Source organism: Tachysurus vachellii, chromosome 18 (assembly GCF_030014155.1).
Source record: "Tachysurus vachellii isolate PV-2020 chromosome 18, HZAU_Pvac_v1, whole genome shotgun sequence".
NCBI lineage: Eukaryota > Metazoa > Chordata > Actinopteri > Siluriformes > Bagridae > Tachysurus > Tachysurus vachellii.
In genome coordinates this window covers 11,064,687-11,208,865 of record NC_083477.1, presented here as the reverse complement: position 1 = coordinate 11,208,865, position 144,179 = coordinate 11,064,687, and the positions used below count along the sequence as shown (strand labels likewise).

Below are 144,179 nucleotides of genomic sequence, written 5' to 3'. Positions count from 1 at the left end.
GCATTCATCAGATGGAAATATGGCCGGTTTTATAATTCAATGCATGGCTTTTAAATGGAAATTCATTCAAAAGTACCGAATTGCAATCACAGTACTGTACAAGACAGTGTAATATTTCAGATTATGTTACGGATAACTGTTTTGGGCAGATCCCCAATAATATGAAACATTTTCGAAAGGGAAACAGAATGACTGTGTTTCTGTAGAAAAGAATTCCACGTTTTTGTAGTTCTGCTTCAGTGATTATTTATGAGGCTGTCTTTCACGCAGCAGAACCAACTTGTGTACGTGCAGGTGCGGAGGAGAAAGGCCCTCATCACGGCTCATTCTCTTTTAACCTCTCCATCTGTGGCTTTGGCTTTGAGGTTACTGCTCCAAGATGGAAGTGATAGACTAAAACGCTACATGCCACAAAAACATACTGTTCAGCCCATATAATACACAGTGCTCTGGTCCAGCTCACACCTGCTTCAGAAGGCAGGCGGCAGTTACTCACTGCATGGGGGTCATTACACAGGCATAAAAACCTAGACGCGCACACACACATGCCCACAGGAAGAAGGTGTGAGGCAGCTGTCAAGTTTTTTATCCACACTCACCTCGAGCACTTGGACCACTCAGCACGTCCACAGTATACAAAATCCAGGCTTTTATCTTGCGCTCTTTGTCTCTCCCTCTGATATTAGACACCATTCAGTTCCACTCTCAGTCTTTTTGTGCGAATGAGAAATTGGTTCACTATGTTCCAGAGCAATTGTACTTAAGAGTAAAGTGCTGGCTTTGTTTTTACAACTGTTTGAATAAAAGAAAGCTGAAGCCGGGTCTTAAATGTTGGGATAAATTTACCAAAACTATTCTAAAAACATATTCGACAAACATGCTGCTGAAAGCTCAATTCTGATTGGTTGGTATGCTTTTGTTCTATATGATACTGCTTCTTTAGTAACCATTAGCAAAATGACTTGCGTGGCACACCACATGTTCCTAACAGATGAAAAAACACATGTCATTATTGATAGGCAGAAATTTTCCAGTGATTAGGTGTTTATTTAGCATGTTTGGAAGGAGTCATTAGTGTCAGTGCTGAGCTATAACTTTAGATTTTCCAACATGCGAAAGTCTTCATGACCGAAGGATTTGTTGGTTCATTGTAACATGACATGTTAGATTTTCTGTCTTATTAACTTCAAGATTGCATTGTTCATTTTATCAGAAGCTGAGCATGATGTAAGTTTTGATATATTAATAAGCCTGTGTGTTTGTGTATGAATACTGAACCAGTGATTATTAAAGCATTATCACAGCAGCTGGCCAGAACCCCTCTTAATGAGGACTGTGCTATCTCTTACACACTGCAACCACACTGCAATGTTTTTTAACTCAAGCTAATTGTCTCTCAGTGCCGATAAGCGGCTGCGTCGATAAGCTGTATTTAGAGCAACAGGACAAAAATGTCTCCCTCCATGCCTTTAGCTTTGAGTCACTGAGCCCTGGATGACCACAGGGGCAGAGACGGCGGATGTTTTCGCTTCAGCCTGAGTAAAATATCCCGGTCATAAAGCTTTGACTGCTATGTCATAATGTGTTTGCCTAAGCTTTGGCATTTTTCCGTTGCTGCCAGTTGAATAAAATTGAATTACAAATAAGAAGTCCAAACATCCAAATCCTGCTTTATAGTCATTTTTGCATTTTTGCCAACTTCATGGTCAACAGATTAAACATTGTCAATCACTTTTTGGGTAAATGCCCATGTTTATACCTTCAAGGAGCACATATTTATGCTCTTAAGTTATTACTATTTTCTTTTTTACATTTCTTTTTTATCTGTAACATTTATACTGCCAAACAGTATTTATTTTTCTTCCTACACACAGACACACACACACACACACACACACATACATATATATATATATATATATATATATATATATATATATATATATATATATATATATATATATACACATTCATTCATTCATTTTCTACCGCTTATCCGAACTACCTCGGGTCACGGGATATATATATACATGTACAAGTTTATTCTATATAGAAGTTTATTCTATTAACTTCTAACTAATTCTCTCCTAACAGTGTTAGTGAATAATCCATGAGTTGGTGTATATATTCAACAGTTTACATTTCGTTCTGACTTGACAAAATAGTCTGGCATTCAAAAACATTGTTTTTCTTTTCTTTTATTGTTATTATTATTATTATTATTATTATTATTATTATTATTATTATTATTAATACTTTTAGAAAGTTACCATTCATCTAGGTAATTCCACCAAGGTTTGAAAAGAACAAACAAATGAACAAACCAGTACCTTTGACATCATGTGGAATCAGATGGCCTGTCATCTTTCATTTATAATATAGACACATTTTCCTGTCTAATTTCTGTTACCTTATAGCCATTAAAGTACTTGATTGTATTTTTCCTTTGTCAGCTGCCATATGGTTTGACATTTTTAATAATCAGCGACTGACTTTACAACCTACAGGAAGATCAGATTTTCCTCCTCATCCAGGTTATCATTATCACATGGTTACACTACTTTAATTCTGCTGGATCACACCCTCTACCATCTTACCACTCTACCAGTCTTCAACTACTTCACATGATCCAAATGAGGAAAACTACTGTATAGCATACTATAGTAGTTCTGCTCCATGACTGATGTTCCTATACCCTAGGGCTTACAATAACCATTGTGTTTATTTGTAGCTCACATATCTTCTGGCTATAAATATCTTGCCTCTGGTTAGTTGTTCATTCTTATTTATTGTTCCATTTTCTTCCCAATTTGGTCATCTGGCAAATCCCACCCACCATCCTTCCATTCTTTCGTATCACATACAGCTACCAACCAGGGAAGGTGATTCTTCTGAAACCCTTCCTCTGAGACCAGAGAATTCAGCCAATTGTGTCTAGCTACATTCTTCCATACACATACTGTATGAGATCACAGACATCCATGACTGATTAGTGTCATTATGATTTACAGACAAGAGAGACTGTTGTCCCTCCCATCCAAAGAACATAGATTAAATTGCTCTCTAGAACTCCTGGCTATAAATGGTGGTTGTATTGGAATATTTTGTTTTTTCTTCCTAAAACAGCAGTACTAATATTTTTTTTTTGCAATCAAGCGCTCCTTTAGCTTTAAAAAACATAAGAGCAACTAAATCTATAGGCTCACTAAGCACAACTTTATTTTAGAAGTGATTCAATGTGTTAATTGAATTAATTGATAATTGTTGAAACCATCGAGATTTTTATTCCTAAACATTTCACTCACAGAACACAGGTCTGTTTGAAATAATTTATAGACCTAGTTGTTTTGCCAAGGTACAGTATGATTTAAACCTATTTAAAAACAGTCCATCCATCCATTTATCCATACATCTGTCCATCCATCCATTTTCTGTACCAGTTGTCCTACACAAGGTCATAGGAAACTATTCCAGTCTATCAAAGAGGACGGCAAGGTGAGGGGCAACCTAGAAGGGGTGCCAAACCAATACATGGCACAATTCATACTATGGGCACGTTCATACATATTAGGCAATTTATAGATCCCAATCAGCCTACAGTACATGTCTTTGGACTGGAGGATGAAACTGGCGTACAAAGGAAACCCCCAAATCACAGAAAGAACATGCAAACGCCCAACCCTGGAAGTGTAAGATGCTCCCCCAACTGACTAATAATTGTAATGTAGAACGTTCTATGGGATTTGCTTGGTGTGATTTCCTTCACTTTAGTGGTGGTGCTCTTGGCTAGACCTCACAAATCACTGCACCAAAGCACTTGTATTACTATCAACTCTACAAGCAAATCATATGATTGGATTATAAACTGGCTCGAATGCAAGTCACTCAGACGAAAGTGGCTGTCAAATTAATGTAAATATTTATGACTGTATCTGGATCTTGTTACACCTACAGGTGCTCTCTGATTCAGCCACAGACAGACAAAAGTGTCTCTCCAAAAAGCTTGGGCAAAGAAAGGCATTCCTCCGAAATAGCTGTTTATCCCAGATCAATTAACCTCTCACTGCCTGAAGTCCGTAATTACCGTTGGCCCATTATGGTCGTGTGGTGAGTGCCAAGTTAAACAAAACGCTCATCTCCTTGACACACCGTGATGATGAGAGACTGACATTTCAATTCTCTCTGGATTAACATGTTTGTCAGAAACACTCTCCTGCATCCTGGAGCACACTTTCACTCTGTTGCAATGCTTAATCGTGATTCCAATTTCAAAATCTGTTTGCTTTTAGCATTTTTTAGCTAGTTTGTTGTGCTTACTGTAAGCAATTTTGGTGCCACAAATCTCCCTTTGTATTTGGTGTTCGGATAAGGGAGGGGGTGGGGTTTGGGTGAGATTGTGCTATGTCTGGTTCAGCTGGCAGGTGAGATCTTGTCTGAGTGTCCCTGTCTGGGGTACATCTCTGAATTTTCTCAGGAAGAAGAAGAGGATCGCGGCAGGCTGTCAACAGGTTTTGTATCAGCATCCTGGGTAAAACAAATGCCGTTGTTCAGCACTTAAACATATAAACTAGTACAGAAATTTAAAGGCAGAACTTTATTAGAACCATTTATTCTGAAGCCCACACAAAGCACTTGTCTGACTTGCATAATATAACTCAAGAGTATGATGTGGGTGATGCATCTATTTAAATTCTGAGAGCAGGCATTAAATCATCAACACTTATGTGTTACTTACGAATGCACACAGGCAAGTCAACAATTATTATATTTTAAATAACAAGTGCATCCTTGTACTGCCTGATTATAGTTTTATTTTGTTGCAGAGGCATTTAACAGCAATTAAAATTACAATCCTGAGAGTGAATTCAATATTAAAGAAAAAAAAAAAAAGTGCAAGATGTAACATTTAGGAATTATTTAGATCCTCTTTTTTAATTTTCAGATACTGTCAACACATTTCAAAAGGAGCTGCTGCTTCTTTGGCAGCAGGAATCGCAACAACAGCTTGGAAAAGTGACATCAACACAATTAATTTGCTTTACAACTTTTCTGGAATGCTTTTAATGGCAATTGTAAAAAAGAACCATATTGGCTAGCTGTGAGTAGACTGAATTATTAGATTATTTTTTGTTTAATGGACATGCATTTGGCACAGCATCACCTTGGCATTTTATGAAACAATTAAAGATGAAGAGAATGGGGTAGTGATAGATGCAGATATTTTTTCCCGTCTGTACATGATTCACTCTGGCTTATAGGGGATGAGTGATTTAGTAATACGGTATGTTGGGAAGTGGATCGTTTGCACTTTCTTGATATTTCACTGGAACATTACTATATCCAGGTCTTCTTGATAGACAGGTCAGTGTACACATATCGAGATCACAAGCTGGCACTCACCCAGAAAGCGCTGATGATTAAATGTACATGTTAGAATTTAATTACATGTCCTGTGCACCTTAAGATTAATGAAAATCACTCATTACTCTATTCAGCGATGGCAAATTTTTTTCATTATACCCTGCCAATGTGGCTGCTCTGTTTCAGCTTGCTGTGAAAAATCCCTGAAGGTGACAAGGATAAGAGCAAAGCTGTGAATCTCTTTAGTACAGCTAACGCAAGGTATTCCTCCTATAGCCTTCGGGGATATACCACAGTAGCATTGCCTTGAAAGATTAAATGATCAATCCCTAATCTGACTTTTAGCCCTGTTTAATGCCCATCCAGCACCAACCAGAGTGCATTTTGTGCTGGGAGACAAGATTAAAGATTGAAGATATAAGGGCTAATGTGCAAGGAAGCACCTCAAACTGAGTGTTGTAGCAACAAGAAGATGAAGAGATCCGTTTGTGCTTCTTTTGACTTGACAGGACACTAAGCTTAGTAGCCAAAGTCTTTAAGATGTTTAAGATTTCTGTTTGCTGATACTACAACTAAGTCATAAAATGTTGCGTTTCGAGATCTTTCTGAAACTAGCAGCGGCCATGGCAGCCTGAGAGGTTTGCTCCTTGCCTGGCCCAGTATGCCGTGATGTAATGGGGTAGAGGGGCATTGGATTTTACGAGGCCCGCTCTGTGATCTCTTGCCGACACCAATTAGCTGAGCAATCAGACCTCCCTGCTTTTGTGTGAGTAACCGCTCGTAAACGCAGCAGTTGCCTAGAGAAAGTGAGATGCAACGTCTCAACAAATGCAATTGCTCAGAAACCAGACTGAGGTTTACCCAAAGACAGGGTTGGGGGGGTTGCAGGGCTACCTGGAGAATTTTTTTCCTGGTTCGTACATAAATAGTTGTAAAAGTGTCATTCCTGGACGTGTGCAGGCAAGTGAACCTTCTTATCCCTTTGCTTACTTTTTGCACATGGTTCAAGGGGGATTATCTCAGGACCACAGTATTCATTTCTCAACATTTCATTGGATACATAAACAAAATTAATCTTTCAAACCCTTGCCTCGGGAAAGTAACACAATGCTGGTGTTAATCACTATAATTTTTCTCTCTGATGAGCTCATCTAGACGTATTTGCACAGGTTATTGCATTTTATTTTCAGCTTGTTTAGACTTACTTGAAGAATAACTGGGAATCCAAAAGAGAAACTTTTTTGAACGTTGCATTTTTAAGAGAGCGTGAACAAAAGTAGTGCGCCTAGAAAACCCGTCATCGTTAAGCTTTCTGAGGTAATAGTAGGTTTAATACCACTACTCACTACTTCATTTGTCATGCCATTTAAATTTTAAGAATAGCCCAAAGAGACAGTTTAATGCCTCATTGAGTTCAGAATCCATGTCATTTTTTGCAGCTTCTCCAAAAGCTCTGTAGTTGTTTCCTCTTTACTTGCATTACACTTTTTTATAGCACAATGAACTTGTTCTGTGGTATGATTATATGCAAAAAGCTATAAATACCTACAGTAAGGGCAATTTGCTTTCTCCTAACTGAGACCAGTATGGGATGGTGATAGGCTATAAATTTTCCAATTAAACTTTCCGCCTGAGTTCCTGGAGGTTACAAAAATAAACTAAACCTGGTTGTGCGTCAGAAAGCTCTGCTATTACATAATCTGTTGTTTAAAAAAAATTATATACACCTCTTGATTCAGAGAACAACATTAATAATGTAATCATAAGCTGATGAAATGGAACAGGGACACTCATAACAGAAAGAACAGGAACTTTAGAGGTTATGACTGTATTAATCTGGCCTAAGGTCAATTAAGACAAATAAACGAACAAACAAACAAACAAATAAATAGGTTTTGAAAGTTAACTTCAGACCTGGGTTCATGAAGAACCTCACACTAGTGTGTTTCACCATTTGTGTTTTCCATATTAAAATGTCTACCATATTCCGTGTCTACCTAACCCTTGCTTCTAAGTTTGTATAAAATCCTCTTAAAACTTTTGCTAGATGGAAAGGGCTAAGCTTGTATCAGTAAAATTCTTCAAGAAAAAAAGTTGAAGAGGATTGTAAATCTACCTTTGCTAAATGCATTTAATTTGACCCTTAGATCAAATAAGCTTCCAAACATCAGTGAACATTGTGCAACCTGATGTTTATCGCCGCATAAAATTTATGGTAATTTAAAAAAATGGATTCTTGTAAAATGGTTGCATCTGTACACAATATTTTTAAATGATCTAAGACATTACTTCACACACCAGGCAAATTCAGATGCTGCAGAATTTGGCATGAATAGACAGGTCATAAATAATATCTGGACCTAAGGAAGGGTGCAGGGGCACAGCATAGGCTCTTCCTTTCCCAGCCTGCATTCCTGCTTCTCTCCGGCCCAGAGTAAATCAGTCCTTTGACAGGCCAGTCTGCAGATGTGTGGCCCATCAGCTCCATTTTTACTACATCACTATGTTCGGAGCTCAGCACTGCAATGATCTGTAAATAGGAATTTCCCTCTGTTTCGCCTATGCTATAACTGACGCATTATAGAGGCATTCTGGGGCTAGTGGACGTGGCTGAGGACTGACTTTCTGCTGCAGGTGTCACCAGTCCATGACACCTACAGCCTTGTTCTCTCATTCTAGACGAGATTTATAACCCCTGAAGGGCAGTAAGAAGCCTCATTGATGCTGCTTTATTTTAACGTGACCTTATGCAGCTGGAGAGGGCTTCTTCGGTAAGGTTTACTAGGCGTGAATTTGACTTGGGTGGTTGCAGAACTGGATTGGTGCAGAGGGCCTTATATGCTTTAGATACACTTTGGAATGACGCATGAGGCTCTTCTGCATATTTGGAGCTTGTGCAAATTCAGAGGTTAAATTGAGCCATTTGCTTTTATTGGCAGAGTTAAGCCAGAGGCAATTCAATTAAGAACCATGTTGGACCAGTAAGGGCTAGAAGAGAGTCCAGGGTGACGTTCCACAGAGTTATTTTCTTGGGCTAGGGTGTTCATTTTGCACTTCATTTTGGCCTCGAGTTAAATTCAAAAAGGCTTGTTCTCCATCCCCCGGATAAGACCAATCTAAGACTAAATTGTACTGTCAGTGTGTTTCTTTAAAAATAAAAAGGAAGCATATTTCTGTTCTAGCTCTGGACTAAAAATATTGTTGAATACTGACAGAAGTTTTAAGCTTCCACTGGTGCATTCCATTTTGACTCTTGTAACTTTGTGTTATATTGAAAGCTAACTTTTGGAAAAAGACCAGGTGATCTTTTTTCTAACCTTTACCTGTCGAGCTTCGTGTGCCCACTGTAGCAGCAAATTCCTGTTCCTTGCTGACAGGATTGGAGCACAATGCAATCTTTTAAGATCTTGTATCTGATTAAATATCTCACATGTTCATTCTGAGATGCTTTTTTGCCCACCATGGCCATACAGAGTGATCATTTGAATTACCAAAGACTGTCAACTCCTACTAGTCTGGCCATTTTCCTCTTCATTTTCCTCATCAAAAAGGCATTTCCACTCACAGAACTGCAAAACTCACTGTATGTGTTGGATGAGAACATTACCTAAATCTCTTGACCTGTATCTGAATGATTTATGCATTATGTAACTGATTGAATGGATAAATGCATTGAGAGTTTATTTCTATTAAAGTGGTCAGTGATATATGAAGTTTATATATTATTTAACATTACAGGAAGCAGTATATCTAGAGTACCTGTGGTTCTCGAGGGCCTTCAGCCTGTTCGCTAAGCTAATAGCGAATAAACACTTTGGCTGGAGGTGTTTTTCTGAGGCTCAGTATGGAGTAGCGACAGTGGGCTAAGTTCCAGCATTTCCCCGCTGATGTGCCACACGCGCCGGCTGCAGTCTAGCCATCAGCGGACAGGGAGTGCAACAGGAAGCGGCCGAGTTGTAAATTACTAACACCAGGTGACCATCCATCCTCAGTGTGGCGTCTTTATTGTACCTTTTCGCCAAGCTTGTCACAGGAATGTCATATATAACCGAACAAAATCCCTCCTCGTGATATGAATCTTCTCAGCAACAGCGAGGAGGGAAGAAAGTTTCCTCTGAAGTTTCGAAGGCAATGTAAGTCATTTTTATGGCAAATTTAAAAAAAAAATGACTAATTGGTAGATGAAAGTTTGAGTACATGAAAGAGTGGTGAAAAAATGCAACGAGACTATTGTATAACTCCATATATGTGTGCTTATTTTCCTTTTTGCCACATACCTCCCATAACAGTCCCAAACAGCCTTGTAGCTAGGTGGCTTTCAGCAACTGGGCAGGACAGGAAGAGGGTGAGAACTTCCTGTGGCAGACCAAAACTCAGCTGTGCCTGGAAACAGCCTTACGCTAACTACTAACTTAGCCAATAACAGAAAAAATTTGACTTTAAATATGACTTATGTAGTCACTCCAATGATTCTACATCAACTCCGCATTTCACATAATATATTTTGAAATTAAATCCTGGATATTTTTGTATGTTTAGCTAACTACTGTAAAAAGTAGCATTATAATCCATGTTATAATGGATAATTAAGATATTGAATAATTAAGGCTTCTTAGCGTCAGTCTTACACAGATTCCTCTGTGATAGGTGACGAGTTTTACACAAGACCTCTGATGGGTTAGAGAATAAAAAGGGATATAGATTTGAGTATTTTTGTTAAAACAATGCAACAAATGAGCAGATTAAGAGCCTCGATAAATGTCCTAAACATCATCCAGAAGACCTGTTTCTTTTTTTCTAAGTCACTTGCACTTCTGCAAGCTTTCAAACACAATCTCTCACATTCGATCTAAGATTTTGAGTTCTTTTGAGCTGTATAATATGCTTTTGAGAAAAGCATAGATTTTATCTGATTGATTTTCCTGTAGTTCGAACCCAGACTTGGAGGTCACACCGTGTCTGAAATTCAGTGTGTTCTTAAATATCATCATATTCTGACGTATTATTGTGGTTATAATGCTGGAGAAACACACAACTATAACTTGCATAATGCATAATGTTGGCCTAAACCTGTGTAGGTTTGTCAACAGGTTATTCTGTTTCCCATGTGCATATGTAAATGGTCAAAAGCATATCCTGAGGAAATAGAGCTTGGCATGTGGACAAAAAAGCTCTCATTTTATTAGAGCCAAGTCTTCTATAAGGATCGTTGACGGGCGTTCGACTTGTTACACAACTTACATCACTTTTGGTGCACACACAATTAAATGCACTATGTAAAGAATCTAAGGCTGGACTGGGCAAAGGCTTGACAAAACTTGCTAGGTGAATATTGGAAAATATCACCCTGAACCTTTATCAGTCTGTTTCAGTTTTGATGAGCCTGTGCCCACTGTAGCCTGATTCCTGTTTCTGATTCACAGGAGTAGAACCTGATGTGGTGTTCTACTGTAGTAGCCCATCTGCCTAAACCCACCTCAACATGTTGTGTGTTCAGAGATGCTTTTCTGCTCACCACAGTTGTAAAGAGTGGATATTTGAGTGAACGTTGTGTTCCTGCCTGTCTGTTCTGCCCATTTCCCTGTTACCTCTCTCATCAACAAAGCATTTCTTTGCCAGAGCTGGATGTTTTTTGCATCATTGTGTAAACTTTAGAGACTGTTGTGAATAAAAATCCCAGGAGATCAGCAGTTTCTGAACTATTCACAGCTGCCCAGTTTTCCGGCAACAAACAGATCATGGTCAAAGTCCCTGAGATCACATCACATTTCCCCCGTTCTGTGTTTGATGTTAAATTTAAACAAAGCTCTTGACATGTAATGGTATGATTTTATCCATTTTGTTTCCACCGCATGATTGGCTGATTGAATAATTTGATATGAATATGAATATACAAATGTACAGGTTTTCCTAATATAATGCATGTAGAATGTATTATTATACTTAGAACTTGTTAATGCATCGGTTAGTACGAAGAGTCTTTATTGGTAAATGAGATCAGTTCCTGACTATGACAGAGAAATTGTAGCAGCCCAGCTGATGACATGATGTGTCTAGACTTTATCACAGTTAGACGGGATTAAAGGCTTAAACACACACACACACACACACACACACACACACACACATTTTCTTCCAGCCACACTGCCTTCAAGAGATGAATAGATCCCCTGCTTCTGCCTCCCTCTCTAAGACTGACACAGACAGTGATATTTACAGGTCTTTTGGGGACAAGGTTAAGTTCTCTCTCTCTTCCTTATGGACCTCCTCTCAAAATCTCCTGCTTTTCTTCTCTCCCAAATCATTTCCATTAAGTGGCTTTGGACTTTCTGGTAGACTAATTAGTTACCAGATAGTGATTAAGCGCTTCAGTGCAGCGATTTATGAAAATTCTTACCGTATTAGAGAATTATGTTTGAATCAGTTTTTGCTGCTTGTTATTGTTTGTACATTTTATTTAAAAGCATTTTATCCTGGTCGGATCTGGAGCCTGTCCTGGGAACACTGGGTGTGAGGCATGAATACACACAACCACACACATCCTCAGACTCTTTCACACCTACGGTTAATTTGGTGTAGCTGAAGGTGAGGTGAGGTGACATTGTGACACTCGCATCAGGAAGATCAGTTACAGTTAAAGTCAATGTGCTGCATGGTAAGGATTTAAGGATTTAAGAAAGTATAAGGCATGGATGCAGAAACTGCTTATGCTTATACAGTATGTGTACTGTACACTGTATGAAAGAAAGGTAGAAAACATGGGTAAATAATAATAATAAAAATAAAAATAATATTAAAATAAACCATGAAAGGAAAATGACATGAACTAAAAATCAAGGGAGTGTTTATATTCTTCAGCAAAACTTAGCCAAACAAATAAACTTCTATTTTGGAATTTTTTTACTGTCTTTCTGCTTGTAGTAAAGGTGTAACTGAGTCATTGTGATTTAGCACTAGGAGTCTATCTATCTATCTATCTATCTATCTATCTATCTGTTTGTCTGTGTGTGTGTGTGTGTGTGTGTGTGTGTGTGTGTGTGTGTGTGTGTGTGTGTGTGTGTGTGTGTGTGTGTGTGAGTGAGTGAAGAAAGTAGAACGGTGTTCTCTTAATCAGAAATGGTTCTATGTAGAATGTTTTTTTTTTTTTGGAAGCCCAGAACCCTAAATTATCCAAAGGACCCTTTTGTACATAACAGTGAACATATACAAGCTGAAATAACCTTTGACCAAATGTTTCCATCTAAAAGGAAAATTCCGATATGGGACAGGATTTACATTCTATGATGCATGGAAGAGTCACTGTCTCTTAATCATCTCCTCCACAGCCAGTAAACCTGTCAGTAAATAGAGATGTGCAGGAACACCCACTGGACTCACTGCTCATGCTTCACTGATCTCCCACCATCAGTTTGGCTCACGTAAAGTTGGTGGAGTTTTCTGCACTGAGCAACTGGAATGAAGAAATTCTCAAGATGATAACATCTGATGTCTTTTACTGTACTGTAGTGAGAGACAAATTTCAAGCCCTAATATATCCACCGTTAGAAAACTGTGTGTGGGCGATAATCAGAGCTGGCAACTAGTGAGTTAGCAACTTATGTTCAATACATAAGTCAGTGTTAACAAAAAACGTCGCCTGATTAGTGGTAATGGCAAAATGGTGTAGCTTTACGCAAGAGATATTAAAAAAATATATACTTTGGTTTAACTGGATAAGATACAAATGAGAAGGCTGAAATTAAACCAGGTCAAGGAGGTTTATTATTTGCACAATCGTGAATTCTGATTTTTTATAGTGATTACATATCGATGACACAAGATGCTTTAATATTTCCTAAATAACGGACCCACTCATAACCATAGATTTGAGTGGGGCTAGCTAGAAGAATGTAGGCTAATCTTGCTAATCCAAACCATTCTAATTAAAAAAAGAGCTCAAATCTCTTGTCTAACTATAGCAGTGTTTATAATTAATTTTTAAAAGAAATTAAACCGTGTCCCTTTTGTAACCGTTTGATATAGCAGCTGTGGTTACACTTACCATTGTTATAATATGTGAGTCAAACACAGAATTAGTATATGAACCGTCCTGCCGTCTCTCCACATCCCCATTACACTAAGCACAGGGCAGCCTGATACCTTCCCCAGTGGACCTGTAAGTGCCTGTTCATATTTTTGACAGCTAGATGCAATAATACTTCTGCCCCATATTTGCACATCAGGAAAGGTGATGGAACATCTGCCATTATATCTGTCAGCTTACAAACAGTTACAGCTTATATCTGTCAAATATAGCAACATTCTTTAGAATTGAATAGAAGCCTTTATTTTGTCACATACAGATGTTAGCACAATGAAATTCTTCTTTCTTCACATATCCCAACCTTTGGAGGTTTGGGTCAGAGCACAGGTTCAGTCATGATACAGCACCCTTGGAGCAGAGAGGGTTAAGGGCCTGGCTCAAGGGCCCAACAGTGGAAGCTGTGCAGTGCTGGGGCTGGGGCATGATCCTGCAATCAACAAGCCAGAGCCTTAACTGCTTGAGCCAGTTGTACCCCTATTTTTAACTGTTACCAACATTTGACTTTACTCAAAGCCCTGAGTGGATGGCATTCATCTAAAAATGTCAGTAAATACACTATGTGCATCTGCTGTGTATGGATATGTGTGTATATTGTCGCTGGCAAAAGCAGTTGGGAAACACAGCAGGAGACCCAGCAAGAGGTCTGTGGTGTTGAGGAGAGTGATGAAGTGTGTACTATGTGTGTGTGTGCTCAAGCTTGTGCATGTGCGTGCATGAAATATGTCAGCTCACTTAAGCATTAATCATTTCCCAATCTTCCTTTTACACTAGCAGGCACACAAACCCACACGCACACAGGGTGGTCCTATCAGCAGCTATACGACTGCCACTAACACACACACAAGCACACACACACAGAAACAGCACCAGACACAGCGCATAAATGTCTAAGCACAGAAGTGAGCATGAATCATCGCTTTCATTTTACTATCTTCTCACATAAACCTACTTACCACAAACCTCAACTTTTTTCTTTCACTTTTCTTTCCATTGATGTTGTGGTTGTCCTGTGAGCCCAATGGAAATGTGTCACTTAACTCCACTTATACCACCGAAAGGATGTGAAATACACATATAATAATCTCAGAAAGTCAAAAAGAAGTCAAAGTAGATTCATTCATTCACTCATTTTCTACCGCTTATCCGAAATACCTCGGGTCACGGGGAGCCTGTGCCTATCTCAGGCGTCATCGGGCATCAAGGCAGGATACACCCTGGACGGAGTGGCAACCCATCGCAGGGCACACACACACTCTCATTCACTCACGCAATCACACACTACGGACAATTTTCCAGAGATGCCAATCAACCTACCATGCATGTCTTTGGACCGGGGGAGGAAACCGGAGTACCCGGAGGAAACCCCCGAGGCACGGGGAGAACATGCAAACTCCACACACACAAGGCGGAGGCGGGAATCAAACCCCCAACACTGGAGGTGTGAGGTGCACGTGCTAACCACTAAGCCACCGTGCCCCCCCGTCAAAGTATATTATTGACATAAAACTTAAGAAGTGATTTTTTTGGTTGACACGTTCAAGACTGGCTGCTATTTCCTTAATGTCTGTTATGTAATCTGCCTTCACAATCAGCTCAAATGTGTGCCCTGCTCATACCTTTTGTTTATATTTTCAAAGACAAAAATATAAAGTGCTTAACACAACTGACATCTGATAAAGAACAAGTAAAACGATACTTTTTCATAAGTAGAATCCAGTTGAATGCAGGCCACGATGAGCAGCCAGATAAAGCTCCTGAAACCTGCAGCGATCTCACACACAATACAGAATACACACTGGCTGCATAAATTAGACAGCTAAGCAACTACAAACATCAAAGTGTAAAAGTCATACATTTCACCGGAAGGACACGGACCATCCCTCTTGACCGCACTTCAAAAAAAAGCAGGATTGCTGTTTAAAGACGCAGCAAAGCCGTTTGGCTTGTACGTTGTGTCTGTCTTGAATTATGAGCTCAGCAAAACAAAATCGCAAAAACACGCAGCTCTTTGCCCGGAGAACTCTCGATTCCACCTGGGTTTAAATTTGGAAATCCTGAAAAACATCTCCTTTACATTTTTTTTTCCTCTTTATATTTTCCCTGTGTGTTCTCAAGCCCAGAGCTTGGTGACAGTAAACAGTTCTTTCTAAATCAATATTATGGGGAGGCAGAACCCTAAAACAAAGCCTGTGGTTAACCTATAAATTCAGACTATTCTCAGTTTATTTTGTATGCTAATGTGAAAACAGTCCAGTGTCTTTCTTTCTCTTGCAACAAAACAGAAACACAGAGAAAGGTTTTCGCTGAATTCCTTGTAGCTGTCTTGTATATTTAAGTGTCGGCTTGCAGTATTAAAGCTGTCTCAGCCATTCAAGGTCTCAATACCCCAAACGCTGAGTACATGTTTTCTCCCTTAGCCTGCTAATGTGCTCATGTTCTCCAGTGGCTGGATCACTGGCCCCGAGCCCCTCTGCCAGGAAGTCAGTGCGCAGTCTTTGCTGGCAGTGAAGTCCTGATGGGGTATTAGTAGGTGTCTAAATTTCCATGTGGCCAAGAATCGCCAAATCTGTGTCAGAATTTACTGCCCAAAAACTTGACCAGAAAGCCACCTGCTTCCGATTAACAACTCTCTTTCCCTCTCTTGCACTCTCTCTCTCTCTTGCTCCCTCTCGTTCCTCCTACCAACCCTTTTCTCTCTTCTCTGTATGTTTGTTTTCATTTTTGTGCTTTTTTTCTCCCCCTTTCATACGCGCCCATTTTCTTTTCATGTCGAGACAGTATTCAAGAATGACAGGGAGGCATTTTTATGTCAATTTGTTAAACTTCATTTCCTGTTTTTATGCAACAGTGAAAGATTTCTTTCTATTTTTTTAGTTTTTCTGCCGGATAGGAAACGTACTGCCACTGCAGATCTTTCGGTCTCATTGAGCGTATTGCGATTTCAGTGTAAAACAGGCAGGCAGCTTAAAAAACGTTACAGTTTGCTATTGAAATGCATGCAGCTTGTGAACATGCCATAAGAACATCTGTAAATTTAATACAGATAGTTTGCTGTCCACATGCAAACACACACCGAAACACACAAAGGACTGCGCTAAATTTAATGTCTGGCAATGGAAAGCTGTTATGCTGGAGAGTTACAGAGCCACGTGGTCCTGATGTCATCTTTTTACAAAATTCTTTCAGCCGCCTCATGATCCAATATCAGCACGATGCAACCCACAGATGCTCCGCAGACCCGCAATTCCCAACAAGCTGATCCAGATTTAGTAGAAATCCCTCATGTTTCAGTTACTTCAATAAAATAAGCGTACTGGTTCAGTTTACATACACATAAACTGCAGTTTCTGAAGGCTTGAGAAATGATTACTTTCTACTCCCCAAAAATACATTCATTTTCAATTATATAAATGTAATTTGGGTAATTTTTTTTCCTTTTCTTTTACAATACAGTGGTGTACTTCACTGTAACCACAGTCTACAAGCAGAACAACTGTGGATTAATGCCAATTAAGAGTTTACAAAAGCAAAAAAACAAGACAAAATCTGAAGACCACCGTGCCTGGTGTCTATTTTTAGGGCTTTTCGCCTAGCACAATGCTGGTTTGACTGGGAGAGAAGCCAGTTTGCTACTGATATAATCACGGGCCCTTCAAAACTCCACTGCTTGCTGTAGACATGTTTGTGCACACGGAGGGAAACTTCTGTTTAAGTTGATGGTAACCAAACGTACTCTCAAATAAACACGACGATAAGGATGCTCAGGCACAGAGTTTAACCTTTTTATTTTTTTACATTAAAGCCTTCTGAGAGAAGGGGTTATAAAAAAAAATCTCATGCATATATATCCTGACAAATTCTTGCTATTTTCTTCCTCTCTGAACTCATATGGAGGCTGACAGACATGATATCTGTATGGGCTAAATTATTTTCCTTTGTGTAAGACTAAGGGACAAATTTATCAGGCACAAAGGCGCCTGCAGCTCCATTTACCCCGGGGTGGTAAGCTGAGAAAGCATACAGGTTGAGCCAGGCATGTGGGTGATGTAGTTGGCTGATCGTCCCTCGTTCTGGCACTGATAGTGTGTATACAGACAGAGTGCCGTTCACTGAATGACCTGTTTCTGGCTCATGAACTTACAAACATGTCTATGAAATGGTGAACTATGCCTGTGGTATTTGCTCTACTGAGTACTGATACTGTAATATAAACTTTAATAGCCCACAGAACAGAGTCATAAGAGGTCAGTATCATTGTGGATATTAATTAGGGTACAGGAAAATAAGTCTATAGGTAATAAAAAGCTAAAATTTATAATATCACAAAACTATGTTAAAATCAGCTGTAGACTAATAATAATCATAATTATAATAATGGACGACAGAGGTCCAATGACAAAAAAAAAATCCAATTATAGTTCATGTAAGGAATAAAACACAATAAATTATACGGTTATAGAAAAATAATATAATTCATAATGAGGTGTTTGGTAATGAAGCTGCAATTTATTAGACATTGCTTATTAATATAAACCTAATTTGAAATATAGCTGGCAACATGCCGTTACAGAAACTTTATCGGCACCTGCTGACGAATAAGATTTGACAATTCAACCCTTATAGACCCTAAAAACACAGCAAAGTACATTTTATTGCTTATACTGGCTAGAATTATGGGTTTATATTTTCAGATTACAGCAAAGCTCTAAAAGTCTAAAGCAAGCTGTATCACTGATACATTATTGAGGATTTATGTGTCCAAGGAGAAACATACTGCACCCTGCAATACTACCATGCAAGAGGAGTCAGGTATTTGGGAATAATAACTAGGCTAAATTGGTATTTTGCAATACCTTTATGAATGTATTCAGGGCTATGTACTCTAGGGCTAAACTATTTTATTGACCAATCCATTCTTTTGGAGTCCACAACATTGCGTGCAAAAACCCAGGCTGGAATGTTGGTCATCACACAGTTCTGCAAATAAAGGTGCCCCCATATAGCAGTTCACGGGAATCTTACTTTGTTAATCTCACGCTCATACCTGCAGCTCTCCTGACGAGAGACACTGACACATTTCCCTCCGATGCAGAGCAGGAACTCATTCACTCTTTTATATCTAATCACTGAACTGTAGCAGCAGCCTTCAGTCTTCCAGCTGGGTCTTATTTTCTCTCTCTCTCTCTCTCTCTCTCTCTCTCTCTCTCTCACACTCACACACACACTTGATTTCAAGATCATCTGTGATAGCAAACCTGATTCTAGATGGCACTTGACCAAGATACACTGTAGATCCTAATGTTGACAAGGTAAAGTGGGAAAAGTTCAAAGACTGATGGACAAGAACAGATACAGGTCTGAGTTAAATAGACAACATACCCAGTATCGATGTCAGTAATATAACTATAATGTAATTTGCTAAAATCCCAAACCTATCATCAACGCATAAAAATAGGTCTATTCCGCACCCCTGCCTAGAACATGTTATACATTTGATCAGAAAAATCAACAAACCTTCATTAATTCCTCTCCTTCACAGATATTATCTCACATCTTATCAGGAAACACAGCATTTTTCCCCCAGTGTAATTTATTTGGCAGAAAGTAGCAGTTTATTCCTTCCATGCCAAAAATGTCAGCAAAACTGATTTAATCTCAGCTTCGATCTGATAAAGACACCTGCCATGGAATAACATGACACGCATGAGTCCCTGTGAAAACCTCTGGGGTGTGAAGGTTTCCTTCCTTAAGAAATGGTGCAGACTAAACTTACAGTGTTACAGCAGCTGACAATGTTAGATAAAAAAACATCCTGCGTTTTTAATTTCCACCTTTGTGTCAGTCATTATTTAACAATGTAGTCCAACAAGCAGGATAATGATAATATCAAATGTATAGGCACATCAGTATTTACTCATCCACCTTTGCAATGGTGGCACATACACCACAATCTAAAACGTCATGTGGTATTTGTTCACTAGAAATTTCTATTGTTTATTCTGCATTTAAAACTAAAATGGACTATATTTTATTTTATATGATTTCAGTAGACTACCTTATTCTTTCCAAATTGCTTAATTCATACTGTGTGTGTGTGTGTGTGTGTGTGTGTGTGTGTGTGTGTGTGTGTGTGTGTGTTTTACAGGAAATGCCTTTTATTTAAACTTTCTCACACTATTATTCATTCACTGGGTTATTTTTTGCTGGTTAACACATTTATTGTTTTTGGCAGTATAAATGCTGCTGTCTCTTTAGACGCTGTGTTTTGACCAAAATGTTCCCTTAAACGGACATGACAATGCTTTACATATGTTTATGCACATTTGTCTCATTTCTGTGCGCAATTTTGATCTTGTTAAATAAGTGCGCTTCCAAACTCTCATAACGCATTTTAGAGGAAGTTGAGACACTCGAGCAATATACCATATTTCAAATCCACTCGGTTTAAAAGATAACCATTAGTATAAATTGGGCTTAAGCGTTTTTTTTAAATCCCTGATAAGACTGAGGTGAACTTACCGACGCACTCGTTGGCCTCTCTGGCCGTTGCGCGCTGCCATGGTCGGTCATAGTGGAAGGGTTTGCACCTGTCACACTCGGGTCCCGCAGTGTTGTGCTTGCACTCGCACACCAGGTTGCCGTCGCGGTCGCGCACACACTTTGACGCGTGCCCGTTACACTTGCAGCGGCCACCCACCTGCAGATCGGACACGGAATAGAAGTACGAGTCCCTGGCCAGCTCCGAGTCGTCTTCGTTCTCGTCTCCAAACGTGTGCAAGCGGCTGAACGTCACCTTGATATCAGTGGCCGTGACCCAGTCCTGCAGCACCGGGGAATTGTCGAAATCGTGCGCTGACGGCCGTCCGTCCAGAGTGCTGAACGCGATGAGGCCGCCTGCGAGCGGCTGCATGTCCGTGTGCGAATCCGTGCAAATGGCCTCCTGCTCGTTCTGCTTGGTGATGGCAGCGCGACTCGGTCGGTTGTACATCTTCTTACACTGCGTCGAGTAGAACTGGAACGGCGTCCATGTCTTACCGTAGTCCATCGACTTGTAGATGGCCATGGACTCGGGCCGCGGCGAGCAGAACTGCAGACTCACGTAAGTCACCTCGAACTTTTTGCCTAGCGAGAGCGTGAGGGTGACGTTTTGCGGGTGCTGCACGTAGCTCTCGGACTGCCAGCACGTGAGGTTGTGCGGGTTGTTGAGGTCGGTTAGGTACGCGGCCGGATGCGCCTTTTTCGGATCGGTCGCGTCGCACGTGTGGCAGTCGCGCGTCCTCTCGTCGCCCTTCTCGCTTACCACGCAGTAGCGCGTCGCCGGTGTGCCGCAGGTGCTGGACGCACGCACGTCCTTACCGAAAGCCGCGTTGACGAAATCGGGTATGCAGCGGCGGGGGTTGCCGTTCTCGTCGTAGCACGGGTCAGGCGGCGAGGACTGCGCGGCGAACATGCTCATGCCGTAACCGCTGCCACCGCGCGCTCCCTCCACCATCACGCACAGCGCCACGAGGGTGCTCCAAGCCACGAACAGCCGCAGCATCGTCCTAAAGGCGTCCGGTTTTCTCTAAATGCACAGCCGATGCAAAGAGACAAGTTCTGCTTCTCCGCGCGCGCTTTCAAACTCCAGACGGATCGGATCCTATGCGCGCGGGCATGCAATCAAGAGATGAGCGCAGGCTTGTCACTGTAATGCACGTGTTTTCTACATTAAAAACAGACCACCAAGATGTCTTATAACAGCATAAAAACTTATTCCAAGTGAAATTGGAGTCTTAATTCTCAGTTTTCTGAGACCTAAAATTTGCCAATGCTCTCGATGGAACGAAAGCAACGTAGAAACGTGCACACAATTGCTGTGGTGCTAAAAAAGCGAGCAAAATCTTACGAGACGAGCGAGAAAATGTGCATTCGGAGAAACAGCTTTAACCGGGCTGAGGAGTCTGGACAACGGCTTAAAGAAATTACAGGGTGCGCTCCCTTTTCTTTTCACTCTCTTACTCACTTTCGCCCGGATATGTTGTAATCTCACACTTTTCCCCTTCAACCTAACGCCAACGATATGGAAAAGAAAACCTGCTATTACTTTTGCTAGTATAGCTCTCTCTCTCTCTCTCTCTCTCTCTCTCTCTCTCTCTCTCTCACACACACACTCTCTCACACTCCCCCCCACTCATTCACACCAGCATGTCTCTAAGTGTGTGTCTCTGAGTGGATCTGTGAGTGTGTCTCACTCTCGCTGCTGCCGCTGTGTGAACAGAATCCAGTCATTCAGCTGAGTTTGAGCTCAAAGAATAGGCTACACGCCAAAGGGGGCATCAACGGGCAGGTGATTAGTAACACTCAACCCAATTATATCACTAATCCCCGTCCAGCTTATGGAGATTTTGATTGTGATTACTGGGATGAGTTTTGTAAACTAAAACCACACACATGTTTATCTAGAGACCGTGTCCCTTTCTTGAACCAAAATATACTTTCATTAAAATAGGTAATAAACCAATCGGATTTTCTTGTCATCTTTAAATCTTTACCTTTCAATTTTCGAATGTGATAGACTTGTTTTCTTCAGAAATGACTTCGCCTGTAAACAGAAGCTTTCACGTGTGATTATGTGCATGTCTGAATGAGGGTGTGAATACATGTATGTGTGCATGAATTACATCTAGACGTGTGTATATATATATATATGTATTCTGAGTGTGTGAATATACTATATGTATGCGTTCATGGTGCACTGCAATAGACTGCCATCTAGATGCCATCCAGATGTGTTCCCAGGACATTGAACATTGTGACATAATGTCCATAATATGTGATCACATCTAAAAAAGCATGATTCATGTCAGAAAATCATGTGCACATAGAGAATAAATAATGTAAAAGAAAATGACGTATACAATATACATATACTGTATATAGACTCTCTCTCTCTCTCTCTCTCTCTCTCTCTCTCTCTCTCTCTCTCTCTCTCTATATATATATATATATATATATATATATATATATATATATATATATATATATATATATAAATAAAATGGAGACATTTTGTACCATTTATTTTTAGTTTTCATGCTAATTATATCTTCAACTTTAAAACTCAAGGTTTTAAAGGTTAATCAGTTTTTCATTGCAGTCCAATTTTATAAAACATACAAGGTCTAATTGTACAGAATATGTACAGTAAGGCTAAAGGCTACTTTTTTCTTGGTGAAATATGATGAAATAGAAAATAAAGAAAAATCAAGAGTCGTCTATTATGTATTGCAAAATATTGCCAGTAGTGTTACTTGTCTTAAGCTGCCAAGAAACAAATCTGAGAAGAAACTTATATTAATGGCTTGTTTTTTAACTCCAGTGGCCTCTGAATGCATAAATGAGTATAATACAAAAAACAAGCAAAAAAATTATAACCTCAGTATAATTTAAAAGTATTTAAAAAAAAAAACAAACACAACATTAGCAGAAGTGTTTTAATTTTTAATTGACAGAAACAGCACTTGTTGAACACCGACTGCCTCAACGATCCTCGCCCACGTGTTATAGACGCACTCAGAACAACACATCGAAATGCGACAGCGACATCGTGTGGTGAGACAGACATGCACGTCCACGTCAAACAGTTTGAAACGAAAACAATTTCCTCATAAATGTATACTTTCACTCTGAGTTATCCCCAGTTTTTTCTTCTTTTGCACCTTACACAATAAACGTCTTCACTTCAGCATAAAGATTATTTCTGATTATTTCTGTAACTGTTCTGTTAACGGAAGCACAAGCACCAACTGAACAGGTTCTCTCCCAGTTAAGATCATCATAAAAATCTACAATGACATATTGTAGACACATTGCCAAATACCCTCTATGTTATTTACAGGGCAGAAGCTCAAAACGTAGGTGGAAGTCCTCCTTTCCTCTTTTTCATTATGATTGGTGTTTATTTTGTTCTCTGCTGACATGCAATGGAAATTTCTTACCTCTATACTCACCAAGAGCACTAGCAAGTTACTGGAAGAGTTGTAAAAGATGTGTGGATAAAGGTTCCCCTTTTACATCTTCGCTATGGTTTTGTGTGCTTTCCCCCATAATGGTTAAAGATATACAATATGTACATTTGACCTACTTTTGGCCTTAATGCTGGTCAAATTCCTTGCTTGACATGATGTAATAGGTTTTATTTAAATGCAATACCTGAAACTCAGTTTCAGCCTTAACTTTTCAAACCAGCATTAAATGAGGAACCTCCTGAACAACAGGTGAACCACAAATAATACATCATCATCACATCCTATGTGTCAGTTAGACACTTTCTGTGCTAGTCTTCCTATTTGAATAGGTCTAATTTGGAAAAGGTTTGAGAAGAGGATATAATTCATCCAGCTTCTGCAAATCCACAACAAAACTAAACACACAATATATTTTACTGTAGTACTGAACATTACATAGAAGTAGAATTACTAAGAATATCACACCATGACTTTCATTTCTAAAACTTTTCTTTTTTGTGTCTTCTAGTTAACAGTGAATTACAAATTCAGGAGAAGAGGAAGTTGAGGTTAACAGTACACATTAAGGTATAACTGATGAAGTGGGAGTTCACATAGCCCATTCAAATCTTCACAAAACTCTGAAGGACATAAAAAAACAACAGTTTAACAGGTTATCCAGAAGCATTTTGTATTCAGCTGATGATTTGAATATCCTAGAGTAAAGCGCTGGTCATAAACTTTTAGTAGGCAAATGTAGTTTGTATGTTGGTGGTAAGTTGACTTTAAGCACTTCAAGGACTTAGACAGTACAAACATTTTTATTTAGGGTTAAATTATAACATGTATGTAATTATTAATTAATAACATATAAAGATTACTGAATGATTGCTGTCATTCCTTCCTATACGTTGACTCATGTGTGATTATATAAATAAAAGTGGGCCAAACAGAGTTACCAGTAGTCTTTGGTTAACCTTCATGCTACTCTCACGAGAACAGAGGATCAGCAATCAAAAATATCCAGGCAGCATATGCTGTGGTCAGAAACCTACTACTGGTAATGGGTTTTATATATATATATATATATATAGCTGTTTTATGATTTAGGCATCAATAATGAATTTAAAATAATTTAGTTTAAATTTATGTGAAGACAAAAAAAAAGTTAGTAGACAATATATTGTTATATTGGTTGTCTCAAATAAACATGGGAAAATAATGAAGTTATTTGAGTGTCATTTTATTTATATATTATTAAATAAAATATTTCTTTCATATATAAATATTTATATTTCCTGATATTTGTAGCATGATATTAAAGTGTGTTATATAATTCTTAGGTGATCAGATCTCTCTGCAGATTTCTTGCTTGCACTAATTACATCATGCCTCTGACCCACTTACGTCACCAAACTGTTGTATTCTTCTTTTGTGATGTTTTTCTGGGCAACTTATTTCAGTTGTTGTTTGCTCTGGTCATAGTGGTGTTTGCGGTGTTCCTAATTGGACTGGACGCATTTCTTGTAAATTGGCAGACAGACTGTTTCTGTAAACTTCTGAATTCATTCTGATGCTATCATCATAACTTATAGTCCTCCTCATACTTATAATGTCTGAAAGGTGCCTTTTTCTCATCTCATCTTCCTAGATTAGATGTTATATAATATATACTAATTTAATGCCAGTTTTGATAATATCACTGAGAAAAATGGACCCTGGGTTACATGACGTGGTTTGGCTTAGAAAAGTGGAAATAGTGATTAAAGGCATTGTTAAGTCTTTATCCAGATCCTCAAACTATATGAGCTGAACACATCCTCAGTTTAGCTCATACACTATAATTACCCTTACTTTCTCAACAGAACTGAAAAAACCCAGGTGTAACTTCCTCCTACCTGTGTTACTGAATAACCCAATGTAGATGTACTACAGCTTTAATCAGCCATTTAATAAGTTGCCTCTTCTAAAAGTTTGAATTCTTCTAAGTACATGTGGGCATTGGAACCAGCTCAGTGAAGCTTTGAGCTGGCAGAGTTGTCTGAATGTATTTTAAAGGCTTAAGTTCAGACTAAAAATATGTCATGTCAGACCATGTACACCCACACATTTAGAAGACAGGAAACCAAATCTTGCAAGTATATCAGACAATAGGAAGTAGGGTCATGCGCGTATAGGTTTTGTTTCTGTGTGTACGGCCTTTGACAGCCACCAGCTACATGTCCTCGCCCTAGCCTGGCCCCATCTCTACCAATACACATGCAAGTTTTTCACATGCTAATATTAAGAGGAAGAGAAACTCCCTGACAATGAGTACATTGTAAAGTTGTGCTTGCTGACAGATGTACTACGGAAGATATCTAAAACCTGATGGATTTGGTTTAGACATTTATCCACGGTATGTGACGCTTCACTTTCTCTCATTTCTTTCACCTCATGCTTGCACAACTTTTGTGGCAATAATGACGTTTAGCCTTAGCATAGTAGCTTTTATCAGATGAATGGCTCTGAATCATAATGTAAATAATTAAAATATAGACAGTTGATATGTTTCAGTATTTTTTTTTTTAAATAAACTTTTTAAAATAACTTTTTTAAATGACTATTTAGGTTTGTATTCGATATAATTTTAGTAGCAAAACGGATGTTAAGTCACAAAATAGCTATGCCGTCCTTAATTTAAGTTAAAATCTTGATGTGATCGTCTCTAATGCTACGTCTTTGTACAACTTTGTTTGAGTTATTTCCCTTCTGTGTGGTTTATTTTCAGCTTTGCATTATTTTTTGTCTTCCAGAGACAAACACATGGCTTGTATTCCAAATGTCTGATAAGCAACTTTGTTTACCATTTGAAATTGACAATTTAAGATAAAACATGTTAAAAATGATATGAATAGAAATGGAAAGATAGCATGTCTGGACGATACACTATGCTGGACTTTTCATGGGTCTGGACTGAATTCAAATGACTTTCTACTACTATATTTCTATTTGATTACTAGTGCTAATACAGGTATGACATGGCAATCCCAAATAGTAAAATATTAGCTTTTGAAGGAAAGTAACAAAATATTGTTATTGTGACTATTTTATCATTGTATAATGGCAACACTACATACTCTACAGTATATTCAATTCAATTCGATTCAATTCATTTGTATAGCGCTTTTAACAATTAACATTGTTTCAAAGCAGCTTTACAGAAGCATAAAAAATATATATAAATTTTAAAGTTCAAAATGAGTTCACTCTGAGCTGGAACGCTGTGGAAGCTTAAAGCCGTTAAACTTGGAAGACAACGTGCAGAGATGGACACAGCAGTGCTCACCATATTTCTTTGTTAGTCTTTGAAAATATTTGTCTTAAATACTTTATGTCAAACCATTAGATTCATTTTGATGAAATTACCAAGGACAAACTAATGAATGCAAAAGCTATTAGGAATTTGAGAACCGCACAATTTCTCAATGGAAATGCATCATAGCCATGAGTGAAATTGGCCTATTTAGACTAGCAGCTGCAGTGTCACTTTGAAGGACAGCTTTGAAAGACAGTCTGGTAGCATGTACAGTGAAGTTTTATATATTTTTGAAATGTTGTTTTGAAACATAGCTTAATTACTCAGTATCATTAGACAAAAGATAGAAAGAAAGCTTGCCTGAAGGTTACACAAGGCTTCTGGTTCAAAAATTCTGCACATTGATATTAATTGTTAGAAATTATGTTTGGGTATATAATGGTTAATAAACTATACCTTACAGTACACCCCATTACTGTTTGAAGCATGAACAGAAATACAGATATGAAGATTTGGAGCACTGAAACGGATTCAGTGGCGGATTGTGTTAGACACTTATTGCATCTCTAGTATGTATAGTATGTTATATACAGTATGCACTCAGGCTGACATTGTTAGTGTCTGTAACATATTGTAGTAGTAGTAGTAGTAGCCCTTTATTATCACTGGTCACAGGTACCAGCAAAATTAGCAACAGGGAAGGGAAGTGGGGGGTGGAGGTAACCCAGCACAGGCAAGCAGCCATGCGGTCCTGCAGCCATTCTTGGCGCTGGTCACAGACCCGCTTGTCAGACTGGCGGTACAAAGCGCCGAAGGCGTGGGATGGGGGGTGGGGGGTTGAATGCATATCTTTATATATGTGCATATGTGTGCGTATGCATGTAAAAGTTCTTGTATGTGTAGGCCTGGAGAGTTGCTACTCCCGCCATCAAATCTAGGTTGTAACTCTGATCATGGTATTAGTGTCTCAAATTCAGAAACTGAGATTGTTTGAGTATTTGATTGAGAAACTGCTGATCATCTGGGACTTTCACAAAGAATAATCTCTAGAATTTACTCAGAATTGCGTGATAAACAAAAGTGCCTTGTTGATATGAAAGATCAGAGAAAGATAGACAGATTGGTTCACATGCAGTATATAAGGAAGTCTATAGTAGATCCTATAAGCACTATTTACAACTGTGGTGAGTTCTTAGCATGTACAAAACATGTAGTGGCTGGGCTACAATAGCAGAAGGCAGAAGGAAGCTTCAGGGTCCAGTTTCAGGCTCATTGAAACTGTACAACTGTTAAACATTGCTAGTGTATTACATTGTTAAATATATATGCATTATCATCAGTGATCTCAGCTGGTGTGCATGGAATAAATACACTCCTCCCACTGTGAACATGACTAATAGTGATCAAAATGAACCTCAGCTGCAAATTTCAATGCTCTAACCCCTGCAACACTACCATCATGTTTTACTGGTAAAGATACAGAGCAGTATTTTCTGCTCTATTAAAATACTATATATGAAAATATTTTACACCAGGTAATAGAAAATAAAGTTGTACACAATGTGTCACAATCTCCAAGTATTCACAACACTCAATAGTGCTTTCTGCCATATATAGAGACTTTATTTTTGCTGAATTCACCATTAAAATGATGTATTTTCTGAATTCTAAATGATTTTTAAGTATTTTCTGTGTTAAACAGTCTTGTAAGTTTGTAGGAAACCAAAAGTTTTTTTCTGCTTGTAGGTTGGAAGCCTTTTGAGTTGCAGTATGACTCATTTCTTTCATGTTATGTGGAGCTACGTCTAAGTGTCAGAACTCTGATGGAGAAAACAGGTGCTCACTTACTACTTAATGACCTAGTGCGAAAACATAAAATATTTTATTCATTAATGTACAATGCCTATATTAATATTACTATATTAAAATGGATATTAAAAAGTTTACACACCCCTGTTAAATGGCAAGTTTTTGGGATTTATGAAAAATAAATCCTGACAGAACTGTCAGAATGTTTTCTACCTTTAATGTGAAATTACAATCCAACCATTTTAGGGAAAAATAGGAAAAATGGGAAAATAAAGTTACAATAAGTCATTCATCTGTCATCAATGAAGTTATTCTGATTAACTCCAAATAAAGATGCTGTTTCTTTTGCCATGTCATATTTTCTTCTTCATGTCTCCTTGGTTTCCCCTAATTGCTGAAAACATGTCCACAAAAAGAGTTTATAAAACAATGCGTGGTCTCTCACGTTTTGAAAGTTATTCATCAGTGGAGGGGTATAAAATAATTTCCTTTAGATGTAGCATTAAAAAAGATGTAGCCTTTATTGAAACACTATAAAGGCCACCGACAACAAATAGATAAAATGGAGACCTGCAGTGACAACATTAACTACAGAATGTCCTTGCAAAATTTAAAAAAGTTAAACTTACCCGGGATGACTCTCTGACAAGCAATGATTACTCTCTGTATGTCACAACAATCTCTCATATTCTACACATTTCTGCGATATGGAAGCTACGTAGATGGAAGCCATTTCTAACAAAAACTTCCACGCATAAACACCCCGAACCCTAAGGAAAATGTGTTATGGTATGATCAGACTAATTCCAAATCAATTGAAAAATTAATAATAAGTACAAAAGAAGAAAATCACAAAAGAACAAAATACCCACAGTGCGTCATGGTGGTGGCAGCATCATGCTTTAGGGCTGCTTTTATCAGCCAGAACTGGGGTTATTATAAAGGTATGGGGAATCATGAATAGCAAGAAATACCTGTATAATGACCCAAAGCATACATCCAAATCAAAAAAGAAAGGCCAAAACAATGTGGCATGCTGATAGACTTTTAAAATACAAAAGTCCTTCAAAAAATTAGTAGTTTAGGGGTGTGTACACTTTTTTAGATTTTAAAAAGGGTGTGTAGAGTTTTTATATCCATATGTGCTAAAGAGACTCAATTCTCAATACACTTTCTAGCAAGTAAAGTGTCTTCAGATGTAGAGTCGAGCCTCTATCAGCGTGTTCATGCCATGCTCAGAGAACTGGACACACATGCTCAAGCGGTCTCAATCTGCAATAAAGGTACCTGTGTGCTCTTTTCATTTCTTTTAAGTTAAAATAATGTGAATAAAGAAACATCAAAAACATCAGGCTTCATTGTTAGCACTGGACCTCAACATAATATCATTGAAACAATAACATTTTCAACTGTAGCCTCTCAAGGGATGCTAAGATGGACCCTCCATAAAAAGGTGGAGAATAATCCATCCATGAGCCTCTCTCTACTGAGGGTCCTTGTTAAGGAGCTTGAAAAGGTTAGTCTTTTTAAAAGCTGGTTTTAATATATACAACAAATGGTAAAAAAGTATTTCATAAAATGTTTTTATAACTTTCGATTCAGTTCCTTAGGTTACTATAGAGACAATAAGCAGAGATGCATGAATACTTCATTAACATTTATAATAACTAACAAGGAACACTGGCTAGTTACTCAAGACATAATGATTGGAATAATTCACTATTGATAAATAATCATTTATATTTCACCTACACAGCTACTAGCTATCTATGTGTAGTAACTATAGATTACTTACGAATAACATCTGTGTTAATTACTAAATTCTGAGCTTTACCTTCCTTCCTGATGTAAGAGACATTACTAATGACGGGTGTTACTGTTTCCTTCTTCTGGAACGAACGCTGGTCTGTGTATGATGCTGTGCTGTATCACTAAAATGTGAGATGTTTTAAACCAAAATATTGATTTCTGATATAAAAATCTGCATTGATCTCACTTGTTGGTCAACATTTTATGGCTTAATATCCTAAAATCCAGGGATTGTATATTAAGTAAATTTGAGTTGAGTCTTTATTACATCATTTGTTACAGCTTTTTACTTTTGTAGATTACTGTTCAATTTTGTCCTTTACAAACGTGACTTCAACTACAAACAAGGTTCAAAGACGTTTATATTTTCGACACTGAACAGAAATTGGACACATTACATCAGTTCAGCTCTCCAGTCAACACTGTCAATAGGATTTAATGTTAATGTTAATCAGCAATTAATGAATATATATCATAAGAAAAATCTGGAAATATTAGTGGTAAAGATTTATTTATTTATTTGTTTGTTTGTTTGATACTGACAATACAATCCAATCAATTATTCAATTTCTTTCTTTCTTTCTTTCTTTCTTTCTTTCTTTCTTTCTTTCTTTCTTTCTTTCTTTCTTTCTTTCTTTCTTTCCTGATATGTAAGATAAGATAAGTATTTTAAGTAAATTCTAGTGATGTGCATGTATTGTATTTATATGCTTTTACATGATTGATGCAATCTTTCATGGTTTGAACACTTTAATTGCAGCAGAAAACACATAACATTGTGCATGTTCAAGTAAATTTACAAATAAGGGGAGACTAATTGTATAAATGTACTTTTCCCCAGGCAGAGAGGATTGACTGCAAAATTCGGATTATTCCTTTGCTACACACTCTGGCCTACGCAGTAATACAGGTCTGTTTACAATGTTCCAGTTTCCTTTCAGTCGTATAAATCCTATTTATACACGTTAACTCTCTTCTTGTTACTCACAACAAGAAATGTCAAGTTCTTATAAGCATTCAATTGATCTGTTCTGCCCTGCAGTCTGCTTACATTCCAGATGAGCTGTGTGAAAGGATATATGTATGCCTGAAACGTCTGATTACACTACCAGAGCCTTACTGCACTGTGGGCCTTAACTATGCTAAACAGATGAAAATAGAACAGAGCATCCCAGGTAATCATTTCTAAAATTTGCAAGTTTTTCATTACAATATTATTCTTCAAATCTGCGTCCTTCTTGTCATGATGCGATGTGTGTCCCACAAGTTTTTATGTGTCTAAAGTGTTTCCTTGAAATGCGTTTCTATTAATTCTTAATGTACTGTAAGCTAAAGCAGGTTTGCTCTCTGATCGGTTGTAGGTGCTCTGTATCAAAGAAGAGTTATTGCTGAGCACAGCCTAAAAAATGACCATTATCCTCTTCATGAAAGGTAACTCATAAACTACTCACTGACTTTTGTATTCTAGCATTATCAGTACCTTTCGTTCTTATAAAATTTTCTGATTTGAGAGATTACCTATTCTATTTAGGGAAAAATAAAAATGCTTAATAATAATAATAATAATAATAATAATAATAATAATAATAATAATAGTCAGCATCACTACTGCAAGACAACAAATTATTTATTCATTTATATATTTATTGAATTTTTTTTATTTATTATTTCTTTCTTTTTGTATTCATTCAGATGACATTCTGCTGCTTCTCAATGGTTCATAATGGTTCACAAATAAATTTCCTGTAGTTTTGGTGATGTAAATTAAAGTTAGTAATCTCTTCTGGAGGTGTATTGTTTACTCATCTAAGTAAAGTGTTTACTGGAAAACACAGTAGAGCAATGAATATAGGTTGGTTTATCTGATGATTGATGATTGATAACGGAAGTGAGAATGCCTAACAGTGTAATCTCACAATCTGTATTCATTGGTGATAAAATGAAAGAGAACTGTTTTCTGTCCTTGTTTTCTGGTTTGATCTGCTCCTGCGGTAGGAATTGTGAGTAAATATGTGAGAAAAAGAAGCAGGCTTATTGCTTTTCTACTTACATTATATACATGTATGTAAAAAAAGAATGTAACATTATATACATGTATGTAAAAAAATTTAACATTATATACATGTATGTAAAAAAGAATTTAACATTATCTACATGTATGTAAAAATTTTTTACATTATATACGTGTATATAAAAAATGTAACATTATATACATGTATGTAAAAAAGAATTTAACATTATATACATGTATGTAAATTTTTTTTACATTATATACATGTATATAAAAAATGTAACATTATATACATGTATGTAAAAAAGAATTTAACATTATATACATGTATGTAAAAAAAGAATGTAACATTATATACATGTATGTAAATTTTTTTTACATTATATACATGTATGTAAAAAAATGTAACATTATGTGCATGTATATAAAAAAATTAACATTATATACATGTATGTAAAAAAGAATTGAACATTATATACATGTATATAAAAAATGTAACATTATATACATGTATGTAAAAAAAATTAACATTATATACATGTATGTAAAAAAATGTAACATTATGTGCATGTATATAAAAAATGTAACATTATATACATGTATGTAAAAAAACATTTTTGTCATATAAACTTCAAATGTAAAAAAATATATATTTTCCAAATTGAATACTTAATTCAGATTGGTCTGATAGTTTTTTTTATTTTTTTATTTTTTATTTTTTACAAATGACAGGTTTATATTAACCCTCTTTTTTGAATACATTTTCGTTTCCATAGTAACAGCTAATTCACAGGGACGTACAAGCGTGCTTTTACTGAACAAAGCTTTCTGTAAGGAAATGTTAAATGTGAGGAGGTGCTTTATATTTCCACCACAGGAAAGTCTAAATATGGAGGATGTGGTAATTTGTAATTTCTTGACAAGACAAGTCTTATTTACTTCAAGAGAAAGTGAAGGAGTGGTTATTTATACTGTAGGTGATATAAGGAATAACAAAAACTATTCATTTCTTGCATGTATTTCTTTGGTTGTGTGCGATATAGGGTGTTTGTATTTGCGGATCCAGCCATGTTTCCTGAGACATTGTTAAACGCACTGAGGGCTGATGTGGAGTGTGGGGCTTTAGACTGGGGCACACTGACCCCTCAGCACCGGGTTCTACTGCACACACTACAAGCTGGACTGGGGAAAGAGTGCCATGGGAGACAACTCACACAAGCCCTAGAGGTCTGTAACTGTGTGTTTAAATTTGTCTTAAAGAGGTGACGGAACGTTGTGACAATGTTTGTTTTTCAAAGCACTTAAATGGATTGAATTGAAGATACTGTATTTACTCATTTATTAAATATTAAATATTAAATATGATTGTTCCAGGATTTAGGTGCAGACACTGAAAAATACTTCCAGGATGTTGTGGCCACTGTAGAGGAGAGAATATTGGATGGAGGTTCAGAGTGTGACCAGTACAATGAAAGATTACAGCAACTCTATGATGAAATCATCTGTTCTGCTAGCACAGGTAGAACCTGGTTTGCTAGATGCAGCATTTCAGTACGCTATTGAGCATGGTCTTGCATTCTAAGCATGTTGTGTGATTTTTCTCTTCAGAGAAGTCATGTCCTGCCAGTCTAGTTGGAACTCCACTGCCCAGTCCTGAGGTTAGCTTCCATGTCTGGACAAAAGAAGATGAGATATGTGAGCATTAAGATATATGGCCTAACTTTAAGGATGGTGTCTCTGTTGGCTGAATTTTTTTCACACTATTATTATTAATATTCTAATAAACAGGGAACGAGGTGATAAACTTCACTCTAATGCTGGACTCTATGCATCAGAGTTCTGAATTTCTCGAAGACGGTCCAGACTCCAGACGTGCTTCTGTCATCTCCACTATATCCAGAGACAGTGGCATAGAGGGAGATATGCCTTTAAATGAGTTCTCCTTTCTGATGGTTGAGCGCTCTGCTGGGCAGGAGGTCCAGGACCAGCAGAAGAGTTTACGATTTTATAGGAGACCATGTGTGAGGGGGCCAAAAGCTGCGAACAGAATGACTTTAATGGTGGAGGCCATTAAGGAAAGTGGAGGAACAGGGGGGAGTGGAAGCTGTATTCTTCAAGAGGGAAAGAACTTTACAGCTCGTGCTGTGGTCATGGGTGATGACAGCACTCTCGGAAGACTAGCCAAGGCTTACCACAATATACGGTATGAAGGCTTGTAATTCACTACATTTTGGGTGCTTTCTCCTTGATGGTAACATTTTCACTATTCAGAAGTTGTACACTTTTTGCTTTTGTTAATGTGTGCAGAAAAAAGGAAATGAGGAATTTATTTCTGACAAAGAGAGTCAACTTGGAAATATACTATATTCCTGTCACTAGCCAGTCATACACAGCTTCTCCAGTTCAGGTAACTATATTGTTTTTATTTATTTTGATGATGTTGACTTTCCTGTTTAAGACAAAAGGATTTGGAGATTATTTCAAATTATTACCAAAACTTCATGATTTTTAACATCTGACATTAATTTAAGAATTTAAGACTTTTATATTAAGAATTTAGAATTTAAGACTTTTCTATTAAGAACTTCTTAATAACTCAGGATTTAAAACTTCACTGTGCTCGGCAAGAGTGCACCATAAGCATGGTGAAGCATGGTGGTGGCAGCATCATACTACGTGTCTGCATCTCTTCAACTGAAAAGCATGAATAGCTCCAATTATTAATTACTTTTGGTACAAAACCTGCAGGGACTGAATAGCATTTTTATGTCCACATTTTTAAATCTAAAATAACAGATCCTCTACAAGAAGGAAATTGCACCACTCAGACTCAGCTGCAGGATAAAACAGCCTTAGGCTTTATTTACTTTAACAAGACATAACATACACCAGGGCTCTCAAGTTTTGAAGACAGGCAAGCGTGACACCCTAGCTTTCTGTCCACTTGCCTCCAAATGTAACACTGATCCTTATGTCCACTCGCCTCCAAAAAACACCGGCCTTTGCGAATACTTGCTTTGTCAAAGCCAACATCAAAGTTTGTCGCGACAAACTTTACAAATCTAGTTGGTTGTTGCGTTAAATCTTACCCAGATAGTGCTATTTTCTGATTGGCTATTGTGTAGCCTCTTTTTTTTGATTGGCTGATAAGTGTCAGGCTCGACTAAGAGCTCCAGGGGAGACGTGCTTGATTCCTGCCCGGTTCCATAGAGACAGCGGTGCGGACAAATACATTTTGGGCACTGCGGCATATTAAATATATGATAAATAGTCAAAATGTTTTTCTGCGTGACAAATGTGTGGCGGGAGAGCGTGAGAAAAGACAGAAATGCATGACTGTCACTCTCAATGTGTGATACTTGACAGCCCTGTTACACATGGTGAAAATAAACAAAACATGAATATCGACGAACATACTGTAAAGGAGTCGCTTAAGGCAACAAAAGGCATGATATGGGTGAACATAAAAGACTGTCTTAAACCAAAACATGACATTAAACAATGATTTGACAGAGGACTGATGTAAAAAAGCAAGTATCTATATTTAAACTTATAAATTTAGGGCAAATGTGAAACAGGGGACGAGGTGGGAAACAGAACAATAGGGAACAATAGGGAGGGTCTGACAAAAAACGTGAGAAATCACAAGAAAATGACATGAAAACAGGTTATAACAAAATACCTGCTAGCATCCCCTCTGGTGGTCTGGCTGTCCCAGTAGTTCCTGACTTTGTGTGTGTGTGTGTGTGTGTGTGTGTGTGTGTGTGTGTGTGTGTGTGTGTGTGTGTGTGTGTGTGTGTGTGTGTGTGTGTATGAAGGCCCAGTGTGTGAGCCCTTAAAATAAAGAATTCCAGTTAAATATATAATTACAGAAATGCCAATTGGCAAATATAAACAGTTCTGGTTAATTTTCCTTCTTTCAGGAAAATGCTACAGTAGACAGGCTTACACTTGCAGCGTCCTTGGGCAGTGTGGATCCATGGTATAACTCCAACATAAACAGTCTGGGATCCATGATCCTGAAACTAGCTGAAACGGTAACAATTTTCAGCTTGATTGCACATAATGTACTTGGTTCTGCTGTTCACTAATGTTATTGTAGACATGTAGTAAACTTTGTTTATATTGTACAGTATGTGTGTGCTTTGGATTACAGCACTCCAGTGTCGTCGGGTCTTCAGAGCCCAACTCCTTTCTTTTGGACATCATCTCATACTATACACGGACAGCACAGCAGCCTGTCCACATCCCCATCTACTCTGTGAAGGTCTGTCTGCTCATTCAGACAGTTCACAAGCTGTAGAGCTTTGCTTAAATAAATGTTCAATTTTAGATACATGCTCAATGGTACAGAGAAAAAACAATTAGCTGCAAATGTCTTAATGTCCTTTTGTACATATACCCTCAACAACCACTTTATTAGGAACACCTTTACACTTGTTATGTGGCAGCAGTTTTATACAACAAATCAGGTTCAGGTCAAGAGCCTCAGGCTATATTTATATCAAACATCAGAATGAGAAAAAAGGGACCATGGATTGGTTGGTGCCAGCTGGGCTAGTAGCTATGGCTAGAATATCAGAATAATTGCTAATCGTTTCAGATTTTTAATCAAAACAGTCTCTAGGGTTTGCACAGAATTTTGACATCCTTTGTTAATGATAGAAGTCAGATAAGGTCAGATAACGGTCTGGCTGTTTCAAGCAGACAGGAAGACTAGAGTCACTAAAAATAGTGTGAACCAGTGTGAACAGAGAGGTTGGTGCTAAGCTACAACAGCAGAAGACTGCTCGCAAGAACATGGACATAGCTATAATATAGTAGTCTAATAAAGAGAACAATGAGTGTATATCAGCATGTGTCTGCTTCTACATTTCCTGTAAACCACTTCTGTGCTCAGATTTAACATTTACTTTACCATCAAATATGTTTTTCCATTTTAGCAAAATTCTTAATGTCACTAACCAGCTATCTAATCAACTGAATATGTATACAGACCTTCAACACATGCGACTGAAAGGTCACTTCACTCTGCTTGTATCTAGCTTACCTTCTCAGATTTGGAATCTAAAGTTGTGGAGGATTTGTTTGTGTGTCAGCTTGACATGGACTTTCCTGGGTTCAAGCCACTGAGACTTACATTTAAAGACACAATCCGTGGTGAGTATACAATAGCAAAAAGTGCAGTCTTAAATAAATCCAAATGGGTTTGTCTTTTTGAATAACAAGAATTATTCATCTTTTTTTTTTTTTTTTTACAGGATCAGTACGGTATAAGAAAACCATGCAGGAAGAGTGTAGTGTAGTCGTGGCTGTCAACTACAGGAAGGTGTCAATTGTCTTATTTCTGATTTAAAGACACTCTAGTCTTATTAATGCTAAAGCCGACTATTTTTAGCTTTACTGCCACGTACAGTAAAGGAAGTAACATGAGATTGAATTCTGGAGGTGTGTGTTGACACGGATGCTTTTGTACTGCTTAACATTTCAGGCCTCCATAAGTAATCGAGAAGTTGACCAAGGAATGCCTTTAACGATATGCGGTGTGTCAATCCGTGCAGCTCCGCTCAGTGGAACCAAAAGTATATCATTTAAGAAAAACATCCATATTATTTTGTCCCTTTTTGTGACAGTTTGTTTGGTCTGGACAATTGTCATCAATGTTTATATGACATGACATGTTTTTTTCTTCTTCACAGGTCTTGAAAGTCTCAATGTTGATTTTCATGATCCAAATCCTACCAGACCGCCAATGGTAAGAATAAGCAGTGTTTTATATGAATATGCTCTAAAACCATGTTAGTCACATGGTTGTTAGGCTTTTTAAGTCATTGTCTTAATTGGGATTAAACATAATATCTTCAGGTAGAACTTTTCTGGATTAACACTCCTTTTTTATTCCTGGAACAATATTGTAATTCAGTTACTGTTATCAATGTGTTTGTTCTTCTGTTGTAACCCCAGAGGCATGCCAGTTGATAATGTTACTTGGTTCAAGGATTTCCAGTGTCTTTAACAATCATGTGATGAAGCTGGAGCCTTTGTTTTGTCTTAATGTTGGTGGTTGGACATTGTGCACACATTAGATATACTGAACACTTCATTCAAACGAAACATTTTAAATTTTAGGTACAGATTTTTTCGGAAAGAAGGAATTAAAAAATTTCCAATGGTTCAAATTTTTCAAAAAAGTCCAATGGCCATTTAGTTGCAAAATACTGTTTCTAATGGGTTAAACATTCTGTAGGTAACATTATGAATGAAAAAAAAAGTTTTATAGTTCATATTGAAAACTTTTAATTGTAAAATCGTTCAGTTATATCTTTTGCTGATTTTTGTTGACTTTTTTGTTTTTTTGTATTTCTATTTCTCTCATGTACACACTTCTGACCACACACACACACACACACACACACACACACACATTAGTACATTAGCATTTAGAAACAAAACTTGTGATCACAGATCAGCTTTGACTGCAAGTATTAGACTAGTGAATGATGGAGTGACTGTAGGGTCCAGATACAGCAATATTTTATAATTATAAAAAATAAATAAATAATAATAATACATTTTCTTTTATGTGCTAGTTTCTTCTCCTCCTCTTATTTGATTGGACAAGTAAATATTTAGTGCTGATATTTAGTTAAATAGCAGTAGTATATTTTACTCTTTGTGTCATGCTGCTTGTCTGTTTCTGCTTCATAAATGTCAATTCTAGCACCAGAGTCAGTGTCGGAATACTTCCATGCAACAATCTTTCCAGCTTCTTTAGAAACAATTTTATCGTGTTGGAGAAAAGTAAACAAAATATTTGGCCATATTGTAGCAACAATGTCAGTTGTCTCAATTTTTCCAGAACTGTGGTACGAAAGCAATATCACACTTGCAATTGTGCAGTTGTACTGAACATCAGCACGGCTGTGATTTGGCCGGAGGTGCAATGTTGATATTCAGTACAGCGTGCCATGCCAGACTATCTTATGCCTTATTGCTTAATTATTGCCTTATTGTCTTTACTTGTTGGAGCTGGTCCCAAATTTTAAATACTCATAGTTGTTTGCAACTAAATTATAACTAATTATAATTAAACTATAATTAATATTTATAAGAAATAAATTATTTTAATAAACGGTATTAAATGAGCTACACAATAGTTGTCCTGTCTAAAAATGGACTGGTACATCTGTAGATAGAATGAAATCACATTTGTAGTATGGCTTTTACTCATAGTGTATTTTCTCTATCTTTAGTCTACCCTTAGAGTGACAAACATTTGCATCAGAGCCCTGGAGAAGAAGACATTTACTGTATGTCTGGACAAAGACTCATGCAGGACCTTCAAAAAGGTCCAGAGGTAAATAAATACAAGTAGCCACATTATATCATAGTTGTAATAAATCTAGATGCTGTGTTATCTGCTGTTGCTTACTATCATGAATCAGTGTTGATTACTTTATGCATCAACACAGATCAGCCAAAACATTCAAATCACTGATAGGTGAAATGAATAACATTTTAACATCCTCTCAAAGGGATGGGATATAAAAGCGGCAAACAGTCAGTTGTCAATATTTATGTGTTAGAAGCAGGTTAAAAAGATCTGAGCGACTTTAACAAAGGCCAGATTGTAATATCTGGACGTATGTTTTAAAACATATGCAAAACTGTCCCAAAATGTTCCTGTTATGCACTTGTTGGTGGCTACCAACAGTGGTGCAGAGAAGGACAACTTGTGAACCGGCAGCAGGATCATAGACACTTAAGGCTAATTGTTGCACAGGAGGAGCTAAAACTAGCATTAGTATGTCTGGTCTGATACCACAGAGTTACTCTAGCATAAATTGCTATAAAAGTTAATGCTGGCTATGATAGTAAAGTGTCAGATCATATAGTGCATCTCAGATTGCTGAGTAATGGGCTGTGTAGCAACAACTCCAAGGACTCATGGACTTCATGTTCATGGAGTTCTTTTCAAGTCAGTGGTGACATTAGGAATTACATCTTAGCTCAAAGAAGCATCTATGTTTCTTATATTTCTTTACTATCTATATCAGAACCATGATGTAGTATATTTCATTATGTAATTATTTGTGACTTAATTTAGTATCTTTGTTATTTAGCATAGAGGTGTCTCCGTGCACAGACCCCGGATACTCTCTTCAAAAGAGCAAGTCGAAACACAGTCAGATGGAGGATGACTCAGGACTGAGCAAATTTCTGAGCAAGACTTTCTGTTTACCCATCAACACCTTTTCTGGAGTTGTTCAGTAACAGTAATAAAACAATTTTGCGTCCCACCAACGAACATTAACTCTACAGACTAACATTAAACTTCACTGTGCATGTGTCTGTGCCTGTGGCATCTCACCTGGAGATTAGACATCAAAATTTTATTGTTATTGCTATTTTTATTTTTATGTATCTTTATTGTGAATACCTCTTCATGTTGTCATAGAACTCATTTACATAATTTTATAGCCTTCATCTTACACTCTACATCCTACATAATAAGTAAGTGTAATGTTATACATATAAAGTTTCAGTGATGTTGCTCCTGTTGTGTACAAGAGAGATGGAGAGGTGTAGAAATCTAAAGATATTAGCAATACTAATAAAAGATATGCACAGTGTTTAGTATAAGAATGTTTTATTGTAAGATTTATATTGTGTATTTGCAATTATATTGAGATAATACAGAATAGAATACCGAATAGAATAATACAAGATATAATATCAGGGTTTCGGTCGATTTTTTAGCCTGTTGCAGTAACACTGGGTACTAGGTAGATAAATTCATCCCAGATGGGAAGCCAGGCCATTGCAGTGCACAATATACACACACATACACACACCTTTACTTAAACCTGGGGCAAAAGGCTGTTGGATGAAACTGAAGAACCCAAGAGGAAACACAGGGGAACATAAAAAATGCTGCACAGACACTAACCTGAGCTCAGGACATAATGTAAATATTAAATAATAAAATTATATAACAAATTGGCTTATTAATAATATAAAAATGGTGGGAGAATGCATCGAAAAAATGCTATATAGTTCTAATAAAATAGCTAAATGATTGTCTGTGAAGATTCTCAGTAATCCAGGAAGTTACTGGACTTACTAAAGTCTAACTTAAAAAAAAAAGTCCAGTTGACAAGACTCTTATTTATTTATTTTATTTTAATGTTCATAAAGTTGTGCTGAAGTGTCAGCCGAAATCCTCTGATGCTAGCTGCGAAACTACGGTGTGTTTTAAACGCTACTCCTTTCTGCTATGTTGAGCTGTAATATTATGGATGGTAGACAGGCGGCGCTAATGAGTAGAAACGCCCTGAAAGGTAAGCAGCTCTCCCCGGATACGTTACCGTCTCTCACGCGCTCTCCAGAAGGATTAAGCTAACTTTCATAAAAAAAACGGTCACGGAGGATCTTTTTTTTCTCTATTTTCCACTTATAAACATCATGAATCCACTGCGCTGTTAGGAGTCGGTCGGTAAAGGTAAGTCATAACTTTATTTATTCAGCATGACGTGTACAAACACTGAAACAGGTGTACGAGTAACAAATCCGGATTGTTCTCAGGATGGTTCCTACTTCTGAAGTGCTGTTGATAAAGTTCCGTCTCTGTAAGAGGTTGTGTATAGTGGACAGGTTTTCTATATTTTCGCCTTTTGGACACTTCCTGGTCACTCAGTTTAACTTCTTCACCAGGTTAACAAACACGGTCACACATTGTAACTCGAGCTTTGTCATTTTAAACAGTTGAACCGGTATGTAAATACAGTTCCTGAAACAGTTCCTGAAACAGTTCCTGAAACTGAACTTAAGTCGTTTCCTTCTAAATGGTGTAAACACAATCCTCCTCTCTGGAACAAGTGCCCCATGTTTTATAAAGATCATGTACAAATCTCACAATCGACATTTCTTTACATGTCTACAAAGTGGAATGTAAATAGAGCTGGATTAAGATTGTAAAAACAACACCAAATAGGTTACAGCACAACCTGCTGAACTAATATCGACTAATACTTGTACAGACTGTAAATTACACCATATTTGTAACTGGTTTTAATTATTTACATTACATATTCAGAGTTCGGGGGTTTTTGGGGGGCTGTAAGAAAATATGAATGCATACAATATTAAACAATACTGGATGCTCCTGTTAACTGACTGAATTATTTTCAGAATAAAAAAATATATTATATAATTATAAAATAATATATTATTATTATTATTTATTATTATTTATTGGGGGGCTTAGTGGTTAGCACGTTCGCCTCACACCTCCAGGGTTGGGGGTTCGATTCCCGCCTCCGCCTTGTGTGTGTGGAGTTTGCATGTTCTCCCCGTGCCTCGGGGGTTTCCTCCGGGTACTCCGGTTTCCTCCCCCCGGTCCAAAGACATGCATGGTAGGTTGATTGGCATCTCTGGAAAATTGTCCGTAGTGTGTGATTGCGTGAGTGAATGAAAGTGTGTGTGCCCTGTGATGGGTTGGCACTCCGTCCAGGGTGTATCCTGACGCCTGAGATAGGCACAGGCTCCCCGTGACCCGAGGTAGTTCGGATAAGCGGTAGAAAATGAATGAATGAATTATTATTTATTTTTTATATTTTTTTTAGATTTTATATATATATATCTATATGTGTGTGTGTGTGTATATATATATATATATATATATATATATATATATATATATATATATATATATATAATATATATATATATATATATATATATATATATATATATATATATCTATATGTGTGTGTGTGTATATATATATGTTTGTTTTTGTTTGTTTGTTTGTTTGTTTTTTAATATATAAACACGTTCTCATTATCCAATGACCAGGTAAAGTGCTGAATTCTGAACAGTGTTCTTGATAAAGCTCTTTGCATTTTCTTATCTTTTTTCATTTAGGAAAGACCTTTCCTCAAATCTTCTCCAAGGTGTTTAATGAATGGAAATTGTTTTATGTAGAAACACACAAAATGTAAAAATTCAGTTTAATTACTTTAAATTTAGTTAATAAATACTTTTTATATATGGGCACTATTAAGTCGACATTTATCTTGAGACAAAATAGAACATTTAGTCATAAGTCTTTAACACTGTGTCTGTAAGGGCATTAACTAGTCTTTTTAATCTATTTAATCTAGAGTGTAGAGTGTAAGTTTTTATTAATGGTATAAATATTCATCCATCTACTACCGCTTATCCGAACTACCTCGGGTCACGGGGAGCCTGTGCCTATCTCAGGCGTCATTGGGCATCAAGGCAGGATACACCCTGGACGGAGTGCCAACCCATCGCAGGGCACACACACACTCATTCACTCACGCAATCACACACTACGGACAATTTTCCAGAGATGCCAATCAACCTACCATGCATGTCTTTGGACCGGGGGAGGAAACCGGAGTACCCGGAGGAAACCCCCGAGGCACGGGGAGAACATGCAAACTCCACACACACAAGGTGGAGGCGGGAATCGAACCCCGACCCTGGAGGTGTGAGGCGAACGTGCTAACCACTAAGCCACCGTGCCCCCCCCGGTATAAATATAAAACTGGGTAAATTAAAGATTGAGCTTGGGTAAAGACTGAGTAAAGCGATCCATATACAGTAACAAAGCAAGTACCAAACATATTTAGCTGCAGGTTATTATCTATAAACTTAAACTTCACAGCAATTAAACTGGTTTGCTCTGAAACTAAGCTATGGCATGGAATGTTAAAAATGCGCACACTAAGCTTATAAATAAGAAAATAATTGAAGATGGATGTGCTGCTTAGCCTAATGCTCTGTTTCATCATTTGCTAATGAAGAGTAACACTGTAAATGTAATTTTAAAAGAACAAATTAATACATTATGAGCAATGTACAGTAGATATCAACAGTCATAGATCTCTGAATGTGTGATGTGATTTTTCATTCTCTTTATCTTGTTTTTTTTCCCTTACTGACCCTCTTACATTTTTTCTTTATTTATTCGTCCACAGAGTTCATATGACTGTTTGATGTAACAGCAGCCATGAAGAGGAGCAAACAGTGGGATGTCAGGGGAGCCGTAGGCTTTGCAGCTCTCTTCCATTTCCTCTATGCCTGTGCCATAGGATGCCTTTTGCCCTTTCTCACCCTTTACTTACGGCACCTCGGGCTTACCGCTGTCATGACGGGCGCCATCATGGCTGTCAAACACATAGTTGCACTGGTCTGGAGGCCTCTGTCCTGCATCCTGGCCAGGCGCCATAATAAACGACGCACGGTCATAATAGGGTCTCTCATTTGTTCAGCAGCAGTCGCATCAACACTTCTACTCTTCCCACCCACAGGAATGAGCACAGAGAACAGAAGCTGTAATATTAGTCAGCAGAATACAGTACACGAGCTTAGCTCAACTACATTGAAACCCAGGACAACTCTACAAAAATTTGCGACATCTGTTGTGTACTCAACAGAACATAAAATGAGACCTACCCAAGAGCACAATAACACTAAACATATATCAGCAATGCCAGTAAACTTCTCAGCATTACACAACACCCAAAGTACCACTGAAGCTACCACAAGCAGCTACAGTGGCAGGCAAGCATCTTCAGTAGTTCAGATGGCTTCACCAGGTATGAGGAGAAGATCTTTAATGGAGCATGAACAAAAGCAACAGGAGAATAACAAGATTCAGTATGAGTTTCTTGGGAGCTTGAAAATCATGGACACACAGCATCAAATGTTTTTCTTGATCATGATCATCATAATTTTCTGGGAAATTCTGGCTGCTCCTTTGACGTGGACAGCTGATGATGGGCTACATGAATACCTTGATTTTGTGGATGCCACAGAACGTCACCAGGCCATTAAACCATGGAGACTGTTAGGGATTGCTGGTGGTATGGGATGCTCTGGTATTCTCGTAAGCTTCCTTTACTGTTTAATTGGAACAGTATTGCATTTTTACACATACATCCTGCTGATGGTTCTAGCCATGCCTCTTGCTGGTTTGTTACCTCTTTACCGGCACAAACGTGAACATGTTCCTGGGGCTGGATTAAAGGCACTGCACCTAGTGCGAGGAGACCCGCAGGCACTACTCTGTGCAGTTACTGCTGTCCTTACTGGTATGGCAGGGTCTGTTGTATCTAACTTCCTCCTATGGCAGATGCAAGATCACCATGCTACAGAGCTTCAAATGGGCATTACTTTGGCTGTTGTGCCTCTTTGCCAGGCTGCTTTTGCCCCACTGAACGGATGTTTATCTCGTCTTCTGAAATTCCATGGCCGATTACTGCCTCTTGGTATCCTGGGTCTGTCTCTGCAATGTCTTTCCTATTCTTTCATGCAGACTCCATGGACAGTACTTCCTGTTCAGGTGCTGGCTGGAATCAGCGTTGGTGCCCTCTGGTGGTCATTAGAGGCTCAGTCTTCGGACATAGCCTCTCCCGGGACTGAGCTGGCAGTGAAGAGAGTGTTTGAAGCCCTTTATCTAGATCTTGGCGCTGGTGTAGGCAGTGTAGCAGCCGGGTTCGTGGTACAGAGGTTTGGGATTAAAGTCCTTTTCCAGGGAACAGCAGCGATGCTTGGACTGTGGTGCATAAGTTTAGTCGTGATGCAGTGGCGAATCCCTCGCCAGCGCAGGATAAATTACTCGCGCCTACTGGCGGCCGGTGCCAGTGAAATGAGCGAGTCAGATACTGAGCAGGAAAATGACTGGTTAGAGAAAGCCATCGAGGATGACAAGGGGAACAATAATTGGAGGAGGCTGGATTAATATGGATAATAAACATTCTTCTACAGAAAGTATGATGCCAGAAAGCCAGCTGAGTGACTGTCAAAGTCAATGGCATTGTAATGTGGAGCAAGTCAGGATGCTGAAATACTATACATTGTTCCAGATCGTCTTTAACAACTTGTACAACCATACAGAAGGTCGTTCAGTCATGGTTCCTTTGCGTCTGTTGCTCAGCCTGTCACAGCTGAATGCTGCAAGAGATGCAATTTGTCTCAGCTGCTCTAATGGCAATAAGCTTGTCTTAAATTCCTCATTGTTAAAAAAGTATGCTAATCCATGTGCTTATAAAGAAAAGTAAAGCTTACATAACCAATTCTAGTTTGTCTCTTAAAGCTCACAAAACCCTGGAACCATATTATATTTAAAATGCAATATAATGATGTGTATGCTATTCTTGCTTTCTTAAAATAATTCTCTTAATATAATCATCACCACAAAGAATAAATTACATGACTGTGCTGTTGAATTCTCGATTCTGACTGGTCTGAAGTTGTATTTTGAAAATGCAGCTCAAGACAGTAGCTCTGCTTTTTACATTTGTTTTATTTATTCACTCAATTAATTGTATTGATTGAATTTAACACAATTCTATAGTAAAAATATACGGGGAGTTTTCTTTTCGAGTTGTTTAGACTTTTTGGATGTAGGCGCCGGTGTCGTCTTAACAGTTTTTCTGACACTGTTTCTTGATAGAGGAAAAAAAAGAGGCTGGTACAGAAAAAAACTGTATAACTCTTATAATTTAAAGTGCCAGTACATGAACAACAGTCCACAATATGAAATGTAGCTAGAAATGTATACAAGTATACATGCTATTGTGAAAATGAGGAGGAAGGGTATGGTGTGATGCAATATAGAATATAGGTTAAGGTGTTGTATTACTGATCAGAAGGTCATGGGTTTGAATCCCAGGTCAACCAAGCTGCAACTGCCGGGGCCCCTGAGCAAGGACCTTAACTCTCAGTTGCTCAGTTGTATAAATTGAAATTAAAAAAAATAAAAACTGTAAGTCACTCTTGATAAGGGTGTCTGCTAATTCTCTAATATGAACATTTCTTAGGGATGTGGTAGCCTAGTGGTTAAGATGTTGGACTACCAATCCGAAGGTTGTGAGTTCGATACCTACGTCCACCAAGCTGCCACTGCTGGGCCCCTGAGCAAGGCCTTTAACCCTCAGTTGTATAAAAATGAGATAAAATGTAAGTTGCTCTGGATAAGGGTGTCTGCTAAATGCTGTAAATATAGACCATTTTATAGAGTATCTATACTGAGATTTTTCATTGGTAGATTTTTACCTGGTTTGTTCTGGGGTCTTTTTCTCTTCTCTATATGTCTTCAATTTTTGCAGATCTACAATTGCATTCACAGTACAAACACAAACTACGGTACAACATCTCACTCTATTTTCTCATACGTACAGAAGTGGCATGGCTGTAACGCACCGTTTGTCTCAATCATATGCATTGATAATAGTTTACTTAAGACATTCAGCCCAGTTTAGTAACTCATTTGCACTACTTTTTTAAAATGATTGCCTATAAAGTAATAGTGAAGTCAAAAGTGTTAAGCCTGTGTGGTAGCCCAGGAAAATCCTTCACATGGTCAATATATATTGTATATTATATATTGTTCTGATACCTACAAGCTTTCCTTTACTGAAATGATTCTCTTGTGTGTGAATCTTAGCCATATATGATGTTAAAGTCTGTATAAAAGTGAAAAGGAAGAATCTTTTCAATTTCACTGAAGAAGCCTGACCCTGAGGGACACAATGGCTTGGTGCTTAGCATGTTTGCTTCACAACTCCAAGGTTAGGGTTTTGATTCCTGCCTGCACCCTGTGTGTGTAGAGTTTCCACATCTCCCTTTGCTTCAGGGTTTTCCTCTGGGTACTCTGGTTTCTTCCTGCTGTGAAAAAAGGACACTGAGCTAGCAAGGTTTAAGACAACTTTGGGCAAACTGCATTGGTTAAACATTGGTAACTTTTTTACTTTTTAGACATGTTTTTATCATAATTTTGGGAATTTGTTTTTTAGAAATTCATTTTAATTTTAAGGATTATTTGGCACTGTCAGTTTAAAAGTTCTCCACCCATGTGTACACTACATTTAGCATTTTTATGTGAGCAAACCTAGATTTTTATCCAACCAAGTATGTTGTACTGGTTTTAAAAATGACAGAAAAACACTAATTCACCAGGAAAATTTTTAGTTTCTTTCTTCCAGTGGTTTGAAAACAAGTTTTGCTTTTTCCTTTGTGCCATATACTTAAAATATTACATAAAATAAGAACAGCAAAAACAAATGATCGGTATATTCAAACCCGTCATTGTTAGTCTTATCATTGAGCAGCACATCTGTTTAAAGCCACTGGAATAAATTGCATCCTTCATTTCCAGTTTATTCATCTTATCTTTTGCAATGCATGTTATTCACCAATATGGTGATGATGGTGCACACGTTAGAAGGTCTGCACAACAGAAATGCTGAATCGATAATAATACACGGTTATATCAGGACAGGACAGAGTCTTCCTGTTGATCCTTGGCAGCAGTGTTGGAGCAGACTGGCACTGCCACGTTAGTTAAAGATAAGAGCGTTATCAGCAGGCAAGAACACTGTAATAATATTTGCTCTCAGGGTACTGAGGCATGGCAGACATCCATAAGACACATAATGTGCTTGCTGGAGTACTGAGTTGCGAGTCTACTTTAATAACTTACTTTCAACGGGCTTTATTACATTATATTTGAAGATAATGAATCATAACCCTGAAGAGAAATGGTGGATGTATATATGTAAATGTTGAGGCCACGCTGATATTATGAATAAACTTTATAACAAGACTCCTGTATTGACAAGGAAGGAAATATGTGATTTCAAGGAAAGCTTGGACGGACATTCAAGAAATCAATTTAGTTCCCGGCTGCAGACTTATGATAAAATTGTCATTTTAATTAGCCTTTTATAGACCGTTGTTGCTGGCAATCTCTACATTATGCTGTCACCTCTGCAATTCCTTCAAACAATAAGTAGGGGAATAAATTGCTGTTTATTTGCTTTCTATGCTCAGTATTATCTTTGTATTATTCTCAGTGGACATGAGGACAAATGACTGACTGAAACGCTGAAAGAGGATAAAGAATGTATTTATTTTACATTTAGGACACAACTAAATCCATTATTTCTACACTGATGTGTGGAAAGAAACACTTTATTTCTTTCATATCACAGCTGCTCTTCATGCTTGACACAAAGAAGAAGAAGGCCGCAGGTGGTAAAGGGTCTACGGAAGGAATTTGACTTGGCTGCTTGCATTAAACAGCACAGACGAAGACAGACCGCCAATCTTAAGTCTTGGTCCTTTTAAAGCTGCTTTGCTTATAGCTTAGTCTTTTTTATTTGCACACTCAGAACTGAGGCACTGATTTCTTATACAGTTCTGTTATTAATTTCTGCAAGATGTCTAGCATCGAATAGTTGCTTAAAAGGTGTTAGTCAAATTGACTTTTCAGTCAGACTGTGATTTGGTAGACTCTACCTTCTGTAGACACTTTTTAAAAATATTAACATTCTCTGATTAGGAAATACTGTTGTAGTGTTCGACTTAAAGACTTTCTAGGACTCCCTGAATGGAACAAGCCCTAATAACCCTTACTCTACTCCTTATTTGATAAGAGAATGCATAGAAACATATACAGTAGCATAGGACAGATTCACGTTGCCTAATTTACAGTAGTGTGTGCTAAGTGTCTGCCATGCTTTAACATACTTGATAACAATGTACGATGCTGAGCTGTTTCCAAAGTCAATCTGATATACTCTTACCTACTGTAACAGCAGTTAGGCTTTAGAATGGCTCATAGATAGATGTCTATAGTTGGTTGCAAACATTTGTATCTCACTTGGTTCCTGGGGATGAAAATAAAAAAATACCAAAAAGAACAAAACTGCATGTTATTTTTTTCTTTTTGGAAAACCTATTACAACTTCATCTAAATATTACAGCAAGTCTGCAAGCTCAAAAGTTTGTTTACCCATTGACATCATTTTTTATTTTAGTTGTATGACCTAATACATTTACACTTACAGCATTTAGCAGACCCCCTTATCCAGAGTGACTTACAAATTATTTCAATTTATACAACTGAGCAATTGAAGGTGAAGAGCCTTGCTCAGGGACCCAGCTGGGATTCGAACTCGTGACCTTCAGCTACCACATCCCTAATAAAAGACCTAATAATGACTTAAATCAGCTAAAACAGATGTTTGAAAATTATTTAATTCACAAATGGTCCAAAACAAGTATGCAAATAGCCAAAAGCAGCAGAAAAAACAATATTTTTCCTGTTTTGTTTGACTGTTACATTTAATTACATTTTAATTGTATAGTGCTTCGAACGATACATCCTGTCGCAAAGCAGCATTACAGAAATCCACATGATTTATATTTATATCCAATTCACATTTCGATTCCTTATGAGCGAACCAAAAGTGACAATAACAATAAAAATCTTCTTAACACGATCCATAATTAAAATGGAACCCATCTTCTTCTGAGTGACACCTGATAGTGGGATTATAGAGCAGATCCACAATATGAGCATCAAGATCTTTATGATTACAGCAGCAGGTTCTAAATGTACAGTATCCAGGTCAGATTATACTGAAACCCGGACAAAGACTGTTTCTGGAAGGTGAAATACTTCTGGTATCCATGTGGAACTTTTTTTTTTACAGCAGCACAAAGTGGGTATACTTATATTCTACCATCATAAAAACATATTTAAAACTAGTATTAAAAGATTGCATCGTTTCAAACTAAGGGGCAAACACCCAGCTGTATAAAATGGTCACGGTGGTCACGGTTTGCTCACAAGGTGGCGTTTTTCAGTACTTTGAGTCCATTCAGTAGTTGTATTTTACGCACGCTCTCTCTCTCTCTCTCTCTCTCTCTCTCTCTCTCTCTCCCGCTTCCTCAATAACGCACACACTCACGCCCACTCACATTCACGCAAGCGAGTGTGACGTGACGCGCGTAGCACAGAGTGATTATTTCCTGACTTAACGCTGTCTTCTGTACACGTTTGGATCTGAATGAGCAGCATTTGGGCGCATTAGGGCTGTGCGGAACGCTGCTTAATTCGTGCTTTAAAGGGAAGCGCTCCAGCAGGATGCAGAAAGAGCGCAGACGTGGGAAGCAGTACGGCTCTGTGGAGACGGCGGAGCCGCCTGAAGACGCGCGCAGAACAGGTGAGCAACGAAATCTGCGTCTTTGTGACGTGTGTGTGTGAAGGAAAACTGATGAGATCCCAGTACAGACTGTACAGAGCTGTGTGAACTTACATCTGAGGCTATTGTCAGTATTGATTTCCTCTAATCTGAATGCAGACTGTACTTTGTAAAAATGTGTCTTTGTTGATTTAGGCTGTGTGCAAATGTATTTATTATTATTATTATTATTATTATTATTATTATTATTATTATTATACCAAGGCTTTAAAACATTTACAGATTTTTTTATTCTATATAGATATAGTATTATATAGAATTCTTGGTCCATGGAGGACTAGTGGTTAAGCATCCATGCTCTCACCACAAAAGCCATGGTTTGATTCCTGGGTAAGGAACCAAGCCCAGATCAATTGGTGAGGGTTACATCAGAAAGTGCAACTGAGATAAAACACTCAAATGTGCCACATCCACATCGAAGTTCAAATTAAAATGATCCAATGTGATGACCCCCAAAATGGGGCGAGGGGGGGAGGGCAGAAAAAAAAATTGGAAAGTCAACAAATTCTTGACTTTGCGAGAGTATTTTTTTTCCTTACTAACTAGATCCATATTAGAAACATACATGCTTACTGCAAATATTACGTATTTAATCTGACTTATTTTGAAAATAGTTTGTAGTGCTTGTAGTTTTTTTTCACACTCTCTGGTCTTATTTAAAGAGAAGCTAACAAAGAAAAACTGTTTAAAGATGAAATAAAGATGAAGTAGTACTGTATTATTGTGCCTGTGTCAGATTCAAATTAGAGGTGTTTCATCCAAACATGCATGACACTGGTCAAAAGTGGCCAGAAGTGTGAGTAAGAACATATACTGTAACCACTTCACGTCTGATTTGGTAATGGTTAGGCTTTAAAAGATAACATTTGGTCGTGTTAGTTGCTTTTCCAGTGCTGTATATGCAAAAGTGAATTTATGTCACTGAACATATTTCAATTTCACTTCACACTTTGACAAGATTTTAATAAAATAAATAAGGATTAAAATGATAGAAATAAGATAAAATAAAGCTGAATAAAATAATTTATTATCTTTCTTCTGGATGTTGCTAATTTGAACAGAAGACGTGACATTTGTGTGATCGATGGAAGCAACAATATGAATCATTTATTCAATCAAGTTCATTTCAGTTAATCTAAGTCTTAATTAGATAAATTCTTAATTCGTTAGAACACACACAATGTCTAAACGTGTCATCACACCTTAGACTTCAGTACCAGTCAACCTTTTCATGTATATGAGTGAAGACAGATACTGTAAATTAAAATTTGTAACATTAAACCATTTGCAACTGTATGTATCTGTACATATAGACAGATCAGCCATAACATTAAAACCACCTGTTTAATGCAGTGTAGGTTCCTCTTGTGATTCCATTAATGGCATGAATCCCACAAGTTCTATGAAGGTGTGCTGTGGTATCTGGCATCAAGACATTAGCAGCAGATACTGTAAAAGTGTGTGTAAAATATATATTGATCAGTCCACAGTGCCACATGGCCTTACATTTACAGATTTTCAAGAATTTATATAATAATGAATGATTTGGAGTTAGCTTTAAGGTTAGTGTCAGGTCTGAGCAGATCTTTACTGATTTCATGTGAAACACTAGTTCAACTGTCAGAATGCCAAGGGAAGTCAAATAGTAGGAGCCATTTAAAGATGAGGGCAAAATTAGCACAGCTTTTGATATTTGTTTTCTACTATACAATAAAATAAAATATCAATACCTGGCAGAAGAATATCTGCTTAGAGGAATAATGTTAGTGCTTCCTTGGCTCTCTAATCAGGCATCAAAACCACCACATTCCAGTTGACCACCAATATCCAGCTTAGCAGGTAAAGAAGCCGTCTCTACTGGGCTGTTAGTCATGGTTCCTGTGAATTCTGTAACATTAAGTGGCACACTGATGGAAAGGTTTTTTGGTTACAAAAGCTAATAATAAAAAAATAAAAACACAAGTGCAATTAAAGGACACAAATAAACCACAGAGTGAATAATGAACTGTGAAATTCAGCTGTTGAAACAGGATGGTCACAGATGCCATTCCGCATGTCATGTTGTGGCTGGTTAACGAGGCAGCATCGAAGCATGAAGCAGTTTGTTTTCTTTGATAGGCTCGGCGCATCAGGACACGCACGCTTTAACTGTAAATTATCTCTGAAAACTGGAGGCGGTGAGCAAAAGGGCAAAAATGAGGCAAACATATGTCAGCTCAGAAGTCACCACATAGTACAAAATAAACAGGGTTTAATAAAGATTATGAAGAAGAAAACATCTATACATTATATATTGATTCCTTAAAATCAGGAATCAGGTTACATGTTAATGTGGGATATTCAGTCTTTATACCACACCTATTTATACACATTTATTTTAATCGTAAATTAGTGTTTTGTTCAGTTTATCCATCAATAAACATTCATTGTTCAAAAGAAACCGTGCTGGCTTTAGTGTTTTTGTATGTGAAGTGTAGCTAAATTAATGAGTTATAATAATAATAATAATAATAATAATAATGTTGCATTAAAATACATAACTATTAAAATTGCTGATGTGACTTAAATAAACAATCAGGGACTTTTGCATGTTTAGACACTCTTAAGTCAACGGAGGTCTTGCTTTTCTGCATGGGTGTGCATGTTTGAAGTGAATGCTGCTCTGATGAACAGCCCGCTGTGCAAGTGTCTCTCAGGTACTATGACTCAGGCTGCATCGACTCTGCAGCTGCTTATGTGTGTGTGTGTGTGTGTGTGCGTGCGCGTGCCTGTGCGCGTGCGTGTGTGTGTGTGTGTGAAAAAGAGAGAGAGAGAGAGAGAGAGAGAGAGAGAGAGAGAGAGAGAGAGAGAGAGAGAGAGAGAGAGAGAGACTTTGTTCAGTGTTCAGGTGATATACATCTCATTCAAGTTCATAATCAAAAACTTTTCCCCTTTTGTGCTTGTTTACCACATACAGTTCTTATGAAATCAAATTAATTAAGAGATTATGGTATTTCACCCCAGACTGTGAGTGAATGTCAGGAAAAGGGCTATACTGTAACCAAGGGAACAGCTTCTTAATGTAAGACCAGATGTAATACACTGTTTGGCTAAGAATAAAAACCAAGCCTAGATGTTTTTTTCTTGCAGTTCTAAGTGTTATTCACACATTTCATCGTGCTGCTATTTCTAATGGTGTTTATTCATCTATAAGACTTTAGCAAATTCAGATCATGGACTATTTTTACTCTAGAAGCCATGCACCTCTGTAATAGAGAGGAACATTGTAACAGACCGAGGTGATGACTTGAGGCGAAGTGACAGAGTGTGGAGTGAGCAGCATGGAGGATGTTTTACTGATAAGCAGAAAGACAGAAAGAAATCAGCTCGGAGATACACAAGAGTAATGAGGCCGTACACACATGCACACACACATAGTAAATACCCTGACCATTCATGGAATATGAATTAGATAGTGGTTGCTTATTCCCACCCCTTTGTGATATTAAATGTGTGTTGTTGTTTTTTAAGTTTTAACACTTTGATATTGCTATAAGTTAAAATAGAGCTTAAATACAGAGAGAAAATAAGGTAAAAGTGTGTGTGAGAGAGAGAGAGAGAGAGAGAGAGAGAGAGCAGCTTTGTCATGCAGCAGGTGTAGGAGGACTTGAAGGTCTCCAGCAGAGAAAAGGCAAAAAGCAAAGACATTACTGCATATCTGACTATTTGACTTATTTTGTTTTCCTCATCTTTTTTTATAGAGCAGAAAAGTATTGGAACAGCAAGTAATTGTTTTTGCTATACTCTGGAGGCACTGGTTTTTGAGATCAAAACATGAATAAGAGACAAAAGATGAGAATTTCAGGCTTTTAAGCTTTTTCAAACATTAACATCTATAGATGACTTAAACAACTTAAAAAATGGCACCATTTGTTGAAACCCTTCTATTTTTTTAAGTGATAAATAATATATTACAATGTTGCCCAGATGTGTACTGTTAGGTTAATTGTTCAAACAATGAATAGCATTGAATGTCTACTCTTAGTTTGAGTTCTGGGTTTCACCTATGAATACTGTCTGTGCCAGTATGATTCTTTCTAACATGAAGATCAGAGAGCTGTTTATGAGCTAAAAGCAAGACATTTTGAAGCTGAGAAAAGAGGTAAAATTGACCAGAACCACTGCATTGTGCATAGCCAATATGATAATTTGGAATGTCCTAAAAAGAAAGACTGATATACTAACAACCAGACATTGAACAAGTCAGCCAAAGAAAACAGGAGCTGTGAAGAAAACCCCAAAACAATCAGTGACATCACCTTGTAAGGCTGCTTCTGGAACATTGTCAGTAATTTTTATTGATGATGTAACTCACAAAAGTAACAACAGAATCAATTCAGAAGTTGACAGAAACATTTTCTATGCCAATTTACAGAGAAATACATCCAGTCTTATTGGGAGGAACATCATCACGCAGGAAGCCAATGACTCACAACACTCTGCTAACAAATCAAACGACGTTGTCGGGGGAAAGTGGAAGGATTTTGACTGGCCAAGCAAATCACTAAACCTTAACTCAACTGGGCAGCATTTCACCTCCTAAAGGCAGAAAACCCCCATAACAAACAACAGTTGAAGGAAGTGGTGGTACAAGCCTGGAAATGCGTTATATTAGAAGAATGCAACAGTTTGATGAAGTCACTGGATCACCAGCTTGATCCAGTTATTGAAAGCAAGATATATGCAAACAAATATTACCATAATTTATTCTTAGACTATATGTTCCAATACATTTGTTCACCAAAAGAATGGGTGGTCTGACACCAAAGGCACCATGTTGGTTAACACATTTAGATATCAATATCAGGAAATTATGTATATACTGAAGCCTTTTTCTTTGTCCTTGGTTCCTGGTGTGAGTTTTCAGGAACTTTGGACAAACATGCAACACTTTGTCCCTCAGGGCCTAAAATGATTTGTAGTAAAAAAAAAAATGTATATAAAAACAAAATACAAATTAAGAGTCACACTAAGAAACCTGTTTTAATGAAGTTACGACGTGTCCTCTTGCTTCCCACCATCACTCTATCTGTATGCCATTAGCTACTCGTTAAAGGCTTGAATCAGACAGAAATAAACATGCATACAGCACACACAAACACACCACATGGGCCTGTGTCATGGATCAATAGTCTAGTGCTTGATGTCTTTTCCTCATTCAACTCTGAGTACAATTATGGAGTGGTAGCATATGGCAAAACCAGTGTTTATTTCCTGCTTGTTTCCGTAGAGATGGATTAAGGAGAAATGTCAATCTGTTGGTGGAATGTCCCTGGTCTACACCAATGGACTGATCCACACAGCAAACAGAACTAGCAACTACTAATCGTGATTTATTGACTGGGATTTTTTGTTGTCTTTCTTTCTAGAGGGGTACAAAAGCACATTGGTCATCAAAGCTTTTACCTTCAACTGCCTTCAGCAGTGTCCGTTACCTTCTGTTCAGACATAAGCATCCAAATAATCTTAGAACTGACTGAGATGTTGTTCTAAAAAATTGTCAGTCAAGTAGCTTTGTCTTGTGGACACATTCTTTTTAATTGCTTGTAAATTTCTGCTGCTCTAAAATGTGAAAGGGGCAAAGCACATACAGTATACCTACATGTCACCAGAGTATACCAGATAATAACCATGCAGAACTTTCCCTGGACTGAAAGCATGTATTGTTAACATGAAAGCATGAAAGATTAGATTTTCTCCCTGAATGTTCTCCATGTCCTCCCTATTATAAAGACATGTGTTGTAGGCTTATTGGTATATATAAATTGTCTGAGGTTCTTTAGACGGTTTGATTGTGCCTTGTGATGGACTGACAGCTTGTCTACGGTGTCCCATTGATCTTGTGTAGATAAGCAGTATAGAAATGGATGGAAGGATTCAATGTACCTCATCTGTTCAGTAAAACTCATAAACACACTGACCTTAACCCACTTTTTGAAAATCTAATATTTCATATTTGCCAGTATAATATAAAGTTATTGAAAAATTATTGATTAACTGAGTAGCAATCATAACCATTATCAAATACTGCTTAAACATGTCACTGGAACACTAATTCTGACTTCTCTATTAATGTACCAAGTTATAAAAAATAAATAAATAAATATATAAATAACATATCAGCAATTATTCTTTCCATAGAATGCTATAGGTTTTGTCCTAGTGCTTATCAACCAAAGCTTACTGTTAACAGACTACATTGTGTGGTGGAAGAATTGTTTACAGGAATCAAAAATTAAATCATTATTGAATGTTGGATTGGATTTTATATGATTCATATTGTTTTGTTGTCGTTTTATAAAAGCAGTTAGCTCTCTGACTCATGATAAAATCACTGTAACACATGTACAACCCTCTCATGGCTTATTGGGTTATTTGAGTTTGCTACTCCTAAGAAATATTACTTAGCTTTAGAAGTGAAATATAAAACAATGTCACCTTCTTCTATTGTCAGGCACATTTGTGTCCATAGCCTTTCTTATTTCCACATTTCTCGCCCCCAGATGAAGATGGCATTGTGTCCATGGCGGACTCCACCATCACTGTGGATGACATCGAGGGCGAGCTGTTTAAAATCGAGAGGATACGAGATGTTCTGGTGCGGAGAGAATCTGAGCTGAGATACATGTGAGCTAATTTTCATTCCTGTTCATAAACACATGCAACTAATACCTGACTGACAGTCTGAATTGATACTTCCTCCAGTTAAACCTTTTTCTTAAATATAATCGATGTTGTATTTCAGTTGTGTACTCAGACGGCACTTTTGTTATGCTATGCTGCTGAATTTGGAAAAATTCACTAGTCTCCATCTATATACCTCCCAGTGTGTACGCATTCACAGAGATGAGTCATATCTGACTTTTGAAAATGACGGGAGGCACAGTTAGGGGCAGGAGAGAGGAAGAACATTATCTGTTGAGACAAGGTGCAGAGCCACTTGAGTTCATTTAGAAGCTCAGTTATCTAGCAATCTAACACTGTTAGTTAAGCTCGTCTCCTACTGTGCAACAGTAAACAAACCTCTCATCCTGCACACATCACAACATATTTTATGTGTATTAAATTACATGATTTAGTTTCTCTGTTTCTGGAGAAAAAGTTTGGATTGAAGTGAAAGTGCTAAATAAGTGCTAAATAATTAAGTTTGTATGATGTACTTTTATGACATATGATTGTAAAGATTATTCAGGCCTAGGTTTATCACTGTTTATAAATGAAGTTAATTAGTTGGTGGACACGTGCTTATCACTATACAGATGAAAACATGCAGTTCCACTTGAGCTATTTGGGTATTTGCAGTGGTACACACACACACACACACACACACACACACACACACAAACAAGGAGAACTATAAAATACTTAAATCTAAAGTACTATATTAGCTTTGCTTTTTTTGGAGATGTATTTAAGTGTACAAATATTAAATTTCAATCATACTCAAGCAAAGTATAAATACAGCAAAATATTTTCCACCCTTGAAGTAGGATTGAAGATACAGTCCTTTGGACAGCTCATTTATCAGGGAAATAAAAAAAGGATAAAACCATTTGTCACATGTGATTAATAACTGGCTGTTGCTTCTTTCTGTTTCAGCACTTGTCAAACACACAAAATGAACATTGCAGCAAGTCAAATCAAGTCAAGTGAAGTGTGTTTTTATTCCTTTAGAGAGCTGGTATACAGCATATATATTTAGACCAGATGTCCTTGGTTCCAAATTGAAAGGGTGATACTATCATGTTATATTGTTTAATATAAATGATGTTGTTGCCATGGACACCACCGGTTTCAACATTTTTTGATGTTATTTGTGCACCTGAGGTCTGTCAAATTCTCAAGACAGCATAAGGACAGATGTCTTCTAACATTCCTTATTTGGTAGGATTTGAAGACAGCATCACAAAAGTCTTACTTAAAAAAAAGGAACAATCACAGCCGAAATTTGATATTCCCATGTTTTGCTTCCAGAAGTATCTCTGTTCCTGTAACACTGAAATGTTTCCATGGTTACATCTGATTATTCTCACCTGTCAGTGATTAAGCTCTCATTAGTAATATTCTCTGTTTATCTTTACACTACATTTTGTCTTTAGTTTAAGACTTTGTTTATGGTTTGTTCTTTGAAAGTTTTTGTTTTTGTTTTTTCTTTCTTTCAGTTCTTAAATTTCTTTTAATTCAACAAGAAAATGAAGAGAGGAAATATTTCAAATTGTCCAGTCCTGTGCCTGCCTGCAATCTCCCATGAGATCCTCTTCCTTTCGATTGAATGTCTTCTTCTTTTTAGTAGCATCTCTTTCTGCAGCACCCTTGGGATGTCTTGCCCCTTTCATGAGATATGATGTATTTCTAATGAAGCTTCAGACTAAAATGGCTGTGGTCCGGTGAAATATTAAATATTAAATTCAGTAGTCCAGTTTCTTACACATTCTGAAGGAGCAGTTGCATCAAACATTTTGCATATATATATATATATATATATATATATATATATATATATATATATATATATATATATATATATATATATATATATATATATATATATATATATATAGGGGGCACGGTGGCTTAGTGGTTAGCATGTTCGCCTCACACCTCCAGGGTTGGGGGTTCGATTCCCGCCTCCGCCTTGTGTGTGTGGAGTTTGCATGTTCTCCCCGTGCCTCGGGGGGTTTCCTCCGGGTACTCCGGTTTCCTCCCCCGGTCCAAAGACATGCATGGTAGGTTGATTGGCATCTCTGGAAAATTGTCCCTAGTGTGTGATTGTGTGAGTGAATGAGAGTGTGTGTGTGTGTGTGTGCCCTGCGATGGGTTGGCACTCCGTCCAGGGTGTATCCTGCCTTGATGCCCAATGACGCCTGAGATAGGCACAGGCTCCCCGTGACCCGAGGTAGTTCGGATAAGCGGTAGAAGATGAATGAATGAATATATATATATATATATATTATATACACAATAACAATAAACATATAATATATACATAAGTATATACAAGTATATACAGATAAAAGCAGTTCATATAAAATTTGACATAAACATAAAAGTGAAAGTGTGTACAGGATCTTATTTTAGGTATTTTTGGAAAGAGTCAATATATTTGATTCTCATTACCATCTTACCTACTAACCATCTTGGTTAAAAATAGGAATACAGTGTTTTGTTGAAGCTGTTGATGTGGTACACTGCCAAGGAACTCTAAAATATATACTGTGTGTGTTTGTGTGTGTAAGTGTGTGTGTGTGTCTCTTTTTGCATAGAGAAAATGTGTGTGTGTGTCTCTTTTTGCATAGAGAGAGAGAGAGAGAGAGAGAGAGAGAGAGAGAGAGAGAGAGAAAAAAATTGTGTGTGTGTGTGTGTGTATGTTTTGTGTCCTGACTCCTGAACTCAAATGACAGGCTTACTACAAGAGCTGATATGAGAGCGGGAAGATTCTCAGACTTGCACTGAGTCATCATCAAAATGAGGCCACAGAAGGTTAGAGTAATTTTCACAAATAAACCATGAGCCTCTGATCAGATCAGCTCATAGAATAATCTCTAACAGCCTTAATACCTGTCATTTACACCAAAGCTATTGAAATGGAAAGTTTTCCACTTTTTCTTGTTTGTTTCTCTTATAGTGGACCAGATTTGTGTACGACGAAAGCACATAATGGAGGATAAGATGATTTTTTCTGCATTTTTGGAAGGCCAGCATAATAAGTGGCATAGTGGGGAAGTGTGTAGCGCTGCTGCCTTACAATACCAGGGGTAGCTGGGATAAGTTTTAAGCTTGGGTTAATGTCTGTATAGAGATTTCTCTCTCTTTGCCTACATTAGTTCTCTTCAGGTTCTCCGGTTTCCTCCTACATCCCAAACACATGCAGTAGGTGGATTGGCTGCTCTAAATATGTGTGAACGAGTGTGTGAATGTTTGTGTGGTGCTCTGTGATGCATCAAATTCCCGTCCAGGCTGAATTCCTGCCTCCTGTGCCGGGAATCCACTCTGGATTCACCAGAACCCTGAGCAAAATAAAGTTGATTTAATGAAGTATGTGTAGCAAAATAAGGGGGAACAAAAAGGAAATTCAACTGATGTGTAGATTTTTTTGCTTTGAATTAATACTTTCTTGTGATCTGTATACCTGTACAACAAATCTGTATAACAAAAAGATGCTAGTCAAATTGAAAGAGAGTTTAATTAAATCTGTATGATTACTAACAGTAAGTCTCTGATTCTCTCTCTTTGCTTTGTATCATATTTCCTTAGGATGGATGATATTCAGCTATGTAAAGAGATCACAAGGCTTAAAAAAGAGCTGCAGAAATTGGTATCGATCCCAGGTAGGCCCTCAACAGAACCAATATCAATACATTAATGTGCAGCTTCTGTAGCTGCTGCATATTTTGGGAATAATTGTGTATTTATCTATTATAGTTCTGATTATTTTCTATATGTACTTGTCGATAATGGTTAAATTAGTAAACTAAAAGGATAAATTAGTCTTGTTCTAGACTGTATAAACATGTAAAAACACTTCTAAAGGACAATTCTTGATCCTTCTTCTACACAAGACATCTAACTCTATGACTGTATCTTCTTAACTTAGTGCATGTGAATGTGCCTCTTCACTTCACATCACAGGTTTTTAGAGGAGTTCAAATTTGTAGGCTGAGAAGATCATCACAAAAACATTTATTTTCTTGTCCTGTTACCATTTTCATGTTTATTTGAATGACCATCTGGGATTGTTATTTTGTTGTATCTTACTGAAAGATTTCACTACGGCCAAGTCTTAAGCTGAGGCAATCATCTTTTGGGTCAAAATATCCTGTTTCTTTTTTATTTACAATCTCATGAATCTTAAGGCAGACCAACTGTCTTTAAACATCCATGGAACATCAGTGAATACTGTGAGCGTCAGGTGCTTTCTTATTTATTCAAATGTTTATGGTGTTTATGGTATGTTACATTTGATCACAATTCTAGTTTAATTCCAGTGATGTTTAAAAAGTGTAAAATTAGGAAACTGCATCTTGCAGGTTTCTGTCCAGAAGCTTCTTCATGCAGTCCTTTCAAACAGCTTGTTGTTATGTAAGATGTGTTGAACAGTCAATACCTGACAACCATTGAGGTTTACTTATTAGTTTTCCAAATTCCTGGCAATTTTTTTTGAGATTCCAAATTCCAGACATGTGAGATGTTTTATTGATGGGCTTAATTTTACCTTGGTATCTATTTCTATCCATCGCATGGCTTCTACAAGTCAACTACAATTTGTACTCTCTGTATGTGCACTATTCTGAGCTGCAACTGCATAGGGGATGGTTGCTATCCAGATGTATTTTATATTCAGGTTTAAAAAATTGTCTTAAGAAAAAAAGGAAAGAAAAAAAAATCAAAAACAAAACAAAACAAAATAAACTCCAGCTTATTTCTGTTATTCCACTAGAAGGTGAAATAATGTAATAAACTCAGCTACAGACAAAATATGCTAATGAAATATGAAGCCTTTCCATAGTGCTAAAAGTTTAATTACTTATGCAAAATTCTGTATGGTAAATTTATAATTTTAAAATATTTTCTGGTACTGAACTGATGTACTGTAAGTTTATCTGTTTTGTAGATAATATGTGTTTATGAAATATATTTAAAAATCATATTCCATATCCGAATGATGCAGAAATATTTGTGCAGATTTCGGTATGGAAACCTTTATTTAAACCGTTTCATGTATCATTACCATTTAAGTAAACTTAATAAGTAAGTTAATAATAATAAAAATACAAATATTTGAGGTAAAGAATATAATAATTCAATAGCTTTAGTAGATGAATACTGGAAGTTTATTCATTATGTTAATTTATGGTTTCCTAGATAAAGATAAGTCTAGTGAAGACCGGCAGCGTGAGGAGGAGCTTTTGCAGCAGATCCATAAGCTGGTGGAGACTCGGGACTTTATGGTGGATGATGTGGAGTTTGAGAGACTGAGGTTGGTGTGTTTTTGTCTTCTCGAGGTTGAGAAGGTCGAGCCAGTACCTGACATTAAGCTAAAGACTGACTGGACAGCAAATTTCTTGCAGTGGCACAATATGCTGTCCAACCAGTCTTAATAACACATCCATTTACTTTTAGTTCTCACTCACATGCACATTTCTTTCTCATGTCTTCACTTCAAGGGCTGACAGTCATACTCTGACTCCAGGTCAGGACTAGGATCATTTGTTTTTACAGATAAAAAGGGCGAAGGAGGTAATAGAAAAACAGAATGATGAGAATAGAGAGGTTTGCTGGGAACTGTCAGTCAGGCTTTATAAGAACAAATGAATATTTTATTGTATAATGAGCAACTGGTTAACTGGATGCCTGACTGTTTTGTGCTCTGCAAAAAAAATTCTAAAAGATATTGCGCAACATTATATAATAGTTGTTACAGTCCACTAATCTGATTGGTTGCCCACCGCTCCGAGAGTGCTTATATTTAGCATAATCGCACTGGGGCATTTCACTGTTCTATCACTCCTCTTCTCTATGTTCATTAAATAAAAAGCCACTTCATGACTTCTCATCAGACAAAGAGGAGCCAATTTCACCGGAAACCCCTTTAACAGGAATGTACAAATCAATGTAAGCAAGATAGCCATCATTGAGCTTAAGATTTCAACCATTTTAACACCTTTAGAAAATCATTATTCAAAACCTCCCACTTTAAAAACCATAGGCATGTTATGATAAGGTTTTGGCCTACAAATCCACACACCATGTAGGTTTTTGTGTTGTATTATAGCCAACACAGCTATCAAGAGCAGAATCTGACACTTTTGTTTATAGTTTTTCTAGACTAAATACTGAAGAGAAGAAAACGTAAGAAAAAGAACAGTCTCAGGTCATTTCCAGTATGAAGAGTTTGATTATTTCTGAAATGCCATTGAATTATATCATAAAGAAAAATAAATGCAGCAGACTGACTGAATGTGAGCCTCCAGAAAAAAAAAAGAGTAAGAGCTTGTGATGAGTTAAAACTGGCAATTCAGCAAATCTCTGTTTTTGTTATGACTGGAAATTGATAGTGCCACTTTTTCGAGGAATTGATGCATCTGGAGTTTATTACCCATAACTTCTACTGGAGTCCTTGGTAATGTGTCCATCTGCCTAAAACTAATCAAAAGAGATAATCAGGACCAAAGAGACCTTATGACCAGATGTCATTTTACCATATTAACAAAGTATATAATAGCTGATTTACATTTTTTGTATATTGCCTATATAGCTGATTTCTGACCAAGTGCCACCTTGAACGTATCCAGTGTCTATTATGGTAAGTTTAGGGCAGTAGTCAAAACCAACGCTGGTCAAATTCAAGTCCAATACCATGGCTTGCCAAGATTGTGTTTTAAAGGGATTGAGGCCAAGTCAAAATCATGTCCAAATGAAAGTGAGACCAAAAACCATCAAATCATTTACAAGGTCAGTCTGATACTTTGACTAGTTGGCTTCATGTGTGTATTGCACCAGTAATTAGCCAATATTTTCCACAAGAAGGAATTACTTCTTGTCAAACTTTGTGCAAAGAAAAGTCAACACAAACTGCATATTTTACTTAATCTCAGTTGAGGCCACTACTATATTTAGCATGAACAAAGCCCAAGAACGAGACAAATCCAAGTACAAATGCCATTAGTCTGAAACAAGTCCAAGTCAATACAGAAAATGACTTAAGACCAAACTCAAGTCCTACAGCCCTTGTTGTGTTACTGGTTTCCTCCATCTCCTCTAATGATACAAATTATACAAAGGAAATGTAATGTAATTGTAAATCTAAAACTGTAGACATTGGTTTCTATCACAAACATTTTTAATGAAATCTGAATATTTTCCATTTGGAACCTGACATACGAGCAGCCAATGCTGACATTTTGTTGAACGCCCTCAAGGATAAGTTACGCAAAACAAATCCTCGCTAGTGACAGATAATACTAAGGTAATAATTTAATTACAAATTACTGCTATACATTTAGACTAAATCTCTCATTAACTTGGTGGAACAATAAGGGCTCATAAAAGGTATAGAAAAAAAGCACATACGCAGTTGAGCTCAATTATCAAAAGACTGAATTTCAGCTCTATTTGTGATTTGCTGAGGATATGTTTCAGATCTGAAATCATGTCATGTCTGTTTTGAATAGAAAGAATGTTAAATACAGTAAACACAAAACAACAAGCTTGGCTTTAGACAGCTCTTTTGTTCAAACTACAAAAAACAAAAATATTTCTCAGTTGCTGCTGTGGAAGTGTTATGGATGTGTTCAAGCATTTTATTCTTCTCTATCATTAAAAAAAAATTCTTGCCTATCATTCATCAGCTACCAACAGAGGAAGGTCAAGTGTGTGAAGCCAACCAATGCATCACAGGGGAACGTAACACACTTAGATGAAAGTGCTATCTACTCTCTTCCACGTATCAAAGCTCACAGATGCCCATGACTCTGTAGTGTCATTATGATTAAAGGGAATTTTTACACAATGAGCACTGCATATTTTGCTCTCTATGAGTACTGATGTCTTTAGATTTTCCCAAAAGCAGTGGTGTATGCCCAACTGACCAGCTAATGAAGTGTGACTTGTGATGTTGGGCTGCTCTATATCCATCCCCCGATGTTTACAATGCTAACTGTCAAAAAATGTTAAATGAAAAAATAGAAGATATTTAATTGTTCTTTTTTTAAATTAAAAAAACACAAATTAAAATGGAAAGCAAATTTTCTCCTTTCTCCTGTCAGTAAAAGCCAGTGCATGTGTGTCAGCTAGTAAAGTGCTGGTTGGCACAGAAGAGGGAGAGAGAGAGAGAGAGGAGGTGAAAGAGATGTCACAGTCTTTCAATCATTTAAACCTCTTCTGTCAGCTGGAAGGAAAGCACTTAATTGCTTTGCTTTGGATTTGAGTGTCATTTACATATGTGGATATATGCAGGAGATAATGGTGTCTGCAGCATCCAAATGATTACTTTTTGTTTACCTCCTTCTTCAGCCCGCTTGTTAGTTGTGCACATTTGTGCATTTGTTATCAAGACAGCTTGCTTTTTTCATACACGCAATTCTGCCTCCGCACAGGGAGCAAGAGGAGGACAAAGAGATGGCCGAGTTCCTACGGGCAAAATTTCCTGCGAGCGCTACAAAGAAAAGTATGTATATGAGTGTAATAAAAATTATTTGTGTTCACAATGAAGAAATAAAACCATGTATTATTAATGTTGTTAAAAATATTTTGTTCTAAGACAAACTCTTTATACTAGGTATAAAGTGAAGTGGCATTTATTAAGCACAGGCATTCTCCAAAACACTACAAGCCTTATTTAAAATTTAATATCACAGAAATGCCACGTTCTCCATCTGAACATGCGTCTAAGGAGATGATGTCATTAAGTGTCATTAATCAAACAAGGCACTAAAAAAAGATTAAATAATACTGTTTATACAGATGGGTGACAAAAAGTCTCATAATTCCTTGAACGGTGCTGAAGAGATGAAAAGAATTATCCTAACTGATATTTCCTCAAGTAATGATGGTGGTACCGAACGCCATCTAAAAATCTCCCATAGCGTTCAATTAGGTTCACATCTGGTGACAGTGAGAGCCAAAGCATATGATTTACATCACTTTTATCATCATCAAACCATTTAATGAGCCCTCATACCCTGCGGATGGAGTTATTGTCATCCAGGAAGATAGCACTCCCATCAGCAGAGAAATGTTTCTAGGACCAAAGTGATCAGTCAGTATAACTTTGTGTTGAATTGCAATGATGTTTCTTTCTTGCCTTTAATTTGTTTAATTATTTACTGCCTTTAGAATCAAGCATTTATTAGCATGCATGCTGATTAAAATAATTTATTGAAAGAGACCCTGATGCTAAACCTTTAACATGGCACATTTTGTTTACGGCGCTGATCAGAGAAGCCAAATTCACACAGAATTCTGTTGATAAATATATTTTCTATGCAATTTCTATGCATTTCTCTGACAAAAATATTGCTTTTCCTTTTTACTCATTTCAGATGAAGGCTTTTTGAGGAATCAAGGCATGAATGTATGTGAATCAGAAAATGAGAATGGACATATAAACGTAAATGTCCATTCACAGGTCGATATACAGCACTGACACTAATGTGATTTGGTATTAATAGACTTCTTACCGTGATTTACCATATAGCAGTGACATATATACCATATGCTCATTCGTGCTCTTTTTTTCTGCATATTAAGCTTATCCCTAATTAACACATTAACTATCAAACATGTACTAACATGTACTTAAGGTGGTCGTTATTCACGCATGAATTCATATGGCTCATGTTGTAGTTGTCAAATGTATTAGTTACTAAACTTATTCTTATATAACATATCGTATTTAAGTATGTATTAATTCAGGTATTAGTGCATGATTATTCATGTGCTGTTATTGTAAAGAGTTGTGAATGTTTCTTTAAAAGGAAAATTGGAATAAAGTTTTTTATCCCAAACACAAAGGAGAAGCTCCTTATTCAGTGCACTTTTACTTGTACTGAGTCTCTCTCTCTCTCTCTCTCTCTCTCTCTCTCTCTCTCTCTCTCTCTCTCTCTCTCTCTCAGGTTCCACTCAAAAGAGAAGAATGACCTCTAGAGCCCAACAGAACTCCTCTCCAAAAGTGACCAAGGCTGGCCTTACCCTGCTTAAAGAATGCTGCGGTTTTACCTGCTCTGTCATGTAGAGTAAGAGATGGTGTGAGCTACTACAAGAATAAGAGAAGAAGTGTGATTAAAAAGTCTAATAATGGGGAGAGAAGATAAAACCTGTAGGCAAGAGGCTATTTATATAAAGGTATATTTTATGAGGTACTGAGGATGTGTCTCATTATTGTTGTGCAAATTGTTAAAGTTATTTTGGAAATCAACACTGAGATAAAGAATATGCAATGTGATGCAAGTGAATTGATTGTAATTATGCAGCAGAGTGTGTCTGTCTTTCAACTGTTAAGAGTCTAAAAGGGTCAGGTTAAACCCTTCGGTGATCAGTAGTTTAAATTAGCAGTATTTTCCCTTGTTGTCTATCCTTGTGAAATTGAAGAAAAAAGGCAGCTATCTGAGTTGCATAAGTTATTAACTTCATTATATTACTTTTGTCAGTATGTGTCTGGTGTCTATGCGATGTTCTGCCACTGAAGTCAGCTATATTTAACCTTAGCTTGAACCATTGACATGTGCCAATGAGAGAATGAGAGAGAGGGAGAGAGGGAGAGAGGGAGGGGAAATAAGAATGAGTAACAAGAAATAGATTACATTACAAACTAGGCAAACAGAATCAAAAAGAATGGATGCATGGAGTAGACACTGCTGAGATCTAAGCAGAATCAAGAAACACGGTCGAAAGAGATCTGAATGTATCTGTGTGCTATAAAGTGTTACATGACTGAAGTTTAAAATCATGTCTGATTTTAAGCTAAAGTACTGAATTTTGCTGAAAATCTAATTAGTTATTTATCATTTATTCTAATAGGCTGCAGAATCTATATTTTAAATAGAAGTGTTCTGTACAGGGGTAAAAAAATTGCTCAATTAAATATATTAATCCCCTGCTTATGTATTTCTACCTATTTCCGTGGCTTTTTTTAAGTGTACTATGCTCTCTTTTAGCTGCTGTGTTAAATACTGGTTATAAAGGGAGCAACTACTGTTTGTTTTATATCAAGAGAAGATTTGCCTGATTTTATCTGTAAATAATTGTAAAGTTTGATGTTTTTGGTGTTTATGGGTCAATTGTCAGAAAATGAAAGTTTTCAGTGTAAATGAACATTATTTTTAGTGTCCTGGAGTTTTGTATAATGAGTAGTTTTGTAGTTTGTGCCATGTTATAGGGTCTCTTTTAAATTCATCTCAGTTTCTTCAGGAGTTTGTAAAGTCACTTTGCGATTGTTGCTTGAGTGAAAATGCTTGATATTCCTGCAGCTTTTTTTCTTCTTCAGAATTTAAAAAAGAATAGATTGTTCCACCTTTTTTGCGGAAAACTACATGAATTGGTCAAATTGCAAGCACAGAATTCTTTTAAACTACTACCAGTGAAAACACATACAGTATGTAATTACTTTCTATGATACTGTTACTCATGTTTGATGCACGTGAATTGAAGGCTTTGGTGAATGTGTGTTGTGATGATCACATAATGTGTCTTGACACATGGAAAACTGCCAAAGATCTGTGTTCATTTTGAAAAATTTGAAGCACTTTCGAATATAGCAGTATTTGTTTGATTCATTTCTGTGATAACAAAACCACAAATTCCTGGAGGTACTGAAAATGTCCACAGAATGATGAGGCCTTTACAGAAAACAAGGAATAAAACATGTCATGGTGTGCTTGTATAAATGTATGTAAATATATGCTTCTCCTTCTTCTTATACCATAACCAACAAATGCAGTTTTTCATATATTAGATTTTCTTGATGAGATTATAGTTTTTTTTAAGGCTAGTTCCTATTTTCATCACATTAGAACAGCTACTGTATAAACTGTCATTCCCTCAGCAGCCTTGCTCTTTTTTTCACGCTTGAAGTTAATAAAACAAAAATGTGACTTGTTATTTCTCTGCCGTTATAGGAAATTATAGAAATTGAAAATTAATCAGAGTAATTAGTCTAATTTAATGTAATGCACTGTAATAATTTCTAATTTGTAATAATCAGTAGTAATAATCAATTAGCACTTATTCCTTTTGTTGTGTTGTTGTGTTAATCATGTCGTTGTGAACGAACAGCATATGACCTGTACCCAAAGAAAAGATAAAGTACACGGCAACCGTTAATACATGGTCTCATGACTGAACTGCTGTGGATGAACAGGTAAACCTGCTGGTTCTTGGACCTTTCCGCTTTCTGCTCTGTGCAACTGCACTGCGTAGCTGGATGACTCATACACAGAGTGTAGAGGTTCATTAAGATGCGTGAAGGAAAGCTTCCAATGTCTTAAATAGATAAATGTTGATACATTTCTGATTTATTATTCTTATTTGTTGTTATTTTAATAACAGTTTTACACTGTGTAACATTTCATCTCAGAAAATAGAAAAACTCACTCAAAACTCATCTTGTATGGCTCATTCGATTAACAATTAAATATTCTATATAGAAACCTGCAAAATATTTTCCTATCAGAGAACTGCTTTAGGAAGGTAGAATCCATAACTATCCATTAATGTATTCATTCTGTGGTGCTCAACACATTGGAGGCTTAATGTTTAAGGCTCTGGTTCCTGATCAGAATGTCAGGTTTAAGCCTTATAGCACCACCTTGAGCAAGGCTTCTGTGCTCTGACCCCAGATTCTTAACAAGCTGGGAAATGTATTTATCACTTTAGTAACCAATTAAATTTTCCAAGGATGAATGTGGATATGGATCCTAGGAATACTGAGTACCATGAACAAATAATTTCATCAAGAAGGAAAAATTAGACATATCCAAAACATGGAGGAAATCCATACGGACATAAGAAGAACGTGCAAAACTCCACACAGGTAATAACCCAAGCTCAGCATCAAACCCAGTATCCATGAGCAGTGAATTCCAAATAATCCTAAAGAGTGCATGTACTGATGCTTTTAACATATTGACATTGTAAAGTGTAATAATATCAAGTCTGTTGACATTGCAACTGACAAGCACTGAGAATTTACAGTACGAGCATCCTCATTTTGGCTTCTTTGTATAGACCTTATAAGTTCCTTATAACTACTGATTATGTACGTCAACCATATTAGTGACAATTTAGTAATATCATTGTACTGCACATATACTGTATGAAGTTATATTCTCATTTGAATTTCTTTAATTTTCTTCTGTAAATAGTTGCAATGAATTACACATTTAATCATAAAACGGTATCATTGGTGCTTATGTGTTTAACTTGTAATGCAATTACAGATAATCAGGCCTGTGGACTGTATTAACATGGAATTATCAGCATGGCTCTTTTTAATTGATTAAACAGCAACTTCTGCAAAGATGATAACACCCAAGGAAACGTATTTGACCTGTGTCTGAAATGCTGAAATGGGTCTCATCCATACTAATGTGTGTATAAATCTGTTACAAATCGAGCAAGTATTTTACAAAATAGAGGCAACATGAACCCAGATAGCACATAAGCAGATAAGAAGAGCTTATCGGTGTGGTTGGTGGAGGATCTAACAGCTGAGGGATTTGTGCAGGCAAACTAGAAAGTGTCCATGGAGACATGCACCAAGGACATGCATGGTGAATTGCCTGACACGTGTCATGCTTTTGAGTACGTTCCCTAGCAACATGTCACACAAAAATGACTTCATATATAAGGCTAGAACAGAAAAATAGTAAGGAAGCACTTGTTCCAGTGCGTGAGAACTCGTTCCATGTTTAGGTCAGAGCTGCTTTTAAGTAGCTTTATTGATTTTGTGCCAAAAAAGTGGAAGGACTAAACACTTCATACTATTACAGCTCACATGATCTACAATAAGCAAACATGTTCAATACAAGGACAAGTTGTATCTTGATGATACAAAAAGTTGATCCTACCAACCTTACACGTTTTAGACATTAAAACCTCATTTTACTATTGTTCAATTCTACCAGAGGAATAGAAAAACAACCTATCAGACATTTTCAATTGGCATAAATAAATAAATTATTTATCAGTGCAGTTCTGATATAAAACTAGTCAGGACACTGTTGGCTTTCAGTGTGAGATGTTTTTACCTCTGTTGGGATAACCTTATACAGATGTTTAGTGGCTGTAAAAATTCTAATTTCAGCTGCTCTTCAAAGATATTGTTTGGAGGACAGTTGAACAGACACATCCTTTTCTAATATTTTGGACATAAACAGAAGGTTTGAAATGGGCCTGTAATTTGATAGTTCCTTAGGATCTAAATTAGGTTTCTTAATGAGGGGCTGAATATCTGTCAACTTGAAGGATTTAAGGACGTGACCTAAAGATAACGAGGAGTTTATAATATTGGCTCACCTTGGGAAGAGGCTTACCAGCTTTATGTAACACTTCTTTTAGTAATTTAGTTGGAACGGGATCTAACAATCATGTTGTTGATTTAGCTGTAGTAACTTTGTAGTAAGATTATATATAGCTCTTGGGGATAAATACAAACACATTTAAATTGAAATCTAATATTAATCTTGAATCTTTGTATTATATTAATCTTTGTATAATAATCCATTTTTTGTTTTATGTTCTGTAAAGCTGCTTTGTCCATTGTTAAAGCGCTATATAAATACATTTTAATTGAATTGAGCTACTTATGAACAAGAACTTTGGGCATCTCAGAGAGCAAAAATGGATTTATAGAATAAAAAAAAAATATATACGTTTGCTGTCAGATTGTCAGGGCTGGCACAATTTAGAATGGACTTTTACTTTTATCAGTGCTGTAACAACTTATATCAGTGCTATCTGATTTGATACAGATACTAATTAAGTACAAGGGACAGAAAAATAAATAAAAGAATTTATATAATAATAAATTCATCCTACCGCTTATCCGAACTACCTCGGGTCACGAGGAGCCTGTTATAATAATAAATTATTAAATATATTAATAAATGAACTACAGAAGCATATTGCTACATACATAAATGCAGTATTTATATGAGAAGGAGCATACAGTGAGAGGAAATACATATTTGGACGCTTTTTTTTTTATTACACATAGATTTCCTTTTGATATTTGTACTTAAAATGCTATATAATGCTATACTTCATCTATACCAAGAATGCTTTGTAGTAATCGTGCCATTATTTCTGCTGTCTGTATTGGGTGTAGAATCTACAGATTTATTTATCTAGCTTTATCGGTGGTGCAAATGATGTGGGGTTTGAACCTCAGCCGTGCTTTTTGATGTAATCTTTGTTGTGTTTGATGCTACTTTCACTCTGGATGTCGCGTCTCCTTTAAATGATGACGTAACCTCGCTGAGTTTCCAGTTCGCCGGGTAAAACCCCTTTTAAACACGGGAGTGTTTGTTTTTTTTCGGTATTGTGAGGTATTCTTCAAAAACCTGATACCGACTTCACAGACAATATGGAGTTTTTAACAGGAAACCCTTTCTGTACACCTGTAGGACAGCGAATAGGTGAGTAAACACCTACCGATAATAAGAGTGCACGCGCCGGTTAGCAAGTGTGATGCATTTAACATTAGCCTTTACACTAACGCAGGCGTTTCCTTTAAGATTTCTGCGACATATTATACGTCTATCTTATATCTGATCGTATCTTTAAAATACCGTTTTCCAAAAAAATAAATAAATAAATAATTTACTAATTGAATAAAACTTGACGGCAAATTCAAGGTTTAAGATTAATCCTTGATTGACAGCGCGTTTGCCCAATCACACGTCGGAGGCGGGATTAAATACTGCACTTCTGTTTCTGATTGGTGTACTATGAATCTCGACGTTGTAGCTATTAAATAGAGTTGGAATTGTTGTGTGTTATTTATTTGCTGCAAAATATAACAAACGATAGAAGGGTTTTCTCCTATTTTGGCTATGCAACGTCTAATTAAGTGGCACAAAAGGGTGTTTTTCCATTTGTCCAGTTTTTCTAGAGTTGCAATAACAATGATAATAAGAATCATAATCATAATAATAGGACAGTGTTTATTACACACAGCTCTTACTCAACAATGTAGTGAAGCTTTACACACCCTTCTCCTACATTCCACCACCATCCCCTCCCTTTCAGTTGCTCTATTAATTTGCCTGAATAAACCCTTGTGCCCAGACAGCTGACAGGAGCAATGAGTGTTCCAAACCTAAATAACAAAGAATGAACTTAAGCAACACAACAGTAACTTGGCACAGACTAAAATCCTGGATCAGTATGAGCAACCCCAATAGCAAAAGTTAAGCCTTTTGTTGGTTGAACTACACAGACCCCTGAACCGATGTAAAGAAGAGTGTAATCAAAAGTGCAGTAAATTACAGCCTCTGCCTGAACTGACAAAGCCCTATCTATCATATATAATTTCTGGATTACATTATCTTATCATTAAGCAAACACTCCGATTCAACCGTAGGACTATTTTGAACTGCAAAATGTTTGTACCTTTTGAACCAAATAATTTGTGATTTAGCACTTATGGATTAATATTTTGCCAACAAACGATTGAAAGCCTTTTCAAGGTTGCAGCCAAAGCGCTGAGTTGTAACGTGATCTTAAGGTGGCATAGTAAATGAGGCAAGGGGAAGAGACACCTGTACAGAATGAGCTTTCACTTTTGCAATAGGCCAAATGCCTCTTTAGATGCTTAAGGCTACTTACTGAAGTTTAACTTGATAATTATTTTACATGTTACCCTCTCTTGCAGTGTTATGATATTACTTTTATCTGTGTTTAACTAAATCATGCATGAATCTGTAAATTTGGACGGTTTTTGCATGATGGTGTGAATGTGTGTGTTAGAATATGCCACAAGGTTGCAGTCAGAAGACTGGGGACTCAATATGGAGATCTGCGACATCATATGTGAGACAGAAGATGGGTGTGTGTCCTGTCAATTCAAGATCATAGTATTTGTTTTCACTCTAATAGATCATAGTAGTTTTACATGGTATTACGTTTTAGTATTTGCCATGTATTAAATTCCTGTTACGTTCCTGATGTGTTTTTAGCCCTAAAGATGCAGTCAGAGCAATAAAAAAGAGGATTGTGGGGAACAGAAATTTTAAAGAGGTCATGATGGCATTAACAGTAAGTAGCTTGCTTTATATCCCTTTTTACTGTGTTTACATAGTGAAAGAGAAAAAGAGACCAAAAGGTTGTATACTTATACCTTTGATTCTTATGTGTAACATCATGTGTTATATCTATGCCAATTGTCCTACACAGCATTCTGCAAATTATAGAGGTATATTTTCATTACATTTTTCACTTTTTCAACTGTGGGGGTGCAAACTTTGGAACTCCATTGTGCATACATACTTAAGTCCACCTTCAGTCATTTAACTAACTAACTGGTGCCACTAAAATATCGAACTGTCAGAAATGTTGGTACTATTACAATATATACAACACTTTAATGCTGACCAACTGTACTCACAGGAACACTAGCTATATGTTTCTCTTAAATAGTTTGTTCTCATTTACAAATGCATTTTATGGTATCATTCTAAATTTTTTCTACAGTTAGCATATTATAAAAATGTCTTCAGTCATTGTCATAAAATTACACTTATCCCCTTCATGATATCCCAGGTTCTGGAGGCCTGTGTGAAAAACTGTGGCTACAGGTTCCATGTCCTAGTGTCTACCAGAGATTTTGTAGAAGGGGTTTTGGTCCGAACTATTTTACCTAGAAACGAGCCTCCTTTGGTTGTTCATGACAGAATACTGAGTATCATACAGGTGAGTATCAATATTGACGGACAAACTGGTTTAATTGGTAGCAGATTACTATCATTTTTGTGCACAAATTCGATTAGACAAGCAGCGTTACAAGAATGCTAAAATCAAGTATAAGAGCACTGGCACATTTCATACTGCTTGTCTGCATAAAATTCAGTATCTAGCAATAGTATTTTACATTGAAACTTAGTTCACTTACAACAGACTGTCAGTCAGCCTGTGCACAGCAACACACAGCACTCTGACCAGCTTTTTGGAGCTATGTTTGTTGTAATATTAGTTCATATTGTGTCTGACATGTCAGTCACTCAAAATGAATAACTTTTTTTATAGAGCTATTGTATAAAAGCAGTTGCACACAATTGTTCTGAACATTAGCATGCCTGCGATTACTTATGACCAATGAACACTACATTCGTACAGATTTTTATCAGAGCAGCATTTTAACTTGTCCAATACTGCTTACAGAAAGAAATGTATGTTGTGAGTGTCATGCCACACAAAGCGCTGGGTGTGTCCAGTTTCCCCATCACTTTCTCTTTCTTGCTTTCTCCAGGCCTGGGCTGATGCATTCCGTAGCTCCCCAGATTTAACTGGTGTAGTTTGTGTGTATGAAGATCTCAGAAGGAAAGGAACAATGTTCCCTGTGGCTGAGTTGTGTAGCCCAATACACACCCCTAACAAGGTACATACACTGGCAGTAGGTTTTTAACCATTTATTACATTTTATGCACTAATAACAATTAAATAAGGAAAAAAACACCTGAATCTTTAGAGTGATCCACATTGGTATTTCTATTTATAGCTAGATTTTTCCCATAATAAAATAAAGTGAAAACATTTCTCAGTCACTTAGACCTGTATCATAGATTTTATCTGTTCTAAAACTGACAGAGAGTGCATGTTAACTAATAATGCACTGTTGGAGAATTAGAGCATATAAAACCCTGTTACCATTACTGTATGTATTTGATGTTTTTTGTAACTTGGTCACAGAAGCATGAAGGGACTTCCTCATTCTTAGCATGATCGCATCGAAAAGTAATATTTTGAAATAACAGGGTTTATAAAGAGATGTTCTGAAGACCTATACTGTATAATGTTTGACAATTTTGCCCTCTTAATCTATTAAGGCTGCTGTCTTCCTGGGGCTTGTTCTTTCCTGTTTTATATTTTTGCTGTTTATATCATTTGTTCTGTGGTTTAGCCATACAGTGCTTTTGGGCAACCCAAAGATACTTTACAACACATATTAATAGAAGTTAAAAGAAGTTCAACATAGAATACGATTGCTGAAAGCTAACAAAAATCCATCAAACCTTAGAGGATAGTTCAAAGGTGACCAAAAAAGGATATAGTTTGTAAACCAAGGTTTAAAGGTATTAGAAATTGGCTAGCTTCAAAAAGAAGTGAAGCTAAAGGAGCAAACGTGTAAAGTGAATGTGCTGTTTTGTAGGAATCCAGACTGATATATTGTGAGAAGCCTGGGGGATTTAAAAGTGAGATTTTGAGCTGATAATACTTACAGTAGGAAGAGATTACAGTGGCTTACTGATTGTCGTTTAAGTTCTGCTCCTTCAATGAGATCATAGTTATAGCTTTTATTAAGTTCTTATTTTATATATTGTGATTGTTTTTATAGTTAAAATTGCTCTCAGTATTATACTTTGAAACACACTATATATATACCGAAGTGTATCAAATTTCATTAAAATAAGCATAAACTGTCTTAGTCAGGAACCAGAAGACCATTCTTGCACCTTAGAATAGCTGCTACAAGTCTCTCTACTAGAACAGTATCAAGTATGGTCTGTTCTTCCAAAAAGATATTTCCTCAATAATTCTTTTGATTATGAGCTGAGTTCTATCTTGCATGACAGCGTGAACTCACCAATAATTGGTTTTGGAGCATTTCATTTGAATAATTTTCATACAGTGAGTCATCATGCCTTGTGAATGGGGTAAGGGTCATTCTGGAGACCACTCCTCTCAGGATAGATATGTTTCATCATAAGATAAAGATGTCAGTCAAAATAAATATGTATTCATTTGATGACCCAACCATTCCAGTTTCATTTGAAGTGCATGTTTCCCTGCTTGCTAAAACCTTTTTTTTTCCCTCACTAGCGTTTTTTTCCTCCGAATGAATGTGAGGCTTCCCTCTCACCCACACATCAAGCTCAGACCCAACAGCAGACAAACACTCCCTGGCAAAACACAGAGGGTCCAATCACCTTATCACCTGACCAGGTATCAAACACACATTCACTGCAATAAGGTAGATCATCTGGCAACATGTTTTACTGTAGTGCTGTGCTGGATTTTCTTTTCAGTTAAATCAGGCTAGTAATGAATTGCTATGATATCGCCGTTAACTACAGAATTTTGTTTCTGCTAATAAGCATTAGAATTTCATATTTTACAGAGCTCTTCACACACATCTCTTCACACACATCTCTTTAGTGCATCATTTTATGATTTCAGCTAAACAGCACTTTTCTTCTTACAGTAACGCTCTGTCATCTTTATTGTACAGAGAAATTAGCTACAGCTATAATACTTTAACAGAAACATAAACTTGATCACAAACCTGTATGTGAGGTTAAGTAATGGTGAAAAATGTGAACAGAAAAGTCTCTCCATCATTGAATTTCTAAATCGGTGTGTGTACACAGTTGACAGTGAAATTCAACTTCTTGCACAGGTGCACTAGTAATCCCATGGATGAGCATGATGTTTTCATGCACCACTCTTACCCAGAACCTTCTTATATTTCTCTCTATAAATGCTAGAAATGTTAGAGTTTTGATTTAATTACAAAAGGCACGTTGGTTTAGTGGTTAGTAAATTTGCATTGTACCTCCGGAGTTGGGGGTTGGGAGACTTTGCATGTTCTCCCTGTGCTTCAGAGGATATCTCTAGGTACTCCGGGTTACTCCCCCAGTCTAAAGATAGGTCTTGTATGCTGATTGGCATCTCTAAATTGTTCATAACTTGTGAGTGTGTGCACTATTGTGCCCTGTGATGGGTGAGCACCCTGTCCAGAATGTCTCCCAATTGTGCCCCAAGTATGTTGGATAAGCAGTAGAGAAAGTGGATGGATGGATGGATGGATAGATAGATTTAATAGCATATATACCATACTGTTTGTAAATTACTTATTTGTTGATTAGCTATAAATATACTATAAATGCGCCTATAGGCACAATAAATAGACAGTAGTATGTGGCACTTGACCATCACACCTATATATCCTGCCTGCTAACCCCCTCTCCCCCTTCATGGTGTTATAAATACCTCTATTTTACTTGGAAGAATTTTCATTAGATTTTCGAATGTAGCTCTGGGATTTTGTGCTCATTCAGCCACAAGACATAATTGAGGTTGGTTACTGAAATGGTCAAGTATGAAGACCTAGTGCATGATTGTTGTTCCAATTCATCCCAAAACTTTTCAGTGTGGGGGTCAGGTCATGGCTTGGGCAACTCGAATTTAAGCATGTCTTCATGGATGTTACTTTGTGCTGGAACAGGTTTGGGTAATTGTAATTCTACAGCATTCATATATTCTAAATACTTATCTACTTAAAACTTTGTGGCAACCAAATATGGATGCATTGGGTGGTTGTCTACATTCTGTTGTCCATACTGTTGACAATCAAACCTCTCTCTGGTTTGGAACTTGAACGTAATCAGGATGTTGACTACTGCGTTTTGTTCACTAAAGAGTTTTGGAAAAACTTATCCAATAAATCTTGTTCTCTCAATTGGTCCATTTTCACTGATGGATGGATGGTTATTGAGTGTCTGATAAAGCTGTACAGGAAAACATGTTAGGATGTACAGTCAGTAATTCTATAAATACAGTGTACACCCACGTGGTAGCTGTACCTGGTAAATGGGTAGCTAAAAGGTAAACTAACAACCTGCTGTATGAAACCATTTCTTATGTAGTGTAGCGGAGTGTTTCTATTGCTCTCTCTGTGATCTCTTAGTGATGAACGGTTTTTATTTTTATTGGTTCATATTGCAGGTGAAAAAGTTGACGTCTGACCTGGAAACAGTTTACAGTAACCTTAAAGTGATGTCAGAAATAATTACTCAGAAGTTTCCTGGGACCAATCAGCAGTCAAATACAGATCTCCTGAAGGTCAGAGAATGGAAATACTTCCTTCAACATACAGTATATGTTATGATGTAAAACAATGCTTTAACATAGTTAACTTAGTTCTGGCAATAATCTTGACATTTCATATCCTCCATATACACGAATGTATACAGAACCTGACTGCACTTTTTTTTCTGTCTCTGTCAGTAGCAGTTGTACTCCACAAGTAAAGAGAAGCAGGACCAAATAGTTCATCTCATTCCCAGAGTAACTGACGAGAAGCTGGTAGGGCAGCTGTTGATTGCTAATGATGACATGAACACAACCTTTACAGAATATCACAGGTTAGACGCAGCTTCAAGAAACTCACAATTAAACTATAATTGTAAGGTTATAGACATAATGCATAGTAATGACATCTATTTAATACAAAACGGTCACTGTATATGAAGTTTTCAAGCGGTGGGAGGTTGTTAGCAGGTGATTCTAATCAAGCATTTGTTCTGATCTTCTCCGCAAAATGTCAGTGATTTGAGTGTCACTCATTCTTTTTTCCAGTTTTGAGAAACGTCTTGACAGGCAGAATTCGAAACAATCGGTAAGGAGGTGCAATATAATATCTTCATCTTTTTATGTGACAACACTGAAGAAATGACACTTTGCTAGAATGTAAAGTAGTGAGTGTACAGCTTGTACAACAGTGTAAATTTGCTGTCCCCTCAAAAAACGCACAGCCATTAATGTCTTCAAACCACTGGACTCAAAAGTAAGTACACCCTACATACTGTGGGGCATCCTCAAACAGAAGGTGGAGGAGCACAAGGTCTTTAACATCCACCAGCTCCGTGATGTCGTCATGGAGGAGTGGAATAGGACTCCACTGGCAACCTGTGGGGGGCACGGTGGCTTAGTGGTTAGCACATTCGCCTCACACCTCCAGTGTTGGGGGTTTGATTCCCGCCTCCGCCTTGTGTGTGTGTGTGTGGAGTTTGCTTGTTCTCCCTGTGCCTCGGGGGTTTCCTCCGGGTACTCCGGTTTCCTCCCCCGGTCAAAAGACATGCATGGTAGGTTGATTGGCATCTCTGGAAAAATTGTCCGTAGTGTGTGATTGCGTGAGTGAATGAGAGTGTGTGTGTGCCCTGCGATGGGTTGGCACTCCATCCAGGGTGTATCCTGCCTTGATGCCCGATGACGCCTGAGATAGGCACAGGCTCCCCGTGACCCGAGGTAGTTTGTATAAGCGGTAGAAAATGAGTGAGAGTGAGTGGCAACCTGTGGCACGTTTGTGAACTCCATGGCCTGGAGGGTTAAGGCAATGCTGGAAAATAATGGTGACTACACAAAATATTGACACTTTGGGCCCAATTTGGACATTTTCACTTAGGGGTGTGCTCACTTTCGTGGCCAGTTATTTAGACATTAATGGCTGTGTTGAGTTATTTTGAGGGGACAGCAAAACACTGTTATACAAGCTGTACACTCACTACTTTACATTGGTGAAAAGTGTAATTTTTTTCAGTGTTGTCACATGAAAAAAATAAAATATTTACAAAAATGTGAGGGGTGTACTCACTTCTGGGATATACTGTGTGTATGTGTGTGTGTATGAATGTATGTATGAATGAATGTATGAATGAATGAATACACACACACTTTTTTTCTCATTCTTGATTTAATTCAGGGTGCCAACCTCATTGACCTTGAAGCTCCCTGTAAACCATTAAGCCAATCACAACTGGAAACTCCATTGTGTGAACCAATCAGTCAAACAGTCAGCAGTCTGTCAAGTCATATGTCTCATCTGAGTAAGTAATTATATTTTACTCTTTTCGGTTAACACAAAACCTGCTAATATCAATGCTATTAAATTTTATTAATTTCTAAATTTGTCTATAACAGCACAGTTCTGACAGCAGCCCTAAAGCACAGGTTTATATAGAGGAACTCACTCTAAAAGATTATTGCTTTGATAGCAACACCCTTCACAGAGCAAGTCAAGGCAGATGCTCCATACAAACTGACATAACCATATGTGCGTTTTGATATGGTGTAGTAATCTGTGTGATCTTCAGTGTCAGCATGTCCTATCAGTCAGAGGTAAAGGAATAAATTCAGGTTTTTCAACACGGAAAGTCTTTAGGACAGAGGGGATTTTTGGTTTCTTAGTGACAAAACAATAAAACAAATATCATGGAAACAACTTCCAACATGGGGGGCACGGTGGCTTAGTGGTTAGCACGTTCGCCTCACACCTCCAGGGTCGGGGTTCGATTCCCGCCTCCACCTTGTGTGTGTGTGGAGTTTGCATGTTCTCCCCATGCCTCAGGGGTTTCCTCCGGGTACTCCGGTTTCCTCCCCCGGTCCAAAGACATGCATGGTAGGTTGATTGGCATCTCTGGAAAATTGTCCCTAGTGTGCGATTGCGTGAGTGAATGAGTGTGTGTGCCCTGCGATGGGTTGGCACTCCGTCCAGGGTGAATCCTGCCTTGATGCCCGATGACGCCTGAGATAGGCACAGGCTCCCCGTGACCCGAGGTAGTTCGGATAAGCGGTAGAAGATGAATGAATGAATGAACTTCCAACATGTCCAGAGGTGACAACCTTGTGAGAACATGACCTTCCCTTGCAGATGTTTCAAAACCTTAAATGTAGTTATCTTACTTTAATAAAATAAAAATGGTTAATGTTGGAAGGTTGTTGTTGTATAAAGGGAATAAACTTATAAAAGCACTTAGACATATGCTGTTATAAGAATATTGCTCCACTGTGGCGTGGTAATGGCCTGCCCCATCACACCAACCTGTCATTGTTTACCTTCCAGTAACTTGTATACATCCTTATTAATAAATGGGCTTTTTTGCAGGCACACACGATCAGGGTATTATTCAGAGAGAGAATTCATCAGAGAAGCTTGAAGATGGGTAAAGCATTCAGTCAATTAATTGCTTTTACTTGAGTGTAGCAACCTTTGTGTGTAAAATATATATGTTTATGTGTTTGTATGTCAGGGAGAGTCAGAAAAGCTCTGTATTAGATGAACTTGCAGCAGGAAGCAGTCAGCTACACAGTGCTGGACGGGTGAGCAGCACTGATTTGTGCATTTCTAAAATTCTGAATTCATTGTATCATGAAATCCTTTCTTAGCATCCAGATTTTAGTTATAGTTTGTAGTTTTAGTGCTTTAGTAGCTTGGATAACTGTTATGCACTTATTATAATACCTAGCATAAGTCTTTTTGGATATTTGTGTTCGTGACACACTTGAATCTGATGCAAGAATTTATAATTCTTTATCTTAGTCATCGTTTGACATGTCTAGCTGAGTCTGATGGTATCTGTGCATGTCAGTCACTGAAAAAACCTGTCTGTCTATGTGAAGGATAACAGCCCAGACTCCAGCCTCCTCGGCTCCTCACCTCAGTTTTATTGGATGGTGGAAAAGGGAATGGTGGGTCTTTAGCATGCACTGTGCATGCTTTTCGAAATGCTAAACCTGCATGTCTATTGCAAAAGGGGTATTTTGTATGTGGTTTCTTTAAGGAGGGAATCTCTTTCATTCTAATATGCAAATTGGAGCTGTACAGATCATTCACTGTGCTGTGAATGCTTTTTCTAAAGGTGGCAGGTGGCGGCTCTCTCCTTTAAATAACTATTGTATTTGGTGTATGGATTACAATGTGCTATATTTTTTGTGTTCACTACTGTTCACAAAGGGTATCTTTTTCTTCTTAGTGTCTAATATTGCAAACTTAAGGGTTATGATCACATGATTTTTCAGCACCCAGCAGTAACAGCTCTTTTTTTTTTTTTTTGCTTTTTCATTAGATTCCTGTCAATCAGAGCGAAGTGATGGACAATATTGAACAGTGGCTTGATGAAGATGATGTAAGTGTTAACTGTGTCCCAAATGACGTCCTTCACACTGTGACTCTACCACCTAGTGTGTGAATGTTAGAAGGGTAGTATCTCAAATGGAAATTTTTATTTACTAACCAGAAGTATAAGCTGTTTTCCAGCCAATGGAAAATGACACTCACAACACAAAAACACATAATGTGACAATGCTAGCTTTGGCAGAATACAGAGATTTTTAAAATGCTGAAATATTTCACACAACATGGGAAAATTTTTTTTAAAAATTGTTAGGTGTCTTGTCCATCGGAGTGCCATCAGCCAAATTGAAAGCTGCAAGTGTTGAGTGCATGAAGTGTCCAACATTCTACACTATATCATTCGGTGCTGTGCATTTTTTCTTCTTGGAATTTTCAGTTTGAACAAACTACTCATTCAGTTTATACTACAAAATAAAAAAAACCTGGGACACGCCTTTAGATTTCTAGCTATTTACTGTATTATTCATACCCAGATTTCTTTGAGAGATTGTGTTTTTTTTTTTTTAAAAATAATAAATTGTTATTGTTACCTAATTAAACTACACACATTCCCTTGTAGATTCCCTGAAGTTAATGAGTAGTTCATAACAGTGAGACACAGACATGAGGGTGTAAGCACACAAACTAATTACACTAATTACAGGCTTATCACTGAACATGTTGACAAAGATGAGAAACAAACCAATGACCGGCAAAATGTCTCATGTCTAATCAAAACTCCACAGCAGTTAGAATATTAGTGAAAGAATAAATTAATAATACTTTAAGCATATAATATGTAAATGGATGTTTTTTATGAATTGTAAAACTCCCTGAAGTCCGTTTTGGCTGTAATTAGTTCCACCTTCCACACACACACACACACTGTAAGGTCATGATCCGGATAGTGCTAATGTGGGTGCAAACGTTTGTTCCATACAAACAAGAAAAGACCTAGCAATGTTTACACACCAACTAGAATTACTGAGATGTTCAAATATCAAAAAGGTATGTACTCAACATTCAGGCAAAACGCTCTACATGCTGTATTAAACACTTGCCTGACTGTGTCATAAACCTTATAATGTTCATTTAAACCAGACCTTAAGCTAATTTTCTGCCCCATCAGTCTAATCTACAGTAGCTTAGTAGAGCTTACTTTTGCATGGACTGTCCTTGTACATGAAAATAATTGTACATTTGATTGCATTGTTTCTCAGAGTACTGAAGGACAACATTAGTTATTCTGTCTATTTTAGGGATTATATTAATGACCTAAACCTTGTTAAAATATATATGTGTTTAGGATCAGATTCTACCCCAATAACATTGGAGTAAATACCTTACCTGATAGATCTTCTATATATCAGAAGTAGCAAATATCAGATCAACACAAAGCTACTTTTTTTTTTTTTTTTAAAAATCACAGAATCTTTTATATCTGCCAACAGGAAATGAGAGAGAACATTCTGATATTTATTTATTTATTTTTATTTATTTATTTATTTTTTTCCTGATTTTTTTTTTTTTCTGATACTTCTGCTTATGTCTGTGATGCAGGATGATGACTTGGCAGATGGAGGTGTCACTAGTGAAGGTATTGGTTTTTTTGTTGTCGTTTTTTTAGTAGAAGCAATATTCTTATCTTCCATTAGCAAAGATGCAATTAAGCAAAACAAAACAATAGTTCTTCACAGAATAGAGCCTTGTCCTCTTCTTGACTTTCCTACAGAGTTTGAAAGGTTTTTGGCAGGCAGAGCGAAAGCAGCCGAGCGTCTTCCCTCTGCGAAACCTTCCTCTAATGACCGCATGCCCTCACAACCATAGTTCTTTACAGGAGCACAGTCATCCACCCACCATCAACAATCTGTAGCAAGTGGATTGGTTTGTACCATTGTGCTTTATGTAAGGGGATTTCTGTTTTATTTATATGGTGCTGTGTCATCTGTCCTTCTTGTAAATATTTAAACTATAGGGTCAAGACATTGTTTTAATCTGGTTTATATTGTTTTGGGGGTTTTCCCACATGGTTACTTTATAGTGTAATAACATGAATTTGAAAATTTCCACTGACAGGTTTTTGGCACTGATTTAATACCCTTCTCAATTTCACCTGGTTATTAGAGGTTATCCAATTATGGTTATCCATTGTTGATTTGGGCAAAAGAGATGCCCAAAGGTTTTGAGATTATTGTAGTGGCAGAACAGAACAAACTATTTTTTGAATGTACTATTTAGTTCTCATAAACATAAATATCTGCTTCAATCCAATGTTTGGATTAATGTTGGTGGGTTTCCTCACAGTTCTCAGATTTCTTCCTAGCTCCCCCAAAACATGCTGCATTGACTGTTAAATTACCTCTATGTGAGAATGATTTGTGAATGTAGTTCCCATTCCATTACATGGGGTGGGTGGTTGAATGGATGAATGAGTGGGAGTTTGGATTGATGGGTAGATGGATACACAAATGGATGGAGTGGATAAGGATGTGTGGATATATAGGGATGGATGGATGGATGGAGTGAGTGGGAGGATGAATGGATGGATGGGAGGGGTCTATGGCAATGGCTGCCAACTCTAGTCATTGTCATCTGCAAGTGGAGCTCTAACACACATCTAGGCACATCTGCCAAGAAGTGTTGTGTAACAGGCTACATGCAGTCTGAATTATGTCTGATTACAACAATGGATACTTTATAAAATACACATGATCAAACTAGTTACTTTTTTAACTTATTACTTTTAAGTGGTTACTTTTTTATTTTGAATGCCCATAAATTATCTGAATGTTACTAATATCAGAGAGTTGGCTAGTTATCTGCTAGCTGTCTACTGCGATGTTATTTAATTGTCTACTTTATCACATATTGCTTTCCTATTTATTTATATTTATATATCTTCCCATATGATTCTAGCAATCTCAGCTAACAGTTCATAACAGAAGGCAGTGAAACATGTACGTGTAAATGTAAACGTCCATGCCTAGCTTCAGGTTGCACTAGTGTACCCTTGGGTACAAGATTGTAAAGTTTTGAGCTGATTCTGATTGTATAGATTGGTGTTTAGAGTTAAAAATTTAACAAAGCACAAAGTTAATTTTAAAAACTGACACTGTTCAGGGAATGTTACATACGAGATGCACTTTAGACCTCTGATCATGAAATCCTACTTGTTTGGTAAATCTTAGATGGTTAACTAGCAGTTAACTAGCCAACTAGCTGGTCCATATTTTATTTCATTATTATGTTATGGTAAGATGTTAAACATTACAGTTACTTTTGTAGAATTTGTGGTTATAGTAAAAAAAAATGGGGGGGGGGGGGAATACAGTAAGTGAATAAGCACTTGAATGAATCCTGTAATTTTACAGATGAATCCTGTAATTTTATTTGATTTTATTCTGATGAAAGGAGTGTTATTCTACATTCTCAGTACTTAATGTTATATTACCTAAAAGATAATAAGCAGGTTTTAATAAATGCATGTTGCTAATGTATTTCTCTTTGCACAGAAGTACTGTATATGAAGGCAATAAATCGGTTAGCATCAAGGCCGTCCAAAATATGTCAGAGTTTATACTCCAGTTATACTCCACTAACATGATTTATCAGTCATCTCCCTAACACTGCTGTCCTTCAATCTTAGACTAGAAAGTTTCTAAATTTAACTTTTAAGTTTTTAAATCAGTAATTATGGATCAGACTCCCATATAGGTGAAATGTAATTATACAACGTGGAGATGAAGAGTTCAGCTGGGGTGAGTTTTTTTTTCTGTAGTGAAATGTTTATAGTTTGTATGGTTTGGATTTACACAATGTATTGTATGTTATGGTACATTAATAAAATAAAAGAAACTCTCTGGACGCTGTTTTTCCATGTTTTATTAAATTATTTTTGTTTTATTACATAATATATTTTAAAGTTTATATTAAGAGATTATTTCTAATTTTTGTGATCATACACAAACAAGATGTATAATGACACTTAAAATTGCAACCCGATAAGATTTTATCATGTTTCCCTGAAGTCTCTGTACAACGGGCTGAATACTGAATAGCACCACTTGCGTTCAAAAGTAGATTCTAGCAGTCAGTTTCTGGTTTCATCATCATTACCTGCTTAGCACCTTGGATTATTTCAAGTAAAACATTCTCCCAATTAGGAATCCCAGTGCTTCCTGACAGTTCTGTCCACCAGAGGGCGACATGCTAACACGCTCCAGATGAAAGTAACCAGTTCAAGAAGCATGTTGAGCAATTAGGAGCACTGATTTTGTATAGGAGAAAACATGATTACCCTTATCCAGATATCTATTAAAGAAAAAAATATATATAGACTTTACTCTCAGAAAACTGAAATCTAAATTAGACATGGATAATATTAGTCATGAGGCCTGCTGATGGGACATTTTAACAGATTAAGCCTCTATGAACGTGTTTTGTGCCTGTGCATAATAGATTAGGATATAGATTAGGGCTCTGCTCTTGTACAATACTCATACTGAACCCAACAATGGGGTGTAGAACTATAGGGTGTGAATGTGAACACTTCCAAAAAGACATTGCTTGGTACAAATTCCATACTACAAAAGTGGTTGCTGGGCAGTAAATAGATGGGGAAAAACAGTAATAGTAAGACTAGTAATTATAGAATTAACTTCAGTAAGTAAATGAGTAAATTTTTTTATTCATATATTCCCTTTCTCAATGAGTGAACAATGGATCAGATCACATTAAAAAAAATAGAATCAAAATCCAAAGTTACTAATTACACCCATGACTTACAGCAGACTTTACCGGTTATGAACATGTATTAATAAGGTATTAGTTAACTTTGGTGTTTCAGTTATTTATTTTATTCCCCCACTAACTCTCTGCATCACTGGATTTAAATGACCATAAATAGTGTTTTCTAATATAACTGAATCAAAAACAGCAAATAAAACAAATAAAACCCAAAACATTTGCAAGAAGATCCATAAAAAAGTGTTGCATGAAATCTGGTTGATAACTGGCCAAAAGATAAAGCACTTTATCACCAGTGCATATTAAAGGTGTACACATACAATTGCAGGTTTTTGAGATTTAAAAAAATAATAATAATAAATTTAAAAAAAATAATAATTAACTGAGTGTGCTACAACACGGAAATGACTTAAATGTGTCGGAAATGGTGTACTCCAGGATCTGTGTTCTAAAACATGTCATGATTATGAGCTTAATAAGCAATTTGGGACATCAACCCCTTAATGATGGAAAATAAAAAATAATAATTAAAAAAATAAAAAAAAAGCACTTTCAAAAATGATTCATCTATTATTGTTATTTTTCTATATTCTTTTGAGATGTGGCATCTGTTCCAGATGTTATTTATCCACGTGCAGGTTTGAACTTTACTTATATTGATGCTGTATGTCAGTAAAACTACTAAAAAAAAAATCCAGTGTAACAAACAGGGCCTGTTATAGGGCTGTTGGAATATCGGGTGCATTTTTCTTACAATTTCACTCCAGCTGTAAATTTAAAAAAATAAGCTTAAATGTTTTACAAGCAAAATAAAAAACATATTCTACACGTAGGAACCTAGTTTGTTGTCCTCTGTTGTTACAGTTAAAAGTGACCCCCATGATAAAATGAGTGCTTACTCCTGATAGAGGACTTCTTTCGTCGGCGAAGTAGTACTTTTAAATCTTTAGCTATCTCAAGTGAAATGAGATAAACGTTTTACTGAAATTTAGAGATTAGCCTTGCTGGACCATTTTAAAGAACACGTGTAGGATTTGTTTTTAGCATTATTGCTATCTGCTAGCCATAAAAAAACAACAACAGCGACAGCATCGCGCTGTAATCGGATGACGGCGAGCATCTTGTTTGGCTGCTGTTTGGGAATAACATCTTCTGCAAAGAGAGGATTTTAAGTCAGCTGTTCGTATGAAAGTTAAGTGCTGACTCTGAGTTGAATTATGTCCACGTTGTCTTTGGATAAAGAACTGCAAGAGCGCTTAAGAGAGGCGAGTGCTATTGGAGACCTTGACGAAGTGCGGACTTTAGTCGAGAGCGGAGTGAACATCAACTCACAAAATGAAATCAACGGATGGTAGGATATGGGGTTAATTTGTGTTGATATTGTCCACCTGATTCTACAAACTGGGTCTGATCAAATCCACAGTTAGCTTAAAGCTTGTTGCACTGGAAATTCAATCAATACGAGCTACACCCTAATACTAGCAGGTTAGCTCACTGGCTAACACGCCTCTGTGGTCCTGTAGTAGTGATTGTATTGTGATAGATTTGTTAGAATTTGTGTTGTAAGAGTTGTTTGTACATCTACGGATTTGCTTTTTCAAAAAAAAAAAAGACATTTTACACAGCTCATGATTGTGGAAAGTTGCTAATGACGCTTCGAAAATTCGATAGAAGTCGCCAAATGACGCTGAGGCTCATTTGCATATTCAGATATTCCGTGTAATTATTTGCATATCAGACTTGTTACGTAAGATTTTTAGATCACACTTTAAATTGGAATTTTAAACGGCAGATCATAATGTATAAGGTTTTATGTAGTTACAAAATAGTCCAACCTATTCACATAGAAGAAGTGATATTCTCTGAGTATGTAGATTTATATAGACATATAGAAGGAGTAAAACTCTGTATTGATTGAAACACTTTTGTATGTCACTCTGGATGATGTCGTCTGCCAAATGCCATAAATGTAAATCTTAATGTAAATACGTTATCTTCACACATCCATAAACTGTTGTTAACTAGATGTGGGTTTGTCCAGCATCCAGAAAAGTTTAACTTTATAAATATGGAGCTACTACCAACTTCTTCAGCTCTTTATCACATGATGTACAGTATGTATACAGCATAGAATTTTATATCCAAACACCAAATATTTCACCGCAATCAATCAGTTGATATGTTTCATTCAGTTGATATGTTGTGGAACACTAGTTGTACCAAATGCTTATAACTGTTATGACTATAGCACCTAGTAGTAGCATCCAGCATCCTGGTGATTTCGTAGCACAGCGATTGTGACTTGCGGCAATACAATCAGTGTATTGTACCTGTATTTGTAACGTAGCTTTAGTGAGAAAAGGAAATGCTTCTGGAAGGAATAGCTCACTTTGTTTATGTTTAAATATAGGCAAACCGAGAGTTAAAAAAAATTAAGAAGTGGTGCATAGAAGAGTCAAAAAATAGTGATCAGTGATTGGTCATCTGGGATATTAGTTCATATAAGTGTAACTTAGTCAGATTTTACACTGATGGTGAGCAGGCTCAACCTGCTCTCTCTGTTCATGTAACAGCTTTAATGTGAGATGGAGAGGCATGATGTGCACAGGACAGTCGCTAGCATCTGCTCAAAAGGCCACTCTTTTCTCTAGGCTCTTTTATCATTATTATTGTTATTATTATTATTATTATTATTATTATTATTATTATTAGTAGTAGTAGTAGTAGTCACTTAAAGGGTATAAAGAGCAATCAAATCAAATAAGAAAATCTCTTAACTGACAATACTGGACATTAAACCTTAAATCTAGTGTCACATGCTGAGTTTATCAAGTATCGTTGTGCAAAAAAAATAGTGTGTGGTAATTTTTGTCTGTTGTATATTTTTCTACCCAGGACATGTTTACACTGGGCCTGCAAGAGAAACCACAAACACGTAGTGGCATATCTTCTGAATGCTGGAGCCGACAAAGAAATTCTCACTGCTAAAGAGGAGTTGGCTGTGCAGTTGACCTCCAAACCCGAGATCAGAAGACTACTCGGAGGTATGTCATCAAAGCAAAATGCATAGATTTACACCCTGTTTGTGCTGGTATAGTTTTTACCGGAGAAGATGTAGTGATGTAGTATTTAAGGGATTTAACTGGCTGGTTTATAAGGGACACTCCTACTACATGTCTGTACTTTGCCCAAATGATTACATGTAGCTGGATTTGACATGTCTGTACATGTTATACACCAGACCTGGTTTTTACTCAAACTCATTTTTGCTTTTCAGTGATGCAGTGTTAGAAAAGGAGCTCTGTGTTTCTTATTTTTCAGAGATAAAGTTGTAGTTCCTTTCCTCAAAGATGTCACAGTTGTTTATAATAATCAACATCTTATACAACTTTTTCAGCTTGGATAAGGCAGTGTGTATTATTATCTAGCCAACCTTTTTGTATTATTAAAACAATCTGTTCATGTTTTTTTAATTGAATGTTTATTGGAGCTGCATTTCTGTGTGGCATTATTTCCTGTAGTGGAGGAAGAGGAGATTGAACCTGAAATAAAGGAAGCAGAGCTGCCGATTATTCCAAACTATATGACTAACCCACCCTTCTTGTATTGCAAGAAGGATAAGAGCGACCTGAGTATAGCACGACACGTTTCCCAGAATGGCACCAGTGACCATTTGGATGATGTGGTCTCAGGCCCGGCCACATTATCCCCCATACAGGAACAGCAGCAGCGCTTGTACTCGGACAGCCAAAGCCAACCGGCCTTGTCCTACGTCTCCATGGTAGAGCCGAGCAGCGTTGTGACAAACCAGGTGACTAATGGGACTATGTCCATGGAGGTCTCCCCGGAAGTGCATCACAGCAACCACAATGATTACGTTCACAATCACAGCATTGCGCCGAACAGCCCTGTTTGTCCCCAGCTCCCTTCAGCAAGCACAGGCTCCAATCCCACCATTACCCGGCAACAGTCTGTGACTCATCAGCTGAACGGCTCTCAGCCCGGTGGCTCTATGCCTGCCTTCCAGCCCTTCTTCTTCACCAGCACCTTCCCTGTAAACGTACGGGGTATGTAACACAGAGCTTATTTGGTAGCACATTTTCACATGCATATATCAGGTGGATCAGTTGTCGTACCTGCGTCTGTCATAGCAAAGGGTCTTGAAAGAAATGTTGTTTTTTTTTTTTGGTTGTTCTTTCTTTTCCTCTCTTATTCTTTCTCCCAGAACTTGTTCTGAAGGTGCGCATCCAGAACCCACATGCTAGAGAAAACGATTTCATCGAGGTTGAGCTGGACAGACAGGAGCTGACGTACCGGGCTTTGCTACGGGTCTGCTGCCGTGAGCTGGACATTAGTGCTGAACATGTAGAGAAAATCCGCAAGCTCCCCAACACTATGCTCAGAAAGGTGTGTGTATGCTTTACTTTATAAATTAAGGCTTTTAAATCCAATTTGGTTGAATTAACAGCTTCTGAATATACACACCTCTGAGCAAAGTCGATATTTTAACAAATTAGCTGCTTATGTCTGATTTAAGATTTGACTGAAGAGCATCTCACTGCTTGACATTTTCAGCAGATGGACCTTAATAGCTATCATGTTGTTACTGTTGCTTGGGCAATGATTAGTCACTGAATTAATTAAAATGTCATTTTTATTGTGATACTGTTGCAGTACACAGTACAATATTTTATGCTGTTGTTAATATTATAACTAATATTATTAGTACAATTATTAATAATTCATCTCTCTATGCATCAGGACAAAGATGTGGCTCGGCTTCAGGACTTCCAGGAACTGGAGGTGGTGTTGGAGAAGGCGGAGAGCTTGTCTTTGTTTTCTGGCCCAGGAGGGCTGAACGACAGGCCTTGCTATAACATGAAGGCCTCGAGGCTCACCTACTAGCTCCTGCCTCCAGCGCCAGCACAGGGTGGATTGACTCACTACCCCGTCTGGGACTGTAGTTCCAAATGCCTAAATTCCATACCTAGATCCATACCAACACATCAGATGCCATTCTTCCATTATCTTTCTCTGTCCTTATATAATGTTAGTCATATACCTTTTCTCCCAAGCCCATTGTATTAACCCTTGCATGGTCCCTACAGTCATCTGCAGAACGATGTGAGGCCCACCTGTAATCCTTGTTAGTTTTGTCACAAATATTTGGGTTTAAACATCTTTTCACCATGACATCATCTTTTAAGAGCCACCGTTTTTTGAATATTCAAACGTTTCTTGCCCGGCGTTGAGCCGTATTTCCAAATGTGTCACCTCCCACGCTGCTGACCTATATGAAGTTTTCAGATCTGCCTTGCTGCTGTGTTTGCTTATGAGGCCACTGTGTGGTTTTGAACACAGCTCACCGGGACAGTTGTGACTTGTACCAGCACTTCTCTTTGTCAGTTATGGTCATTACACACACACACACACACACAAACACACACACACGCACACACACACACGCGTGCATTCCTTTCCCATTAATGCCTCTTTTAATTTGCACTGGCAAAGCACACAGCAAAATGATCGCTCGATCGCTAACATTCTCTTTAAAGTGTGTTAGGTTTTTTTTAGTTCCACTTGGGAAAGCCTTTATAGTTTCATGTACTAGAATACAGCAGCTTCAGGACTGAGAAAAGAGAAGTGTTTTTCATGTTCGGTGTATGTGTCTTTGCCAGATAATCCCCAGTGCACTTTAAAAAAAAAAATACGACAAATAGGAGGTCCTTAAACATATGGGGCGTTTCTAATTTTATTATTATTATTATTTTTATTCTTTTTTTTTAATTTATCAATGGTGTATTTGCTGCTCCTTCAGTCACTCCAAACCAAAAACTAAAACTGTTGGTCTAACTATCCTCATGATCTTGTATCAAGGCCTAATAATCATTTTCATTCTGCACTGAATAATGTAGCAAGGACGGCTGTTATTTAATTTATATATATAAGGAATGAAAGCTTCAAGAACAGGGTTTCATGAACGTGAGCTTCCATAACCACTTTATACTTTGAGGTTTAATAGTTCTAATAAGAGGGACAAAGTTTTTCTAATAGATATGTTTTCTCTGGACCTTAACGGAGCACAGATTTTATATTTAGGAAGCAAGATTCATGGTGGATTTGTCAGTTTAGCAGCAGTGCCGTTCAACATTTCCATAAAGGTCTATATTGCAATTCTATTTCCTGAGATAAATCTTGCAATACTTTTTGTCATTTTTATCCAAATAAAATTTGTATTTAGCCCAAGAGACACCTTACATGGAGACAAGGGGATGTTTCACTGTTTCACTCAGTAAGCAAGTGTAAATGTAGGATATTCAACAGTAGGCATATCTGTATAAATGGAGAAGGCATGGCTATGTTATTTTTTTGTTTGTTTAGTTTTAAATACACTAATTAGAAAATCTTTTGAGTTTAGAAGTTTGTCTAACAATGTCCTAATATAAGAACTTCAAAAAACTTAAAATGCAGAAAAGGTTAACTTTTAAATGAAGTCCCTCAATATATTGTATTGCTATGTAGTATGGATTTATTTTAGATATTATTTTAGTCATTTGACTGGAGGAAGGAGGATAGCGAGCACACTACAGCTGAAATGGAGCCAAGCATTTGTCTGTCTGTCTGTCCGTGTGTCTGTGTATCAGTTCTGTTCTGTATCCTTGTGAATTCAAATGGTGTCTATTCAAAGGGGTTGAAAGTTTGGTTGAGAAAGCTGCAATGTTTCTGACTGATGTCTGTGTACTAACTGGTCATGTTTGGGATGATGAATACAGTTTGACTTAACCTATGCATCTACAGTCTGATATTGCGTCTGTGTCCTTTGGTGCATTTTCTTTTCTTTAATGACTCTCAAATGAATGTATAAATTTGTTGTTCTTTGGTTTAATATAGTGTCCTGTTGAAGTGCTCTCCACTTTTCCTGTTGTGAAAAAAATGGGTATTTTCATCACCAGGTGGCAAAATTGAACCTGCAAATTAATTGTAGAAGTGCTTTTTAACACTTTGGATAATTGATCGTCTTCTAAAAAGAAAGAGTTTATTGATTTTATAATGTAAATGTGTTTTGATCAGATTTATACATATTTTTATAATTATATAATTTACATAGACCTAAGATAAGAATACATTGGAGATAATCTTCACTCACTGGCTATTTTAGTAAGAACATTTCGTGTTATTATGTAATTCATGATTAGTTAATGATGTGAATAATGCAGCACAATCCAAAAATTTCCTTGGAGTTTTATGTATACCTGCCTTTTATGAATACTTTTTTATCAACAACATTCTGGATACACTTTCAAGAATTCAGTCATTTCTGAAATACTCAAACCAGCCCATGTGTCACAGATGATTATACCTTGGTCAAAATGATCTGAAGCTCTTGAACTGTAGTTATAGTTTTATGCATTGTGCTGCTGCCTCCTGATTAGCTGATTGGATAATTACATGAATGAGCATGTTATGTGGCTGGTGAGGGTCGTTTATTTTCTAGTCCCCCAGAACTATACCATACGTTTTAGATTAAGAAAAATACTTTCAGTGGGACTACATCATGACCGAACTCTCTTAGATACCTGTAGAACCATATGCTCCTTTCTTCTTGTCTTGGACACCATATGTCAATAGCTGCATGTAACCGAATGACAAAATTCAGAGGTACAGGTGTCCTGTTCCCCAAAGCTACTGACAGACTCTCCTCATCTCCTACAATCTACCAAGGTGAGTGTCTTTTTTTTCTTCCCCTTACATGTAGCATCTGTGGGCACAAGGGCCGTATGTGATCTCAGAACCCAACTAGCAGTCTGTCTTGCCCTAAATTTCTTTTCAATGATATGTCATGTGCTATTCCACCCTGACAATCTTGTGATGGTCAGATAAATCAATGATGAAGGCAGCACTAGGTTGAAAGGCTATTTACACTTTTCATGGAAGCTCTTCAGATGGGTCAAACTGTTGCTATACTGACGGAGATCAACTGACCTATTGGGACCGTACAGTAGTGAGCTGGACAGTGCATGTGCCTCAGAGAGTGGAGTCCTAGATCTGAGACAGGTTTGGCAATGTGCAGGTGGACGTTTTCACTGATTCATCTCATTTGCTATTGTGGTTCTGCTTTATAGCAAAGCTGGACAGCCCACTAACAGGATGCACTTGCCCACATCTGAGTTCTCTACCTACTGTAAAACGTTCTGTCTCCACTGTTGATTCTTTCTATGTTGGACAGAATTTAATAAATAGGACTCCATTCCAAAGTCATCTCTATTTATGCCTTGACCTATTAGCAGCTTTTGCAAATACACATTATTAAGTCAACAATTGCAATATTGGCATTTTAGATGGACCTAAAACATTACATTGATTTATAAGACCATAAACCTACTTTTCTGTTGTCTTATTTTGAGTTTAAATTCTATTATAGAAAGGGCAATATTTTGGCTTTACACAGAACTGAGTGAAAGTCAAAATTGTTGCTGTTAAATATTGCTATGACCATACAGCTTTCTAGAACACTTTAATTTCTGTGGTATTACTTTATATTCATAACTATAGCATTACTGGAATAATTTAGAATACTTGATTTTTACTCAAGTATTATTAAAACTAAATATGTGTAGGCGGTAATTTATAAAAGAAAGAATATACGCTTTTTCCCTAAATTTTAAATTTCAATGACCTTCAAACTACTTGTGCTTATTCTTATCTCTTATTCAAACTTGTTTAAGGCATTTATAGACAATCAAATTTTCACCAACCTCAAATGAAACTTCAAATGATATTTGAGCTCGTATTCCTATTTGCTAGCAATTTCTACAGGATGACAAGTGTTTTTTGCCTTGAACATGAAACAAAACAAAAACTTTGCACTGATTCTTAAGAAGCAAGTTGAACTAGGTTAGCCTTGTAAATTTACTATCTAGTTTTGGTTTTGTCACTAAGGCTACCTCATTAATTCAAATGGGTTATATTAAATATCCGCCAAACTACCAAGTCACATTCTAGGTTTGTCTTGGTTACCAGAATATTTCTATTTAAAATTGTTTTGAATTTTTGAATTTATTATCATCTTCACTTGTACACTTGTATTTTCATATTAGAATAAAATATTTCTTTTTTTTTTATCCATGCAAGGATTTGACACAGTAATCATTGCTTTACTTAAGTAGGTTTTAAGTAATATGTCATTGTTTTATTTTCCTTCTTTTTTATAAATAATACTTATAAATCATACATACAATAACAATTCCTTATTTACCTTTAACATCTTTTATAGAAATTTTGGAGAGGTGACTGAAACAATATAAGCGAAGTATTGTTACTCATGTTAATGAAGCTGAACATGAGCAATATGGAATTTGGCGGTTGAACAGTTTTAGCTAATTACACAGAGTCATTAAGCAAATTTTAATGGAGTACACAGTTTATGGTGAGTGATCACTTGGTATGTAGGGCACTCAATCTCACACCCTAAAAAGTTCTTTGGCTTGGCCCTTTAGGTCAGCCCAACAACAGAGGGTTTCTATTTCAGAAATGCTTCCAAGTAGAGCTCTTTAGAAAACTAGAATAGTTAATCATCTAAAGAATGTCATGCTTTCTACAGGGTGTTTAGTTTTAACTCCAACTCCAATCTAATTAGGTTTGAAAATTCAAAAATATGTTTAACTCTTAAGTGTTTTGATTTACTGTATACATAACGTATATTTTGTATGTTTAGAAGGGTTTTTATAAGAAAATAATTTGAGAAAACGCTGTGGAAGCTTTCCCAAATATAATAAAAGAATGTTTTTGTGGTAACATATCACATGGTGAAAAGGAAAAGGGCTATAACAATACTGGGTGGTGAAGGTGTGATGATGGTGCTAGTCAAGGTCTGTCTGCAGACAGTACGATCTCTAGTAAGATCTCTCTCTCTCTCTCTCTCTCTAATATCTAGCACACATTTAATATGGTGTAGGTGCGATGTGAAGAATGTTAGCTCTTTGCTTTCCAGCGGTGAAGGCCTAAAGAGTCTTTAAGCTTAAGGGACACAGTATATAATAACACCATATACTGTGAGCATTTGTTACTGTGATTATATTATTAGTTCCATTAAATCATTCGTGTTTCCATATATATCTCAGAAGACAGTGGTTAGTTTTTTTGGTTAATCCAAAGTCTTTGATGATTATGTAAAATGTAAATTAAATGTGGCATGTTCAGCTCAAGTGCCCTTTCACTGCTTCTTACTCTCACTGTGTTTGTGTGTTGAGGGAAGTATGTGCATGTGCAGAGAGCAGACACAGTGGGTCTCTGAAAGAGGTTAAGGACAGGGGACTCTGGGCCTCAGTAACCCAGCATGAGCTGAGCCTGGGAAGCACGGACAGGTTTTACATATATTACACTCGCCACAGTATCCTCACTAATTGAAAATGCTTCCTTTGTGAGACAAATGCTCTCTTTATATGGAAACTGTCACAAGTTTTCTACAAAAGTCTAACAAGTCCCACTAAAACACTGTAAATGTAAAAAAAAAAAGAAAAAAAAAGAATAAGAAGTCATACCGCTGTTTCTATGCATTTTCTCTCTGAGCCAATGGCATTTTCTTAGATTCATCAGTTTAATGCAATTTCTCCAAAACATATTGTACTGGTGTGCATTGAAAAGTTGACGAATGAATTAAGGAACAAATGAATTAACACTCATATCTTTAGTTCTTTTCTTAGGAACATATGCCTCAACTTAACACTTCTATAATACTAATACTATGCAAATACCCAATCCATGTGACCTAATACCTCTTTGTCTATATCTTTTAATCATATGACCCCATACTAAGAGCTTAGACCCAGGAGTTAATTTCCCCGTCTTTGACCGTTACAAAAAAGAACAACATATACATTAAAATCATGTATTACAAAGTCATAAGGTAACTTGTAGCATCAGACAGCTTCAAATCTAAAGTTTAACAGATACAAATGAGACCAGTACATGTTGATTCGTACACACTGTATTCATCAAGGCAGATTGCATTGTTAAAGCGAGCCATAAGCATTCAGCTAATTTGTAATGTCAGAGTTATCAATGCTTGAGAGGTTGAGAATAAAATTGCACTTATTGAACCTCATCTAACATTTTCCCACGTATCTTGGTTCCTTGGTGAAAAGACCAACTTATACGCCAGTATCTAACGTGTATGAGTTCAGGAATCATTCTTTAGCTTGAATATTTTAAGAACATGTAATTGTTTGCAATAACACTTGGAAGAACTTAAAGATAGATGAGTTTTTTTGTTGTTGTTGTTGTTTTTTTAACCATAGTTTCTTTCATAAACAATACATTCATTTGTGCAAATACAAACAAGGTTATTAAAGGGTTAAAAGATGTTTCTTAATGGCATATAGGGAATGAGGTAATGTAACTTCAAAATTAGCTTCAGTGGTGCCTGGCATTTGCTTTGTAATCTGTAGACAGCCTTTTTAAATTCTGTGCTAGATGTTAAACCACAGGGTTCATGCACCGCTACCTAATCTCAAAGGGCTATTAAAGGTGGTGTGGTGCATCGGCGTCTCTCTCCACCTCGCTAACTCTCTGTACAGACCTACACGTTCGTGTTCACTCAGAGCAAACCTATGTGTGACTATACATCGAGGTCTTTCGTCGCTTATTTTTACTATCTTTCGTGCCGGACGTCTCTAAGCGTTTAACTCCAGGAAAGCTTTTGCGCAATTGAACTAAACATTAGAAGATGTGGTGGATGTTGTTTCCCAGATGGATCTGGTTTTGTCTTGGGCACGTCTGCGTTTTGCTCTTGCATCTTCGTGTCCGGGCAATGACTGTGTCCAAGGTGGTGTATTCACATGCCGGAATGTGTCCTAATGAGATGAACCCGAATCTTTGGGTGGACGCCATGAGTACCTGCATGCGCGAGTGCCAGTCAGACCAGGTGAGGATGGTTTCGGTGGCACGCGCCTCGCGCTTACGGTATATAGCATTAAATTGTAGTGTGCGGTCACTGTGCAGACAAAAGCTGATTTTTCCACTCAATACAATGTGCTTTAACATCATTTGTTCTCATGATTTTTATTTATTTATTTATTTATTTTGCGTACTGCTTCCTTTTGCTTAAATTTGCTTTAAATACAACAGGTAGATAAATTATTCATTTTCCATAAACCCACAGAAACAAAATTAGTTTTATTTTTTTTTTCCCCACTAAGCTTCCCTAAACTAACATTATGGAGTGCGTTAGTTAACAGAAGGAAAAAAAAATCCACACCTTTTATTTCTGACTATTTCTCAACATGTATTTAAACATTAATGTAAAGCGATTCTTAATATGGATCAAAGATATAAATGTGAATTCAGTTCACGATCCAGTCCATATGTTAAATTACAGTATGTTCCTTCTAAATGTTGATAACATACTAAACAATTCTATAAACAAATATTGGAACTTGAACTTCAGCCTCAGCTCTGATTTTTGCCAGTTATCAACAAACATGTTAATTAAAGTGTTGTTTTATACTGAGGTTATTCTACTTATTAGAATGACTACTTCAACTTATTAGAACTGATTATCTTCGAAATGTACAGTTTCATTTTTTGTTTTTTTAAATTTTCTATAAAAGCTCAGAGAAGCATTGCTGACGGTGATTCTTGTTATTTTTCTGTCCCGCAGGACTGTGAGACATTTGAGAAGTGCTGTTTAAATGTGTGTGGAAGTAAGAGCTGTGTGGCTGCCCGCTATAGGGACATGAAGGGAAATAAAGGACCAGTGGGAATGCCAAAAGAGGCCACCTGTGACAAGTTCATGTGCACCCAGCAGGGTTCAGAGTGTGACATCTGGGATGGGCAGCCTGTGTGCAAGTGCCGTGACCGCTGTGAGCGGGAACCACGTTTCACCTGTGCCTCAGACGGTATGACCTACTACAACAAGTGCTACATGGATGCAGAAGCCTGTTCCAAGGGTGTCACTCTTACTGAGGTCACTTGCCGGTTCCACCTGTTGTGGCCCAACACTAGCCCTCCTCCTGAGAAGACGACTTTGCTTCCTACCACTGTGTACCTGGAAACTACCCCTATGGACATCCACGCTCCTACCGTGCTCAATAATCCAGGGCAAAACATTGTGTTCGTGGGTGAGACAGCAAGCTTCCTGTGTGAAGTAACTGGCAAACCCAATCCAGAGATCACATGGGAGAAACAAGTGGAGGGAAAAGAGAACACAGTCATGAGGTCAAACTATGTACAAGGCAACATAGTAGTGACTAACATAGCTCAACTTGTCATCTACAATGCCCAGCTCCAAGATGCTGGCATTTATACCTGCACTGCTAAAAACTTGGGTGGATCTATACAGACCCACTTCATGTTGTCTGTCATACGTCAGGATCAATCCATGAATGAGAGCTTAGTGAATTCCACACGTCTTTCTGCTGAGGAGTGTCTGAAAGCACCTGACATGGGTGACTGTGGCGAGGAAACCATCAGCTGGTATTATGAAGCCAAACGCAACAACTGCTTCACCTTCACCTATAGCCAGTGTAACAGAAATAGAAACCACTTTGACTCGTACAAGTCATGTATGCTATCCTGTGGAGCAGAACTAGCTGCCCCTTGCTCCCTCCCTAGTGTCCAAGGACCCTGCAAATCTTATGAGCCGCGTTGGGCATACAACCATCTTCTCAAGAAGTGTCAGTCTTTTGTCTATGGTGGCTGTGGTGGCAACGAGAACAACTTTGAAAGTAAGGAGGCCTGTGAGGAAATGTGCCCTTTCCCTAAGAACCACAACTGTAAGATGTGCAAGCCAAAACAAAGGATGATTACCAGCTTCTGCAAGAGTGACTTTGTGATCTTAGGTCGCATTTCAGAACTGACAGAGGACCACGATTCAGGCCATGCACTCATCACAGTAGATGAGATCCTAAAGGATGAGAAAATGGGGCTGAAGTTCTTTGGACAGGAGCCCTTGGAAGTGACGCTTCTTAACATTGACTGGAATTGTCCATGTCCCAACATCACTAATGCTGAGGGCCAACTGATTATCATGGGGGAGGTGCACAATGGGATGGCGGTACTGCAGCCTGATAGCTTTGTGGGAGCCTCCAGCAGCCGTCGCATACGCAAGCTCCGCGAAGTCATCAACAAGAAGGCATGTGCTTTTCTCAAGGAGATTGGCAACATACAATAGTAATAAGCTTACAGAGAAATGCAACAGACTCTGTGAGACACCATAAGTACCCGTTCCCACCAGCCTTTTACTAGGCATCAACATGAGCCACCAGCATTATCATATTATGTCAAGGCGTTCAGTACCATTCCAGTGTTTGAATCATGAAAACAAGCACAAAAAATAACAGTTAATTCTGCATTAATGCATACTCAGTGTATCTCAATGTACAAATGATCAGTGTTACTTATTTACTCTGAATGTTACTGTTTTCAAGCACTTATTTTGTAAAAAAATTGCAAAAAAATGTTTTAGTTGCACAAATTGTGTGTGCTCTTAACTCTAAACCTTAATGACAGAATGCCTTATAGGCACTTAACTTAAATCCCATGGCCTTTAACTTAGTCAATTAAAAAAGGGCTCAGATCTGCTGACTAACTTCATCCCTTCTATTTAGCATCGTGTTAGTTTGAATCAATAAATGTCCTGTGCAGTTTGTCTTTGCACCTTGTATTTACATTTTAATATATTTGCCCCACCTTGATCCAAACCTTATTTCATGAAGTACTTGTTATTTATTTTACCATGCTAACTTTTCATACCTACCTGAAGTGAATTACCACATACCCCTATACATGCTTTACAAAATTTTTGTATTTTGTCTAAAGGTATGGCAAGCAATATGTTAATGAGATATCTATTATTCAACAAAATGAATGAAGAAATGAAGCCTCACTTTTTTCCTTTTTTTCTTTCATCTCCTCACATCACTAAAAAGTGCAAATATTTTAGAATTTCACCATAGTGGTTTTGTTAAGAAGGTATTTTATGTTAGTTTACTTGTTCCATTCCACCACTGTTAGTCAATGCTGGCCCTTGTACTTGAGCAAGCACATTCCAGCTGGACAGCGGTGGGGGTGAGAGGGAGTTCTCAGGGGACACGGGGGGCAGTCTGATCCTTGTGTTATGTCTGGGTCTGGGGTTCTCTACTCGCCTGCTGACCTTTCATGTGAGCGCTGGGGCTCTGTTGGCCCAGCACCCCGCTGCCTGACCCTCTCATCTTCTCAGCCCGACTCCAGCCCTGCCGTGACATTGCTCTGGCAGGGAACCTTTTCCGTACACATGTGTACACACACATATACACATACACTGCATTTTGGTTTAAAGTCAATTCTTTGAACTCTTGACTTGAGTTGGATGCAAGACAGAGGGCCAGTACATACTTGTTTTCCCCAAGGTGGGCCTCCGATGTTGGCTCCCTTGGGCTGTCCAATGGGGCCCCGGTCCATGACCCTGTAAGAGGCTGATGAAAAGGAGGGAGAAAGAAAGAGAAAGGGGGAGTGTATGAGGGAGAGAATTCATTAAAGTTGTTGACAAGTGTCAAGTACAGCAGTCAGGCTCAAGTTCACTCTCTAACTTGATCAATTTTAACTTATCACAAACCTTTTTAAAATACAATGCAAACAAAAAAACTTAAGACATTAAGTTAAACTAAGTTATTAGTTTATTTGCTATGCTATGTCAAACTTAGGAATTAATTACGCCTAATCAGCTTCTTCGCATTACTAGTACTAGACATCTAATATCTGTCATGTTGTTTAAGGTCTATATACTGCATACAATATTAAAGATTTCTAATGGTCATTGAGACATTAGAAAACTGAACAGAAATTCATTCATTCATTTTCAGTAAACACTTTATTGTGGATCAGGATCATATCCCATGAACACTGGGTGTTCACTGGGGACATCCAAATAGGATAAGATACTACTGAATAGATAATATATGATAAATATATATATGATACACACACATTTAACAGGTGGAATATTTTTATTATTATTATTATTTTATTTCTTTACAAAGCTTGCTAAATGAAGCAGACCACATGTGTGCATAGGACAAGACCAGAAAACTTGCAAGGTGTTTGGTTTTTCTTTTCTTTTTGGAGCTAGTGAACACTTGTGGGAGATTTATTCAGAACGAAGAACAAAGGATGAGGCTTCAACAGAAGTTTAGGGGATCTTTAGAGTATCCATTTGGGACCATCCACAACAGCAGAAGGAGGGCCAAAGGGGTGTCAAGGGCAGAAACTCAAAGCTTAAAGGTTCTAGCTAACTGCACTTCATTGGTCACAGTCTAACATTACTGATCATTTTGGGGTGACCAGAGGACAGAGAGGGAGACAAGTACATTATTGTGAGCAAGGGCTGTAATGTTAATCTGCAATTTGGTACAATCTGGTATGGGTATGGTTCTGTGATGTGTGTGTGTGAGAGAGAGAGAGAGAGAGAGAGAGAGAGACTTCATGGTAGTTTCACCAAGTATTTTAATATCCACAATATACAAACCCGATTCCAAAAAGGTTGAGGCACTGTACAAATTGTGAATAAAAAACTGAAAAATAAAAAAAGGAATGCAATAATTTACAAATCTTATAAACTTATATTTTATACACAATAGAATATAGATGGGGGGCACGGTGGCTTAGTGGTTAGCACGTTCGCCTCACACCTCCAGGGTTGGGAGTTCGATTCCTGCCTCCACCTTGTGTGTGTGGAGTTTGCATGTTCTCCCCGTGCCTTGGGGGTTTCCTCCGGGTACTCCGGTTTCCTCCCCCGGTCCAAAGACATGCATGGTAGGTTGCTTGGCATCTCTGGAAAATTGTCCGTAGTGTGTGATTGTGTGAGTGAATGAGAGTGTGTGTGTGCCCTGCGATGGGTTGGCACTCCGTACAGAGTGTATCCTGCCTTGATGCCCGATGACACCTGAGATAGGCACAGGCTCCCCGTGACCCGAGGTAGTTCGGATAAGCGGTAGAAAATGAATGAATGAATGATAGAATATAGATAACATATCAAATGTTGAAAGTGAGACATTTTGAAATGTCATGCCAAATATTGGCTCATTTTGGATTTCATGAGAGCTACACATTCCAAAAAAGTTGCAACAGGAAGCAATAAGAGGCCAGAAAAGGTAAATGTACATATAAGGAACAGCTGGAGAACCAATTTGCAAATTATTAGGTTAATTGGCAACATGATTGGGTATAAAAAGAGCCTCTCAGATCTAAACATGATCCAGAAGCGCAGGCGTTTTCTCTGGGCCAAGGCTCATTTAAAATGGACTGTGGCAAAGTGGAAAACTGTTCTGTGGTCAGGCGAATCAAAATTTGAAGTTCTTTTTGAAAAACTGGGACGCCATGTCATCCGGACTAAAGAGGACAAGGACAGCCCAAGTTGTTATCAGCGCTCAGTTTAGAAGCCTGCATCTCTGATGGTAAAGGGTTGCATGAGTGCATGTGGCATGGGCAGCTTACACATCTGGAAAGGCACTATCAATGCTGAAAGGTATATCCAAGTTCTAGAACAACATATGCTCCCATCCAGACATCGTCTCTTTCAGGGAAGACCTTGAATTTTCCAACATGACAATGCCAGACCACATACTGCATCAATTACAACATCATGGCTGCGTAGAAGAAGGATCCGGGTACTGAAATGGCCAGCCTGCAGTCCAGACCTTTCACCAATAGAAAACATTTGGCGCATCATAAAGAGGAAGATGTGACTAAGAAGACCTGAGACAGTTGAGCAACTAGAAGCCTGTATTAGACAAGAATAGGACAACATTCCTATTCCTAAACTTGAGCAACAATCTCCTCAGTCCCCAGACGTTTGCAGACTGTTATAAAAAGAAGAGGGGATGCCACACTGTGGTAAACATGGCCTTGTCCCAACTTTTTGGAGATGTGTTGATGCCATGAAATTTGAAATCAACTTATTTTGATTTTAAAAAATCCCAAAAAAGTCCCAACTTTTTTGGAATCGGGTTTGTAGATATTTGATGGTTTCCAAGAGTTCATCTATATCTGATTCAGAATTAGGTTGAAGTGAAGAGAAAAAGTAATTATTTGTTTTTATTTGAAGTAATTGTATACACTTCAATATATATATACATATATATATATATATATATATATATATATCTGTTCGTGAAAAAGTGTTTGCCCCTTCCTGATATATTTTTTTTGCATGTTTGTCACACTTCAATGTTTCAGATCAAACAAATTTAAATATTAGTCAAAGATAACACAAGTAAACACAACATGCGGTTTTTAAATTAAGGTTTTTATTATTAAGGGAAAACAAAATCCAAACCTACATGGCCCTGTGTGAAAAAGTGCTTGCCCCTTAACCTAATAACTGCTTGGGCCGCCCTTAGCAGCAAGAACTGCAATCAAGCGTTTGTGATAACTTGTAATGAGTCTGTTACAGCGCTGTAGAGGAATTTTGGTCCACTCAACTTTGCACAATTGTTGTAATTCAGCCACATTGGAGGGTTTTTGAGCATGAACTGCCTTTTTAATGTCATGCCACAGCATCTCAATAGGATTCGGGTCAGGATTTTGACTAGGCCACTCCAAAGTCTTCATTTTTTTTTTAGCCATTCAGAGGTGGACTTAATTGGTATGTTTTGGATCATTGTCCTGCTGCAGAACCTAAGTTTGCTTCAGCTTGAGGTCATGAACAGATGGCCGCACATTCAAGACAATTTTTTTGGTAGACAGCAGAATTCATGGTTCCATTTATTACAGCAATCTTGTAGGTCCTGAAGCAGCAAAACAGCCCCAGATTATCAGACTACAACCAACATATTTTACTGTTGGTATGATTTTTATTTTTTACTTTTATGCCAGATGTAATGGGACACACACCTTTTAAAAAGTTCAAATTTTGTATTGTCAGTCCACGAGTATTTTCCCAAAAGTCTTGGGGATCATCAAGATGTTTTTTGGCAAATCCGAGATGAGCCTTTTTGTTCTTCTTGCTCAGCAGTGGTTTTCGTCATGAACAAATGAGCATGAGCAAACATTTTTTCACACAAAGCCATGTGGGTTTGGATTTTGTTTTCCCATAATAATAAAAACCTTCATTTAAAAACTGCATGTTGTGTTTACTTGTTATAAGTAATGTATAATGTTGTGTAATATTTAAATTTGTTTGATGATCTGAAATTTTATAGTGTGAGAAACGTGTAAAAAAATTTAAAAATCAGGAAGGGGGCAAACACTTTTTCACACCACTGTATAAATATAGACACTGTGATTATAAATAAGAAAAAGTGAATGTGTTCATAATCATAAGCAAAGAAAAAAACCTTAAAATAGAGAAATACACGAAAAGCATTAATACATTGTTATTAAGCCATCGCTGACTATTACTTACAAGATGTCTATTATTTAATTCAATTAAATTCAAATGTATTTGTAAAATCAATTTTAATAAGCGCATTGTCTCAAAGCAGCTTTACAGAACATAAGAAACATAATACAAAAAGTTTAATATTATACAAAGATTAATATAATACAAAAATTCTATATTATAAGAAGTGATTATTAATTAGTTTTTTTGTAGCATTGTGGTTTAATTTTGGTCCAATCTATTGCCAAATCATCTTCAAATTCACAGTGTTATGTGAGACCCTCAGATGGACTTTCATAATCCTCCATACACTTTTAATGGGATTCAGGAGTCAGTTTTTCTGTATGTATAGGGTCTGTTGTTCAAATTCTTTGCTCAACGATAATAAATTCCCCTTTGATACAGTATGTACATCACACCTGTCATTTTTCCTTCAGTGTAATGCCTTGTCATGATTCGCCCACCTCTGTACTTTGTTTTTAGCTGAGGATTAATGGAGATTCAATTAATTCAATATTAAGTGATCTGACCTTCTGTATCATTAGACAGATGATTAGTTACGGCTTCATGAGCGTTCCACATTTATACTATCACGTAAACCTTCACCATGATTGTTACTCCTTGACTAACATGTTCCCAACATATGGCAACCTTTTATAATGGCAGCAGGTACAATTTGCACAAAACCCATGTACTGTAGCATGTACTGTATATCTAGAACTGGATTCTAGTTTATGTAGCCTTTACACACATGAGGTCAAAATCATACATGCATCTAGGCTAAATATAATTAAACTCATTTTTGATTGTATTGACTTTATCTGATTTTCAGTATTTAGTATAAAATAGTGAACGAGTGTGTGTGTGCCCTGCTATGTGTTGGCACTCCGTCCAGGGTGTATCCTGCCTTGATGCCCGATGACGCCTGAGATAGGCACAGGCTCCCCGTGACCCGAAGTAGTTCGGATAAGCGGTAGAAAATGAGAGAGAGTGAGAGAGTATAAAATAGCCTTTGAATTATTCAAACTTGAATCATTGGGAAACTTGAACTCATTGAGTAGCCTTCTACAAGCCTCTCCCAATAATTTGCTAGGCTTTTTTCCCATTCCTCCTGACAGAACTGGTGTAACTCAGTTAGATTCAGTCCAAAAATTGTCACTGGTATTCAGGTCAGGGTTTTCAGATGCCCATATCAAAGCTTTCACTTTGTTGTATTTGAGCTATTATATTACAATTTCTTTCTGGCTGATGTCTTGGGGTTTTCGGTCAGTGTTTATAGATAATCCACCTTCCTACTGATGCCATAATTTATTCATTCATTCCAGTGTTCTAATCCTTTTTTCAGTAAAACATTCCCATGTTTTACCCATATAAAACCATGTTTCACAATAGGGATGGTGTTCTTTATATTAAAAGCTTTACTCTTTTTCATACATGCACAGCACAGATAATTTTAGACAAATAGTTAAATATCCTTAATCATTGCATGTTAAGAGAAGACCTAGGGAAGATAGTACAGTTCTCACACTGCTTCACCTATTTTAGCTGTTGAATGAATGATGAACCGTGTTGTTTAACATGAATCGTTTACAGTACAAACTGAATTTCTCTTAATCGTTCATATTTATATGTGAAAAGACAAATTTCTTATTTCTGTGTTAAAAATGTACAATTAATCTCAATGCTGGACAGCTAATCATCCTACGTACTGTCTTCTTTTCTCCACTAGAGGGAAGTATTGCATTTTGTCTGTTCTTATATGTGTACGCAGATAATTTTATATTTTCCAGGTTGTAGGTACATATGTAACGTTCCTTTTTTTTATTTGTTTTTTTTTAACATCATTTCTATCTGCACTAAGCTATTGTTTTAATAGATATAGCTAATAAACCGCACCCCACTGCACCACATGCTGCATTTATTATCTACAAAACGTGTATTCCTAATGAGCTAGTACCTCAGACATTACACAGACTCATTGTGTGTGGGTTATAAATCTACAGTAATCATTGGAGGTTTACAGATTTGGTCATATTAAAATAGTCTGGGGTCTGAAGAAGCAATCTGCCTCTGATGTGTAGCTACAGGAATGAAACATTAGATGATGCAGAAAGCATGACCTCATTTGTCCTTGCAGTTGTTTTGGTGACTGAGAAATGTACAGGCCTCATTAATTTACATGTAACTTATATATTTTCTTTTCTTAGCAGCCTAGGAGGATGGGCTTACTGCGTCCTTCTGTATATAATGCCTCCAAGCACAATTTGATCAGGTGGTGGGTCCAGAATGATCCTCAATCTTGCAAATACATGCATTATTGTAGTTACTGAATATGTGGTATGCTGGATAATTGCTGAATACTTGGATTTAGCAAAAAAAAAAGGCAACGTTGTTGTAGTGGATGGTCAGGAGTGTTCCATGAACCTGTATATCACAAAGAGTAAAACATAATCATATATCAAATATCTGATGCCCACCTTATGAAATATTTGTAAGGCCAGACACTATTCAGGTTGTTTAGTGTGTGTGTGTGTGTGTGTGTGTGTGTGTGTGTGTGTGTGTGTGTGTGTGTGTGTGTGTGTGTGTGTGTGGTCTCAGGATACCTGTTGTAGGAGACACATTGTGGTGGATGTTAGGTTAATTATTTTGCATTCATTGTAAGTATGTTGTTGTTTTGTTGCTAACCTGAAGCCTACTCTCCTGCTTGTTATGCCTCTGGCACTCAAAATATGGAGATGTCAAAATCTGTACAACCAATTCCACAGCTGCTCTCTACTCTTTTTGAAGGCACGACACAGATGGGCAGTGAACTCTGCTCCACTGCTCGGTGACCTTTTTGGCCAGTGAAAGTGCATCAGCTTGTCAAATTCATGTACTATAATTACTTACTGCTTGTAGCAGGTGGAGGGAAACAAGGGGATGTGAACGGCCTAATAACTAGAACAAAAGAGAATGGGGTAGGTGGTAATTTAGTAAATGATAAACATCATAACTCATCTGGTTTACTGATTGTGAAGTCACGGTCAATACAGCATATACTGGATAAGTAAGACGCACCACACTATATCATTGCGACACTTTATGAACATCCATGACATGTAACTGTTTACAAGGATAAATAAACCCTTTGTTTAATACCGTCACAGTCCATATAGTATCATGAAAATCAGACATGTTTGTGCTTTGAATTTGCAATGTTCTTGCAGGATGAGATGATTGTCTGGCAATGAGAAGTGTGAGAAAGATGATTGGGTACTTTGCCTAAATATTCATACATATTACATTATATGAGAATATATTACATAAATCATTTATCATTTATACATAGCAGCACCCCTGTGAATATGGAAGAAACAGGAAGGTAGCCACGGTCTCATTTAGGCCCCAAATCTGCTTCAATTTCTGTTTTGTATAAATTAAATATGTTCAGGTCAGGTCTTAAAATGGAATTGGAGTGCTAAAAAAATCTACTATCATTTTTTAAACCATTGTGACCTCATTCTATACATTAGCAGATATTTATCATGAGGTTCAAAGTACAGACAAGGCCTGTTTACCCATTCAAATAAAGTATACAGTTCTATAGTGCCATTTGTACAGTACTTTGATATGCTACTTACTACTAGTTTATTTTCCAGATTAACTAATTATACTAATTAATTTTTGAGAAAGAAATCCACTTGATGTATTTTTGAGTGTGTGTTTGTATTTGTATGTATCTCATGTACCCTCTTTATCACTAACAATGATTTGGATGCGTAGGTGAATTAGGCTTCTCTGACAGCTAATTATACACCAAATGTAGGGGGAATTTTACTATGTGTAATCACTTCAATGTGGCTGTCAGCAATACTAAAGGCTAAACTCTAAAGTCCGGGCTAGAATAGAATCAGCTCCAGGATATCTACTTCATATTTGTACTGTATTTATTTTTTATTATGACTGCTGGTGGTTTTATTATTCCTGGTTCCATATAAGTTAAAATTGAACTCACTTACAGCAAATAAGATTCTATGGCTGACAAAAACTTTATTTAAACTGTCTTTCTTTTCATGAAATACATGGAGGGTTCAGACCTGCTAGCCCATTCATACGAGCCAGTCTTGCCTCAGATACACAATGTTTAGAATGATATGAGGATTCGTAAACACTTCCAGCAAACAGATCAGTTATATCTTAGATCATTTAGATAATTTAATACATGAATGATCATATTTAAAAGGTAACAGCAAGTATATTTTACATCTATTCAGCTACTGGACAGTATGAAATATTAGCTAGGTAAGATTATCTAGCCCTAGATCATAGATCATGAAATATTTTCCTATGTCTGCACTTGAAACCATTGGTAAATATAACTCCAGATTTCACACCATGACATGTCTTACTATGCTGTATGTGTGTGTGTTTGTATGTGTGTGTGTGTGTGTGTGTGTGTGTGTGTGTGTGTGTGTGTGTGTGTGTGCATGTTTTCCTGAGTGATCATCAGGCGCTTCTTTATTTTTGGAGTGCCCTGCCAAAAAGAGTGCATAGACTCTTGGTAGGAATCGCTGGTAGGGATCACCATCATAAGCGCTGCAGCAGATGGCTTAGTGAATCGTCCCGAATGTGCTGCACTGCCTATGAATCATCCACTAGCCCCTGCTGCTGCTAGATGTTCTCTGCTTTATGTGCTGATTTTACTCTAGTCATTGCTGGCTACAGGTATTAACACTGCAGTACTAAAATAGAAATAAGGCACACAATGACTCTAGACTATTAAAGCCGTAGAACTTGTTGTGGACATTTTAATCACAGATGGAGCTATGCCACTTAATGCTCTATAGAGAAGAGACATATTGAGTGGGAATATGATTATGGAGGACAGCATAAAGGAGGATAATTAAAGTAACTACTGAGAGGAATGATAAGAGAGACAGAGCTGTGCTCATCAGTTCCTCAATGCTGGTTCTTTTCTTAGTGCTTTGGACTGTCAGCAGTAAGATCATCTGCTCCCTGTGTTCCCTCCTAAAGTATTGGAACAGCAATTTAAAAAACGTTTTTACTCTACATTAAGACATTTAAAAGATGAACATCAGACGTTTTGTCATCAGTGTAGTTGATTGGCCTCCACAGTCACCAGATTCTAATCCACCGAAGTAACTTTGGGATGTGGTAAAAGCAGGAATTTTGCTGTATGAATGTGCAGCTTATTAATGTGCAGCATTTATGTCATGCCAAACATAGACCAGAATTTCAAATGTAATGTTTCCAAGTTATATTTGTAAAGATTTGAAGTGGGCCTACACAGTATTACGTTTATAAAGTGGCCTGTGAGTGTAAACGGTTAAAAAAGGGGAAATTGAGTTTGATGACTTACCAGGCAGCAGTCAAGACAGAAAAGAGGAAAATATGAAATACAGAGAATGACTTGGCACAAATATCAGCTTCCAGACTTGGCAGAATAGTAAACTTCCAGAGTGAGACTGTAAATCATGGCCAGTGGTCATGCTACTGTTGACTCAAGCCCTTAATCTTTATTTTTGTCTTGCTGTAAATATAAACCTTGTACTGTCCTTTTCAATGGCTGTAAGTTGATTGGGAATTCCAACTGAATAAAATTTCTATCCTGTAATCAAACTCCCAAATTGGGTACAGTCCTCTGGATGACTTATTGCATGAGGCTTAAGACAGAATACTGTAGTGTTTACAAAAAAAAAAACTAAAAACGTAACATACAGACATGAGCTCAAAGACAAATGAAACAAGGTGGTGTCAGCTTCACACCCTGGTGTGACTTATTGCTACTCTACAGTCTTCTATTGATGTGTTCTCAGGATGAAATGTCATAAATTTTGTTTATGTTATGCATGCCATAACTCTTAGGACTGGAAATCTTAGACAGAACACTCTCACAATCTAACCCTCTGTAAAAGTGTTAGGTGTTGAGATTGGAAATTATTAACTGTCTGTAGGAAGTTTTTATGATGCTGATAATAAAGTTGTTCCAAGTCATACATTTAGTGCAGAGTAATTCAGATTGTCTCTAAAAATTATAATACATGGTAATAATGTCTCACAAGACTAATAGCTTACTAATATTGCATGTGCAAATTGGCATTTGGTATGATGAAGATATTTCAATTATGAAGATCGAAATTTGAAAATGAGTTGAGTCTAGATAGAAATCTCTGAATGCAGAACATTCTTATCAGCTATTTATTCCCTTATTTTCAGTAACTGCTTTATCCTGGTAGGGCTTACGGTGGATCACATGTAATATTGGGCACAAAGTAATAGAAATCATTTTGGATAGGATGCCCACCCAGTTGAAAATTGTGAAACAATGACTTTCTCTATGAAACTCTTCATTTTTAGAAGATTTCTATATATGTTTGAAGTCATAACCCACCTACAGTACATGTCATAACCTCATGGTAAATGCAATCAACTTTTGTACTAAAATGTCTTAAAGGATTTCTTCATGAGGCCATCGATCTTAAAACAGCTGCAAAGTGTCAATGATCCCTAATTGGGGGCTTAGTTTGTTTTTCATTGTCTGTAGCTTACATTTTTCATAAAACATTTCAATAGTGCGCAACCGTAGCTCTATAACACTCATAAAGTATATCTAACAGATTACTAAAGATTGTTGTGATCATAGTAGTGGTTTATACTATTGCTTACTTTTATTTAAATGTCTGAAACTGTGATGCATTTTCTTCATGGCAAATTTACTTCCTGTGCCTAATTGCGGCTAATATTTTTATTTCTCTCTCTCTCTCTCTCTCTCTCTCTCTCTCTCTCTCTCTCTCTCTCTCTCTCTCACACACACACAGGTTAACCACCATCTGTCTGTTTTAAGAGCAAAGCCTGTTTTACCCATGATGATAGATAAAGTGCTTTTACATGTCCTCAAGCTCAGCTTTATACTCCAGAGAAACAAGAAGCGGTCAAATTAAGTGTCATATATAAATACTTCCTTTCTGTAATTATATTACTTATATATGTAAAATAAAAAGGTAAATGAGGCCCATCTTGTTATATACTGTGTATAACTTACAGTATGGTGATAATTAATAATTACACTTACACTTATACTTCACAGATGTAGCATCCACTATTTCAATAACATACTCTACCTCACATATGTATAAAGTGAACACTAGGTATAAAATGCAATTGTGTCTATGTATAATACTGTACAGGAAACACTAATGCAGGTTGTCTTAATAAAACAGTCAAACGGTTGTTATAACCGTGGCTAAGCAGTGTGGTTGGCATGATTTTAAGTCTTTACCTGTCAACATACACACTGTGACTGTACATTAGAACAACAACAGCAACAAAATATTCAATTTCTAAGTGAAACATTAATTGACACTAAAGCTAAAACGCTAATTGATGCTAAAACTACTGTAAATGCAACTATGTAGTATATGCAGCAGAGTTACTTTAGTGCACAATCACAAAATATGAACAACCAACAAATTATTGAAAATCTTTAAATATTCTCCACAGAACCATCAAAACTCCCACTATGGCCCTATAAAGCTTCTGTTCACTCACTCATGAGAAGGCGGGGGAGAAGTAAATTTACATTTAAATTAGTTCTCATGTTCTTCTGGGCTGTTCATGCGCTGAAAGGCTGCCTTTTTGTCATTGTTGCCTGCCAATGAGGCCATAATTAGCACAGTGAGGAGCAACTCTGCTTCTTAATCAAATGACAGAGCTGTGACGTATGCTGGGTTTTTATCACTTCAGGGTGCATGTGCATATATCTCTATTGTAGCTCAGAGTGCTGTAAAAAGGGTATGGAAAATACATTTACCTCTTTTGAACCCTGTTTGTACTTTTTTTATAGTCTGAGGAGACCATGCTGCATATTCATGATGCACCATTCTGTGTTTTATGAAGCAGTGTTTTGTGTGTGTGTATGTGTGTGCGAGAGAGAGAGAGAGAGAGAGAGAGAGAGAGAGAGAGAGAGAGAGAGAGAGAGAGAGAGAGAGAGATAATATTAGAGCAAAGTGCATTATTATTTTTTCTGTTCATTTTTGCTGTATAGTGTTCAAATCCTTATTAGAACTATTATGTAAGCCGGAGGGCTTCCAGTATGCTTTAATGTGTTATCAGTACACAGAGAGTGTTCCTTTAACACTAATGCTAGATATGTGGCTGCAACATTTTAGTAATTCCAGGATAATATATAAGGCAAATGCTTTAGCAGTTTGATGTATATCCCTGGTGTTTACACAAGTGGTAGTAATGGAAATAGGGATGATGTGTGTGTGTGTGTGTGTGTGTGTGTGTGTGTGTGTGTGTGTGTGTGTGTGTCCCAACCCTCTGTCGTCAGCAGTATGCAATGCATGCATACAGCACTTGAACAGAGTGTCCCCTGGCTGCACACAGATGCTCAGGATGGGTGGTGTAGAGCAAGGCAGTGTAGCTATTATTAGATTCTGAAGCTCTGGCCATGTTTGGCTTCTGAAGGTCTCTGGAGACCTAATGGAAAACAATGATCCAAGCACATAATATACAAACAATCTGAGGATCTGTTGCAGGACACTACCTCATCTTCTGACATTCTGTATAAATTTATGGGGATCAGTGAGCTCCCTTTCTCCAGTAAAATAAAAAAAAATCTTAGACAAATTTGTGCTTGTTGTGTTAACGTGAACATAATAATAATAAAGCTGATAATTAGCACTGTTTACATTCTGTTCTGCTCTGCTGGAGTGCAACGCGTTTCGTTTATATCTATAAAGGGTAATCATCATGCTTTTAATCAGCTTTTGGCTCATAAGAACTGTTAAATATCCTGGGATCACGTTCAATATGGACGGCTTTATAATGAATTTCTGTCCTGAAGCAGATATCCAGAAAACTTTGTAATACCACTAGGTTCGCTTCCAGTAATGTTTTCTCAGGACACATGAACATAGTCTTTGAGTAAATGAATCAGCTTGATTTTATTTACATTAATTCCTGTAGCTCCTAGGAGGAAATGATTGACAGGAGTGTTTTTTAGTAGAGATGCTCTAACTAGTAGAGGTAAACTTCCATTTCCTCTGCATGTCCTGACAAAAGAGTCCCAGTCACTATAGCACTTAATATCCAGATAAACAGCCACTGGAGGGAGTCATCTGTCCTCCGGGCTCCTCTTCCTCCAACACTGTTCAGCAGGTAGGCTGAAGGTATCTGCCAGTTCTGTTTCTGTGTTCATCTGAGTTCACAGACAATCAGATGAAAGCAAAGGCATTGGTTTGCTCCTGTGGCGGGATCCCTGGGCAATATCCTGCGCAGCTCAGATTGGAAGGGGATAATCTTTGCTGAGAGTTATGCACTGAATTGGCACATGACCCGCTAACCGTCTGCCATGGAGAGAACTGCTCTGCATCGCATTCAGTCCCATTTTGATTTCAAAGATAGCAGCGTGAGAGGAAATGAATGTGGGCCCAAAAGGACAAGCTGTTCCTTGGATAAGAATTAAAGGAATCACGTGATGACAAAATGCCATATGGAAAGATGGCCAGTTCAACAACATGAAAAAAAAAACAACAACACTAAACTCTATGGACAAATAGTCATATAAAAGAGGATAGAGAGAGGCAATTTTGTGTGCTGGCAAAGATCTTGACTATTTTATTCTGATTAATTAATTAATAATAATTCAAGTCACAAGTATGCTCACTTACACTCTATTAACATTTAATGCCGTTTAATATTTATTAAACATACTTATATTAAAGATGTAACCTCAAATCATAACTTTTTACCAACAGTTACTGTAGTTTCAGGATTCTGTCTGGAAGAAGTCACCGGAATGCTGCAGTGAATATTAATACATGTGCTTATAGAGAGAGGAATAGAAAACACTTATTAGCATTACAAAGAAGGTGCAGTGGTATAGATTTGTCTGGCAGGAAAAAAGGAAAAAAATAAGTATAGACTTATTTTGTCTGGCTTAGTTTTGTCTGGCAGGAAAAAAGACAGCTAGGAAATAAAAATGTCTACAGAGTTTAAATTTTATACTTGCTGCATCAGAAAAAAATGCTGATGTATTACATTCTGTGCATTAAATGAAATTACCATGCTCGTCTTAATCTCATGCATCTACCACACTAGTAGAATGTGTTTGATTCCAACAGACGATATTTTTGAGATGTTTTCCTGCAATGAGAGCAGAAAATAAAAATTATAATGGAGGTGGATGTTCTGGAGCAATAAATACAAGCAATACAAATGCTAGTAATAATGTGAAACATTTTGTAAAACACCTTCATGAATTTGTCTGATACAATACATTTATATTTGTCTTTTAAGACAAAAAAATGTGTGTGTGAATGAGTGAGCCTACAAAAGTGGACAGAAGCAATGTTCTTCCAGACTTCAAATGTCCAGATGGGGAAAAAGGTGGGCCTGTGCACACTTTGGCCACAGATTCCTGTTCTTGGCTGACAGGAGTGAAAAACAATGAGCTCATCTGCCTCAAGGTTCAATGTGCTGTGTATTCTCTGATGATTTTCTGCTCACCACGGATGTAAAGAGTGGTTACCTCAATCTCTAGAGACTGCTGTTTGTGCAGATCCCAGGAGATCAGTAGTTTCTTAAATACTCAAACAAAACCATCTGGCACCAACATCTATGCCGCAGCCAAAGTCACTGAGTTCACATATATCCATATTATGATGTTTGATGTGAAAATGATCTAAGTTTTATGTATTGTGCTTCTGACACATGATTGACTGATTGAGTAACTGCAGGTGTGCTAGTGTTCTTATGCACATAACATACAACATTTTCTCCTAAGACCTTTACACAATTTCATAATACCTATAAACAGACATATAACCCTGGAGCAAATGAACTAAATCTTAAGGCTTCTTGTGTTTGTACTGCAAATACATCATAACAAATTATAATATCGTAAATCTAGTCACATTTATCTAATACAGCACTGTATGTATTTAATAGTTGTAAGATTACAATAATCCAAATCTAAGATTATTAAACACATTTATAGACATTAGTTTTTTTAGCAAATTATTTTGCTAATTTTAAGCAAAATCATTTCTAAAAAGAAGCAAAATGATCAAATGTGTCATCAACCTATGTGTTAAATAGGTTTTATAATCTTAGATTTGGTTTATTGTAATCTTATGATAAGAAGTGGTAGATACGTTTGACTTGACACAAGACATTTTAACTTGCTCTCATTCTTCTGTAGTGTAGATCATTTTATTCAGAGCATTTATGTCTGAGCCCTGACCAGTGTTAATTACCAGACCAACACAATACTACTTCTTAGAGTTATAGATAGATAGATAGATAGATAGATAGATAGATAGATAGATAGATAGATAGATAGATAGATAGATAGATAGATAGATAGATAGATAGATAGATAGATAGATGTCCATTACAAGTGAGACTTCAGCAAAAATATTTTTTCTTGTTTTCTTCTAAAAAGAAAATGTTGTGAAATCCTTGTGGTAATTACACATAATGAGGACTGAAATAACTATGAACGATTCCTTTAATAAGCTTACTATTTTAACTACCCCTGTTATTTTTTTATTTTTATCTGTTTGTTGCCAGTTGGTAGTTAAAAAAAAAGTGTTCACTTGAATCACTTTCTGAAATCATTTGCAGTGCAAATACAAAGCCAAAAGGATCTAGAACACTCAGATTAATCTCAGCCAAGCATCAAAAAATAATGAGCCGTGATTATGAAACAATCTCCCTAAACAACACTCCCGAATACAGGACAACTCTGTCAGCTAAATCACGCCCCTCCAAGCACTGTCACCATGACAACCGTTCACTATGCCAGTGTCCTCAGGCAAACATTTGATTTCATTTCTCCTGATTGCCTGTCCATGTAACCATGGGATGAGTTGGCACTTGGCAGGTGAAGTCCTTAGGGACGGCTCATCAAAGTATCTTATTACCTCACAAACACAGCAGAATGAAAAGTGACCTCATGGACTAAGTTCAGTTATATATACATTATAAAATACAAGATCATGATGGAAAGTGGTGCAGTGGTTCATGTTGCCACCTCACAGCTTCTGCGTCACTGGTTTGATCCTGAGCTCAGATTACTGTCTGTGTGGAGTTTCATATTCTTCATATGACTGTGTGACTTTCCTCTGGGTTGTCCAGTTTCCTCTTAGCTTCCAAAATCATGCTGGTAGGAGGACTGGCTAGTCTAAATTACTGTTCGGTGTGAATAAGTGTGTTCACACCATGTCCATGGTGTATTCTTGACTCTTGCCCATTGTTTCTAGGAAGGACTCTACAATAAACCTGACAAGGAAATAGAGTTAATCTAGAAGAGTAAATGAGTAAGTTCATACTATTGTTAGACAATCTGTTGCACAAATTTACTTGTGAACGCTCTATCTTTCACACAGAAACACATGGCGGAATGGAAAATTGTCTCAGCTGTACACCACTCCTCTGATCTCCCACTGTTCATCTCTAAAATCCTCAACATGTGTAAGCACAATCTCTCTCTCTCTCTCTCTCTCTCTCTCTCTCTCTCGCTCTCTCTCTCTCTCTCCCTCTCTCTCTCTCTCTCTCTCTCTCTCTCACTCTCTCTCTCTCTCTCACTCACTCTCTCTGTCACGCATACAGACATGAGTACATAGAACCAGACACACACACACACAAAGCTACCTCTATTACTAAAAATGCATGCACCAGATATTCTCGCTGTGTGTATGTCTGTCGACTTCAAATTGCTGCCTTTCAAGTTTCTTGCTACTGGCTGGCTCACAGGCTACTTCTTATAAAGGGCAAACATTTTATTAGACCCAAATAATACATATTCATACTCACTAAAGGCATAAAAAATGTTCAGCTTAAACATGCTCTTGAAAATGTATTTTCTGTCCTGCTTTAAATCTACTTACAGTACTACTCTGCTTATCTACTGCACTAAACAACTATTAAACAAAGCCATACATTTCATATTATGAGACATTTTGTTGTAAAACAGTTTTGAAATAATTCTAAGACATTTCAGGTGGGTAAAGAAATGTAAAATAGCATGAAATATAAATCCAAAAAAGTAATTGATTTTATAAAAACAATTAAATTCATAATTTCTGCACAGAAAAAGCTTTAATCCTCTTTACCATAGATACTTTAACACATACACACACACACACACACACACACACACACACGCACACACACACACACATTGTAGGAACAGGAGTACACAGTGAATTGATCCTCATTATATAACACATGCAATGTCCTTTGCTGTACAGTCAAGGTTGATTTACTAACATCTAACTACTTTATTTCTCCCCCCTTTTCTCAGTTAATCCACTTCACACTATGTTGCCGCTGTTCCCTCATAGACACTGTGACTGACATGAAATCAATAAATATAAGCCTAGAACACAATAAATTGTAAGTGAATCTTGTGTGTGTATGGGGGGGGGTGGGGGGGGCGGGGTACATGGTAACATGGTAATATGTTACTAAATATCCATTTGATGTTAGGAAATTTCAGGGAAATTAGCACATCACCATGGAAGAAGATTGCATTTATATAAAACATTTTTATTTAAAAAGCAAGAGGAGAGGCTGGACAATAGTGAATGATTTTTATATCCAGAGTGAAATAAATATTACATTTGTGTGGTTTTGTTTGAAAAATAAAAAAAAGTCAGTCTCTCTCTCTCTCTCTCTCTCTCTCTCTCCTGTCCATTGTAATGCCCAGTTGTTTTCTCTGAGCTTGGGGCAGCCTGCCCTTAGGGCCTCTAACCCTGACCTCACTCATTTACTAGCACCATATCCCATCCACTCAGCACACACACACATAACCACACAATAATACTGTCACCACCAACGCAGCACATGCTAGCAAAAAAGCAACCAATCACTGAGCATATGTGAGGGGGCAAGGCTATGGCTTTTGTGCTTGTCCTTCCCGAACAGGCAGCCTTTCATTTCCCTCAGTTTTGTTAAAGACCCTACATATCAGACGTTCAGAATTTAGCTTTGCCAGCCATGCTGTCATTCACAAGGAAATGCGTACTCTTTATGCAGGATGTGGAGGCAACAGTGGAGTTGAAAGCTTTAAGAGTGTGTCTTGGTTCAATTTGAAATCAATTCTATATTTAACTGTAAAGAAAAGAGCTGTGCAGAAGAGTGCATGTTCCCAGTGGGACTTTAGGTTTCCACTGCTGCAAATTCAGGTTGTGTGCTTGTTTCTCCACAGGGAATGTGATGGCAGGTTTTCATCTTAGAAAATAACAAAAGCACAATAGAAAATGCTTACTTTAACGTGTGTGATAATAAAGCATGCTGCTTTTCTTTCTGAGAACTAGCAGGGCCAAGCCACTAAACATAAGGGCATTGTAATATAAAGTACATGTACTTCTGTTCCGCATCTATACTTATCTTCATAACAACAGCCACCCGCAAGAACCATAATTCTGTCTGTAAGGCCTTTTTTAAACTTAAAAATAAATTTGAGGATGATTTGCTCAGTTAGTATTTAAAATCTACCACAGAAGAGTTCTCTGGAGAAAAGGCATATGCTAAAGAAATGCTGGAAACATTTTCTGTAAATATTGTTGCAGTTATCATACCTTATAGCAAAGTTTATTGTGTATTATTAATTGGTAGGTTTAGATAACACTTTCAAAGCAATTATTTCAGAACTTTCCTTGAGTTCATAATGTTTAAGAAATGTTTTTTAAAACCTTTTGCAAGCATAAAATAACAGAAAGTAAAATAATTCCTACTTGAGGCATGTACTTGAGATACATGAGATGTTTACTGCCATTATAATATTACATGTTTCTCACAACTGCATCAAGCCTGTAATTACACTTTAAACCATGAAAACACTGAACAATAAATAATCAACTACAGTATACTGCAGTTATTTAAAAAAAATACACACACATTGTATAAACAATGAATAATACACTACTCAATAGTAAAACAGGATATTTTTTTTTTCCATTAGCTTATTGCAAATCGTACTTATTGTCTATCACGTTATGCACAATAAACAATAAGTAAATGTGTATAATACCTAATTGATACATCATAATGAACACATAATGTAGTTCATAGTTTGGTGTACTGTATATAGAGCCTACAGTATATAGAAAGAGTACCAATATGCCTTTTAATACAATGAAGACATTTTTTCCCTTCATGGTAGCACTCACAATCTGTAAATCCATGCAGTTCCTGTAGTGTCTGGCCTGTTTTGAGGCTCCTGAGTTGTTTTGAAGGCAGATAATAATTTGCTCCCTCAAGAAGGCGTCTGCATGAGTCACTTTGCCAATTAAAGCAATAAAAACAAAAGTAGTATGAGGGGGAAAAAAGGGAGGAGAGGAGAGGGGGAGGAGGAGGACTGCTTGCTTTAATTTGTATCATAGAAAACTGCATGCAGAAGTCTCGTCCAACATTCCCAGCTTCTCACACTGTATAGCTTCACAGCACAGTTTGTGATAGTTCAAATGAAAAAGCGGGTTGTCTCTTGGTGGAAGACGAAGTCCCAGTTTCTGCATTATCTTTTCAGGGTTCTGGGGATACTGAGTAGATCAGGTTCAATTAACCTTCAGCGAATCAAATCTCACTTTTTCTTTATTTTCATAGCTGTTGATCTTCAAATTATTCAAATCATCTGCATAGAGTTATTGCCATCAATGTTGGCAGAGTTTGAGTTTGGTGTCTGAGGCAGGGTTTTTCAATAGCTTCTAGAAAACTGACTTTAAAAACAAGGTATACTTTAAAAACTGCATGTAAATGAAAAACTCTTATCTTTACTCGTTACTTCTGAGGTTGAAATTTCATTAACGCAACCCTGACTGTAGCTCTAAATATGTTAAAATATTATTTACTGATTATTGATGGTACCTACTGAATGATGTGCTTAAAGATAAAAAAGTATACACTAAGCTAGAGATTTTAAGTCTGTTAACATTGAATGTAAACATTCAAAGGAAATTGATAATTGTTAAATTAATGAGCAAAACAAGTATTGCAAAAAAAAACTTACAATGAATAAAACATATGTTTCAAACTTACAAATAATGAACATATTTCAAAATGAAAAACAAAATTGATCAAAAAAGTTCCAGAGTTAATGTTAGATTTGTAATAATCTCTATGATTTACTGCTCAGTTTGAGCTATTTGTCTCAGAAAGTTTTTTTCTTCTTCTGAGCCGTCAGTCATCTGCTTTCTGCGTGTGTGCTGGTGAGTGTGTGGGCAAGAGTGAGGTGACCCTATAGATCAGTGACTCCTCAGCAAAAATTCAACCAGCCCACCGCAGGCTCTACTATAATCATAGTGTCGAGCTAAGCAGAGTGAAAGCTCAGGAAACAGTGGCAGGGCACAGTGCAGTCCATTCAGTGGGGAGAGGAGGCCCGGCCTGGCCAGAAAAGCTCAGATTACAAGCCACATAAAGGTAAACCTGTATCAGCAGGGACAAGGGTGACCTCGTATTATACAAAAAGTCCAGTTGTTTGTGTGAGCAAAAGAGTGAGAGGAGAAATAGTATTGTGAGAAGCTGCTTCATGCCAAGTGGCAGAGAAAGACAATATGTGTTTGTGGGCAACTATGCATGATAAGACAGCTGTCAGAAATGAGCTGTCTATACATCTTGGTTAGAAAAGTTGAGCTGGAGGGGAGAAGAAGTGTGGATGTAGTGAGGCCAAGTGCACAGTGTGTTTCTGGCAGCCTGTGTGTCAGCTGAAATATGCACTCTTGTATAGCACAGTGTTATCTCAGACCTTGCAGAGAACAGCACTAGCACAGCAGGTTTATAGATGGATTTTTTAATGGACGTTTTGTTCCATCATTTACAAACACAAAAAGTATTAACTATAAGAACCACACTACTACACACAGCTATTCTAACAGTTTCGACAGAAAAGACATTTTTTTGCACTATGTACAGTATATCACTGTTTCACTGAATATGATGCCCAGAATTTATAAGGACATCACTTGGGAAACTGAATCCCTTTATCTTGGGTCACTGAGACACAGCACAACATATGCACCATATGCTAACCTTTGGCAGTGCTCAACATCTGACATTTCTCAGTGTACCTCTATGAGTCAGACATGTTCCATTGCTCTCAGGTAAAGTCCTTCAATCGCCATTCCCTGTCCCATGTGTCCATTCTTGTATTTGTTGCACATGAGAACAAAGCAAGTGCAACTATTTTTGAGGATTCAAGGACACAGGTCAAATTTCATATGAGAAACAATTCAGTGTTTTTGTGTAAAAGAAAAATATGTGCATGTTTTTACAAACTAATGTATCTAATCTCCACATCTCTATTGTATATTGATATAAGAAGATTGAAGATAGGAAGATTGTAATTGATAAGGACAATAAAAACAAAATTCCATTTACTTTAATCTCATTTCCATAAACGTTTAATGGCATTTTTTTTATAATTTATTTCTACCATTAAGCATTTTAAATACACTAATGCACTAAACGTTTGCAGACACCTGACCATCATACACATGTTTTTTGAACATAACACTTCAGATTTACCCCTCTGTTACACTCATAAAAACCTCCACTCTTCTGGGAAGGCTTTCTACTAAATTTTGTAGTGTTACTGTGGGAATTTGCTCATTTAGAGCATTAGTGAGGTCAGGCACTGATGTCTGGGGTGCAGTCAGTGTTCTAGTGGAGTTGAGGTCATGGCTTTGTGAAGGCCACACCAGTTCTTCCATTCCAACCCTGAGTAATCATGTCTTCATGGAGTTCGTTTTGTGCACAGGAGCATTATAATGCTGGAACAGGTTTGGGCCGGTTAGTTCTACTGAAATGTAATGTTGCAGCATACAAAGACATCCTGTACAAATTTGTGCTTCCAACTTTGTGTCAACAGTCATGGGTGTGCTGGTCAGGTGTCCACAAACCTTTGTGTATATATAGTTTAAATTCAGAAATGCAGCCTTTATAATGAATGTCTTCAGATGAGCCATACACAAAAATGAAAGGTACTCAATATTTATGTAGCCAAACCCATACCTCTACTTCTACCTCTAAGAACAAATTATACAGAATCAGTGTTTTAATTACTTTTACAAAATAATGAATTAAATATGTCTTAAAAATAGTTTTTCTCAAAGCCAGTTTTTTTTTTTAAATAACCCGTCAACTGCCCTTAGACTTCCCTTATATGTAAGTTGCTCTGTGTAGTGAAACATGATGAAATCACAAAGTACTGTAATGGATGGTTAAAATTTTGCTTAGAAAAATAGTTCTTATTAATTCAAGCCAAAGGTACGTTAACATGAATTACTTAGAATCCCTTAATGTTATAGATTTCTTTCCTGTAAACAGCACTCCAGCATCTGTTTTTACAGCAAGAGTGAAGAGAAGAAAAACAGAGAGATTGCAATGCCTAATTATGAAATAAGAATTAAGTGTGGAAATTTCCTTGGTAGTGAGAACTGCAGCAATAATAGCAATGTAGAGGAAGGAAGTGCAATGAAATGAAACAACACAAAGTAAGTCCTTGGTTTCTTTTAGGCTTGATTGAATAGAAATCTTTGCCTCTTGCTTTTGAGTAAAAGAACCAATGCAAGCTTCTAACTTGCATTCTTTTCTAATTCAATACAACAATTTTCAAAGTGCTTAAAAAGAATTTTCACATGAATATTTAAATGAAGTTCAGAATTTCTTAGTATTTTTATGTCTCCTTCTTTGCTTTAATGAATGCATGCTCTCAAGCTGTTTTAGACTCCACAGGTTTGTGCAAAACCTTATGATCTATTTTAAATGTAATCCAGTGTGCCGATAGAACAGGCTATACATGAGAAAATATGACCTTCTGTACAAAGCAGTTAAGATGGTCAGTTAACATACCACAAATTTGCATACATTTATACAGGGACAGAATCTTGAATTTTACATATTAAAGCTATTAATTATTTAGTTTCTTTGTTTCAAACATTTCAGAATTCTAAAATCATATGTTTGTTTACATTTTGAATTGGAAAAAAAAACATACCAGAGTTTCATTGTGGTCTCAGAACATTGTATATTTGTACACATACATGACATGTACTGTACATGGACACATCCTGTGTCCTTAGATGCACACATGCATGCATATGCAACTAGAGATACACAAATTGTGGGTGTCCTCTGGATTTGTAGGACACTATTGTGATTTTTAGTTCACTCAAGTGTTTTTGGCTGTGGGTGCAGGCATGGGAGATAAAGGGGAAAGAGTACATCCAAGGCTATTTATACACAAACAGACTCTATTTGAATTCTGAACTTGGAAAGAAATGGGACTGAAGCTAGAAGCTAGCTAGTCCAAACAACTAATAGTACTCATGTGGTAAAGGTAAAGCTGCTCTGGTATCCATGTTGACAGACTTTTATGAGTAACCATGTTTACATATTTCTTTCATAATTGTTATTTCATAATCATTTTGATTCCCACTGTCATAGCATTTTAGATTAAATATTGAAATAATCACAAGTAATAATTTACTGAGAAAGCACTATAATATATATGAAAAAATATACTGTATTCTGCTTCTTTTTACCCTCCAGAAAGGTGTGATAAGCAAGTTTTTGGCTGGCTGCCTGGACGATCCTTAGGGCCATGACTCTCTCTGAGGTGGCAGTTTTCGGTTACACACAAAACAGAAGCTCTGATTCATTACAGCAGTTCCACGTTTTGGTAACTTCTTTAGGCCAAGACTTTATGTTTATAGATGCTTTATGTGGTGGCTGTATTTATTGGTGCATTATGTCAACCTCCAGGTTTTAAGTATTATTCCAGATAAACTTTCATAAGTGAACCTGCTGTTAGAGACCATTCAGAATAAGGACTGTCTATTGGCAACCGGGTGAAAATAGCACTGGACACAGTACAGCTATTTGTATCCTTATAAACACACACACACACACACACCCACACACACACAATAACTCGATCACCTCTAGCCTTTACTTCTCGACAGTATTTTATGCTTAGTATAAATGTACATACTTAAAAGTTCAATTTGACATTTAAAGCAGTCTGTATTTCATTTTAGTAATTAGCCAAGTTCCATCTACCTACCATTAATTATCACACAATGATGAAATTCATGAAGGGAATGCTTAACATGGGTGCAATAAGTGTATTTCCATTGTTTACACATCTGGGTTAAAATACGAAAAAAATGAACCAAGTAACTAGGGTTAGACTGTAATGGAATTCAATAAGGCCATTTATTTGTCCATAATACATTCTGAAAACAAAAAATGTAAAATAATTTTTACATTCTTGTATACAAATATTTTATAGTCTTATAGTTTGATAATCTAATATAGATTAGTGACGCAGCACAGTTGTTTCTCATGAGACTTTTAAAGATGTATTCTGAATGTCATTGTTTAGGTACTGAGTCAGAAATCACATCTGAATACAGATAGAATGTGCATTTGGTACTCAACTATCAATACCAGTGATAGAGTATGTGGTATTTAATAGTGCATAAACATTTTATAGAGATTTATGTCTCTTCACCCTTTTAAAATGGGCAGAAATGTAACTGACAGAGATCAGTCATAAAATAACAAGCTGAACTTTTGACCGCAGGGCAAACAAAGTTAACTGTAGAACAAGTGGCAGAACAAACTCTAGAACTGTACTCTCTTCAAACTTTCCAGTGCCAACACACACAAAGATGTCCTGAAGCGAGTAAGGTAGATTTAACTAGCATGGCGGAGGTGGCATAGAAATGAGCTCCTTCATGTCCTACAGCCAAGCAGTGTGTTCAGCTACTTAGCAAAATCAGTGTGTGCGCTGGACACTGCAGCCTTCTGTGACACAAAAGCCCTTCAACATTCCTCCCCACGCTTACATGTTGCCAGGAAACAAAGTGTGTGTTTGTGCACGTGGGAGGATGAGAAATAGGGAGGTGAGAGAAAGAAAGAAAGAAAGAAAGAAAGAAAGAAAGAAAGAAGGGTGGTTATGGCAGAATGTTACACATAATGTCCATTTATGGTGTTCTGAGAGAGTCAAGCGCAATAACTGAGAGGTTGCAGTGAATCGTTCAGGGAATGGCAAGAGGTGACAAAGAACTGGTAGGCAGAGAGTGAACATGTTCACCCTTTTTCTCAGGTTATCTTTGTTTTAGTAATAAACTCCACACATGCCAGAGCCCATGGTTGATGAACCTGGCAATAAATAATTCACATTCAGTTGAATAAATAAAAGCATATTAGCCCATCAGTATTGTAACAATAGAGAAGCCATGACATAAGAAGTTTATGCAACTCACTCTGCTTCAGTACAATGAATTGAAAATGAAGCAGTGGCTATAAACCAAGTTTTTTTTTCATACCTAATAACAAAACATTTTTCACATCAAAAGTCATTTCAGAAGGTTATTACTAGGTATAGCATTTCATCTTTAGAACCTGAAAATTGAGGACGTTTGGATGTCTGTGTTTCCAGACATCAAACACGTTGAGCTCAAATCCAAATGTCTTCATTCTACAGCAAAAAAAAAAGAATGAAATAAACCGGTCTCATTTTTCCAATAGTTTTGGAGAGGACTGTATATAATTACATTTATGGCAATTATCAGCCACCCTTATACAGAGAAACATGCATTTTTATTTCATTTTATACAAGAGAGCAAATAAGGGTTTAAGGGCCTTGCTCAGGGGCCCAACAGTGACAACTTCGTGGACCTGAGATTTGAAATCTTCCGATCTGTAGTCCAAAGCCTTAGCCACTGAGCTACCACATCCCTTGGAAGTTTTGAACCCATGGACATCTCCAAATGCTGAGTTTCCTCCTTTGTGTTGTTTTGCCAGGCATTTACTGCAGATGTCTTCAGTTGTTGCTTGTTTGTGGGTCTTTCTGCCTTAAGATTTGTCTTAAGCATTTGAAATGCATGCTCGATTGGGTTGAGACCTGGTGATTGACTTGGCCATTGCAGAATATTCCACTTCTTTACCTTAAAAAACTCCTGGGATGCTCTTGCAGTATGTTTTGGGTCATTGTCCATCTGTACCGTGAAGCGCCGCCGACTTTGCAGCATTCAGTTGAATCTGAGCAGAAATGATATCCCTATACACTTTAGAATTCATCTGGGTGTTTCTGTCTTCTGTCACATCATCAACAAACACTAGTGACCCAGAGCCACTGGAAGCCATGTATGCTTATGCCATCACAATGCCTCCACCATGTTTTACAGAGGAAGTGGTATACTTTGGATCATGAGCTGTTCCAAGCCATCTCCATACTTTCTTTTTGCCATCATTCTGATACATGTTGATCTTAGCTTCATCTGTCAAAATAATACTATTTCAGACTGGGCTGTCTTTTTTAGATGTTTTTTGGAAAAGTCTAACATTTAATTTCTATTTTTGAGGCTGATTAATGGTTTGCACCTTGTGGTGAACTCTCTGTATTAGCTCTCATGAAGTTTTCTCTTTATGGTAGACTTAGATACTGATACACCTACTTCCTGCAGAGTGTTCATCACTTTGGTGGATGTTGTGAAGGGGTTTTTCTTCACCATGGAAAGGATCCTGCGATCATCCACTACTGTAGTACACAAGTAACAGCAGAGAGTCTGCACTTTTAACCGACTCAAATGTAAAAGGTTTACATTTTAATTATATAACTGTATTTTGAATATGTTTTCATAAACAGCTAAAATAACAAACCTTGTGTCAGTGTCCAAATATATATGGACCTAACTGTATCTTTAATATGCCTCAAATATGCATCAAATATCTTAACATAGAGACAAAGTAAAGGCTTATAATAAACCCAATTTTAAAAGTGCTCTTGTTTTGTTTTCACAAGAATGTGTCATACCTAGTAACAGTAAGCCCCACCTCCTCTCTAAAATAAGTTAGGAGCTCCCTGAGATCATTGTTAGAAGCTTAATAAATACGGGTCCAGGTCAGCAATGCTTAAAATGGAGAGGGTTAAATGGGAAGATAATTTATTGAGATCAAATTAGTTTTGATTTACAAAAGTTGTTTTCCCTGTTAAAAACAGAAATTCAGCATCAAAATAACATTTTAATTGTAAAAGGTTTTGGGAAGCAGTTGACAATAAATTATTGTGTATTTACTGTAGTGGCAAACTGTATGACAGTCACAGTAATAGTTACAGCAACTCAGTCTTGTTATAAAATTACATTATTGTGCTATAAAATGTGCAGTATATATTTATATTTACAGTGTAGCCAACATTCGTTCTGTTTGTATGGCTCAGTATAGCAATCAGATTCACAGTAAATTAAAATATGCTGTGAAATTATTGAAAGGATTTTTCATAGAATGAATATAAACCAATTCCAACAAGAAATTCCTCTCTTCAATTAAAACAATATTTCACCTAAAGAAAGAAGACTAATTAACACAGTGCAAACGCCATGCAACAACATGAAGCTAGCTGTTAGCAGGCCATTTGCAACACTTCCTTGCAATGCTGGGAGAGATATTCAGCTTTTTAATAGTGTAAGAGTGGCTGCTGTTTTGTTCTTCTCTGCTTTGACACTGTGTGTACTGCCAGGTTTCAGTGCAGACATCAGCAGGAACCGTTCAATGGAGCTCTGCCAAAAGCTTCCTTAAATCATGACAGCTTCTAATAAAGCCTGCTGTGTGCAGCTTTTGCTCATTCTATAGGCTAAGAATCATGTGTACAAATATACTGCAAGTCAACTAAGCAAACATTATTATATAATTATTGGTACATCTATCGGCAAATTCAAATGCCTCTGAATGCAGTAACACACAACTGCAATGGACTAATAATCAGTTTGATGTGTATTTCTGCTTTGCGCACAATATTCCAGAAATAGCCTTTAGATCCACTGCAGTCCTGACCCGGATGAAACACCTACTAAAAACACACATGAGCCGAATATCAGGGAAACAGAATTAGTACACGATCAGTGCATACAGGGAAATACTCTCTTTAGAATAAATGCTTGATAAGACTGACACTGTGCCTACGTTATGATGCATTTTATTTAAATGTACAAGCTACTTTCAAGAAAACATATTATAACATAATAAACGCTTAAGCTCACTCGTTTTAATGTGACGTCATACAGACATACGCCTTTCTCTCCCAGCACACTCTCACCAGCTCTTCACAGTGAGCCTCAGTGCTTCACTGCACACCCACATGTCATACACTGTCCATCTTGACAGTGAAATCGCCCGTGAAATTTCCTAGGGCTGGGTGAGAGGGGAACCATGTGATTTGTGATTTCACAAACCCTTCTGCTTGGCTCTGCTTGAGACCTCTGAACAGGAGAGAAAAGAAAATTTCCGTCAGGCTAACACCATGGTGTTGTGCAAATGACAAACTCAATCATTCTCCACCGAATGATATTACTTTTCCTCCCATCCCAACACTGTAGACTGTACCGTGTTCAAAGGGTAAAACATGTCTAATGTCAGCATGTATTATACAAGCACAAGTTAACCTAACTCATCTTGTTGTATTAGATTTAAAACAGCGTTTAAATGATCTCAGCCACCCATGGTGATGGAGAGCTGTTTTTCTCATGTTCCTTATAGAGGGCATGTGGGTAATATGTCTTAGACCTGGCTCTAAGAACATTGTGTCCTAGGAGCACTGACCCGGGGCTGACCTGAGGTTACCCAGGCTTATCAGCCACTGATGGGGCCCATGTGTAGGACAGGGGATATGGGTCACATGCAGCTAGCAAACACATTTTGTACAACAGATAGAAGTCACACATCTTCCCAGTGACAGACTACATTTGTAGGGATCAAAATGATTATATTCTATATATTATATTTCTATTTCTATGCTTTATACATTTTTTGCCATACTTAAAATAATCCATAAACAATGATATTGATATATAAGGTATGTGAAAACAAGGTTGAATGATGCACCTAAATCTACAGGATGGAAATTAATGAACCGCATGCATGTGTGCTCATGTTACAGTTTTAACTGTTTTACTAGAGCATGAATAAATCATATTATGTTCACATGATTACGTTAAAAATAAAATGTATTCTTCACTACATTTTTACATTTTTTGATCATCAGTTTTGATCATCATTACAGGAGAAGAAGAAGAAGAAGAAGAAGAAGAAGAAGAAGAAGAAATGAATTCTGCAAGACAACTGAATTAAATTTTCTTCTTTCTGAATTAAAAGTTTCCTACATTTCAGGTGCCAAATGCTACATCAGCACCGGCAGTGTCTGAGACAGCAGAAACAGGTGAGCAGGTATCTTCAGTTCTAAATGCTACAGACAGACCAGCATGATAATGATAGCAATTTATGCTAGCTCAAACCTGTGGAGGTATCAGAATTTCACAACTAAATATTCAATATATATAGGCTCTCCTGAGTGTATAGGTAACACTCAGGAGAGTGTGTGAAGGCAACTTTGCTTGATACCTAACTACTGTATGAAGCTAGAAACATATAAATAAACATGAGCTAGCTAGCTCACTAGCTAATGAAGCTAGCAAATTACTGAAACCCTAACAGCATCTGGTGAAGTGCTAGCTAGATAAACATTGTGTTTCTTTATATACTAGTGGTAATTAAGGTTCTCAGCTTCACAGCTCACACGATTTGTTAACATAATTGTTCAAAAATACATTCCTAAAATATGTTACATTTTTACACAATTAGTTTTGTAGTTGGTAGACATTTGTCATTTGTAAAGTTTTTAAGCAGACCACTGACTGTTCCCTCTTATTTGAGTGATTTTTTTCAACCACTATTTTTTTTGTTGATGTTTTACATGTATGGACAAAATATAAGTGAATTAAAAATTAAGAAATGTCAGTAAAAGGTGTAGGCACGGTGGCTTCGTGGTTAGCACGTTTGCCTCACACCTCCAGGGTCGGGGTTCGATTCCCGCCTCCGCCTTGTGTGTGTGGAGTTTGCATGTTCTCCCCGTGCCTCGGGGGTTTCCTCCGGGTACTCTGGTTTCCTCCCCCGGTCCAAAGACATGCATGGTAGGTTGATTGGCATCTCTGGAAAATTGTCCCTAGTGTGTGATTGCGTGAGTGAATGAGAGTGTGTGTGCCTTGCGATGGGTTGGCACTCCGTCCAGGGTGTATCCTGCCTTGATGCCTGATGACGCCTGAGATAGGCACAGGCTCCCCGTGACCCGAGGTAGTTCGGATAAGCGGTAGAAGATGAGTGAGAGAGAGTAAAAGGTGTAAAGCTAGTTATGTTCGATTATCAGTCTGTGTATGTGCACAGCTTGTTTCAGAGGCAAAGCTTGCCTAATCCAACTAATCCATCAGTGTGTTTGGGAGTGATGCTATCTTTATTTTCCTTTCCATTAATTGGTGTAAATGCCATGCATTTATGCAATTATGAAACACCGCATTAAAAGCAACAAAATAAATATCCAGAACCATTTAAAGTATAGCCATCAAATACAAGCCATATTTATTGTACATATATAACTGGCAAAGACAGTGTTGACACACAAATACTCCTGAGCACTTCATTACAAACTATACTAATACCGTGTAGAGCCCCCCTTTGCTTTGCAAAACAGCCTCAATTTTTTTATGGCTTGGATTCCATAAGATTTAGAAAACATTACTTTGAGAACCTGGTCCATGTTGACATGATTGCATCACAGAATTCTTGCAGATTTTTCATGTGCACTCTTTTGCTCGAACATCCTGTACTACTACATCCCAAATTCTACTGGATTCAGATTTGATGACTGGTAAGCCACTGAAAAACACTGAACTCATTGTCATGCTCATGACAGTGTTCGCTTTGTTATATGGTGTATTATTTTATCGGACGTAGACATTGAAAGCTGGGTAAATTGTGGCAAGCCGGGTATGCACAATATCAGGTATTTGAACGATTAGGGCAATAATTGGCCCAAAATGTGTAGAGAAAATATTCTTCACACCATTAAACCACCTCTACTAAACCAGACTGTTGATCCAAGGCAGGCTGGGTCTATGGATTCATACTGTCATTAAATTCTGACCCTTCCATCACACAGAATCAATAGACCAGGCTATGTTTTTCTACCTTTTATCTGTTCAATTTTGATGATTCTGTACCCACTGCAGTCTCAGCTTTCTGTTCTTGGCTGAAAAAAGCAGAACCTTGATGTGGCCTTCTGCTGTTGTAGCCCTTCTGTCAGCTTGAGCCAGTTTTGCCATTCTCCCTTGCCCTCTCTCATTAACAAGTTGTTTCTGTCCCAGAACTGCTGCTCACTTGATTTTTTTTTTACTTCTTTACCATTCTGTATAAACTCTAGAGGATGTTGTGTTACTTGTGTACACATATTTACAGCTGACAAGTTAATAAAAAATATCATGTCTATTAGTGGTAAGACTTCCAGCAATAATGTGCTAGTTTTGTGATGTGGTAGCTTAGTGATGAAGGTGTTGGACTACTGATTAGAAAGTTGAGAGTTTGAATCCCTGGTCTGCCAAGCTACAGTACCACTGTTGGGCCCCTGCGCAAGGCAATCAAATCTCAGTTGTATAAAATGAGATAAAAATTTTAAGTAATTCTGGATAAGGGTGTCCTCCAAATGCCGTAAAAATAGTTCTAAACTCTAAAATAACTCAAGGTCATACAATATCTTTTATACTGAATCTACTAATACGATATACAACATTATATTTTGTTTCAAAAGATCACATGTCCCAGTGGCCTGACAAAATATATAGCCATAGTCCAGCCACAGATTCACAGGTAAACTTCAAATTCTGCAGTCTTGTGTGTGGGGATGGGCTTTGCACACTATTGAGGTCAAACTAGAGTCAAAGTAGGGAGATATTCAAGCCACCTACATCAGGAAGACTAGTATGAACCAGTTTTGACTTGGAAAATACTGTATACTCATATTACATTATTGAAATCATTCATTATCAAGCTGCAGGTAAAGGGCTGTGCCACTGAGTAAGGTCTTTGTGTGTGATGAAAGGGCAAAATGAGAATTGTATAATCTTTCATATGTCTGTATTTTTATCTCTGACTTCTCAATGTCACATGAACTACATGGTTTTGGGGAAATTTGATTTAAAGGATGAAATGAAGTAAAAGACAAATCGCTACCCTATACATAGACATGTTCCTGGGTTTCATAAACTGTCTGAATGGGGAAGTGGAGTTGTATCACACCCATTCTTTCACTGGTCATTAATTAATTGATTAATGTATAGAGGTGATAAATAATGTTTCACAGAAAACTTCTATTATTATTCATACATATGATACAATCTGAAATATATTCCTGTGACATGTACAGTAATTTTATATTGTTTATTATATGTTTTGAAGCATATATTCTATATTATTTGTTGAGGTGATAATATGGTTAAATAAAAAAGATCTATGTTTCTCATAAAAATCTCATTTGTTATCTAACCTCATATACAATATATAAATATTGATTTGAAAAAAAGAGAAGAAAATAGCATATCAGCCTGCATGTAAACAACAGTTCCATGAGTCAGTTGTGGGCTCTAATTCCCATCTGCACTGGCCACCTGCAAAGCTTCATACATTACGGACTATCTTTCTGTTCTTGTTTATTACAATGCAAGCCGTGAGGGAAATATTTCTCTATCACCTCTCTGACTGAATTATTAACATGCCGTGGTCCTTATGGGTTCACACTTATCTCCTTTCTGCCTACTACAGCTTTTTGAGTGGGGTAATATCTTTCCTGTCCCTGTCTCTCTCCTATTGTCATCTCTCTCCCGTGAGCTGAAATAGAAGAAGGTAAGACAAAAAAGAGGGCAAAATATTTAAGACATATTGACAAATAGGAGTGTGCATGGGTGTGTGAGGATGAGAAACATGCCAGATGTTGAACATTCTGTAATGCTTGTCTGTGGACAGGTTTTAGGGATCAAAGGCAAGACATTCCAAGCACTAGTCAGCGGAGAGACATGAAAACAGAAACAATGATATTTTGCATATAAACAAAGCTATCAGAGGGTTCCAGACTCACAGGGCTTGGTGAATTCTCTCATGTTCCATACCTACTACTCCTGATAATTAACTTGAGGTGTCTTCAAGCAGTGAAATCACCCAAGTGTGCTGGAAACCTGTCCTCCAGGAAATACATGAGCTAAAATATCTAAGCAAACATCTAATCCTCACATCATTATTCCCTCTGACCTCATACCTCTCACAACAGCTTTCAGTTTATCTAAAGGTGTCAAATATTTTCTTGGCAAGGAAAAGAAAAACAGTAGCATCCCTTCTCTTGCCACAACACCACATTTTGTGGTTCTTACGAGACAGCTCATCTACTTACTCATCCACTGGTCACAGCCAACAGTGGCTTGGGGAGAGCTGCCAGGCCTACCAATTCATCACACGGAGGTGAGAAAGGGTTTCTTTTACCCAGGTCTTGCCTTCTCTCCTCTTTCTGGTATGAGGACAAAGGACAAGAAAAAGGAGTGACATCATCCCTGGTACAATGCAAGAATGTGCACACAGAACCACTATACCATTCAGTTAGATTGTGTAAAGGTTTACTTACATAAAATTTGAAAATAGTCTGTAATAAGGTAAACTAATATTCTTGAATGGTGATAGTTATCTTTTATTGCATATCTTTAAGTCTTTTGTTTATAGCTATAAATATGACACATTGAAGTGGTTATGATTTTTGTATTGGCTTCTTCACTTTTCTGTTTTGTCTAGATGACTTTTATTTTTTGCTAATTAGACAAGAATAGGTAATAAAAATAAAAATCTTTTGACAGTCTGAAAACTAAAAATTTATAACCTAGTCACTAGCCCTGTAGCCTAGTCCCTGATCTAATGAGCTGCCTACAGCTAAATTATTTATATAACTGAATGCGATCGGATAAGTAAAATAGAATATTCATATTTAAAAAATGGACTCTCTGAACTATCAACAGTTTTTGTTTATTGTTTATTGTTTTTTTGAGATCATCTGAAATAGATTGCTAGAACTGCATTTGGACCGTTGCCCGCCAGTTCATCAGTTCATGACCCCTTCTCTATACATGAGAGATTAGATGGCCCAAGATGCCTGTACTGGGTAAGGACTGGACAGAAATTCTTGCACAAGGGTGTGTTTATGTGTAAATGTTTAGTCATAAGGACTGCAAAAGATACTAAAAACTAGGACATGCAACTGTTCTGAAGCAACAGCATATGGAGTACAACTGCTCCAAGTAAAAAAAAAAAAGACCACTAAGAATGTCCATTCTTCATATAAAGGAAGTAGATGAACAATTGAAGTAATTTGGAACAGCTGAATTGCATGTGCACTGAAATCTGTCACAAAAAAAGCCCTGTGATTTTTTTTCTCAATTATATAAAACTGCTAATGAATAGACTAAAACCCTAAAGAGTTAAAAGATCATTTCATGTTAAGAAGCAATAAAATTGCTGTTCATTTCATGAAGTGACACATAAACTGTAAATGCTGTACATATATATTTTAACTTTCCACTCAGCTGTAACTTCTCAATCAAGCCTACTACTCAATGAGTTTAATATAGGCTGAATTTACTTCTTGCAGTTGGGGAGAGCCATTAAGTCATGCTAGCTGCCATATTTAGAACTCAGAAAGAGCAGCCCACTCCACCTGTTTACACAAGTGTGAAAAGGAAAAAAAATAGACCAGGGGCCCCAGCCTGACCAGCCCCTATACTAAACCTTTATGATATATCTGTCAAACCACACAGGGCTATATCAGTCACATGGGGGGGAGTCAAAATGAGATTAGCCTGGAGGGTGCATCAATACTTTGCCATAGAAGCACCACAACACACCACCAAGGCTTGTTGCAGCAGACTTGTCCTGCCATTTCAAGGACGTTACAGCTATTAGCAAAGCAGCACTGAGCCTGACAGGCAGGGAAATAAAGCCATTCCCTGTAGTAAACAATGATTAAATAAAACATATATATTTTACTTCCAAGTGCAGTGCAGTGTTTTAGATCCATAAAAGACAGTAAGCTGAAGAACATTTTAGTGATTTTTTTAGCTGAAGAATTTATTTTGGGTTGATATTATCTTTGTGTGTATAGTAGACAGAGCCTACAGATATATCAGGATGTAAAATGGCAATATATTTGACTTAAAATGGATAAAATTAAGTATATATAAATATAACTAAAGCTGCAATTAGGCTTGTAAGGTAATTATGTAATTAAGTAATTTTGGTCAAAGAAACCTTGAATGCAAGTGTGTGCTTGGTTTGAAGTTAATCAGAGATTTAAGTTAATCAAATTTAAAAGTAGTATATGTATATATAAATTTATTATGCTATGTTTAACAGAAAATCCTAGAATAATAGATGAATAAATATTTAGACAAGCAAATATTTTCAAGACTTTTAATACAAACTTAATAAACTCTCAGTCCCTCTTAACATGTAAGACACTGACTCAATACTTTTGTTATACCGTGTGTTTTTATCAAGTATTGCACGATGTAGGTACAAAATTAATATACGATTACATTTTGTCATAATATAGCAAAAATCTTAACTTTTAACAGAAAATACAACTCTTGTTTCTTTTTTCCAAAAAAGCAAATATTCTTGAATCCCACCACTACGGAATATTCTGTACACAATCCTCAGAATAGTCAATGTTTTTAAAGATGGATTCATTTCACAATTTTAATAAAAAAAGAAATAACACAAAAGCTGCTGCAGCCATCACAGATCACTGGAGTAGTAAAAAGATATAAATGCAATACCATGTTGTAGAAACAATATATACTCTGATATTTTACAAACTCTGTACTAAATTAAATTATACAATTAGAAAAAAGACCAGGAAATTTCCACTTAGTATTTATGCCAATCCTTTGAAAATTGGCTGTCCAGCTATATCTTAAATACTGTAAGAGGCCATGACTTGTGTTTAAATTCCTCATAGAGTTTTCTTAAAACAGTCAATAAAAAATAATTTTGTGCTTGGTTGGCAAAAAAAAAAAAAAAAAAACAATATAATGTTGAGTTTAGGTAACCAAGCTTGGACATAGAGTATTACAAGCTTCATCATAAAAAACAAAACAAATAAAGAATAACAAAAGAAATAAAAAAAAAAACTCAAGGGGGCAAAGTATTTCACCCTCGGGCCCATGCTCTTTGACTTGTACACTGGGACTGTACAGTTAACATGTAAGCTTTTCCTTTTTCTTTTTTTTTTTTTTTTTTGCACTTTTCTATTTTTTTTTTTCCACTTTTTCAGAATTTTAGAAAATAAGCACCCCCATCCAATCCCCAGTCACATATCTCTGGTCATTTTAGTAGCATCTTTGTTTCCTAGTTGGCCATTACTGGCTGGAATTGCTGGTTAGAATACTGCATGTTGCTCAAGCTGAAGTTTAGGCCATCCATCAGGGACTTCTCATTCAGGCCCCCATAGGTGGTGAACACATCAAAGGCATTACTGTATTGGAGAGGGCTGAGATTCAGGCCAAGTGAGCTCTCTCCTGGGAACATTGCACTTGCACTGCCCTGGCCCTGGAGGCTGGGGAACACGAACTCCTTGGCATTTGGGGAAAGGGCCGATGTCTTCTGCTGCTGTCCGTTCAACCCAAGGCCATAGAGTGAGTGCATCGAAGTGGAGATGGCTTTCTGCTTCAGGAGGTTGTTCACATTCAAGCCCAAGTTGGTGGGGGAGCTCCGTGACACCTTGTTGCCATTGCGACCACTACTCTTCATCTTGGTGGAGCCGAATTTGGTGGCAGCAAATGTGGCGGTGGTAAAGGTTAAAGGCTGGGTGGAGCGGGGCATGAAGGTGGGGCTGACAGCGGCCGACTGGCCGAAGGGTGGAGATGGTGAGCTGGATGTGGGTGAAGGTCCGACAGGCTCAGTGATTGGCATGAAGACCTGGGCCTCAGGGTTAAAGCTGTTCTTGATCTCTTTGTCCAACTCCAGCCCATTCTCATTGCTATCATCCATATAGAGCACCTTGACCGGTCCTTTTTCCCCAATCTGATAAGATACCTCAAAAGGATCGATCCAAACGCTGAGATCCTGAGGCAGGTTGTTGCGTACATCTTCGATGTCCAACCCACTCTCTTTGGCTGCTTGCTCAACGACCGGGTCCACTTTCTCCCCAACGTGAATACAGCGGAACCCAGATCCTTTGTATGGCTTGTCCGGGTACCAGTGTCCCTCGTACTTCTGTTTCAGCTGCCGTTCCAGCTCCTCGCCAAAAATGTTGACACGACGCCGTGGCAGCTTATTGTACAAGTAAGAAATGATAAAGTTGAGTGCTACTTGGATTTCAAGCTGCATAGCTGCTAAACTGGCCAGGTGCAAAATATTAGTATTTCCAGAAGCTGCTTGAAATCTCACGTGGTATCAAGCCTTGCACAATACAAGGATCAGCTGAAGCCAGGCAAAGGAACAAAAGTGCTGGTTGCAGAGGAAACGTCTCCTTCCACAGATGAGTGATCCAGTTCCTTTAGAAAAGCAAAGAGAGCCATGTTAAAAAGCAGAGCAATCATCATTTTATCTCTAATGTCAGGTGCCCTTGTGTGTTATATCCAACTAACTGCCTGAAAACTGATTGAGAAAACTGCAGTGTTGACATTACGATCTATAAACCTTTATGCTCGTGTAGATTTATTCGAATCGTCAAGAGGTTTTATAACCTGCTTCACACGCGTGCATGCGGGTTTCTACAGGAAATCAATGAATACATACTAAAAAACAAACAAACAAAAAAAAGCAGTACCATGCATCAACAAAATCAAAGTATTTAAAAAAAACCCGAACCTGGTTGCAGCGCTGCAGTGTGAATATATGGTTAAATCGAGGGCAGAAACCTGTTCATAATCGTTGGCAACAGTTTGCGCTGGAGGCAGAAAAACCCTGTCGACGTCAGCGTGCGTGTTATAAGCGCTTTGGCGTCAGAGACACGCAGCTCTCTGATCTGATCGTGTTACATAATAACGAGCTTCCACACTAGATCGCAACCAAACCGGTACGAATGTAAACATCTTCGCGATTTTTATTCGTGAGTTTCAGGTGTGCAGTCTCAGAGATTAGGAGCAGGTTGATACGAATGTGCTAGAATGTTTTAAAAAAAAAAAAAAGGTCTCAGTAGGATGCGGCTGGCGCTCCCAAATAAACCACAAGCATCATCGGCTCCTTCGTGAGACGTGAGATGTTGCTAGAAGATGCAAAACATTACAACTACGGAGTCTGATAGGATTCAGTGTTTAACAGCACGGAAAGGGCGTCATTAACGGTCTCAAAATGGGTTATAAAGAGTCATTAGGAACAACAGCGTTTACAACAGCACAAGGAAACCCGACAGTTGACGTGAAATGTTGCCATTAAACCATGAAATAAACGATTATAAAGGCTGCAGTGGAGAGTTTTAGTAGAGTTAGCAAAACCCCTCCCTGATACTGAAACCTCCTGCCTACTGACGCAGTAACTTGGCAGGACGTTGAACTTCTCTCTAAACAGAACACAACATCGTTCAACATTTTCATCTTCAGTGCAACATAAAATGAGAAACGCAAAAGATCATACACATCAACATAAGCTACTTACTGTCGTAAAAAAAAGCACGCTTCGCAGCAGTCGAAGTACCGTTAACTAGTGCAAATAGAAAACTAAAGATATAAATATTTTTTTCTTCACATTAAGCAAAGTGAACGTAAAAAAATAAAAAATAATAATAATAATATTCCAGTTTTTTTTGTTGGGTTTTTTTTTTTTTTTTTGACGTAAAGTTTGCTTCCGTTTAACCTTCGTTAAAGCGCCTTTCCACCCTCGATACCCGGGTGTTTTTACAACTTCGTCTCAGAGCGCTTGTCATCCTCCTGTATTTATAGTTTTCCTCCGCCGTCGACACGAGGTGGGCTGTGATGCGGTTTCAAAGGTCAAAACAATACGAACGCTGCATTGCAGGATGTGATTGGTCAGAATCAGGGAATAAACCCGCCCCGATTGTGAGGATCCTTCTTTTGATTGGACGAAGAAACTGTACTTCATTTCATACCAAGGGGTTTCGCCCGTTAAAGGGACTTGACGTCACACGTTACCTAGTTCCACTCATGGGGTCTCAGCTGAAACTACCATCAAGACTGCGAATATATAATAAAATATTCTGACTCATATCCAAAAAATACTTTATACGCGTTGCTAATATAGCAACAATGGTATTTTATTAGTCATAAATGTAAATAAACAGGGAAAGATTAAAAAGCTCGAACACTATGCAGAAATTCTCCTTTTCACAGTAGGTTAATATAGATTGATTATTTATCAGATTAGTGAAACGACGTAAATATGTATTTATTTTGTTTTACAAGCACTTTGCACACGTTAAACAGTAACTCGAAGCCTCAGCGGAAAGATACAGTGACAGTGGGCGGAGCTATGTGACAGTGGGCGGAGCTATGTGACTTCAGCAGGAAGAAAAATATAGAAACGCTGATTGGCTTAAAAAACCGGGCGGAGCTTCCAGTGAATAGTATAAACATAAAAAATCAGTCTGAAATCGAATACTATAATTATTACCTTAATAAGTAAAACAAGTACAATAATAATTTCTTATTTACTATGTACTAATATAGAAGACAAATAACATATTTGAGCTGGCTCCTGTTTGCGAGCTTCGTTCTGAAATGTTTTGTACTTAATGTAAATGACCTTTTTATGTTTTGGACAGTAGATGTCAAATTTAATTCATTCACCGTTACATGCTGCAGTTGCTTAATGTACTAGTACCTTTTTTATTATGTTATTGTACACTTCCATTAAAAGTACTGTCATGAAGAAAGTGTGAAGTGTGACAGTCAGTGGTCGGCATGCTGGACCTGTCTGTTATCTGCTTTTCCCCATAGTGCATTATAGGACAATTAAGTTCACATACTAAAACATTCTACTTGCAAATATATACATACATATATACATACACACACACACACACACACACATATATATATACATATATATATATATATATGTATATATGTATATAATATATATATATATATATATATATACACACACACACACACACACACACACACACACACATACATATATAAGAGATAGAGAGAAAGAGATCTACTCCTCATGCCAAATGCAGAATGCAGAAACCCCACTTTCTTTATCTGTAAGCATGAGCCTCTCCTCAACACTGCGTTTTTTCTTTTTTTAAATTCTGTTTGTGTGTAGCTGTTTGTGTAATCCAACTAATGATGCAGTGAAACAAAAAACAC

The 144,179-nt window shown here is 37.2% G+C and overlaps 8 protein-coding genes across 10 annotated transcripts in view; 6 read left to right on the top strand and 2 right to left on the bottom strand.

Annotated features, from left to right (window-relative positions):
- Positions 1 to 21,701, bottom strand: part of ntn1b (netrin 1b) — a 43,476-nt gene extending 21,775 nt beyond the window's left edge. The window contains exon 1 of the mRNA XM_060892860.1: positions 19,964 to 21,701. Within this exon, the coding sequence (XP_060748843.1) occupies positions 19,964 to 20,984 (1,021 nt within the window). The 5' untranslated portion in view covers positions 20,985 to 21,701. The remainder of the gene's footprint in view (positions 1 to 19,963) is intronic.
- Positions 21,702 to 25,633: 3,932 nt separating this feature from the next.
- Positions 25,634 to 40,990, top strand: pik3r6b (phosphoinositide-3-kinase, regulatory subunit 6b). Of its 2 annotated transcripts, none has more exons than XM_060893010.1 (20): positions 25,634 to 25,828; positions 28,475 to 28,564; positions 29,716 to 29,820; positions 29,962 to 30,053; positions 31,188 to 31,256; positions 31,389 to 31,521; positions 31,708 to 31,777; positions 33,401 to 33,584; positions 33,732 to 33,876; positions 33,966 to 34,052; positions 34,146 to 34,560; positions 34,665 to 34,764; positions 36,281 to 36,394; positions 36,514 to 36,624; positions 37,403 to 37,517; positions 37,619 to 37,686; positions 37,849 to 37,939; positions 38,057 to 38,112; positions 39,611 to 39,714; positions 40,481 to 40,990. In XM_060893010.1, exons 2-20 carry the CDS (start codon positions 28,552 to 28,554, stop codon positions 40,629 to 40,631), a joined length of 2,223 nt encoding a protein of 740 aa, XP_060748993.1. In that variant the 5' UTR covers positions 25,634 to 25,828; positions 28,475 to 28,551; the 3' UTR covers positions 40,632 to 40,990. The 2 variants fall into 2 exon arrangements, with proteins under 2 accessions (XP_060748993.1, XP_060748992.1); XM_060893009.1 differs by having other exon boundaries at positions 29,953 to 30,053.
- A 697-nt stretch (positions 40,991 to 41,687) lies between these two features.
- Positions 41,688 to 46,773, top strand: mfsd6l (major facilitator superfamily domain containing 6-like). Its single transcript, XM_060892694.1, has 2 exons — positions 41,688 to 41,859; positions 44,366 to 46,773. Exon 2 carries the CDS (start codon positions 44,398 to 44,400, stop codon positions 46,129 to 46,131), a length of 1,734 nt encoding a protein of 577 aa, XP_060748677.1. The 5' UTR covers positions 41,688 to 41,859; positions 44,366 to 44,397; the 3' UTR covers positions 46,132 to 46,773.
- A 4,384-nt stretch (positions 46,774 to 51,157) lies between these two features.
- zgc:171844 (uncharacterized protein LOC100151763 homolog) lies at positions 51,158 to 70,352 on the top strand. Its single transcript, XM_060893245.1, has 6 exons — positions 51,158 to 51,403; positions 57,985 to 58,108; positions 61,736 to 61,809; positions 63,344 to 63,458; positions 66,577 to 66,647; positions 68,095 to 70,352. Exons 1-6 carry the CDS (start codon positions 51,325 to 51,327, stop codon positions 68,211 to 68,213), a joined length of 582 nt encoding a protein of 193 aa, XP_060749228.1. The 5' UTR covers positions 51,158 to 51,324; the 3' UTR covers positions 68,214 to 70,352.
- A 3,103-nt stretch (positions 70,353 to 73,455) lies between these two features.
- On the top strand, positions 73,456 to 87,679 carry tom1 (target of myb1 membrane trafficking protein). Of its 2 annotated transcripts, XM_060892941.1 has the most exons (16): positions 73,456 to 73,614; positions 74,948 to 75,026; positions 75,157 to 75,235; positions 75,740 to 75,889; positions 76,446 to 76,574; positions 78,017 to 78,139; positions 79,922 to 80,038; positions 80,207 to 80,340; positions 80,555 to 80,594; positions 81,678 to 81,801; positions 82,860 to 82,917; positions 83,005 to 83,074; positions 83,375 to 83,443; positions 83,821 to 83,880; positions 85,428 to 85,464; positions 85,600 to 87,679. In XM_060892941.1, exons 1-16 carry the CDS (start codon positions 73,563 to 73,565, stop codon positions 85,692 to 85,694), a joined length of 1,416 nt encoding a protein of 471 aa, XP_060748924.1. In that variant the 5' UTR covers positions 73,456 to 73,562; the 3' UTR covers positions 85,695 to 87,679. The 2 variants fall into 2 exon arrangements, with proteins under 2 accessions (XP_060748924.1, XP_060748925.1); XM_060892942.1 differs by lacking the exon at positions 83,375 to 83,443.
- A 1,805-nt stretch (positions 87,680 to 89,484) lies between these two features.
- ankrd40 (ankyrin repeat domain 40) lies at positions 89,485 to 95,413 on the top strand. Its single transcript, XM_060892665.1, has 5 exons — positions 89,485 to 89,964; positions 91,509 to 91,657; positions 92,135 to 92,680; positions 92,839 to 93,020; positions 93,375 to 95,413. The coding sequence occupies exons 1-5, from the start codon at positions 89,831 to 89,833 to the stop codon at positions 93,516 to 93,518; spliced, it is 1,155 nt and encodes a 384-aa protein (XP_060748648.1). The 5' UTR covers positions 89,485 to 89,830; the 3' UTR covers positions 93,519 to 95,413.
- A 4,723-nt stretch (positions 95,414 to 100,136) lies between these two features.
- On the top strand, positions 100,137 to 102,895 carry wfikkn2a (info WAP, follistatin/kazal, immunoglobulin, kunitz and netrin domain containing 2a). The gene is made up of 2 exons (XM_060892616.1): positions 100,137 to 100,539; positions 101,275 to 102,895. Exons 1-2 carry the CDS (start codon positions 100,342 to 100,344, stop codon positions 102,784 to 102,786), a joined length of 1,710 nt encoding a protein of 569 aa, XP_060748599.1. The 5' UTR covers positions 100,137 to 100,341; the 3' UTR covers positions 102,787 to 102,895.
- Positions 102,896 to 139,297: 36,402 nt separating this feature from the next.
- On the bottom strand, positions 139,298 to 142,745 carry tob1a (transducer of ERBB2, 1a). The gene is made up of 2 exons (XM_060892149.1): positions 142,501 to 142,745; positions 139,298 to 141,398 (listed from the first exon to the last, which is right to left on the bottom strand). Exon 2 carries the CDS (start codon positions 141,229 to 141,231, stop codon positions 140,251 to 140,253), a length of 981 nt encoding a protein of 326 aa, XP_060748132.1. The 5' UTR covers positions 141,232 to 141,398; positions 142,501 to 142,745; the 3' UTR covers positions 139,298 to 140,250.
- Positions 142,746 to 144,179: the final 1,434 nt, after the last annotated feature.

What these genes read in the sequence shown, in the direction of transcription:
- zgc:171844 (XM_060893245.1), top strand. Translation starts at nt 51,325, where the DNA reads ATGCAGAAAGAGCGCAGACGTGGGAAGCAGTACGGCTCTGTGGAGACG. An exon ending in TGAAGACGCGCGCAGAACAG is followed by an intron (nt 51,404 to 57,984) that starts GTGAGCAACGAA and finishes TCTCGCCCCCAG; the next exon opens with ATGAAGATGGCATTGTGTCC. An exon ending in TGCGAGCGCTACAAAGAAAA is followed by an intron (nt 66,648 to 68,094) that starts GTATGTATATGA and finishes TCTCTCTCTCAG; the next exon opens with GTTCCACTCAAAAGAGAAGA.
- ankrd40 (XM_060892665.1), top strand. Translation starts at nt 89,831, where the DNA reads ATGTCCACGTTGTCTTTGGATAAAGAACTGCAAGAGCGCTTAAGAGAG. An exon ending in GATCAGAAGACTACTCGGAG is followed by an intron (nt 91,658 to 92,134) that starts GTATGTCATCAA and finishes TATTTCCTGTAG; the next exon opens with TGGAGGAAGAGGAGATTGAA. An exon ending in CTTCCCTGTAAACGTACGGG is followed by an intron (nt 92,681 to 92,838) that starts GTATGTAACACA and finishes TCTTTCTCCCAG; the next exon opens with AACTTGTTCTGAAGGTGCGC.
- tob1a (XM_060892149.1), bottom strand. Translation starts at nt 141,231, where the DNA reads ATGCAGCTTGAAATCCAAGTAGCACTCAACTTTATCATTTCTTACTTG.
- mfsd6l (XM_060892694.1), top strand. Translation starts at nt 44,398, where the DNA reads ATGAAGAGGAGCAAACAGTGGGATGTCAGGGGAGCCGTAGGCTTTGCA.
- wfikkn2a (XM_060892616.1), top strand. Translation starts at nt 100,342, where the DNA reads ATGTGGTGGATGTTGTTTCCCAGATGGATCTGGTTTTGTCTTGGGCAC. An exon ending in GCGAGTGCCAGTCAGACCAG is followed by an intron (nt 100,540 to 101,274) that starts GTGAGGATGGTT and finishes TCTGTCCCGCAG; the next exon opens with GACTGTGAGACATTTGAGAA.
- tom1 (XM_060892941.1), top strand. Translation starts at nt 73,563, where the DNA reads ATGGAGTTTTTAACAGGAAACCCTTTCTGTACACCTGTAGGACAGCGA. An exon ending in AGCTACACAGTGCTGGACGG is followed by an intron (nt 83,075 to 83,374) that starts GTGAGCAGCACT and finishes GTCTATGTGAAG; the next exon opens with GATAACAGCCCAGACTCCAG. An exon ending in TGGAGGTGTCACTAGTGAAG is followed by an intron (nt 85,465 to 85,599) that starts GTATTGGTTTTT and finishes ACTTTCCTACAG; the next exon opens with AGTTTGAAAGGTTTTTGGCA.
- pik3r6b (XM_060893009.1), top strand. An exon ending in TGGCCTACGCAGTAATACAG is followed by an intron (nt 31,257 to 31,388) that starts GTCTGTTTACAA and finishes TCTGCCCTGCAG; the next exon opens with TCTGCTTACATTCCAGATGA. An exon ending in TCCTGAAACTAGCTGAAACG is followed by an intron (nt 36,395 to 36,513) that starts GTAACAATTTTC and finishes TTTGGATTACAG; the next exon opens with CACTCCAGTGTCGTCGGGTC.